At 57.4% G+C, this 120634-nt stretch overlaps 3 protein-coding genes across 4 annotated transcripts; all 3 read left to right on the top strand.

Moving 5' to 3' along the window:
* Positions 1–2375: 2375 nt before the first annotated feature.
* Positions 2376–32101, top strand: LOC144279502 (death-associated protein kinase 2-like). 2 transcript variants are annotated; one of them, XM_077841040.1, is made up of 12 exons: positions 2376–3001; positions 20072–20193; positions 22341–22562; positions 23908–24046; positions 25251–25380; positions 26791–26839; positions 27500–27526; positions 28527–28679; positions 29415–29460; positions 30118–30207; positions 30789–30872; positions 31541–32101. In XM_077841040.1, exons 2-12 carry the CDS (start codon positions 20132–20134, stop codon positions 31619–31621), a joined length of 1083 nt encoding a protein of 360 aa, XP_077697166.1. In that variant the 5' UTR covers positions 2376–3001; positions 20072–20131; the 3' UTR covers positions 31622–32101. The 2 variants fall into 2 exon arrangements, with proteins under 2 accessions (XP_077697166.1, XP_077697167.1); XM_077841041.1 differs by lacking the exons at positions 2376–3001; positions 20072–20193; positions 22341–22562; positions 23908–24046 and adding an exon at positions 24971–25084.
* A 3328-nt stretch (positions 32102–35429) lies between these two features.
* On the top strand, positions 35430–72176 carry INSRR (insulin receptor related receptor). The gene is made up of 22 exons (XM_077841005.1): positions 35430–35544; positions 44929–45480; positions 50819–51131; positions 52861–53003; positions 53686–53830; positions 55827–56041; positions 57161–57287; positions 58051–58289; positions 58862–59029; positions 59375–59570; positions 60537–60578; positions 60843–61138; positions 61812–61948; positions 63040–63205; positions 63982–64090; positions 66085–66155; positions 66897–67126; positions 68204–68314; positions 69234–69393; positions 69938–70067; positions 71084–71218; positions 71852–72176. The coding sequence occupies exons 1-22, from the start codon at positions 35430–35432 to the stop codon at positions 72174–72176; spliced, it is 4125 nt and encodes a 1374-aa protein (XP_077697131.1).
* A 10056-nt stretch (positions 72177–82232) lies between these two features.
* NTRK1 (neurotrophic receptor tyrosine kinase 1) lies at positions 82233–111185 on the top strand. Its single transcript, XM_077841598.1, has 17 exons — positions 82233–82435; positions 91768–91842; positions 92467–92538; positions 94668–94736; positions 95700–95854; positions 96977–97125; positions 98658–98784; positions 100047–100376; positions 101231–101248; positions 101951–102009; positions 102714–102816; positions 103812–103958; positions 104690–104820; positions 105547–105719; positions 107645–107885; positions 109558–109716; positions 111000–111185. Exons 1-17 carry the CDS (start codon positions 82233–82235, stop codon positions 111183–111185), a joined length of 2397 nt encoding a protein of 798 aa, XP_077697724.1.
* The last annotated feature ends 9449 nt before the right edge of the window (positions 111186–120634 follow it).

Below are 120634 nucleotides of genomic sequence, written 5' to 3'. Positions count from 1 at the left end.
AGGACTCCTGGGTTCCTTTCCATGCTCTGACAGGGGAGACCTTAGTGGTTAGAGCAGAAGGCTGGCAGGCAGGATTCCTGGGTTTAAACCCCTCTGCCAGTGATCCTGGGTGAGTGTCTTCTCTTCTCTGTGCCTGATTCCCCTCAGCAAAATGGGGTAAAATATTTGTCCCCCCTAGGCTGTGAGTAGAAACTCCCTCTCTCAGTGGAGTTGGGGGGAAGCTAAATTTAGAAGAGCACCTAAAGCTGGTGGGGGGGTTGGTCAAAGGTTATGGCCCCACCCACCAGCTGATCTTCATACAAATATTCTCCCTCCCCCACACCCAGGCCAATCCAACCGGGTGTTTTACTATGATCCTGTCTGTGAAAAGTCTTCTTCAATCAGTCCAGCCAGGAGGGAAGAACAGTCCCCTGGGGTGGGGGAGGCCGCCAATCACACTTCGCCAGTGGCTCCCATAAGCTGGAAACTTTGTCTAAACAGCTCATACTTGGCAGGAAAAGGGGGTTGAGTCGCGAGCCACCGGGAAGCAGAAAAAGGGCAAAATCCTGTAATTTACTTATAAGGAAAAATATAGCCAACTCGCTGCAGGCAACTGCACTGGCTCCCTCTAGTGGGCCAAAGTCTCCCTGCAGCCTCATTAGTCCCTGTGTGTTGCAAATTTAACATTAGAGCCATGGGAGGATGATAATGATGATGATGATGATGATGATTACAGCAGCTACTAAAGCTCCAGCTGAGATCAGGGCGCTGCTGTGGTGGGTGCTGCACAGAGTAAGAGACAGTCCCTGCAGAGAGCTTGTCGGTCTCAGTATACAAGAGACAAAGGTACTTTTGTAGCCCCAGGAAGATCAGGGAAGAGTTCCGCTCTGTGTGAATCTGCAGTGAGATTCAGGGGTGGCTGGGCCCGGCAGCCGAAGGGAAAGCAGTCGCAGATCGAGTGTTTGGGACGGCCAGGGTTCGTGCTCCCTGGCTGGCTATAATGCGAAGAGAAAGAGCTCTTAACTGCATCTCTCGGGCCTGTGGTAACGAAGGGCACATCAAGTATAGTTGTTTAAACAGATCAGCCATGGCAGCTCAGACTAGAACACCTGCCCATTGGCTTCAGGCATCAACTGGCTCGGGGTGATTCCAGGTGCATCCGTGGATGCATTACTGTTTATAGGGCAATTGTTCCCCGAGATCTGGGTTCTAATCCCAGGCACTTTGCTTCGCTCTCAGTTTCCCCTCTGTGAAATGGGGGTAATGCTACTGACCTTCCTTTGTGAAGCCCTACAAGTTCTATGAATCTGGACAGCCAGGCTGGGTATCTGGGGTAACACAAGATTAATTTCTTTTTTGTTTTTTCCTGTTTCCCTGACTTGCTGCGGTTACCCAGCTGGGCATTTCAGGGCCCCTCTGCACAGAAATGCTTTCATTAAATCTGTCCAGTAAAATCGGTGGAAGCCCTGTGTTGATTACTTTGGTATAACACCTTGTCTACATGAGAAAATTTTACTAGTTACCCCAGCGTAACCCCTCATGTGTGCACACACTGTTTCACCTACCAAAGTATTTGTGTTTGTTTAGTTTAAACCTCTTCTTAAGCAACACAAATTAATCTGGGGAAAAAATAATAGCCCCTGGCTCTTATAACCCATTGCTCTCAGCATGCTTTACAAAGGATCTCCGTGTCGGTATTGCCATTGTACAGGTGGGGAAACTGAGGCACCGAGAGGCAAGGTGACTTGCTCAAGGCCATCCAGCAGCAGAGCCAGGAATAGAATGCTGTTCACCTGAGTCCCGGTCCAGTGTGCTATCCACTAGGCCACACTACCTCCCTCTGCCAGATACCCTTATCCCAGAATCAGGGTGGCTTATACCAGTGTTACAATTTCAGTTTAAATTCTCTCTGTTGGTTAACCGGGTGCAATCATCGCAGGTGGACAAGACTGCAAGCTCTGTCCCTCATCAATGCCTGGACAGCACCTAGCACTTCATGGATGGGCCTGCAAATGCACAATCACGCTGTTGTGGCATGTCTGTGTTGGTGGAATCCCTGCAGTTCCTATGTCCTTTAACCGGCTGGGGTTAAAGTCCTCCCACATGTGACATGCAGTTTTATTCTACCTTAAGAGATCTGTCCCTCCTCTTTCTTTTCACACCTCAGCAGCCTCCCAGCCTTACCCTGGTTCCCCTATGGGCATTTTGGTTAGAATGTTTTTATCTGTCAGACAGGTTTCCTGTTTGCAATCCCCCAGCTTCTGAGCCACAGAGCAAAGCAGAGAAAGGGGAAGAGAAGTTTTTTTTACAGCTGATTTGCCCTGCTCTCTGAGTTCAGTGAGGGCTAAGCAGAAGGCAGGAGATCCTGTGGTTCTGGGAACAGCTGGACTCAAATACCCTTGGATTTACTGTTCCAGCTCCGGGAGAAATCAAGGCACCGGGCAATGCTGCTTCGAGTGACCTTAAGAAACCTGTCCTAGCTTCTGCTTGCTGTTGGCCATGATTTTTGGGAAGGCCTATCTCAGGGCTTTCTCAAGAGAACTTGATGGAAGGATCATATTTTTTTAACAGGTTTTCTCGGGGTCTTGCTCATTTCAGAGTTTGCTGCCTTTTTTTTTAAATCCCATAAAAATCTAGGGACTCTGAGTCACTTTATTTGGAGCCTGCTTTGCTGAGTCTGGGGGTGGTAGTTAAATAAAGAGGAGGAGGAGGAACGAAACAGCTGGGATTGGTCAATATCAGAGGAAACTGGCCAGAATTCCCCACCAGGAGAGGTGTCATAGATGATCTGAGCTCTTTCATATATCGCCTCTCAACAGAAAACTAACCGGAGCTGGTTCATCTGAGCTGCCTACACGCTGGGGAGACCAGACGTCTTGCTGTCCAGGAAAATTCTGGAGTGACTCTCCTGTATTGGTTCTGTGTGTGGTGGGATTTCTGGAAAGGAAGCAGTCACAAGCCACCAGGAGGCTAGTTCCAAAGAAACACAAGAGGAGCACAATTACTGTGAGCCGAGAACTTGGTGAGTAAGGATGGATGCAACACAGAGTTTGTTCTCATCCACCCAAAGCAAACAGGTGGTTGTCTTTGTAATCAGCAGATCCCCAGCCGGTGTAATTCAGCGGGGCTGCAGCCAAGTCAGTGGAGTGATGCTAACTTACAGGAGCGGGGGATCTGGCCTTGCACGGTTTTGCTGCAGTGGGGAAGATCTCAGGGGATGTTCTGGTCAGTGATAAGGTGTGGGAGGTGACCTACCATCTTGTTGTGATCCTTTTAATCTGGCAAGTTTCAGAACAGAGTCTGCAAAATAGTCATAGAAATAAAATCAGGGAAATACAGGGCTGGACGGACCCCAAGAGGTCCATATCTTCCCCGGCTGAGGCACGAGCATTTTACCATTCCATGTACCGAAACTATTTGCCCATTCCAGAGAAAAAGCAAAGGATGTTTTTACTTGCCTGAATGGAGCAGAATTTTGCAAAGCTGTTGTTTGTTCTCACTCATGGGCTGCTTTCCCTGCTGTTTGCTAGTGGGACGGGGGAGAGAGGCATGTCTGTATCAAAGGGTTGAGTCATCTCTTTCTCCACGGCTCCTATCAGTTTTGTCAGTCCCCCTCATTCCCCCCCATTTGGACACCGAGGTATTTTGAAAGTGAGATTCCATATTTGGAAATTTACATGGCAAATCTGGCCGGCTTATTTTCCTCTTAATTGAATGATGCAAATAATATTTATTTTGTGCAGCTGCTTAGTGGAGATGAGGCTGATTTCAGTAAACAGCTCCTGTGGGCAACAGCAGGGTGTGCTGATTTATTTTTGGATCAGGTACCAGAAGGGGATTCTTATCAATGGGAGCAGATAGGTAGCTGTCACTGGGAACAGTGGCAGATGCTGCAGAAACCTCCTGAGCTTTGCTGGTGGGGTCTGTCTGGAGCAGACCGCTTTGATTGCTAGCACTGTTGAGTTAAATTCACAATTCCCTGGCTTGACAGTGATGTGGGTTTTACCCAGCTGAAAACAACGCAGCCCTGGGTGGTGACTGGTTTTAAATCCCGTTTGAAGCCTTCTGGAAATCAATGTCTGTGTAGGTTATGGAGCCTTTTCTCTTGTAGGTTGCTGTTACTGTTATACCAGGATATGTTAATGGCCACCAAGCAGGCCTTTAATCTAAGACAAAGCTAAGCAGCCTTCTTCCAGGCTAAAGGGAAGGAGTAACTAAGCTCCTTTTACACAGTGAGAGCTGGAAACAATAGAAGCCACCGCCCAAGGCAACGAGCGGCAAGGTCTGATTGAGGTCTAAGTTGTGTGGACTGAAGGGTTCCCTGACTGCAAAGGCTGGGGCAAGGTGAGTGTTAGACAAGCTGGGTGCGTGAACAAGAGAAGCAGTGTTGCGAATGGCACTGAGAGAGAGCAGAGACAGAGCTTCTTGGGCACAGAACGCACTGGAGGGTCAGGCGTGGGGATTACTGAACAAGGAAATTGACAGCTGTTGTTTGTTCCTACTGTGTTCAGGGACACGAGACTTTGTGCTCATTCTTTGTAAATAAACAGGATTGCCTCGTATCATCGGTTTCTGAATGACCCAGCAAGGCCCTGAATATTGGATAAATGCTCGGGATGAAAGAGCAACAGAACCACCTAACATATGTCCAGTGCCTTCTCTGAAACGGGTCAGTCTCAGACTGCGTTCCAGCAGGCCAGGTGCCAATGTGGCACATAACTGACCAGCTCTGGCTGGTGATCTTCTTGGGTCACGGAGACCAAACTCCCCGTTAGCCCTTCGAGGGGATCCCAACAAGGACAGAGCTGAGGAACATTGGCTGCACAGCTGAAGACCTGGCCCTGCAGGTTTTCAAAGTCTCCTGCTGCTCCAGTGATAGCTAAGAAGCGGTGTAGTGGGCTTCCGGATAGCTGACCTGGCTCTGAAATTGCATCAGATCTGGGCGCTTCCTATTTGGTGGACAGTGCACTGGACTGGGATTCTGTTCTTGGCCCTGCTGCTGGCCTGCTGGATAACCGTGGGCAAGTCACATCTCCTCTCAGTGCTTCAGTTTCCCCATCTGGAAAATGGGGATAAAGATCGTGACTTCCTTGGAAAGCACTTTGAGATCTGCTGACAAACCCTGCCCGATGAGGAGTAGGTGGTCAGGATGATGATGCTGTTAAATGTACTTGGCTCTGGACGGGTTGGAAGGTCTGTTTGTATTTTTTGCTCCTGGGTAACAGCTGCACTATCTCAAGCTTAACGGTGGGTACGGCTCAGGCTCTTAGTCACTTAGCATGCCTCCCCCCCTTCTGACTGGTTCCCGAATGGAATTCCTGTGGATTGTAACAGCAACACCGCGCGCCATCCGCAAAACACTGTCAGCCCAGGCAGTGAAAAAACTGCCAGCTCCCTCCCCTCCTCCTTCTGCAAGCATCATGAACCCACGGCAGTTATCTGGAGCTTGCCCCTGGATCATAAGAATGGCCATGCTTGGTCAGACCAAAGGTCCATCTAGCCCAGTGTCCTGTCTTCTGACAGTGCAGATGCTTCCAAGGGAATGAACGGAACAGGGCAATTAGCGAGTGATCCCATCCCCTGTCGTCCAGTCCCACCTTCTGACAGTCAGAGGCTTAGGGCTACCCAGAGCATGGGGTTGCGTCCCTGACTGTCTTGTTCCTCAGTTTCCCTAACGTTAGCATGGGGACAGTAACACTCCCCTAGCTCTGTCATTTAATTCATGCTCCATTCTAGAGCAGGTTGAAGGTGCAGGGACAGAGTGGAGGCTGGGATGAATGAGGGTAGATATTTATGATTAAAGGCAGCAGGGCTGTGCCAGATTTGGTGATCTGGTTTCGGAGGGGAGAAGAGAGGAGAACCCCTTTGGTTTTAGGTTCAAAGTTCCCACTCGTGCCTCAGAAACAAGCCTGCTGAAAGTTCACATTCAAGTGACGCAGGTTTCCTTTCTGCCTCGATACCTTGCCAGCCCCTATGGCTGTGGTCTCTGAGCCCCCATTCATGCCCTGAACCCCCCAGGAGTGTTATTAACCCCCTTTTATATATGGGGAAACTGAGCCCAGAGAGGGCAAGTGACTTGGTCAGGGTCAAACGGAGCCAGGAATAGAACCCAGATGTCTTGACTCCCAGTCCAGCTCTGCTCCGACCCTGAGCTGAGACTATAACCCAGAAGTCTGCCAGTCCCCTGCTCTAACCACTGGAGGACATGCCCCTCCTCCCACAGTCGAGTTTACGAATCAGGATGCCTGGGTTCTGATCTGTTGCCCTAATCATATTGTCTCCCTTCTGGGCAGGACACCAACACCAGTCTGGGGCCAGTCAGGGAACTGGACAGTGCCGCATGTCCTATGCCAACCAGTCGGGATAAAAGCTCCTAGCCTGATGTCAGATAACTGGAGTATATTATCTGTTTCCATTTGGCCCCTGGCAGAGGGAGCAGCAGCCTGGCCCACTGTTGCCAAGATCTTCCCATCAAAGTTTCATCCCACTTAGAACACAAACAATGTCTGGAATTTAGCAACTGCAACATATGTTCATGTCCGTAAATATAGCCTAGGGCCACCTCCCCACTCCCTTAATCAAGGGATTGTCCATTGTGTTCAGATTTAAAGGGACAGTTCTGAAAAATCTGGATGCTCTCAGCAGCTCTGCTAATGCTTCTCAATGCTGATCCGCAGCCCCCTGCTAGCCTCCACTGCTCTGCCCATGCCCCTCAGTCCTGACTCCCAGCTGCTATTCCAGGCTTCTCCTGGCCAGCCTGCGCCCCCTCATTCCTGCATCCCCTGCTTTGGGAGAATCAGGTCCTGGGATCAAAGCTATCCTCATTCTGTCATATCTGGATGCTTCTGCTAAGCCCCCTGCGGCAGAATGAGCATCTTCTCTTTAGTCTTTCGTTCCGCTCTGGGCAGGGGCTGGGAGCCTGGGCTGGGGGATGCAGCTGATCAGAGAATGGAGGAAACATGGCCCACTGGCCCGCTTTGCGACCTTGGGCAAGTCCCTTCCCTGCTCTGTGCCTCGGTTTCTCCCTTCTGGAAAAATAAGGCTGGACCCCAAAAGGACTTGGTGTTTGGGAAACCCTGCGAGAGTCACAGGGCAAAGCAGCATTTGCGATAGCAACCAGCAGCTCCTGCTGCTGAAGCCCTGGGATTTTGGCTGCCTCTAGCACCTAGTCCTTTGTCAGAGACCTGTTTTCCCTCCCCGTTGAGTTTCTGGCATGTTTCCTCCTCCCTGCACCCAAAGATTCCCCTTTTCATCTCTTCTTCCTCCAGCCACTTGAGTCATGGGGCTGGATCCCCAGCTAGTGCAAATAACGCAGCTCCTCAAGCCCTGATTCTGGTTTGCGCTGGGGCCCCTTTGCCCCTCTCTGGCAGAGCAAGGTGGTCTTGAAGTGAGTGTCCCTGGAATTCATGCCGCCAGCTGACAAATGAACGTACAGATGAGAATCGGGCCCTTTGATGTCAATACAGCGATGCTGATTTGCGCCAGTTGTGGATTCGGGCCACTGTGTCCTTTTCACTTGAGATAAAACTAGCCATCAATCCTGCCTGCACCACAAGCCCTGCCTGGAGGAAAGGCCAGGGCTGCGTTCTTAGCATTTAGCAGCTCAGCGCCTCCCAACAAGGGCCGCGTGCTACCCAGGATCTCGGGGCTTTTGCAGAGCTCCATGCGCTGGGAATTCTGTGGGCAATCAGCCAGGTGTTTTTTTTCCTGTTGGGGGAAGACCCTGCCCTTGAACAGGCAGCTGAACTAGCTTGAACTTGCTGTTTACCCAGGGCCTTGTGTGTGCTCAGCAGGGCAGGGGTGTTTAGCAGCGTGGCCTAGGGGACAGAGCCCTGGGTGAGCTCTCTAGGTGCTTCTGGGACAGAAACAATCGTTTTGGCCCAGGGGCATACAGCAACTCAGGGGTAGGGCCGGGAACAGACCCCAGGAATCGTCTGCTCTACCCACTAGCCCATGCTGTCTCATGTAGACAAGAGCCAGACCCGGCAGAATGGCGGGGGAAGGAGACACTTTAAAAAAGATCATTCTCCATTTTCCTTTTGTGTGTGAAATCTTTCCTCTTTTCTTTCGGAGCTCGGGAGGAACCAAGAATGGAGGCGGGGGAAAGTTGGATCGAATGTGGTAAATAGTTTCGGCTGGGGGATGGGGTGGGAAATGAGCAAGGTCGACATGGGTTCACTTTGTGTCAGAAAGACAGTTAGGAATTTACCTTCGCTTTGATTTTAAAAACCATTAAACCTATTAAAAAAAACCAATAACCCCTCCCCTAAAGTAAACAAAAATTATTCTGTTTGGGTGGTTCAAAATCAGGCTTTTCCGAATTGGCCACTGAACTAAAGACTTGATGATCACCTGGCCCCAGCCAAGCATCAGAAATGGTTGTGGGGGTGGTGAGATGGAGCCTGATGCTCTGTTATCTCGGAGTCTCTCATAGTAACTTGCTATTCGTTCTTTCTTGCCTTGTTGTTTCCCTGAGCCTCAGATACGTCCCCTAGACTGCACGTATGTTGCTCGTTGCAGAACAGGGCAGTCCAAACTAAAAACCTGCTGCAGTCCCTGGCTGGGTCAGTAGGGGGTGTGTATGCCGGAGGGGGTATTACAGGCAGCTGGCTGCATTAGGGTTACTCCAAATTGCCCTAATCTAATCTCAAACCAGTTTTGCAGCCTCCCCCCCATGCCACGGGAGCCAGGCAAGGGAAGGGCGAGCAGGAACCGATTACGCGAGAATACAGAAGTCCCGCCGGTCACCTCCAGCCCTCGGAAGGGGAAGTGAGCGCTGCGGCCCGGGTGAGGGAGCTGTGCTGGGACGTTCGTCAGGCTACTGTGTACAGAGAAGGCTAAGGCTGCCGGGGCCCCTGCTAGCGTCTCGCCCCTGCCTCTGAGAGAGGGCCCTAAATCGGCGTCCAGACCCTCCAACTGTAACATGGACCTCGGCCTAAGCACCTCACCCCTCGAACTCAGCTCTCCCTGCAGGACCTCTGACCCTGGCCCGAGTTCCCTCTCCCTTCATCAGCCCCGGCCTTTCTCCAGTCATGGGGTGCTCCCCGCTCCCCAGAAGCTTTGGACAGGATCCTGATCAATGCAAGGGCCCTGCCTCTTGTCCACTCCCCCTGCAAGGTGGGGGCCTCTCTCCATAGGGGGCTGGCAGCCAGCAGGCCAGACAGCTGCCCCATGGATCCCAAAGCGTCTGTGTTTGTCTTGTGGAGGGCTGACCCCAGGTGCGGTGAGGGACGTTGTTGAGGAGGGGAGTTGGGGATGGTGGGGTTGTGTTGTGTAAGGGAGAGCAGGTGGGGATCCAGGGAGGTTTTTGGGGGTCTCCTGCTCTTCCCATCTTCCCCCCTGCCATGGTTGAACAGCTGGGCCATGATCCAGCATCGGGGCTCCCTGCCCTGCTGGGACCAGTTCCTGGAGAGGGCAGAGGATCAGAGCAACCCCAAGTTGCCCACAATCCCTGGCTTTAAATAACTCTCCACTCCCACCAGCCCCCTCCCCAAGCTCTTAGAGCTGGGCCTCGAGGCTTCTCTCCAACCAGCCCCCAAGGCCCAGTGGGTTTCAGGAGTAGGGTGGGGTTGGGGGGAATCTCCTGGTTGCGGTTAAATTATCTCCCCCCCCCCCCATCTTCCCCACACTGGTCATTTTCTGCTTTAAGCCTCCAGGTGAAATCCTCTCTTCCTTTTCCCACAAGCAGGAGCTGTTCCCCCCCACCCCAGAGTGAGGCAGTGGGGCTGCCCCATGGTGCAAGCAGTCGGCTGTCACCGGCTCTGCAGCGGTCCTAGGAGAGGGGTCTGCTTTGTAGCTTGGGGAGTGGGGCGAAAGAATCTTAAGGGCTCTTCCTGCCCCAGTCCAGCCCCCACCCAAATTTAACCCTAACTTCACTCTCCCCTCCCCCCAACGGGCGCTAGGTGCTGTACAAACACAGAACAGACAAGCAGCTTCTAGGCTGAGCCCTCCTTGGGCATGCTGTGCTTGGAACTGGGGTTGGGGAGGATCCGAGAGTCATTCCCATTTCTGGCCCTAGGTCACAGTAAGGGAGAGGTAGTGGGGACTAGTGGCTAGGGTCCCCCTCCCCCCATGACCCTCAGGAGAGCTGGAGTGACCTGACCTTGGGGCTGTAACCTTCCCCTGAGTTTACCCCTCCCACGTGTTCTCTGTCAGTCTTGCCTGGAAGCTCTTGGGGCCAGGAGTGTGTCACCCCAACTGTCCGTACAGCCCCAAGCACAGCAGGGCTGCCATGGTGTGTGTGTGTGTGTCTGTCTCTGGTTGCTATTGTACTAGGACTGGAACCTACCCAGCATCAGCCCTTCCCTCCAGCCGCAGCCAGTCCTGGGCAGATCAGCTGCCTCACTGATCGTTTTTTAAAAATCCTGTTTTAAAAACCAGGGGCACAATTTACCCTCCCAGTGGCCAGCCGGCCTCCTTCCCCCCGGGGCCAATGGGCACTGGCTGAGGCCCTGGCAGCAGGGCCAGGGGGTGTGAGCTCCCCTAGAAGTGTGGGTGTGGGGGTGTCCCCCGGGGGCAGGCCGGGGGGGGGGGCTGCCCTTGTGCAGTGGGGGCAGGCCAGCCAGAGCCCCACCACCCTCCCGGGCAGGATTTTCACGCTCCAGGCTGGGAGTTAAAATTTTCAGAGGATCCCTCGCTGCGGCCCCACCTCCCTCTTTGGGACTTTACCCCCCCACAAGGCGGCAGGTGAGCGGCAGCCTGGGGCTGCAGGTGCGTTGGGACCCGGGGAGGGAGGGGGCAGCCAACCAACGCCCCCCCGGGGGAGTTTTACGCCTCGTTGCGCGGGGAGCACTTTCTCCAGGCTCCCTGCCCGGACATGGCATGGCTTTAAGGGGGTCCCCTCTGGGGTCCTGCCCCGGACAGGTGGGTGGGGGGCCCCAGTGCCTGGCTGGGACGGCGGGTGTCCTGGCTCTGGAGCAGCCAGGCTGTGGGGGCGGCTCAGTGGGTCCTGCAAATGTCTGTCTGTCCGTCCGGTCCAGCCGCAGGCGCGCAAAGGGGCGGTGTGTGTGTGTGGGTCGGTTGCAGCGTAGCCCGTGTTGCATAAATGTGTGTGTGTGTCCGTCCCCGCGCCCTGCACAATGTGTGTAGCGCGGGGTCCTGAGAGCCATGGACCCAAACTGCAAACCCTGCCTAGGATGGAAACCACCTCTAGCCAGGGGGGTGGCAGCTCCCCCCTGCGCCCCTACTTCCAGCAGCTGTGTACGTGTGTGTGTGTGTGTTGTGCAGCGCTGCAGTGGTGTGTGCTGCGATTCGCAGTGGGGCGCGCGGGGGCACAGTGGCAGGGGTGTGTGTGCTAGGAAGGGGTGTGTAGATGGAAGGGTTTGTAGCGTTGTGTGTTGGAGGGTGGTGTGCATGATGCGGAAGGGGGTGTGTGTGAGATCTTTGCAGCGTTGTGTGTATGATGCGGAAGGGGGAGGGGGTGTTGTTGTTGTTGTGTCTATAGAATTGGCCGGGGTGGGCGCATGCTGGGAAGCGGGTTGTATATAATCTATGGTGTTGTGTGTTTGCTGGGAAAGGGGTGTGTTTGTGTGTGTATAGAACTTGCAATGGTGGGCGCATGGTAGGGAGGGATGTGTGGTGTGTACTGGAAGCATTGTGTGTATGCTGGGGAAGGGTGTGTGTGTTGTGTGTATGTAGAGCTTACGGCGTGTGTGAGTGTGTGCTCGGAAAGGGTGGGTGTATGTAACCCTTTGTGCTGTTGTGCGCAGGGAGCGTTGTGTGTTGCCTGGGAAAGTTGTCTCCAATCTTTGCAGCGGCCTGGAGGTGCAGGGGAAGGAGGAGTGTGTGTTGCACAGGGGCACACACAGAGGTGGGGCGGGGGGGTGGCTTGGGGAAAGTGTGGATATAGATCAGCGCTGGGTTGTGTATGATCCAGTGATACTGGGGGTGTGTGTGTGTGTTACGGAGGTGGGGGGGTGAGGATGTCAGAGGATTCCACAATTAGTTCAAGTCCATTGATCCAAGACCCTGCCACCCCGTGCCCCCTTTAACCACAGCTCTGCTGTCCGACAGATTCCCCATGCAGAAGTATCCCTGCTTGGCATCTTCCCGCTGAAGCATCACCCTGTGCTGTTCCCACTCCGCAGTGCTGGGGTACAGGGCAGTTGCACATGGTCCCATTGGGTAGGAAGAGAAGCTCTGAGTGAGGCAGCAGAAGCGGGGGGCTCCAGGGAGCAGGGTCTAAAGCCACGCGAGACGGGGAATCTCCCACCCCTTGGAGCTGTGACATAATTGATCCCAGGGCATCCGTTTTTGGTCGAGGCACCTCCCCAGTGCAAGGACAGAGCGGGGCTGAGAGGCAGAGCAAAGCAGAGGAATTATGGCCTAGCGGTTAGTGTGTGTGTGTGTGTGGGGCGGGGGGCGGGCTGGGGCTTTGGCATTAGAGGGTCAATTTCCACCTCTGCCACAGACTCTGTGTGCGACCTGGGACATGTCACTTAGCTTCTCAGTGCCTTGGTTTCCCTGTCTGTGACATGGCCCTGCCTTGCAGCAGTGCTGGGGGGATAGATATGCTAACGATTGTTTTTTGTTTTGTCAAAAAACTGAGCAAATGTTTGTTTTTCCAACAATTGTAAAATTTTAGCCCATAATCCAACATTTTTGTGGGTTTGGCTGGAAATTATATTGGTTTTTCAACTAACCTGTGCACTCGGGATGCTCGGATGTGCTGCCTAGCCTTGTATCTCCTCTCTAGAAGTGAGTGGGTGCCTCAGGGGCAGGTGTAACTCTCCGCAGATGGTGTGAGATTGTGCAGTGCTGTGTTGTAAAAATAGAGATTTCTTCCTGACCTCACCTGGTGGCTCATGCCCCGAAGCATCTGCATTGTTGAGATCTGGTGGTTCTTTTTAATATGAAACAAAACTCTGCTGGGTTATCCCTTTATAATGCTGCTAGCAGTGATCCAGAGTGCTGGCCTCTTGGCTTTTGTCACTTTTCACCATGACCTCAGAGAGGGTCCATCTATACCCTAGGTGCAACAGTGCCAGGAGAACTAATTTTGTTTTGCAGTGTCGATTGGCTCCTGCCGTGTCATATAAATTGCATTAAGACCTTGGACTCCTCCCCTCCCGTGCCAGGTGGAGACCTCTGTTTTATGCTGCAAGGTCAGTCTTTGTTCCAAGTCCTCTGGGTTTGTAATGTACACAGGGCAGCAGTGAGATGTTGGCATAGTTACCCAGCCACTCGCTGCCTGGAGCCATCCATAACTGCGTGGTCACCCCGTCCCAATGGTGATCATAGAACTTTTCTGCAGCCCCTAGAGCAAATGCCAGCCTAAGTATTGAACATAAAATAATTTGGGCACTTTTGAATGTTGCTTAGAAGGTGGAGACAAGGACAAAGAACTGAAACTGGCTTCCCCTGGGTCACACACTGGCCTGGACTCGGGAGGCTTGAGCTTTATCCCAGCTCTGCCACTGGTCTGCTGGATGACCAGTTGCTTGCCCGCTCTGTGCCTCAGTTTCCCCATCTATAAACTGGGGATAGTGGATGCTGCCGTCCTTTGTAAAGCGCTGTGAGATCTGCTGATGAGGAATGCTGGCGTAAGAGCTGGATATTATGATGATTGTTCTTTGACTAGGCTCCTAGAAAGCATTTGGGCAATCCTCCGTAGGAGAAACCTGACACCGCCTGTCCCCAGAGAGGAAGCAGGCAGATGCCAATTAAGCAGGGGCTGCAGAACAGACAAATGTGTCACCCTCTCAGAGCATTCGCACAACGTGCAGCTGTGTGTGAGAGCCAAGGGGACTGGCACTACACAATGGAGATGCTGATCGGCCAGCACAGGGTAGCACCTTTTGTTCTTGCATCTGTCCTGTCTCTGGATGTGGTCATCTCAGGACTATCAAGCTAAGCAGGTGCTGGCTGGCGAGGTCTTGGATGGAGACTGCTGTGAATATCACCACGTGGTATATGTGCATTCTCCCCTCTGAATCAGTGCTAGAGGGTGCCATGGAGTGGGGTGGGTGACCCCCTCTGAGCTACTATTGAGCTTTCTGCCCTCTACTGGATGGCATCTGAACTGCTCAGCGGCGTGTCATAAGCACTATACAGCTAGCAGGGATCCTCCTTTAATGCTGTGTCCCATGCTTTTGGATCAGGAGGATCCAAGTTCTGTCCGCAGCATTACCAGGAAGCTCTGGTGGACAACAGTGAATGGAATCACATATACGACAGATGCAGGGATTATTTTCTCCATAAATCATTGGGGTCTTTTGTCCATTATTCTTTCCATGATGTCATAGGTGCCTATCCATCTGCTGAAGTAGATTTAGGAGGCAGATGCTGCTGTTGGTGATGCCGATAAGGCCTGAACTTATCAGACCCAGGAGAACAATGAGAATCTAACCTTTTCATTTCACTCTGCCTGGGCAGCACCGGTCAGTTTCACTTCCTCTGTAGTCATTTTCACTTTCTGGATTGGCCAATGCTAGCCACAAAGCACTTGTGTTCCAGGGTTATGAGAATTATAACCTTTTGATATCACATGCTTTTTTTGGTGGTGCGGGGCTCTCTGTCGGGAACCCCCTTGCTCAAACGACACCACGTTTGGGCCACTGATCCTTCCCCAGACCCCTATGAGGTACAGTGATGTTGAAGACCATTCAAGTCAGTATGTGAATTTAAGAGCACTTAGAAAAACCGACCGTCGACTGGTAACTGATTCTCAGCCTTACCTACAGCAGAGCCGCTCCTCCGCTATTGTCAGGAAGGTTCTTGCTGCTTGGGTCCGAACACTTTTGAGTAACTGGGCCCAGGTTTGGATAGGAGACCCGGTGGACGATCGGCGTCTGGTGCCAAAAAGCTTTTGCAGCTAGGCTGAGGCTTGGCTAGAACCTGCCCTTCCTTACGCTGTCTTAACCCCAGTTAATTTCAGGGGAGCTAATCCTGGTTTACCCCCGTATAAGAAAAGGGATGCTCCAATCCAAGTGCCTGGGGTTGCTGAACAAGCAGCTGAACTGCTGCAGTGGGTAGAGAACATTTGGCTCTGTATAGCAGCTTTGTTTGCATAGATCTCCAAAGCACCAAGCTGGTCTCGTCACCCTGTTCTCCAGATCGGGGGGAACAAGGCACAGAGATGGCAAGTGACTTGCCTGAGGTCACCCAGGAGGTCAGTGTCGGAGATGAGTCCCAGCCTATTGTCCACTCCACTGGATGAAGGGGAGGGCACCCTTGGGTTTGCTCAGTGGTATTTCATTGTTCCCATCCTCCAGGGGTGGGGGGAGGGGGTGTTGGAAAGAGTCCATAGCTGCCAGACTTGGCTGTGAGGCTGTCTGTTGTCTGGTTCCTGATTGGGGCCTGGGAAACACAGACACTGGTGAGGTGTTTGGAGAAGCAGAAGTAAATGAAACCTTCGGGCGGTTTGACGGGTCACTGGGAGGGTTGTGTCACCAGTGTCAACGGAGTGAGGCCTGGGTGTGGGGCCGCAGGGCTCAGCTGCCTGACTGTGTTGTTGACACACCAGATTTATGGGCCTGTCACCAGAGCGCCCAAGCCCTGTTAACATCAGTGAGTTTAGCTTCACAACCCCTTATAGAGGTGGGGAAACTGAGCAAGGAGGGAAAGGGACTCCCCCCAAATTGTCACCAGTAGAGTTGGGAATAAAACCCAGGAGTCCTGACTCCCAGCCCCCGCCCATCTCTAACCGCTAGACCTCACTCCCCTTCCAGAGCTGGGAATGGAGTCCAGGAGTCCTATCTGTTGCCTTAGGCACTTTGCCATTCCCGAGAGAAAGGTTGGCCATCAGCTGGTTAGAGGTTGCAATACCAGGCGGTAGCAGGTCACGTGGGAAAGGTGCCTGAGTGGCCTGGATGTGGGGGCTGTAATTAGCATGAGGGGCATGTGGGGGGGTGGCAGGACATTGTAGCATTGTGATCTCCGGGGCATGGGCAAGCAGGCTGTTGTCTGTTTCCTCCCAAACATCCCTGGTTCCCTGTGTCTCTGTCCTATCTCCCTGGTTCTGGGATTCAGGACGCATTAGGGACGGGATCCTCTGGCAGGCCCCGCTGAGGAGTGGAGCTTGGATACTTGGCAGGCCGTGGTCTCTGGTGTTCGGTTCGAGTTTATTGTCCAGCTGATCTGGAAGATCTTTGAAGCCTGCTGGCTTGTAATTTCAGGGGAAGAAATCTATTTAAAAATCAATCCAGAGCCAATGGCTCGTCCCATTTCCAAACCTTTCCCCCCAGGCCCTCCCCCAGCAGGAGCCGTGATTCACCTCACAGGGGGCCCTTCGCCAGAGGGATTCAGAACAAGAGTGTAATTGCTGTCGCAAAACCTGCACAGGGGGTGACTTCTCGGGGGTTGCTGCTGCAGGCTCCCTGAGCAGGGGGTGGGGATTAAGGACTTAGTGCTCTCTGTAGTCTCAGACTATGTGGGCCCTTCCCAGTTCCTGGGGCCATTTAGCGCAGCCTCAGGGCTGCTCTAGCTTATGCCCTGTTCTGTATGGGTCCTGGGAAGCATAGGATACCCATAGTGCAGTGCAGTGGGGCTGGGAGCAGCATCCTTCAGCCAGCTCCCTGCTGCCTGGGGAGCCCCTGCACAGGAGGATTCTCAGCCCCCCTTCTGCTGCCAGAGCGGCCTGGGGGGAGCCTTGGTGAAACAGGCCCTAGGGGTGTAGCGATGAAGGCCGATCCTGCAAGCTGATCCGCAAAGCCCCACTGATGTCGTTTGGGCCTTTGTCCAGGCTGCATGGACCAGCTAAGGGCCAAAAAGTGGCCGTGTGCTTCCCCCCGCCCCCGCCCGATGAACCTTAGCAGCTCCAACACACCTTGGGTTGATTCCTTCCCCTACGTCAGCACCCCCATTCAGTCAGGCCCCTCCAGCAGCTTCACTGGGCCTTAAAGCTGGTGACTTCACCTCCGGGAAGTTGTAAAAGGGGTTTTAATGAAACTGAGACTCCGGCCCCACTGAGCTCAGAGCAGCGATCAGTCAGAGGAGAAGTGGTCCCACTGGAAGATCCGAGGGTGGACAAATGGAGCTGCCCTCCCCGCCCCCCAGGGATTTTAATTCCTTCTCCCCCACTGACTAAATTCCTCAGCAGCTCAGCTGTGACCCGGCAGAGTAATCTCCCTTGTAATCGCTCTCCAGAGTCTCCCGGGCTTTGCTTTCCGGCCGTCTTGTTGCGCATCGAGTCTCTGTCTCATCTCCATTTCTGATTTCGTTTCACGTGGGCCCCCTCCATAGCCTGGGGGGCTGGAGAGGAGCAGGGGGAGCGAAGGGTTAAAGGGCACCCGGCCCTCCGGAGTGGGAGTGAAGGTCACCGGCGAAATGAGTTTCCGTGGCCTCGGCTGGAGATGTGGATGCAGGCGGCAGGTTATTTGGTGGTGTGTGTTCAGGGCTGGGATCGCAGGGTTGGGATTGAGGGGCATCAGCAGAGGGGTGTGTGTGTGTGTGTGTTCAGAGTTTGGATAGAAGAGGGGGCTGCAGGTTGGGATTAAGGGGCATTAGAAAAGCTGGGGGGACCTCAGGGCTGAATGGGCGGGGGGGGGGTGCTGTGAGTCAGGCTTGAGGGGTATTCGCATCCCCACGTTCTGCTTTTCTCTGGCAGGTGACCCTAAGCGCCACTGCTCACAGCCAGGCTCAGTCCATGCCGGCCGGGCCGGGCCCCGCCCTCAGCACCACGTCTCTTCCCAGCTAAGCCGTGCCCTTCGTTTGTCTTTGCAGCTGATGGCTGAGGATGGCGGGGTCGTGGGCCTTGCCAATGGGGGGGCCGGGAGCCCCTTTGACACCATCAAGGTGAGAGTTGACCCTGGTGATTGGTGGCTGGGATCTGCTCTCTCCTTGGGTTATTGAGGGGCCGGGGTCCTGGCTTGGGTGCATGATACTCCGCAAACCTGTTCTGGCTGTTCCAGCTGAGCTTTCTCCCCCTCTGTTTTCCCATCTGGGGATGGCAGGGTAGTGGTGGGGTCTCTTTTGTTCTCACCTCCTGGGAACAGCCCCCTGCCAGAAACCATTCAGTCCTGCAGAGCTCTGGGACCCAGTAATCTCCTGTGGCAGCAAGTTCCACCAGTTAATTTTGCATTTTTTAAAAAGTTTACTTTTAAATGTATCTGATGTGCTTATCTGGGCCCTATTACTGCAGCATCTGAGCAGCTCCCAATCATTAATGTATATAGTCTTGAGGCAGGGCAACTATACCCAGTGTATAGGTGGGGAAACTGAGGCACAGCAGCTAAGTGACTCAGCCAAGGTCACGCACAGAGTCTGTGGCAGAGTAAGGAGTTGAACCCAGGTCTCCCAAGCCCCTGCTTAGTTGCCTAGCCACTGGACTAACCTCTTGGCTGCCTTTCGTCTCTATCAACTTTCCTTCAGTCCCTGCAGCCCAGCTCCCGGCTCACCCCTCTGTGGACCAGCTCGTTGGCTCTAATGAGGCTCACCAGGGAGGCTGCTAAGGGGCAGGGTCTGGTGAATAGTGCTGCGCTGTTCTATAAACAGGGATTAACGGTGCATGGCTTTGTATCCAGGTGAGAGCTGGGTGGTCCAGAGCCTTGAACCCAGGCAGGGGAGAAGGCAGCTGGTAGCAGAAGGTTCTCTTATCTGCCAGGTGGTGGCAGAACAAGTGGCTGGAAATTGACCCAAAGTGGAAATAAGGGGCAAGTTTCTAATGCTGGTTCAGGCTCCTCCCGGACGTGGCGGGTTCTCCGTCATGAGGAGTCGGTGGCTTCCAAGCCTTGCCCATCTGAGGGCAGCAGGGTGGCCTGGGCTGCTCTTCTCTGCTCGGTGGCGCCCCATGCAATGGGCAGGAGCTCACTGGCTCCTGGCTGGCAGCCTCGACAGAGAGGCCAGGAGTTGAATGAGCTGCAGAGCCTGAACTCGCCGAGAGAGTGAGGTGGGGACACAGTTCTTCCCGTGCCGTTGTGCCTCACCCCAGAGCTGGCTGCCTTTTGGTGCTAAGGGAACGATCCCAGGGTGGTGGTGCAGTGTGCTGTTTTGCCACGACTCACCCCAGAGCTGGTTGCTTTTCAGTGGCAGGTGAATGATCCCTGCGCAGTGTTGTGGTGCACTATTCGCCTGCCGTGCCTCACCCCAGAACTGGCTGCATTTCAACGCTTGGTGAACGATCCCTGTGCAACAGTGTGATGTGCTGGTCAACAACTGTCGTGCCCCACCCCAGAAGTAGCTGCACTGCAAACATCCCATATACTGGTTACCGCTGAAGAGCCGATATTTGCCAGTAGAGACCACAGTGCTGCCCTATCCTAAGTCCTGGGGGGAGCGTAGCATGGAGGTACCCGTGTGGGCTAACTGTCAGCGCTCTCCAACGTCAGTCACTGTCTGAGGAATTCTTCCAGCTCCTCAGAGCTCTCGGTCTTTGAGGCCCCGTTTGGATGGAAGACGCTGCATAGCGGCAGCCTGCTGGTGTGGACAGAGGCCTGCCGGCTGAGGATGGCGTGTGGGAATGCGGGCCTGCCAGAGGAGTCTCCCCTCGGGGATCCCAGCTGGGTCCCTCTCCCCAGCTCTGTTAGTCCCCAGGCGTGACCCGTGTGATGAAGTGACCCCTCCTGTGAACCTGTTGTGTTACTGTAGCAATGCAGGGCGGGAAACCCCTGCTGTTCCTCAGTGTACCTTAAAGGTGCGGCACCCCCAGGGTGACTGTGGCAGGGCTGATGTTAATCTCGGTAATGGGAGCTTTGCCCCCCTTTCATCCAAGGGTCCCAAAGAGCTCTACAAATGTTCACTCGGTTTCAGCCAGGAGACCCCCCCCCCCCCGCTGCCAGTATCCCCCTCCCCATGGGGAAGTGGGGTAGGGAAGTGATTTGCCCAGTGGCATGCAGGGAGTCAGTAGCAGAGCCAGGAAAGAACCCAGGAGTCCTGGCTCCTGGTTCTCAGCCTGCTCAGCCTTAAACACACAGCCAGGGTAAGAGAGCTGCCCCTGGGGTCTCCTGCTGAATTTCTGTACCCACTTGTGGCTGGCTCAGCGTGGATTGAACCGGTGACCTTCTGCAGCAAGGACAGGGCTCTCTGAGCTAAAGGAAGGGCTCCTCCTGCAGTGAGCAGCTGCCTCAGCCACCCCCAGGGGAGCCATGGTCCTGCTGGCTAAGCCGGGGTGCTGGGGGGGGGTTGCATTCAGCCTCTTCTCTGCTGCCTTCTGCAGGAGACCAGCTGGCCAGAGGACGATGAGGTCTTTGTGCCGGAGCTGCTGAGCCCCACCGTCATGGCCACGTTCAGGCCTGGCAGCGTGGAGGAGCTGTACGAGCTGCTGGAGAAGCTGGGCAGGTGAGGCTCCGCAGGCCAGGCCGTCCCGGGGGAGGACGTCACCGGGGTGGCTGCGTTGCATCCATGCCAGGTCCTGGTCTGGCACCCTTTGCACACGCGCCCTGTTGCAGGGTGGTGGGAGGTGCCGCCGGGCACCTGGACGGGGCTCTGCGGGTGAGGGGGGAGAGCTCGGGTCGCTCCGGCTTCCTTCCTGCGGACGCGTCTCTCGCGTGCACGCAGACTGAGGGTGCTAAGGACGGGGTCTCTCCCCCCAGCTTGGAGCGGAACCACCACAGCAGGAAACTCCCCTCCCGCCCTTGTCAGATCCGCCCCCACAGGAAAGCCCCCCCCCGCCCCCCCCGGCTCCAGCTCAGGGCCTGTTGGCTCCCAGGCTCAGACTTTCCCTTCGGACCTTCTCCAGACAGGTTCCTCTGTGACCCGAGCAGCTAAAAGGGTCAAATGGCCTCACAAGGGTTTGCTCGAGTTGAGCCAGCATCAGCGATTGCCTAAAACACCTTCTCTAGCCACTAGGCTCTCCTTCCGTCCCATGGCTGCAAGTAGAACCCAGGAGTCCTCGCCCCTCCCCTCCCCTCCCCTCCCCTCACCGGGAATAGAACCCAGGAGTCCTGGCCCCTTCCCTTCCTTTCCCTCACCGGGGATAGAACCCAGGAGTCCTGGCCCCTTCCCTTCCCTCACTGGGGATAGATCCCAGGAATCTCATAGACTTTAAGGTCAGAAGGGACCATTATGATCATCTAGTCTGATCTCCTGCACAGCGCAGGCCACAGAATCTCACCCACCCACTCCTGTAACAAACCCCTGACCTATGTCTGATCAATTGAAGTCCTCAAATCGTGGTTTAAAGACTTCGCGATGCAGAGAATCCTCCAGCAAGTGACCCGTGCCCCATGCTACAGAGGAAGGCGAAAAACCCCCCAGGGCCTCTTCCAATCTGCCCTGGAGGAAAATTCCTTCCCGACCCCAAATATGGCAATCCGCTAAACCCTGAGCATGTGGGCAAGAGTCCTGGCTCCTCCCCTTCCCTCCCCTCACTGGGAATAGAACCCAGGAGTCCTGGCTCCCACTTCTCTGTGCTAGACCCACTGCACTCCCGCCTAAAGCTGCGGGGGAGGGGAAAAAATCCCAGGAGGTCTGACTTCCCCGCACCACTCCTTTCCCTAACTGGGACTAGAACCCAGGAGTTCTGCCACCCGTTCCTGTGTGTGGATCACGCTACCTCCGATAGACCATGTCAGAGCTTGCATGTGGCTCCCCCCGACACCTGGATGGCATTAGCGTGCGGCAGGGAGCGCGTGTCGTTGGCCAAGCCCCGGAGGAATTGTTAGCGTGGCTGGTGCAGCGAAGGGAAATGTAGCGATGTGATACACCAGGACGGCCGGGGGTTTATGGAGCTGTATATTTCCCGGTGGCCTGTGTGCGCGGCCACGCTCGGGGCAGGCCAGTGCTCTCTGGACGCTGAACGTACATTCCACTCGGGAGGGAGTTTTATGGCTCACGCCTTGCAGAGGTCCCATGCCACGGAGCTGGAGCCAGATCTCGCCCCCGGCATGGCTGTGCAGGGCGTCAGCCGGTGTCCGGACTGGCCCCTGCTCTGTCAGGCCAGGCTGTTCCCATCACACACTCTGATTTGGCTTCTTCCCCCTTGCGATGTTTTTCCATCACTAAGGACACTTTCGTGAAAACACGATCGCTGACATCTCAATAGTTCATTGGCTGCTGCTTCTGAGAGAGTGGGGTCTAGGAGTTAGAACAAGGGACTGGGGATCAGGACACCTGGGTTCTGCTCCCAGCTCTGAGGGGAGTGGGGTCTGGTGGCTGCGGGGAGGGGGCTGGGAGTCGGGACTCCTAAGTTCTATTCCCAGCTCTGGGAGGTGAGTGGGGTCTGGGGGTTAGCATGGGGGTGGGGCTGGGAGTCCGGACTCCTGGGTTCTATTCCCAGCTCTGAGGAGGGGAGTGGGGTCTGGTGGCTGCAGGGAGGGCGCTAGGAGTCAGGACTCCTGGGTTCTGTTCCCAGCTCTGGGAAGGGAGTAGGGGGAGGGGGCACTGCTTATCCATTCTGATGTCCACTGCCCAACTCCTGCCCCCCACACCCCACTCTGACTGCTCCAGCCCCCCCACCAGGGTGTCTCTTCACCTTGTCCCCGCAGCGGGCACTTCGGGGTGGTGAAGCGCTGCCGGAAGCGGAGCTCGGGGACTTTATACGCCGCCAAGTTTGTGAAGATGCGCAAGTGCAAGGGCAGCCGGCTGGGGCTGGACCGCGAGCAGGTGGAGCGGGAGGTCAGCATCCTGCAGCAGCTGGAGCACCCCAACATCCTACGTTTGTACGACCTCTTCGCCAGCAAGGCCGAGATGGTGCTGATCCTGGAGCTGTGAGTGGGTGGGGTGGGGGACAGGGCACGGGGGCTCCCTCTCACCCTACTGTAATAACGCTCCATGTTTATAGCGTGCCTTGCCCCCTCCCTGCTGGGGGATTGTCCCCATTGCACCCATGGGGAAACTGAGGCACAGAGACACTGACAAGACGTTCACCGAGGTCATTCAGTGACACAACTGGGAAAGAACCCAGGAGTCCCCACTGCTTTAACCACCAGCTCTCACTCTTTGCCTGCCTGGAAACAGCTGCTCCAGTCCCCAAGCGTGTCGTACCTGGGCTCTGAGCTCTGTGCCAGCTCCCCGTGGGTGAGTCAAGGTGTCTGTGATGAGTTTCGAAGCCCCAGATGGCACGAGATTGCCTTGATCCGCCCTGCACGCAGCAGCTACAGTCCCCTGGCACGGTGGAGCCATGGGTTCCTGGCCGTGAGTGCTCTGGGATGGGCAGCTGAGGGTTTGAAATCCTGAGCTCTCCCCTGTGGATGGCACCTCTCTGGTGTGAGGACCATGGATTTGGCTTCGGGTCTGCTTAGCTCTTTGAGCTTGGGTGGATGAAATATATATTTTTTTCATCCAGGCAAATCTCGTTTAGATCCTGCAGTTAATGGGCCTGATTCTCCATTGGCCTGCACCTTGTGCTGGCAAAGTGGGTGCCAAGGTAACCTTTCACCATCCTCCTCCCCCCCCCCCCCGTAACTGCACAAGGCAACCAGGACCCTACGTGATCTATGCTTGTATATGTGTCTGTACGCCCACCTCTGTCTGCCTCGTGCGCATGAGATGATGATCTGTCTGGATAGTGCCTCCTGTCTATAGGCTTCTACACGATGGCTGTACAGGGGGTCGCTTTCCTGCCCTCACTGAAATGCAGCCACTTCTTAGGTGGAACACTGCAGCTGGTTAACAGCAGCATTGAGCAGGGAGCACACGTCCCGCTCTGAAACTCAGCCACCTCTGAGGAGGAATGTGGTGGCTGTAATGGACAGGAACTGCAGAATGGAATTGGGGCAGAGTGGTCAAGTGGGTCGCGCACAGGTCTGTAAGTCAGAACTCCTGGGTTCTAGTCCCCACACTGCCCTATCCTGCTCTGTGACTCCAGGACAAATCACTCCCCCCTTTGTGCCTCAGTTTCCCGAGGGGGGATGTGGTACTGACCCCACCGATGCCAGGGTCCAATGGAGTGCCAGGTGTTTACACCACACCTGTTCTAGCATGAGCTTGCTGCTGTCCCTGCCCCTCAGTACAGCGTGGCTCCGGCCACTCCCCAGGCCCTGCCAAAAGTGGGAGCAGGATTGGGCTCTCTGATGTCTCTCTGCCTCACCCGCTCTCCCTCTCTGCTCTCAGGATCCGCGGTGGGGAGCTCTTTGACTTCATTGCCGAGAAGGAGATGCTGATGGAGGCGGAGGCCATCGAGTTCCTGCAGCAGATCCTGCAGGCTGTTGCCTACATGCATGGGCGGCACATTGCCCACTTCGACCTCAAGGTGCCCAGCCCCCTCCCTTCCCAGCACAGGAACTGCCTTTGGCCCCTTAGCTGTTGATTCTCAGTCCCTCCTGGCTCTTGCCCTGCATGTGGGAGCGGGTTGGAGACGGGCAGGAGGGGGCCAAATGCCCTTTGTAGCTTTGCAAGGCCTTGCCTGGTTCTCAATGTAAATCAGAGCAGCCTCAAGGCTGCTCTAACTCACACTCTCCTCCCTACGGAGCAGCGAATTCCCATAATGCAGCTTGCTCCAGCCCATGCCTCCAATCCAACCCCATTCTGGGGACTGGGCCAGTGCAGGGCCCATTACACCAGCTCCACCCCAGCCAGGGAAGCCCCGTTCATGGGGGCGGGGAGGGGTTGTCAGGGGGCTACTTCCACCCACTTCAAGGCCTCAGAGCAGCCTCAGAGCAGCCTCAGAGACCCAGGCCCATGGTGCACAGCCTGTGGCTTTTCCCATCTCCAAGGGGGTCCGGGATGGACCCACGCATGTGGGTTGGACCCATTGCAGAGCCCACTCTCCTCTCAGGCTGCCTCCTGCCCATCCCATCTCCTCTCCCCTCCCTCCGCTCTCTTCTCACCGAACTCCTAGCACGGCCACTGAGGTTACACTGACACCTGCTGGCCAGCAGTAACTCTGCAGGCTCAGCACAGTTTCTTACACCTGCCGTCCCATCCCCCCTCCCTCCCCCCTAGCTGGAAAGCAGCTGTAGAAATTAGATAACCCCTATGCTCCGGGGCAGAGAGATGGGGCCAGGGCTGTGGGCTAAAATGCAGCCCAGACAGTGGGGCTGTTCTCCCTGGCTGCATGGATCTCCCACTTCCATGCTCGGATCTCAGTCTCGCCTGGCGGGAGTCTCGGAAAGAACTCACCTGGGAAACCCTGCGGCCTTCTGCGTTCCCACCTTGATCCCTGCTGGCTCCCCTCCAGTCACAAGCCTCCAATCACCACACAACTATTCCAACCTCCCCTACCGCCGCAACCCAGCAGTGGGCACGGGGGAGGCCGTGGGGCACGAGGCCTGCTGTGCAAGTCGACCCTGTAAGCCCCGATGCCCCTTATGTCTGTCTGCACCAGTGCAAAGTGGGTGTGAGATGCTGCCCATCCCGATCTGATCGTGTTCCCGCGCTTGCTTTGCGCTGGTGTCAGCGACCACGTGGGGTGAGGGAGAACTGGGCTCATGGTGTCTCCCACCCCTCCCCCACAGCCGGAGAATATCATGCTGCTGGAGAAAGATGTCCCCAACCCGAAAATCAAGATAATCGATTTTGGTCTGGCCCAAAAGCTGGAAGACGGAGTAACCTTCAAAAGCCTTTGTGGGACTCCGCAGTACGTAGGTAAACAGCTGAACATGAATGATCTGCTGGGACAGTTGCCAGGAGCCTGTGGGACTCCTTAGCGTAGTAGTCTATTGGGGTTAACCTGTGGAACTCTCTGCCACAGGATATTGTTGAGTCACATGGTGAGGGCCCTACCAAATTCACAGTTCATTATGGTCAATTTCATGGTTATAGGATTTTTAAAAAATCCGAAATTTCATGATTTCAGCTATTTAAATTTGAAATTTCATGGTGTTGTAATTGTAGGGGTCCTGACCCAAAAAGGAGTTGTGGCGGGGGGGGGTCACAAGCTTATTGTAGGTGGGGGGGAGGTTGTGTTACTGCTACCCTTACTTCTGCGTGGCTGCTGGTGGCGTCTGTCTTCGGAGCGGGGCAGTTGAACAGTGGCGGCTGCAGGCCGGGAGCCCAGCTCTGAAGGCAGCCCCATTGCCAGCCGCAGCGCAGAAGTAAGATGGCCTGGTAGGGCATTGCCCCCCTTCCTTCAGTGCTGCTGCTGGCGGGGTGCTGCCTTCAGAGCTGGGTGCCCGGGCAACGGTCGCTGCTCTTCGGCTACCCAGCTCTGAAGGCAGAGCAGAAGTAAACCTGGCAATACCACGACCCTCCCCGGAAATAGCCTTGCGACCCTCTTGCAACTCCCTTTTGGGTCAGGACCCCCAGTTTGAGAAACGCTGGTCTCCCCCAGTGAAATCTGTATAGTCTAGGGTAAAAGCACACAAAAGACCAGATTTCATGGGGGGGAACCAGATTTCACAGTGCATGACTCGTTTTTCATGGCTGTGAATTTGGTAGGGCCCTACGCATTCTGTAGCAAGATTCCTGAAAGCCTGAGGTGGGGACCTGAAGAATAATCTCGTGTGTTTCTGCAGCGCCTTTCATCCCCAAGCGCTTGGGAATACTCGATAGCAAGGAATTGCCCCCGCATCTAAAATGGAGCCACCTCTGGGGCAGAACACAGTAGCTACTTCGAGGAACGTACAGACACTTTAGGACGGGAAGTGAAGGAGACTCTTGTTTCCTGCCAACCTGCGGTGGGGGTGGACTGTAAGGAGGCAGAAGGCAGTAACCAGAGTTTTGGGGGCAGGGGAGATGTGGCTCTGAATGGCCCTTCCCTCCCCAAAGAACCAGGGGATCTTAATGACCGCCCATGGCTTGGACTCTGGGTTCCTGGCCTGTCTGAAAGAGCAGCCCAGTATCCCCTCGCACCACTCAGAAGCAGTGGGAATGGCTGGATTTTAGAGATGGAAACCCAGCGTGGTGAGGGGCGTCCAGGCTGACCCTGCGGTTGTATATAGAGAGGTCATTTCTGCTTTGACTTGCTGTACATCTCGTGTCCCATGGGGGCGAAAGGAGTCGAGCAGTGGACACAAAGTGACTATTCTGTGTTTCTATTTTTTTTTCTCCTCCAAGCTCCCGAAGTGATTAACTATGAGCCCCTGAGCTCGGCGACAGACATGTGGTAAGGACGGGGAGCCTGCGTGGTGCCCCTCATTAAAGTCGTGGCTCGGGCTCCGGGTATAACGTGAGCTGTGGTCGGCTCGGCCAAGTTCTCAGCCTCACCCAGGCAGTATTCCAGGGTCCGTTGGCTTTGTTTTGAACACGCCGCGTGCCGCTGGGGGACGATTCCCTGGCCTCTTGCATCCGACTGAAGAGCCACAAAAATGATCTGACCGTGAGCGTCTTAAGGAGCTCAGTCCGCTCAGCTCTTCAGAGCGATGATTGCGAGGTGACTGGTGTCTGAAGTACCGTCGGGGGGAGAAAACACCAGCACCTCTTTGCTTTCTGACTTTCCTCCCATTTGTCGTCCTGCTTAAGAAAGAGTTTCTGCTGTCCTGTCCAGGAGCACGTGGGCCGTGCAATCCGGGGTGCCAGGAATAGTGGAAGCGAGTAATGGGCTAACACGTCATAGAGTGGAAAACTGCTCAGTGAAAGGGAGGGAGTGACGCTGGATCAACAGGATTTGGGATAAGGGTCGAGAGCAAAAAAGGGTGAAATTTACCCTGCTCTGCTATTTATTTACCAGGATCCCCTCCTTGATTTCTACAAATGTAACCTGTGCGTACTGATTGTCCGCAGGCCTCGGGCCAGCTAACCTAGAACGTGTCTTTGTTTATTTCAGGAGCATCGGCGTTATTACCTATATCTTGTAAGTACCCGACGTCTTGGGTGTCTCTTCTTGTCTGACCCTCCTGTCTTTAGCCCTTGCTTTGGGTTTTTAATCCAGAGACCACCCCCAAGTGCATCACTAGAGGTCAATATCATTGTACAGAGTGGGGAAACTGAGGCACAGAGCAGGGTCACAGCTTCCCCAGGGGCTCTGCAGCAGGGCCAGGAAGAGAACCCAGGTTTCCGGAGAGCCAGGCCTGCACCCTAACCAGTGGCCCCTACTGCCTGCCCCGCAATTGCTCACAGCAGAGCAAGCTGAGCTCCAATCGTGGGAGCGCCCCCCTTCTCTGAGTGATGGGATTGGGATGCTCAGCTGCTCAGCACTTGGATACCTCTGCCTGGGACGTGTACTTAGGTTAATTGGGCTTGACTCTTGTTGACATTACGGCCCCTTTACACTGTGCTGGCCTGGAAGTGACAGTAACTACCTCCCCCCCGCTTTCAAAGTACTTTACACTGCTGCCGTGGTGCAAAGGAAAATCAGGCCCTTGGATTACAAACACCTTTGGGACATGGAGCATGTCTGCCTCTGTTTGTGCAGCACCTTGCACGCAGGGGCCCTGATGCTGGCCAGGGCTGGCTCCGGTCCTTGGCTGGTATCAGTCCGGGTCAGAGGACAGGTAGAAGGGACCCTAAACCAACCGTTTGGGCAAGAACTCAGCAGTGAGGAGTGGACTGTAGGGGTGGGGAGGGTTTCATACCAGCTGAGGAGCGGGCTGGCTGTATGGTCCCTGTTGCCTGGCTCTCAATGTCCTCTGGCTGCGATAGTCCATGTTCTCTGGACAAAGAGACCGGGCTCCCGGCAGATGGGTGGACGTCACGGCCTTTGTAGGATGGGTGGGTGTCTCACCCTTCTCTGGCATGCCTCCGTGCATCAGAAAGGTCACATTGGGAGCCTGGAGCTGTCCCTGGTGGCTCCCCATGGGGGTCAGGGGCCCATTGGACTCAGCGAGCTCTCAACAGATCCTTGTCTTCTGCAGGCTGAGTGGGATGTCCCCGTTCCAGGGCGAGACGGATGCCGAGACCCTCTCCAATGTCGTTGCTGGCAACTACGAGTTTGAGGAAAAATACTTCAGCGAGACCACCGATATGGCTAAGGACTTTATCCAGCAGCTGCTGGTGAAGGAGCCCGGGTAATGCCTGGCACCCGCCGCAGCCCACTGGGCAGCAAGACCCTGAGGCTGGCACCTGCCAACCGTGGGCAGAGGGTTACCCTGGCAGAGTAGCTCAGAAAGCAGGAGCCCCTTAATCCCTCTGCTGGAGCAGGCCACGCAGGGGTGACATTAACCTCTGGGTACATCCAGCATAAAGCACCTGGCAGAGGGCTCAGGTGGGAGCCTCGTTCTGTCACATGGCACTGGGTGATTTCCACCCCTAAGGATCTAGGCAAGGTGTGATCCCAGCTGCAGGGGGAGGTTTGTTCAAGCCAATGTACCCCCATAACTCCAGCTGGAAAGGCTGGCACAGAGGGTGCAGGCTGGCCTGCGATTGGGTCCGTCCTGCATGGCACAGGCCAGCCGGACCGCGGCAGGACCACAACCTGTAAGCCACTGGGGGCCGGTCTGATAATCTGGGTGCCCTGGTGGCCCCAGAGAGGGGCTGGCATGCAAAGAGGGGACATGAGGGCATATTGAGGGGGGACGATTGAATCCTTTGCACTGCATGGGACATGGGTGGGCTGGGGAGATGGCTCTGGGGGGCGGGGAGCAGATTCCTGACATAGGAGGTTCTCGGCAGGGCAGGAAAAGCACTTAGCGGGTAAGCACCAGGAGGGGAAAGGGCCCGGGTTTCCCGGAGAGAAGGAGTGGGGAAAGGTTTTTCTTTTCTGGTGGGAAAGCAGCAAACGGGTCCCGTTCTCCCCGCTGCAGGAGTCGCATGAGCGCGGCCAAGAGCCTCGTCCACCCATGGATCAAGGTGAGGGGGCTGCTTGCGTTTCCAGATGGACCCAGGGGTGCGTGGGGAGGCGGGGACCGCCAGGCTAGCAAGCAGGGGGATGCCCACGGCGGCGTCCGGTGGGTCCTGCTGCAGCCTTGGGGGTCAGGGCAGCCACTCCTGGTAGCTTCGTTCTTCCCTGAGGGCCCAGGCTGGGGGGACGGCGTGGAGCCTGGTGCGAAGCCAAAGACCAGGGGCAGGCTGCAGAGCCAACAGGCAGGTGGAGAATTGCCCCCGGGCCATCGAATACGGGATGAGCCCTTAGTGGCAGGGAAGCCTTTGGACGGGGCTGTTTTCTGCACCATCAGGAGTCAGATCCATGCGGGAAACGGGCTCCTACAGACGAATAACGACCTTCCAGGGCAGCTGGTGAAGAGAGAAGCTCCCTCTTTCCTCCCAGGCCCCTGCAGCTGCCAGGAGACCCCAGGGGTATGGGGAACCCTGGGCTCAGTTCCCTAGAGGAGCAGGAGGTGGCGACTGAGCTGAGCAGTGGAGCCCAGGGCCGGTTCTCAACTCCGCTGGGTGTTTGTGGGTGCAGGGGATTCTCCCTCTAAGGGTACCGTGGTCTGCCTGTGGGCACGAGCTGGGGCTTGGGGTGGCATGCTGGGGGTGACGGCTCACGTTTTTGCCCCCTGGCAGCCCCTGAGCCGGAAGCAGGCCACCAACCGCAGCCGCTCCTCCATCAACATAAAGAACTTCCGCAAGTTCAACGCCCGCAGGAAATGGAAGGTAAATTTGCCACGGCTCCTCTGGGGCACATCCACGGGGGCAGCAGGGGGCGCTCTCCCTTCCCAGGCAGGGCTAGCCCCAGTGCGGCTCTAGGGGGCGCTGCGCTGCAGGGAGCGGGGCGGGTGCCTCATGGGGGGTGCTCTCCCCTTGCAGTCAGTTCTGACCCCAATACCCCAGGGAGCCCTTGGGGGCACTTGCCCCTTGCAGGTGCGACACTGGGGGAAGACCATTTGTTGTTCCATGGCCCTCTTTGAAACAACAGAGGCATCAAGCCCCAAGCTCTGGCTACATCTCCCTGACCTAAAATCCCCTGGTTCATTTCAGCTGCGTGCAGGATCCCTCTTTGCTTCCTGTCCTAAACTTTTGAATGGCTGCCCCATTCCACCCCAGAGGTGGCTGCATTTTAGCGGCCGGGAAGAAATCCTTCAATGTGAAAGAGGCTGCATAACAGCAGGCTCGTTAATAGGGACCATCGCTCCTGTATATGTGTGTGTGAGACCCCCCCCTAATATGTGGGTGTGGGGGCTCAAAAGGTCCTTAGCCTTAAGCTGCCCCATTGCATGTGTTTTTCCCTCCCGCAGCTCTCCTACAACATGGTGTCTGCCTGCAACCGGCTTGGCCACCTGAAGCTCTTGTGTGGCCAGAGGAAGGAGGATGAGACTCTGGTGAGGCCTTGTTGATTAGCTTGAGCACTCGCTCCCTGGGCAGGCAGCTCTTGGGGGAGAGTGCTGGGGACCTTTTGCTCCGGACTCGCTGCTTAGGGGTTGGGGGAGTGATGGATGAATGGGCAGGGATGGGCTCTGGACTGGGATTGGTGGGATGGGTTACAAGTTGGGGCTAGCATCAGGGGTCACATGTTGAAGGGTTTGGGGTGGGGTTAGATGCTGGGGTGAGTGTTGGGGTGGGGTGAGGGGCCTGGGTAGCATTAATCATCTGGGTACCGAACCAACCCCACCTTCCTGGAGCTCTGGACACCCCTGGGGGTTTAGAGTCAGGGCTGATGCTGGCCGGCCAGCTGGCTAGTTAGGCCAGCACGAAGTGTTTCATTTTCTGCTGCTTCTGGGTGCCCAGGGCTGGCATAGACCTTGCCTGCCGTGCGCAGGATCTGCCCGGGGGCAGCCAGGGCAGGGCCGGGGTGTGTGTGTGTGTGTGTGTGTGAGAGAGTGCACCAGGGGGCCCGTGTGTGTGCGTGGGGGACCTGGGTGTGCATGGGGGGGGGGTCTGTGTGCATGGGAGCCTGGGTGTGCACCTGTATGCAGGTGTGTACACTTATATCACGTGCCCTCCATCCTATCCCCCTCCCTGACCCTCTCTGGTGCCCCCCCTTTTCCAGCGCGGCTGCGAGAGCGACCAGGAGGATGAGATCACCCGCCCGGTGACACTGTTGCGACGGCAGAGAAGCAGCTGCTCTTGAGACCTGGCCCCCCAACCACAGACTTCAGCATGCTCCCACCGCCCCCTCCCCACCCTCTGCATCAGCTGGGGAGGGGCAGCTGCAGCCCCCAGAGGTGGGGAAGGGGGGATCTGTGCTCACGGCCCTGTGAGATCAGACACCCCGGCAGCTGGGCTCCATCCGCCGAGACCCGAACAGCAGGAAGGGGCATTGACTTTGGTTGGAGGGGAGTGGGAGGGGGCTGGAAATGGGATCCTGCCTCTTCACCCCCCCCACCCCCGCCCCATGTCCCTCTCTAGCCGGACACCCAAGGACGGGGAGTGGGCTGCAGATGGAGCTGGTGAAAGGGGAACACGTGTCAGCGGGTGAAGCTCGGGCGATGCCCGCAGCATCTTGGCACCCGGTCATCATGCCTGTGGGGTGAGGTATTGGGGGGTGGGAGAAGACAGCCCTGCTATTAACCCTTTCATTACCCCATCCTTATTCAAACAGAGCCCCCCCCACCCCCACCCTTAGGGCCTTTCAGGGTGCATTTTCTGCACCCCTCTTATGCTTTCCAATAGGATCCCCTGCCCCCGGTGTGGCTGTTCTGTCTGGCACTCGTGGGGTTAATTGGAATCTCCCGCCCCCCCCCCCATCCCACTCACTTTCAGACGGTGTGTTCCGGAACTCATGGGGTTAATCCAACTGTACCCCCCCCACACAGTTGCCCCAAAGCACTAGGGCCTCTGTTTATTCCAGCCCTCGTGGGGTTAATATGAGTCTCTTTCCATCCCCTGCACCTCGTTTTCTCCTCCCCACTCCGCTCCGCCTACTGACCCCCAGCAGTACCCTGGGTGGGGATGGACGGCGGCTCCGCATGCGAACGGCTGCCTCGCGGTGCCAGGTGCCTTTACCCAGCTGTTGAGGGGCACCAGGGAGCCAGCTGGATGCCCCTTCCCCAGCACCCCACAGACACTTGCATGCTGGCCTAAGGCGCATGGCGGGCCAGACCCCCTCCCTCCCTGCCGGCTGTCCGGGGAAGATCTGCCCAGGTCATTCTCCCTCTGCCTGGTTTATTTTTAAAGAAATAAACGTGCCAAGCGTCTCCCCCTGGCTCCTGCCTGCTCCGGGTGCCTTTGCAATGCGGGTCTGACCCCCAAGGGGAAGCCGGCTCAGGAACCAGCCTGGCCTACCCACGCTCCCCAGCCGAGGCTCGAATCATCCGAGCAGAGCCAGCTCCAGCCCCTGGGTGGCACTAAAGCTTAGCTCATGGCGCTGAGCATCTCCGCAGCTGGATCTCTCGGGCAGGTCGGTAGCTGGGCCCTCTGGGGTGCTGGCCCTGGGCTTGGTGCTGTTGAGGACCGAGCCCCACTGCTCTCCCTGCCCTAGGGCGCTGGCAGGCTAATGGCCTGCCAGGGTAGGAAGGAGTAGTGGTCAGACAACACCTGGCCAGGGCGTGTCCCTTAAAGGGAGGTAACGGGTGCTGACTAAGCACCCTGAAGGCAGGAGCAGTCAATGCTTTTTGGTCAAGGTCCAGACTCCTGAGACCGCGGGAACAATAGGGAGGATAAGAGGCACCTATGGCCTCCCCGTGCCTTACAGGGACAGTTGGGGAGATGAAACCGAACCGTTGGCTGGGGAGCAGCGAACTGGTGCGGGTGAGCGTTCCGCCCTCTGTGGCTGCCCACACGGGAACGGGTGCAGAACGAGAAGGGGGACGGGGATGCAGCTGCTGGCGAAGGTAGCGGCCACCGTTGCCAAGCCGGCCGCTCAGGTTTCTGATTGACTGCGCAGCGCCCAGCGCAATGGACACTGGTCCTATAATGCAAAATAATCTCAGGGGGGCCTTGGGAATTTAGAGCATGTCAGTGCAGCACTTTGCTCATGCAGGGAGGTTTTAACTCCCCCCCCCTTCTTCATCACCTGCGGCAAATCCGCAGCCTGCAGGACCGGAGCGCACAGGGGTGTGGACCTGCCTGCTCTCGCCTGGGAGAAAGGTGACCGGTGGAAAAGCCCATTCCGTGAAACCACTGACTCAGAAAAGCAGTTGAGTTTGACAAAAACCCTAGGTTGCTACGCTCCAGGAGAAAGGCAGGCCTGGGAGCTGGGGCTCTTTCTCCTTGCAAAGCAGCTGATCGGAGCAGCGGGGGTTTGTTTCGTTAAGCTGAAAGCCAGAGTCCCTATTTGTGCAGATGAAATGTGCCCAAAATTTGCGGCCAGGTATTTACTGCCCGTGCCATTAAAAGTGCCTTTAACAAAAGAGAAGTCGAAGCTGGGTCTATGGTAGACAGTTCCCCTGCTTGATCCATGCTGGAGGGATTCTCCACCCCCGCCCTGATCCACGGTGAGGCTGCAGGAATATGTTACTCCACTGTGGCTAAATCCCACAGCGTGGGGTGACTGACCGGGTGCAAGGAGATCACCCCAAATTACAGCAGCCACCCACCAGGCCAGCTTTTCTACCACTCCACTGCCCTTCCAGAACCCCTGTCCCAGCCTGAGAGCTCACTGTATCCCCACCCTGCATCCCAGAAAGAAGAGGACGGGGGTAAGTGCTGCATTGCAAAGGGCCTGTCACCTCCGCTGCTTAGGAAGGGGACAAGGAGGCAGAAAGGAGCCATTGCTCCTGATCAGGCGGCTGCTCTTCACAGAGGTGAGGGGAGAGGAGCCAGTCTAGCTGGCTGGGGCAGGAGAAGATCTGGCCATTGCAGGCCCTGCTAGGGTCCAATACAACAGGAGTGGTTCAAAGGACCCCTGGTCCAGTTGTACCAAGCTGTTTGCTGGTTGTGTGGGCTATTTGGCTAAGACTCTCTGCAGGTACTTTCACCCAGGAGAGGGGGATTCTCTGCAAGAAGTTTGAAATGAGAGGCAGAAAAAAAAATCCCATTTGGCTTGAAATTTTCCCCCGAAATTTTGTGATTTTTGAAAAAATGTCCAGTGGCCTCTCTGCAATTGTGCCCACCCCTGTGGCATTTGGGCGCTGATCCATAATGAAAGGTCACACCACGTTCCCCCCAGCAACAGCACCCCAATCCTCCACCTGCTATCATGAAGCTCATGTTACAGCTGAGGAAACTGAGGCCCAGAGACTTGCTGGGGGGTTGTGCAGTTGATGGGTGGTGACTCCCAGGCTGCAACCCCGGCCTCGCAGTTAGCTGGAGCGTTTGAGGGAATCTCTCTTGCCTGGTCAATCTCTGGCTCCTTATTTCCCAAACAAGCTCCCCCCTCCTGGCCCCTCGCCCAACTCCATCTCGGTTCAGTTTTCAGGCTAAATATTTTGAATGTAGCAATTGAAAACAAAAGTGAACCTGGCCCAAGGCCCCTCGCGCCTGCTCGGAGCCTGGCAGCTCCCCCATGCCATCACCCTGCCTGCAACCCAGCCAGGGCAGCGGTGAAAGGAGGCAGGGCCCCTAGGCGAAGGTGGGACTGCTTTGGCCCTGCCCCTTGGCTGGAGTTTCACCTGGCTGCACTTGGGGAGGGTAGGAGGCAGCTTCGCCCAGCTGTCTGCGCCCAGGTGTGCTGCCTGGTGCATGCTCAGGGCCTGGCTCCTCGCCCAGTCCTATGCACGCAGCATGGAAATCGGGGAGCCCGGAAGCCAGGGGCTTTCTCCTTGAAGCCTGGAGTGAGGTGGATGGAGGCGAGTTGCGGTGGAGGCCAAGGAGTGACGCTGTCCCTGCCGGTCCCCTGGGAATGAAGTGGGAGGCGCTGGGGTCCCTCTGTTCCCAAGCTCTGTGATCTGCGTGGCGTCTGCTTCCCGCCTCATAAGAGGAGCTGCCGGGGGCGAAGGGGGGGTGGTGCCTTCTGCCTTGCTTTGGAGAACGGCCGGGGGATTTTCTGTTTATGGACCATGGGGGCGAAGAAGGAGACAGCGGCATCGTCGTCCCTCTGCCACCTGCCACTCGGGATAGCTTTGCTGGTGCTCAGCCTCGTCCCGCTTGTGCCCGCACTGGCCACCACTGGCAGTAAGTTTCCCCAGCCTGGCTAGCAGGCCTCGAAAGTCCGCGCCTGGGTTGCCGAGAGAGGCGAGACTGGCTGGCGGGGGGTGCGCAGCCTCAGCAGAGTCTCTCCCGGTGGAGGCTGTGCGGGATGGGACAGGTGGGTGACCCAGAGGCGAGGCTTAAGGCAGCGGGCTGGGACTGCAGACGCAGTGAGGGGCTAGTGGATGGAGCACGAGGCTGGTGGCCAAGAGATTCTGGCTCCTGTTCTCCGATCTGCACCTAGCCTGCTCCATGACCTTGGGCAAGTCACATAAGAGCGGTCATGCTGGGTCAACCCAATGGTCCATCTAGCCACTAGCCTGTCTTCGGTGCTTCAGAGGGAATGAACAGAACAGGACAATTAGCGAGTGATCCATCCCCTATCGTCTGGTCCCAGCTTCTGGCAGTCTGAGGTTTAGGGACACCCAGAGCGTGGGGCTGCGCCCCTGACCATCTTGGCTAATAGCCATTGATGGACCTATCCTCCAGGTACTTATCTAATTCTTTTTTAACCCAGTTATGCTCCGGGCTTTCACAACATCCCCCGACAATGAGTTCCACAGGTTTTACATGTTGGGTGAAGAAGTACTTCCTTCTGATTGTTTTTAAACCTGCTGCCTAGTAATTTCATTGGGTGACCCCGAGTTCTTGTGTTCTCTGTGCCTGTTTCCCGTCTCACATGTGTCTTTTGAGGTTGTAAGCTTTCTTGGAGGAGGGATGGCCTCTTGCTATGTGTATGGGCCGGACCCAGCACAATGGGGCTCTAATTCTAGGTGTGACTGTAATACAAATAGCAAAATAATAATGGGACTCAGGAGAGTGGGGGCCAGTTCCCAGCTCTGCCACTGACTCTGTGTGACCTTGGTTAAGTCACTGTGTTGCTCCGTGCCTCAGTTTCCCCATCTGTAAAGTGGGGACAACCATTGTCCATTTGCTGGTCTCTACTTGGATTGTGAACTCTCAGAGGCAGGGACCATCTCTAACAATTGTGTCTGTGCAGCCTCTAATAAAATGGGGCCTCCAGGTCAGCACAGTGAGTTGGATCTGGGACCTCAGGATCGAAAGATGTGTGACCTGCTACAGCCTGAGCTAAAAGAACTCCTGCTGCAGCAGGCTCATCACGCTCCCTCTGTGGTCCAGCCACCACTAGGAGGGAACAAAGTGGCCCACTGACTGAGTGTGAGCTACATTATCCCAAAACCACAGGGCTTTCTGCACCTTCCTTTGAAGGAGCTTGTGCTGGGCACAGTAGGAGATGGGATACCGGAGTAGATGGGCCCCCTGCTCTGAAACAGCTTAGTAATTTCCAGGGTCCTTTGTTGCTAAACACACTGGACTTTCCCCATCAATAAATGCTGATTCCCTCATTTTTCAGGGTGAGGCTGGAGAGGGCAATGGAACAAAGTGTCCCTGAGAAACTGGCCATTTGACTTCAAAACACAGAGACCTCCAGCCTCTGGAGCAAAAAGGGAACAAGCAGGAGCTTTTTGGGCAGGGTTGGGGGCGGGTAGCTGCTTATTTGGTTTCTTAATGGGCTTTTGACTGGTGATGAGAAGTTGATCCTGAGGGGTGGGGAAAACAGGAGTTCAGGCAATAAATAATTCAGATTTGCAGAGAGTCATGGAAAGAGACGTGAAAGTGGAAAATTGTAGCTAAGGGGGCTGGAGGAATTAAAACAAATACATCAGCGGGGCTGTGATCAAAGGCAATCATTTAACCCCTGCTCTTCACGCTAAGCCCGATGCAATGAAATGGCTCGTGAAGTGAGGCTGCTCAGAGAAAATCCAAAAAGGTCCCATGGAGATGTGGGGAGCAAGCAGTATGAAAATGGCTATTTCTGGGCATAGGGACTGGAAAGAGAAGCCAATGCAATCCGGGAAAGACCCCTGAGCTCTGCTAGAGTGTGGCCTGCAGGCTGAGATCAGGGCAGTGGGAATCTAGACACCTGGCTTCTAGGTCCGGCTTTTCTGTGCCCTCTCTGGCAAGTCCCGTCCCCTCCCAGTGCCTCAGTTTCCCCATCTGTGTAACGGGAATAACGATGATAACGGGGAGTGCTACTGACCCATCTTGCAGTGGGGGGAGGTTGAACTAATAATGAGTGGGTGGGAAGCCCTTTGAGAGCCTCAGGGGGATGAGTGTGGAACAGGAATAAACAGTGTTACTGTAAAGGATGTATGTGTGTGTCACTAGCCCAGAGAGGATGCTGTGTTGGAGCAGTGGCCTAGGAACACGGAATGCAGTGCTGGGGGCTGCTGGGTAATAGAGAACGTGGCTTTGGGGGCTGGGGCTTTTTATAACCTACATATTTACTGGGAGCCTGTCTGCCTAAAAGGCCAGCTCCTGAGTCGAGACCACGGCTGGTGTGACTATTGGGAAGATGCCGGTGCCCTGCCAGGGGGAACGCCACTTCTCTGTGACCCTGCACGGGAGCTGTGTTTTTTCCCAACTCCAGCCCCACGGGAAGGCTGCTGGGTTCTGAGCATCTCTCCCCAGGTCCTCTGCCCCCTTGGTGGGAGTGAGGAGGCAGGATCGGGGCCTTAGAGGAGTGAATCAGGGGTGGCTGCATGTGCTGCCTTTCCAGCTGGCTGTGGTTTGTGGCAGGGGGGAGCAAGGCGAGGACGGCTGCCCAGACTCGGCAAGGGGGCATCTGGCCTCACCAGTGCAGAGGGGTGGGGAATTTTGGCCATTCATGTCAAGAGGCCCAGGATCTCACCTCTGGGGCTCGACCCACTCTGAGCAGCTGGCTGGTGCTGGTGTGAACAGACCTGCTGCGGCGCCATAAACAGGGAGAGCGTCTGATGGAATCGCTCCTGGTTTATGTCAATGTAAATAGGAGGAGACTTGGACCCTGTTGGGCCGAATGGATTAGTCAGTGGAGCTGGGGATCTGACCCATTGACTCCAGCTGGGGATCTGGCCACTTGATTTTGTGGCTTGATAAAGCACTTGTGTGATCTGGGTGACCCCTAGGGGAAAAAAAGATGGACCAAAATCCTGCATCTCCGCGCTGGCTCCAGATCCAAACTTCTCTTGGCCCGTGCCCTGCGTTCATTACCCTGAGACGGACCACTGTAAAAGGCCCGCTACAAACCCCGGATGGGAAGTAGCCCCAGTTTCGGGGTTTGAAACCCCATCTTTCCCACAGTGTCTAGGCCACTATAAGAATGGCCTAAAGGTCCATCAAGCCCAGTGTCCTGTCTTCTGACAGCGGCCAATGCCAGGTGCTTCAGAGAGGATGAACAGACAGGTAAACATTAAATGAGCCATCCCCTTTTGCTCATATATAATAAAGATTATTATAATTGATATCCTGACAGCCCTAGCTGAGATCACTGCCCATTGCAGTCGGGGCTGTACGTTTCCACTGTAAGAGATAGTCCCTGCCCTGAAGAGAGTATAGTCTAAAAGCCCAGACAGACAAAGGAATGATTGTCCTCTGGAGTTACGTGTGGGGAAACTGAAGGTCTGATTCTCTATCACTCTGCATTTTGTGGAGCTTGCTTTGCTAACTCTGTACACAGCTGTAGGATAACGGGTAATTTTAGAGACTAGGCATACAGGGAGTTAGGAGCGGAGTAAGGAATTGAATCTAGATCTCTTGACGCGTCAGCCAGCATTTTAACCGCTAGATCGCCCTGGCCCCTCTTTAGTGTCAAGCTGTAATCTTCCCTCTGGAGGTTCGGTTCAGGCTCCGTCTCTAATGTCCTTGGCGAGTTTCACAGCGATACGACAGAGACGTGGGTTACTCTGGGAGTTAGCTCGGTGACCCTGGAACATTTATATGTCATCCTACTAATGCGATTCCCTGGGGGATGGTGTTGGGTGGGAGTTCCTGGAACGGAGATGCAATCAGTAGCAATGTTGCAGTCACCTGGCCCTAATTTACAGTATATAAAAATATCTGGTGCTCACAACCTTCAGGGACAATTCGCCTGCTGCCTGGCACGTGTTGTCTGGATTTATAGTCCGGGAATAAAAGGACCTGAAACCCCTTTGTATTTACAAAGAGAGAGGAATCAGATAGAAGCACCTGGCATCTCTTTTCAAAGCTGCGCAGGGCACAACCGGTGTTGGCGGGATGAAAAGCAAAGTGTCAATTAAAAGAATAAAGGAAATTTAGTCAAAACACGGCATGCTGGCTGGCAAGCGGGGGTGAGAACTCGAGCGTCTCGCCTGCCCTGGCAGAGGGCAAGGGGGTTAATGAATGACCACAGTAATAACAGAGCTGCCGTTGAAAAGCGTGTTTGCTCTAAACAGAGCTGGGAGGTGGGAAAACTACTGGCCGTGACATGCGCCACCGGCGATGCCCGCTGAAGTCGGCTGGCGGAGCGCCCGAAGTGCAAGGCAGAAATAGCCCGGTGCTGCAAACTGGGGCAAAGGTGAAAAGAAACGTGAGCTCCGGCAGCTTTGCGCCATTGCTCCGCACCTCGGGTTGGCGCCTCCATCTGTGCAAACTGGGCCCAGCGATGCCACCCGCCCGGCGCACGGGCTCAGCGCCTCTGCTGGTGTGAATGGCCAAGGCTCCATTGCGGCGCTGCTGGTTGCCACCGGCAGAGGAGCAGGCCTGGAAGGTTTTTGCACAGGTGCAAATGACATCCCGTTACGCAAGGCAGGGGAGAAACGAAGAACCATCAGCCAGGAGGCGGCTCCCTTCCAGGAGCTGGCAGAGCATAGGACTCGGGGCATGCACGGGTAATAAAGCCCTTCTTAAGTTGTTGCAAAGTTCCCAACTCCCTGAGCCATCCTCTCCCCCGAACGGCTCCCTGGCGAAGCTTCGGCTGCTGCTACTTCCCCCTGGAAGAGTTTTCCTGTTTAGGGTTGAAGCCAAGTTCACTGTGTTTGATTTTTGGTGTTGACAGTAAATTTTGTGCTGGAAAGCAGGCTGCCTTAAAAACTGTTCTCTTGATCATAACTCAGCCTCAGGTTTCACTTGCGGTGTGAACGGGGAGCGGCTTAGGCCAGAAGGGTGCTCGAGGAGTTTGACCTCCTGAGTAACTCAGGAGGGACCGGTTGGCCATGGGGACGACGCAGCCCATCGCGCAGTGCTGTCTCCTGACAGCCCCCCAGCCATTGCTACTGCCCTGCAGCTTGGTTCTTGATGGAGCATTGCATGTTGGGAGGTGTGGTCTCCATATGCCCCCGCGGCTCTGTCAAGCTGGCGACCCAGTGCTGGGCAGCAGGGCGCTTGCGCTGGGAGGCTGGGTGGCTCTATGTCAAGCTGCAGGGTGGGAAGACATGGGGTGGGTGGCATGCAGCTCCCTGCCCACTGGCCTCTAATATCAGACCCTCAGCGAATTTCCTGGCCAGCAGCCGGACACGCTTAGGGGCCTGCAGAGTTGGATGTTGGCCTGTTCTGAGCAGGAGAGGCTTCAGGCAGCTTCTTTCAGCAAAGGAACATCTACGGGAGATGCCAGTATTACAGTCGGGTAGGGCTTAGGGGACCCCCAGCTCCAGTCCCGGGGCCAGTCCTCACTAGCAACTGGGCTCAGTCCTTGATGTCCACGGGCAACTGCCAGGCTGGTGTCTACAGGCATCTCAGCCGGGGGAGGAGGGCAGGCTATTGCACAAGAACTGATGGCCTCTGCTATTGGCACCTAGTGCCCTCGGTCATCTATTGTCCCCTCTGAGCAGACAGGGCATCGGTGCTGAAGGCTCTGTCGAAAGACACAGTAAACTGAGCGGGCCTCCATGACAGGTCTCAGAAGGGTAAAAGACACGGGGAAGTTGTCTGGAATAACTGTGGTGGGCTAGCTCCCTGGTGGACGCTAGTCGGGAATAAATGTACTTCTGGTTTGTTTGGGTTTGTTGCTCTTCAATCTTTTTAATGTACATAATTCTCATAATCCATAACTGTGTCATAATGTGCTAACCTGACCTTAACATACTTCAAACATCTGACTCTCTATAAGGTGAATGGTTAGACTCTAAATAAATCATTTGCATTGAACAGTTTGCAGACCAGCAAAACCTGTTCCTAAAAATCGTATTCTGTTTTACCCTTGTTTTATATAAAAGGGCCCTGCTGGTTTATCCGTGGTGCTGGAGGCCAGCGCTTAAAGTTAATCCCAACTTGTGATTTTAATAGATGTGGTTTTTTTTAAAGTCACAAGTACAGGGCAGGCTCCAAAATCAGAGCACTAAGAGAGGCCACTGAGGCTCCAGCCGAGACCAGAGTCCTGTTGCGCTAGGGGCTGTACATAGCAAGACAAAACAGAAATATTGTCCTAACAGGGAACTGAGGCACCAAGAACCTAGCCCAGGTTCGTGCAGGGGGAGTTGAGGTAGAGCTGGGAGTTGACTGAACTGAAATCCTCAAATTGAGGATTGTGTGATGTCCTGCTCGGGGCTTTATCCCTAAGACCATCCTTCCTCTAATTGCTTGGGAAACGTGTATATAAAACCATCGGGCAACAAATCAGAAATACCTATGTGGGACAGAAAGTGCATGTTCTCTGGGCATGGGGTGTTGAGAACATGCTGTGTTTGTGTGTGTCCTGGTGTCACGCACACCTATTTAGCAATGCTGGCTTGGAAGAGGAGGGTTAATGAGAATAACCTCTCAGGAGGTTACCTAACCCCCTCCGTAAATATCAGCCACGGGAGAGAGATTAGAGGTGCTTGGGGATGAGACAGTCAGATGCCAGGGAGCTAGGATGGTTGCTACCAGCCAGATGAGGCAGTTTCCAGCCTGTGCGGTTGGAACAGTGTGCTAACTAAAGATGGAGCTGCGCTGTGAAAGGCAGGTCATCGGGGGTGCTGGAACGAGGGGGGCTGCCGCACCCCCTGGCTGGAAGTGGTTTCCCTCCTATGCAGGGTTTACAGTTTGGTTCAGTGGCTCTCAGCCCCCCCACTGTACACAGCAGCCCCAGCAGAGAGGGTGGTTTGTAGGGGAGTAGACCCCACTGAAATGTTTCCACAACATTTTTCTCCTGATGGAAAAATCTCTTCGGTGGGTGGTGTCAAAACTGATGTTTTTCCACTGGGAAACGTCCTCCCCCCCCCCCCCCCCGGAAGTTTTGATTGTTCCCATGGGGAGATTTTGAAACGAAACAAAAGGAAAATGCTCATTTGGTTTACATTCAAGATGACTTGTTTTTTGCCAACGCTGGAATGAAAGGACCATTTTAAAAACAAATATGACTAAAATTTTAATTGGAATCAAACTGAAAAGAAAAAGTTTTGTTTCAAAATTTGGAAAAATTTCATTTTCATTCCAAACATTTCCCTGGGGGCAGGGACAGGGTGGGGGAAATAAACCAAAGCACTTTTTCACTCTGATCCAACATGGAGCTTTGGTTCTGCCCATTGTACAGGTATAGGCCACCACCACAAAATTCAGATCTTTATTTCAAACCACTCCCACCTATCTCCAAAATTCAGGTGGCTTTGGACCTGGGCCTTTGATTCAGCATATAATGATAATATTGCCATATTGTTCTTTATCAGTAGACCGCAAAGCATTTTAAAATGGAGGTCAGTATCATTATCCCCATTTGACAGGTGGGGAAACTGAGGCAGAGAGGGTGACTTGTCTAAAATCACCCAGCATTAGAGTTGGGAATAGAATCCAGGTCTCCAGTGTCCTAGCTGGGTGCTCTAACCACCGATCCACACTGTCTTATATGTTACCACCATGCTGTGCAGTCATATTTTACGACCATCTGCACCCATCAAGGTTTGAGTGGCGGGAAATGTGGGGCTGGATTATAGAGGTGTGCCAACAGCAGACTCTAGGGAAGAAGGTTGGTCTTTGGTTAGAGCACTGGCCTAAGGCCCAGGAGAGCTGAGTTCCACTCCATCTGCCACCGGCTGCTTGGCTGATCTTGGGCAAATCACTTAAATGGGTGTTCCCCCATTTGTAACCCAGAGATAATCACCCTTCCTTTGCCTGTCTTGTATCTTTAGATTGTAAGCTCTCCGAGGACAGGAATGTCCCGTATGACACATATGCACAGCACCTTGTACAATGGGGCTCTGGTCTTGGTGGATCAGAGCCCCATGGGGCTGGATCATCTACATGCTACCGCGATACAAAGAGGAGGGAGCTGGTGCACAAAACTCCCACTGTCCAGGGGGTTTGGGCTCATCTTGACCTGGCTGGAGCTCCCAATGCACCTCGGCCTGCAGAAGGAACGCATAGGGGTCATCTCTCTCCCCGGGAGTCTGTCCTTCTGGCTGATCCAGCTGCCATCACATGTGGACATGGTTCCCCTGGGCAGGAGTGTCCCAGTGTGTGCTAGGGTGGCCCAGTCCCTCTCTCCTTGCAGGCTTGTCTGCCTGAAGGAAAGTTACAAAGGGCACCTGCCTTTGGTCTCTGTGATTTTCCATCCCTCCCTCCCGGAGGTACCAGCCCTTCCCCACTGTGTGGAGTGCTAAGTGAGGCAATCAGTGGAAGCCCAGCAGAAGCTGGAAACTTCCATTGAGAAACTATGGGGAAGTAACTAACAGGCAACCCATCTAATCTAGCAACCCATTAAGAATCAATGTAGATGTTCAAGCCCTGAGTTCTCTAATACGGGCCAGCTGCCTTGAGTCCCCCTAACCCTGGGCTTACATTGCAGTGTAGACATACCCTCTGCCACCATGTGTATCTATCTGTTTACTTTTCTGTTGACATGCCTATCTGTCTATCTCACTTTATCTGTCTCCATCTGTATGTATGTATCTATCTACACATCTATCTATCCATCATTCTCATTGCGACTGTATTCAGTTATTTGCTGGGTTGGACTAAATCGATTTTAAAACGGTCCCTGTTTTGCTTTCCTAGCACACATTGGAGTGCTGCATCGGAGAGTAAAACAGAATTTCCATCCTGTTAGAAATTCTGGGATTTTGACTGGTTTCTTTTCATGCTGAATCAGGACAAAAAGTGAAAATATCAAAACTTTGTAGAAAAGAGAGTTGTGTTCATTTGGAAATGTCTAAATGTTTTCTTTTGGGTCAACATGAATTGCTACGGCCACCAGAGCCACTGCAGTGCTTCATGGGTGCTGTAGTTCTGCGCCCTTCATGCCCTCATGTTCCTTTATGGGTCCTGCTCCCTAGCTGTACTGCATCTCCCATGACACACTGTGGCAATTCAGCCACAGCTGGAAACTGTGGTGCATCATGGGAGATGCAGTCCTATCAGGGAGCAGTGTCCCTTGGGGAGAATGGAAGCATGAGAGATCTAGAACTACATCTTCCATGTGGCACCGCAGTGGCTCAGAAGGACGTAGTAACTATTGTTGACCCAACCTGAAATGAAAGGGTGAGAAGCTGGGTCTAAGTGAGCAGGGAATTGAAGGCAGGTTCCCCAAAATCTAGGCCAAGGCCCTAAACACTGGGCTGGCTAGGAGGGCTCATGCCTTGTGTTACTCTCTTCCAGTCTGCGGCAGCATGGACATCCGCAATGATGTCTCCCAGCTGCAGAAGCTGGAGAACTGCACCATCATCGAGGGCAACCTGCAGATCCTCCTCATGTTCACCACCGCCGCCGAGGACTTCCGCGGCCTCAGTTTCCCCCGCCTCATCATGATCACCGAGTACCTGCTCCTCTTCCGGGTCTACGGGCTGGAGAGCCTGCGTGACCTCTTCCCCAACCTGTCCGTGATCCGGGGCACCAGCCTCTTCTTCAACTATGCCCTGGTCATCTTCGAGATGCCCCACCTTAGGGACATCGGCCTGCACAGCCTGACTGATATCCTGCGGGGCTTGGTGCGCATTGAGCGCAACCAGGAGCTCTGCCACATCTCCACCATCGACTGGGGGCTGCTCCTGCTCGACTCGGTGGAGAACAACTACATTGTGGGCAACAAGCAGGTGGAGGAGTGTGCCGACGTGTGCCCAGGCATCCTGGACGTGGAGAAGCCCTGTGTCCAGACCAGCGTCGGTGGGCAGCTGGAGTACCGCTGCTGGACATCCAGCTACTGCCAGAAAGGTAGGTGGCCCCCCTGCTCTAGCTCTGAGGTGCTTGTCAGACTTTCATTCATAGTATAGGAGAGAAACTGAGCTTGTCTACACACAGCAGTTGTGCTGTTTTAACTACACCGGTGTAGTTAAAATGGTACAAACACCCCTTGGGCCATGTCCGCACTACAGAGCCTATGCCCCATGGGTAGATTCAGCGTTAGCTAACAGAATGGGTTTTTCTGCTGGTGTAGGAACATCACCTCCCCAGACAGTGTTAGCTACGCCGACCAAAAGGCTCGCTTGTCTGCAAAGCTGCATTTAGGGGGTTTTTCGACAGAGCTACATCTCTGGGGTGGGCATGTTTTTTCACACCCCTGACCGGTGTAAATTGTAAGTGTAGACCTGGCTGTCGTGTGGATTATCCAGGTGTGAAGGTGCTTGCATGCAGCTTATAGCTATTCCTGTTGAGGAAGGGAAATAAACTACCCTAGCCACCTTTATCCTGGTATAACTGTGTTCATTCTAAGGGTTGTGCTGGTATAACTTGATCAGTAAAAAAATCACACCTCTAACTCACACAGCGATATCAGGACAAAATCTGCGTGTAGAGGGTGAGGGTGTGGTGCAGCCTCAAGATTTTATTTGCAAGAATTTGGTATAGCCATTGAGTGCCAAAGTCAGACGTAGGTTGTGCCTGTCATCCCAGGGGCGCTCAATGAAATTAAAAGGCAACCGCTATAAAACTGATCCCAGGAAATGCTGCACAAAGTGTAATTATCCTGTGGAACTCCCTGCTACTAGATGTCATCAAGGCTGAGAGCTTAGCAGGATTCAGAATAGGGACTGGACATTTGCACATGGTTAATGGATGTTTTCATGGTTATATGAGAGAGGATAAAAATGCACGAGGGATGTAAACCATCATGTTAGACAAATGCTAGTTGAGAGGGTTAAGAAGAAAAATTCCCATGTGAACGGGTTCTCCCTCTGTTGTCCATTAGGGGGTTTCTTGGACCTTCAAGCATCTGGTGCTGGCCACTGGGAAAGACAGGACACTGGGTTAGGTGGACCCTAGTCTTAATATCTAGGACTTGCTAGACCACTATGAGCATCTAGTTTGACTTCTGCATAACATAGGCCAGAGACCTTCACCCAGTGATTCCTACATGAATGAGCCTCTTTACACATCCTGCACTGACCACATCTTCATGCATTCTGTTGGTGTGACACCTTTTAGAGGACATCTATTTTTAGAAAATGGTTAGTTTGTTTATTTAAATTTCACTGGCACTATTATTGATAATCCTTCCAGCATGTGTCGTCTGCTGACCACCTGAGTTGACAGGTGGCAGGATCGGGGGAACAAATAAATCAGAGTCACTGAGATAAGTAGGGAAGATGGCATGCCAGCGTTTAGTGGACTAGCTTTGGAGAGCAGCTCACAGAAGTGCCCTGCTCTGACACAGTTTGCAGAAACAGAGAGGGAAAAGTATTAACTTTTAGCTTCAAATGACTGTTTTTAGATCAAGGGGCAAAACCAATGGCAAGAAAGAACAAAAGTAAAGTCTCTCTGGGGAGAGCACAGTGTGTGTGTGTCTCATCGGGTAACAAGCTGCAGCTACTTCCAGAACAGAATAGCTGCTGCTTAGAAATTTTAAAGGGGCAATATACAGAAAACAAAAAGCATCACAATTTCGTAGCTGCACTGTATACCGCAAACACCTATTTCCAGGTGGTCTAAACTGCCCATAATCACTCCACGATCTACCTTGCTCCTAACCCACCTCTCCCCTCTCTGGCCCCTTCCATTTGAATGAACAGTCAGCATCTAATGACCTGGGCTGGGCCCAGAGGTGAGATTTTTCCCTTTCTCATAGCTAAGCTGCCCCCTCTCCCCCATTGAAGTGTGAAACTAGACGGGGACTCACGTCACAGAATTTGGGCCTGGATTTCGAACAATCCAAAACTGGAATCCAGGAGTTGGGTTTTGGCACATTATAAGTGTGTGTGTGTGTGTGTGGTGGGGGGGGGGGGTGTGGTGGTGAATCACTGGCAAAATGTGGATCCAGATTCAATTCCGGATCCAGGTTCTGAGGTTGAATACCTGTCAAAGTTCTGATTGGGGTTTGAGGTTCACGAGGATTCAGTTTTTCCATTGCGCCTAAGGGAGCTGAAAGTCAATGGGCATTAGAAACCTAAGGGAGTTAGGTGCCTATGAAAAACATCCCAACCTGTAATGACCTAGCAGGTCCGGTTTAACCAGCTGGCTTGAGTCAGACAGAGCAGGGACGCTGTCTGCTCTGATCCTTTTCTTGGGGGCTGCCTACACTGGAGGTCTCTGTACCAGGGCAGCTCTCCTGGTGTATATAGCGGCACTGGTCCAAACCCCACTTGAGACCCCCTGCCCTGGTGTTGCTGCTGTAGCATGTCCCTCTTTGAAACTCGGTAGACAGACCCCGAGACTTCCCGTGAAATCCCTGTGGCGAGGGGCCGTCGGATGGCTGCTGTGTGCTAGCAGGCAGAGCACCGCATCTCCACGCAGCTGGGGCGCTTCTCGACGGGCGCACAATGGGGAGAAATAGGATCTGCTTTGTATCATCCTGTTGAGAAGAGGCCAGCTCCCAGCTGCCGTGTTTCCCCAGCCGTGGGGTAAATACGGGACCCACCCGGGCTCGTTTGCTGTAAACAGGAGGCCTCGTAATGAAATATACACTGTAAACACAGATCCGATCCTTATCAGCCCTGTAACCTCCTGCGGCTGTTGCATCCCGGGGACAGGGCTGCATCTCCAGCTGACCCGTTCCCACCGCAAGCCTCGCCAGCGAACCGCTGGGCTCAGCTCGGTGTAGGGATTGCCGTACCAGCTTGGAGTGATCAGTTTATCCGTCCGTCCATCCCCCCGCATACCCAGCCATCATTTCCTCTCTCTCTCTTCCTTCCTTTTCCTGTGCACCCCTCCATCCATCCCCATACACACCCCTCCATTCATCCATTCCCCCCACCCCTCCCTCCATCCCCACATGCCCCATCCAGCCATCCATCCCTTCTCTCTTCCTTCTGTCCTTCCTATATGCACCCCTCCATCCATCCCCATACACCACCCCTCCATTCATCCATTCCCCCTTACACTCCTCCATTCATCCATCCATCCATCCTCATATGAACCCCTCCATCCATCCATCCCCCTCTCTCTTCCTTCTGTCCTTCCTATATGCACCCCTCTATCCACCCCCCCACAAACCCATCCATCCATCCCTTCCTTCCTTCACTCCCATACGCATCCCTCCATCCGTCCTCATATGAACCCCTCCATCTGTCCATCCCCATGCAAACCCTTCCTTCCTTCTCATATGCATCCCTCCATCCCCCCAACACCTCTCCATTCATCCATCCCCAGAGACACCTCTTTATCCATCTGTCCCCATGAACCGCCCCCACCCCGCAACCCCATCACTCAGATATCTGCTGCTTTAAAAATTGAGTCCCCTGTGGTACCTTTGGCCAACCACACCCTGTAGCCATCCCTCCTTGTGCCCAGGCCGGGAAGCTTGGGCGTTTCATCCAAACCCAGGGACGCCTTGTTTTAGCAGCACAAGGGTAATGGCTTGAGCCAGGCATGACCAGCCCTGTTTTCCAATGCGGGAGACTGAGGCGGGGAGAGGGCAAAATGACTTGCCCAGGACCCACTTAGTGGGAGAACAGAGACTAGAACCCAGGGCCCACCTGGCAGCGGTATGAGAACGCTGCGCCCCTGAGGGGTTTGAACCCACATGCATCCAGCAGCTCCAGCACTTGACCCCCCTAAGGGTATGCAGCTTTCCAATGGCGACCTATCCCTACCTGTCCATATCAGCAAAGTCTCCCTTCGTCTGTCTCATTCTCTTTTCCTGGCCCTCCCACCCCCGCCTTATCCAGCACCAGCCGATTTGCGTAACCGCCCAGCTGTGGCTTTTCTGACAGGCGAACGTCCCTTTTCCTTTTAGATCCAAATTTCCCCTTTGTCCCAGTTTGACCCCACTGGTGTTTTTCCACTCTGGATTGCAGCCAACTCGCTGGCCCTTCCGAGACACTGAGTAATCACGCAAATGAGATGACGGAAAAGTTGGCCACTGGAGGAAGTTATTCCCTTGGAAACGAAACTTTAGAGCACACACGGCGCCTTTCATGAAAGGCAAAGGCCCTCGGCCGATAGGCTCTTTGCCTCAGTTTCCCTTTGTGATTTGCTTGTGAAGTTGGTGGCTAGGGCAGGTTGAAAATTTTGCATCAAGACTTTTTCAGTGAAAAATTGGGCTTTCAACTACAGTTTTTTGTTGTTGTCTGCTTCTGGTGGAAATCTTTAATTTTTAATTGACAAACCGAACACACAAAACCAGACATTTCAGTGGGAAATTGAAATATTTTGGCCAAGAATGAAAGATTTTGGCTGAAAATCTAAATATTTTGCTGCAGTGGCACCTCATGGGAGTTGTAGTTTGGGTGCCTTGTGCCCCCAATCTCCTCTATGGGCTGGGCACCCCAGGTGGACTTCATCTCCCATGATGCACTGCAGTCATGCTGCTACCATGATGCACTGCCTTGCCTCATTAAAAGGGAGCATCATGGGAGATGTAGTCTGCCCAGGAAGACTGGCCTAGGGAGGGAAATGGGAACTACTGCCAGCCATCCTTAGGGGCAGCCATGTAGCAAGAGGAATTCGTCCCCATGGAATGGGTGCTGTGAGGCACCCTGTGGAAGGAAACCGGGGTTGGGGTGAGGACTGGATTGAGACATATCGTGGCCCCGCCCTGCGCTGTGGTTCTGCCCCTTTGGAGTGGCAGGGGAATCACCTGTCTTCTGCAGCAGGGCCCCGCGCTATTGACCCAAGCGGCTAGGTGAGAATGTGGCGGGGCGGGGGCAGGCCTGCTGCACTCCTGCTCTCCTGTCCCACACAGACCCCCTTGCTGCGGTGGGTTTGGCAGGGCCCGTCAGAGCAGAGGGGCTTGGAGCTAGTGCTCTATTGAAAGGAAAGGGGCAGCTCCACCCCTCTCACAGTTACTGGCTCAGGCTCTCTGCAGACTCAGGCAAGCGTCTCAGTATCAGTTTCACTCGAGCAAGGGTCTCAGGCTCTCCGCATAGTCAGGGCAGCATCCTCACACTGGTTACACAACCTGCACTCCGGCCCCATTTTTGGGCTGCCCTCAAAAGGACGACGGCGACAAATTTGTTGTCTGTGAAGGCTGAGGTGGTGATGTGATCGCACGGCTCCAGGGGCTGGGCACAGACCCAGGGTGCCGAGACCTTGGTCCGGCTCTCGTGGGGCGGGGAGGCCCGCGGGGGCAGGGGAGAAATGGACTAGCCTCGCGTCGCTCTCTGTCTCGTGACCCCAGTGTGTCCCTGCGGAGGCAGAATCGCGTGCACCGCCGCCGGGGAATGCTGCCACCCGGAGTGCCTGGGAGGCTGCAGCCGGCCGTGGGACAGCAGGGCCTGCGTGGCCTGCCGCCACTTCCACTTCAACGGGCACTGCCTGGCCTCCTGCCCGGCCCGCACCTACCGGTACGAAGGCTGGCGCTGCGTGACGGCCGAGTACTGCGCCAGCCTGCGCAAGGTGTCCGAGAACCCCCGCGAGGCCTCTGAGTTCGTCATCCACCACGAGGGGTGCCTGTCCGAGTGCCCCTCGGGGTACACACGCAACGACAGCAGGTGAGCGGCTCTCCCTGGGGGCTGAGGCCGAGCTGTGCCCGCCCCCCCCCCCCCGCAGCCCTGCATCCTGCCTGCCCCCGCAGTAATTCCCCCTGCATCCCACCTGGCTCCGCAGTGACCCCCCATCGCCTGTAGTGACCCACCATCGCCCGCAGTGACCCCCCTGCATCCCGCCTGCCTCCGCAGTGACCCCCCTGCATCCCACCTGGCTCCGCAGTGACCCCCCATTGCCCGCAGTGACCCCCCTGCATCCCACCTGGCTCCACAGTGAACCCCCATCGCCCGCAGTGACTCCCCTGCATCCTGCCTGCCTCCGCAGTGACCCCCCTGCATCCCACCTGGCTCCGCAGTGACCCCCCATCGCCCGCAGTGACCCCCCTGCATCCCGCCTGCCTCCACAGTGACCCCCCTGCATCCCACCTGGCTCCACAGTGAACCCCCATCGCCCGCAGTGACCCCCCTGCATCCTGCCTGCCTCCGCAGTGACCCCCCTGCATCCCACCTGGCCCCACAGTGAACCCCCATCACCCGCAGTGACTCCCCTGCATCCCGCCTGCCTCCACAGTGACCCCCCTGCATCCCACCTGGCTCCACAGTGAACCCCCATCGCCCGCAGTGACCCCCCTGCATCCTGCCTGCCTCCGCAGTGACCCCCCTGCATCCCGCCTGCCTCCACAGTGACTCCCCTGCATCCCGCCTGCCTCCACAGTGACCCCCCTGCATCCCACCTGGCTCCACAGTGAACCCCCATCGCCCGCAGTGACTCCCCTGCATCCTGCCTGCCTCCGCAGTGACCCCCCTGCATCCCACCTGGCTCCGCAGTGACCCCCCATCGCCCGCAGTGACCCCCCTGCATCCCGCCTGCCTCCACAGTGACCCCCCTGCATCCCACCTGGCTCCACAGTGAACCCCCATCGCCCGCAGTGACCCCCCTGCATCCTGCCTGCCTCCGCAGTGACCCCCCTGCATCCCACCTGGCCCCACAGTGAACCCCCATCACCCGCAGTGACTCCCCTGCATCCCGCCTGCCTCCACAGTGACCCCCCTGCATCCCACCTGGCTCCACAGTGAACCCCCATCGCCCGCAGTGACCCCCCTGCATCCTGCCTGCCTCCGCAGTGACCCCCCTGCATCCCACCTGGCTCCACAGTGAACCCCCACCGCCCGCAGTGACCCCCCTGCATCCCGCCTGCCTCCGCAGTGACCCCCCATTCCCTGCAGTGACCCCTCCTGCATTCTGCTTGCCCCCACAGTGACCCTCTATCCCCCGCAGTGACCCTCCGCATCCCACCTGCCCCTGCAGCTTTCCCCTACCCCCGCAGTGATCCCCCGCATCCGGCCTGTCCCCACAGTGACCCCCCATCCTCGCCAGTGACCCCCCCGCATCCTGCGTGCCCATGCAGTGATCCCCTTGCATCCCGCCTGCCCCCGCACCCACAGTGACCCCCATGCCCTGCAGTGACCCCTGTATCCTGCCTGCCCCCACAGTGACCCCTCATCCCCCGCTGTGATCCCCCCACATCCCGCCTGCTCCGGCAGTGATCCCCCGCATCCCGCCTGCCCCCACAGTGATCCCATATGCCCTGCAGTGACCCCCCCTGCATCCCACCTGTCCCCGCAGTGGCCCTCCCCACATGGAATTGCATGGGGGGGGGTTCCTCAGGGCAATGGGGCACTAACAAATCTGCCCTGCCTCTTTCCCCCTCCTGCTCCTTCCTTTCCTCTCCAGCATCTTCTGCCACAAGTGTGAGGGGCTGTGCCCCAAGGAGTGCAAGGTGGGCACCAAGACCATCGACTCGACCCGTGCGGCACAGGAGCTGGCCGGCTGCACCTACATCGAGGGCAACCTGATCGTTAACATCCGCAGGGGCTGTGAGTGTTTGCCCCCCCATCCCCCCACGCCAGATGTGCCAGCCCCCACGCAAACACCCCCACCTGCCTCGAACCTCCTTCCCCTCCCCCACGTGTTAGCGCACGGCCGTGAGCAGCACCAGCCGGGTTTCCAAATCGATCCTGCCATTCAGTATCCGACCCACCGCATCTCCAGTTGTGGGGTAGCCGGGTGGCTCGGGGGTGACTGGGCAGGCTCTGGGGGACCCGTCCCCTACAGGTCCCCTTTAGACCCAGCCTTCGACCACCAGCTGATGCCCGGGTCCCATGCCACTTCCCAGCACATCCATCCCACCAGGAAATGCCCCTCTGACCACTAGCTGGCAGCCTCTGCAGGGGGGCCCAGGGGCAGGTGGTGGAACTGGGAACAGAACTCAGGATGCTCGGCGCACCGGCCCGCTCCTCCTTTGCAGTCCTACGAACGGACCAGACCTGGTAATGGGGCTCGTTTGTGAATTGCCCGCCACGGCCCGAGTGCAGGGCTGGTATCGGGGTGGCTGAAGCACACCGGGGGACATAGATGTCTGTGATAGACACCCAGATTTGTGTGTGTGTCCCATTCAGCCCCCTATCCCTCCAGCCTCTCCATCTGGCCTTTGAGGTGGGGAATCTCCATTGGCCGCCGCCCGTGCCTTAGGAGCTCTTTCTCCCTGTCCCCTTCCAGATAACCTGGCCTCGGAGCTGCAGAGCAGTCTGGGCCTCATTGAGACCATCACGGGCTTCCTGAAGATCAAGCACTCCTTTGCCCTCGTCTCCTTGTCCTTCTTCAAGAACCTCAAGCTCATCCGGGGGGACTCCATGGTGGATGGGTGAGAGGCCTGGGTGATGATGCCTCCAGCCAGGGTGTAGCCACTGGTCCTATCTCAACCCCTTCAGCCACTCACATGGTCAGGGTCAGGATCATGCCCCTCATTTTGCAGACAGGGGAAACTGAGGCACAAAGAGGGTAGAGGCGACTTGCCTAGGATTGCACAGCAAGTCAGTGGCAGAGCTAGGAAAAGACTCAGCAGTTCTGACACCCAGCCTTTGTCCTATCACATTGCCTCATGAAAAGAAATAATCAATAGTTAAGGATGCCGAGATGTTCTCGCTTGCAAAGCCCAGCCAGACATCAAGCTTTTACCAGATGCTCAACGTAACTTTGCTTGTGGCTACTGGGACAGGCCCCTGCAGAGCAACCTCGGCGAAGCAAAAGGTACTGGGGAAATAGATCTGCAGGCATCCCGGGCTGCAGATCCCCCAGAGGCTGCCTTCATGTCATACCGCCTGGGCTCTTTGGATACCTCCCTTGCAGCTGCCCTTCCAGCCATGGGCTGCTGTTGCCACGGGGACGGAGGGGAAAGCTGCCTGCATTCCACCCCAGAGGTGGCCGCATTTCCACGCTGGGTGAGCGATCGCTGTGCAGTGTCGCGGTGCACGGCATCAGCTGCTCTGCTCCCCCTGAGAGTGACTTCATTTCAACAATATGTTCCTTGCAATCGGTTTCTCCACTTTGCTTTGGCCTGTTTGGCTACTAATAAATAACCCTTAGCACGTCTACAGAGCTTTTCGTCCATCGGGCTCAACGTGCATGGTGGATTCCCGGTCCAGCTGGGCTTCCAAAGCCTCCCACGTCTGGTGGCCTCCATCCCACCACTGGTGCCAGTCCCCCTGCGTCTCCAGCTATGGGGTAGAGGCCCCTTCCTCTTGCATAGCAGAGGGCAGGACATGTAGGGTTAGGGAAGCAGCTACAGAGCCTTGCCCAGGGCACTAGGAGATCCCTTGCTTGGAAAACGTGGCTTGCATTCAGGTCTAGCATGGAGGGGTGAGAAAGAGAGAGATCTGTCTGGGTGCGTGCACCCGTGTATGTGTGAGAGACCTTGGCAGGCGTGTGTGTGTGGCTTTGTGTCATGTGTTCACGTGCTTCTGTGCTAGGAGACCTCAACATGTGTGTGTTGCTGGACGCACGTTTGTGTGAGCGTGTGTGTCTGGTTTAGGGGTGCTGTGAGTGCGGGTGCTGAAGCTTGTCAGAGCGCTCTGGGTGGGAGGGTGCGTCGTCTGTCTGTATGTCCGTTCAATTCTGTGCGCTGTGAGTGCACCTCTGGGTGTGTGTGTGCCTGTGTGAATCTGTCTTGTGTGGGTGTGAGTGAGCTGAGTGTGTGTTTGGGTGTGTGCACACTTGTGTGGGTGTGTGTGCATCTGTCTCGTGGGTGTGAGAGAGAGCTGTGTGTGCGTCTGGGCATGTGTGCAAGCTTGTGTGGGTGTGAGCGAGCTGAGTGTGTGTTTGGGTGTGTGCACACTTGTGTGAGTGTGAGCGAGCTGAGTGTGTGTTTGGGTGTGTGTGCACACTTGTGTGGGTGTGAGCGAGCTGAGTGTGTGTTTGGGTGTGTGTGCACACTTGTGTGGGTGTGAGCGAGCTGAGTGTGTGTTTGGGTGTGTGTGCACGCTTGTGTGGGTGTGAGTGAGCTGAGTGTGTGTTTGGGTGTGTGCACACTTGTGTGTGTGTGTGTGTGTGTGTGTGCATCTGTCTCGTGGGTGTGAGAGAGCTGTGTGTGCGTCCGGGCATGTGTGCACGCTTGTGTGGGTGTGAGCGAGCTGAGTGTGTGTTTGGGTGTGTGTGCACGCTTGTGTGGGTGTGAGCGAGCTGAGTGTGTGTTTGGGTGTGTGCACACTTGTGTGGGTGTGTGCATCTGTCTCGTGGGTGTGAGAGAGAGCTGTGTGTGCGTCCGGGCATGTGTGCACGCTTGTGGGTGTGTGTTTGAACCCCCTTGTTTGAGGAGTCAATCCCAGCCCCATGGTTCCAGCCGCCTCTCCCTTCGCCCTCAGGAATTACACCCTCTACGTCCTGGACAACCAGAACCTGCAGCAGCTCTGGGACTGGAGCCACCATGCGCTCTCCATCCCCGTGGGGAAGGTGTACTTCGCGTTCAACCCCAAGCTCTGCCTGTCCGAGATCTACCGCATGGAGGAGGTGACGGGCACCAAGGGCCGGCAGAACAAGGCCGAGATCAATCCCCGCACCAACGGGGACAGAGCCTCCTGTGAGTCACGGGGGCCCGGCTGGGGCTCGTAACACCCCTGCAGCCCTGGGAGCAGGGAGGGAGCGGGGAAGTCCAACAGCGTCTGCTGGGGTGGCTGCTGAGAGCCCCGTGCTGCCATCTGGGGGGCCTGGAGCCACCGGGCAGCAAGGTACCTCCAGCCCCTGGCTGTTGCAGAGAGACATTAAGGGATGGGCTCAGAGAAGAGCCACCCCCTCCCTTTCAGTAAACCCTAATCGGGGGCTTCGGGGGGCGATTGGGTGGGTGCCTGTTTTAGATCCAGACCAGCACACCCATGGGTGACACGAGTTGGGTGGGTCTCAGTGTCCCCCCAGCTCCTCTCTCCTTGGCAGTCTCGGCAGAGAGGCCTCTGCAGGCCCCCACCCCTCTGGGGACCCCCACCCCTGAGTCCCCCGAGCATTCCCCAGAAGTGCCCAGCCCTGCCCCTGATCCACTGGACGCTCCCAGACCCTCTGCTCCCAAGGCACCGTACACACCAACTTCCCCGTTATGCCTCAGACCACAGCCCCGCTTAATGCCCAGCGCTACGCTGTGTTTCGAGTACAAACATGAAGAAGTTGATTTAACAAAGGACCGTGCGTCAAGGGGTAGCAAGTTGCACTGCTGGGAACAAAGGGTTACATGGCAAACAAAATCATAACCTGCGTCCTCGAGCCCCGTCTTCATTTACAAGACACTGCCTGGCCTCCCAAAGGGTAGCTCGCCCCAAAGCCTTTCCAGCGTCTCCCAGCCAGGGCCGCCGCAGTCAGTGGGAGCCTTTCCCGCTGCTGCTCTGGGCTTTGGGGCGGACCCTAGCGGGGGCTGCGATTACCCCTGTAAGCGGGCAGCACAGAACTGTTGGGACCTGGGCCTCACACCCCATAGCCTCTCTCCAGACGCCTCGCAGCACAGCCCCCCTTCCGGAGCTCTCCCCTCAGGCCCCATTCCCTGCAGCCCCCCCCACCAGTTCCCTACAGGCCTGTTCCCCAACCCACCCCCCACCGCGAGCTCCCCTCAGGCCCTGTTCCCTGCAGTCCCCCGGAGCGACCCGCAGACCCTGCAAGCTTTTCTGAGGCCCTATTCCATGCAGCCTCCCCCCCATGCTCTCTGCTTCCATCACAGGCAAGACCCAGACTCTGCGCTTTGTTTCCAACCTCACCGAGTCTGACCGCATCTTCCTGAAGTGGGAGCGCTACCGGCCCCCCGAGTACCGCGATCTGCTCAGCTTCATCGTCTACTACAGGGAATCGTAAGTGTCCCCCCTTCCTCCGGCCGCCCAGCTCCTGGCCGTGCTGCGCCCCCTTAGCATGTGCCACACCGCCCCCTCATGTGGCTGGAAGCCAAGCGGGTAACAACCTACTACTGCCGCTGGTGGGTGACGTGACTCCTTTAGCTCAAGTGCTGCAGCGTTGATGGTTCTGGTCCTCCCAAGGACCCGGGCCAGCGGCTGATGCATTGGCAGACTTGGCTCTTCCGTGATATCCCTTGGGATTTCAGGGAGGTTGGGAGGGGGTGGACAGGGTCAGGGGCAGCTCACTTAGGGCTATGCTGCTGACCTTCTGGCTGCACAAATCGGAGCCTTGCTTTGCATGTTTGGGGCTGGGAAACATGGCTCTGCTTTGGGCTAGCTCAGCTGACAGGGGGACAGAGTTCCAGTTTGGGTCAATCCAGTCCATCTCCCGCCCTGCTTCTTTGTGTGTGGTTCCAGACTGCTGTGTAGCATTGCTGTGAGGCTGTAAACAGCTGCCGTGCTCCACCCCAGAGGTGGCTGCATGTATTTCAGAGGCAGGGGAAATAATTCCTGCAAGGGGCCACACACAATAGCCAGTGGCATAAGGAGGCAGGGCTCCACTCCACCCATCTGGTGTGTAACCGCACCCTGAGCTCCTTGGTGCTTCAGGAATGTCCCTAATCATTGGGAAACTCAGCGGGCGTGTGGGAGGGGAGAGGGGCTGGGTTCACTGAGGTGGCCTGTGCACTGACCCCTGGGGGTGGCGTATCTTCCGGGCCAGGCCCTTTCAGAACGTGACCGAGTACGTGGGGCAGGATGCCTGCGGGGCCAACAGCTGGAACGTGGTCGACGTGGAGCTGCCGCTGAACAACGACCAGGATCCGGGGGTGGCCCTGCTGAACCTCAAGCCCTGGACACAGTATGCCATCTTTGTCCGCGCCATCACCCTGACCACGGCCGAGGAGGGGCGCAACTACGGGGCGCAGAGCGAGGTGGTGTACGTCCGCACCATGCCAGCAGGTAGGAGGGTGGCCATGGGGGGGCACTGGAGTGGGCTGCTGCTTAGAAAACATGCACAGCCCTTCTAGGGGCTGGTGCATAGTGAGGGTAACAGCCTAATACTGCTACCAGCTAACAGAGCTGCTCCTTTCACTTAACTGGGAGAGGTCTGGGCTTTGGTGCTGATGATCCTAGATTTGAATCCCCCGTAAATAGCCCCATAGCCTGAATAGCTACTAGAGCACTTTACAAACATGGGCCTCCCCCACCTTAAAGGGGGCTTTTTTCCCTGCCAGGGCCTGAGCAGACTCCTCTGCCAGGAGTGGGGGTGCTGAGATGGACCCTGCCCAGCGGGATCCAGCCCCTGGGGTGCCACGGTGGTTGCGGGGAGGTCAGTGCAGGCGGCTCCATAACAGACAAGGGTGCAAAGTTGGGGGGGGGGTGTGGGTGGGTGGGTGGAGCCGGGAGAGGGAGCAGGGGGGCTCCACATCCCTCCCACGCCACACACACCCTGGATCCAGGGGGTGTGTGTGTGGATCCAGCCCTGGATCTCTGGGGCTTAACGTAGCTGTCTCTGCAATGCCGGTGTCCAGCCCCCACAGTGCCCCGGGACGTCCTCTCCATGTCTAACTCCTCCTCCCACCTCATTGTGCGCTGGAAGCCGCCCAGCCAGCGCAATGGGAACATCACCTACTACCTGGTGCTGTGGCAGCAGCTGGCCGAGGACCTGGAGCTCTACGTCAATGACTATTGCCACAAAGGTAAGGCCTGAGGCCGGGGAGAGGGGCTACGGCCAAGCCACAGGCGAGAGCAGCGGCGGGAGGTGCCCTGGGGGTAGATCAGGGACGGGGAGCGCTGTCTCGGGGAGCTGGAGCCTCGGTTAGCGCCCCGTGGCGAGGGGGCTGAATGGCTGGGATGCGGGCCGGGCCGCGTGGAACGGACGCGCCCCCTGGGGCCTCGGCTGCTGTTTCCCTTCGGGCTCCCTGGGCTGGAGCCGACACCCCGTCACCCCGCGGGGAGGGCGTCGGGGCGATGCAGGAGGGGCTGTGTCTCACCCCTTGCTCCTGGCCCCACTCTCTCTCTCTCTCTCTCTCTCTGCCCCCCAGGCCTCAAACTGCCCACCAGCAGTGCGGACACCCGCTTCAACGTGGACGACAGCGAGGGCCCCGAGCTGGAGCAGGACACGGAGGAGCGGTGCTGCCCCTGCCATCGGGACAGCGGGCAGCTGCCGATGGAGGGCGAGGCTGTCTCCTTCCAGAAGAAGTTTGAGAACTTCCTACACAATTCCATCATAATCCCCAGGTGCCAGGGGCGGGGCTTAGTGGGGGGAGGAGGTTCCAGGGGCGGGGCTTAGTGGGGGGAGGAGGCTCCAGGGGCGGGGCTTATTTGCAGGAGGGGATGCCAGAGGGCAGGGCCTAGCTGGGAGGAGAAGGGATTCATGCTCCATCCCTGCAGTGCCATATTCATAGCCACCTGCCAGGGGGATGACTCAGCCAGAGGTGGGGGATTCCCTGCCCAGCCTCTCCACTCCATCTTGTCTCCACATGCTGCAGGGTAAGGCTTAGCCAGGTTTCAGGAACAAGGGGGACTGCTGACCCATAGCAGCAGCTCCATCATCATCCACATGGTCTGGGGGCGGGTGGCTTAGTTAAGGCATGCAGGATCCCTTCCCAATCTTGTCGGGAAAGACAGGGACGGGAAGGGAAGTGTAGGCTGGTGATTAGAGAAGGGGACTTCTGGGATCTACTCCTGTCTCTGTGGGAGGAGTGGCGTCTGGTGGTTCCAGCATTCAGGACTCCTGGGTTCTCTCCCGAGCTCTGGGAGGGAGTGCCATCCAGCGGCTGGAGCAGAGGTGCTGGGAACCAGGACTCCAAGGTTCTATCCTTGCTGTAGCCCTGGTACAAACTTGCATTGTGACCTGGGGCCAGTTTTTTTTGCCTTTCTGTGCCTCAGTTTCCCATGTGTAAAATGTGGATGATGATGGACAGGACAGGGGTTCCTGGGGATGAGGTTTGCTTAGCTGATGTTTGCAAAGGGCTTTGCTGATCTCTGTGCTGACCCTGGCCCCAGGGTGGGGTTTGCAGCGAAATTCCACACAAGGTAAATTTGACCTGTTTGTTAAGAGTAATTTTCCTCCACTCTGATTTTTAGGTCTAGGGTTTTGGCCAGCCAGAGAGAGTCACTCCTTTGCCTCTGGGGTCCCTGCCCTCCCTGACTCGGGTTCAGCACTGTCCACTAACTAGTCCCCTTTCATTTGTGTCTTTGCAGACCCCCTTGGAAGGTGACATCTGTCAAAAAAACCCCTCAGAGGTAAGTGAGGCTCAGTACATCATGGACACACACAGGATAGGGTTAAGAACAGCTGTGAAGAGAACCCAGGAGTCCTGACTCCGAGCCCCCCTGCTTTAACCACTCGACCCCTCTCCCCTTCTAGAGCAGTGAATGGAGCCCAGGAGTCCTGATTCCCAGACCCCTCTGCTCTAACTCACTAGTCCCCACTCTACCCCAGAGCCATGGATAGTCCTGCCTCCCTCCTCTAACCACTAGACCTCACTCCCCACTTCTCTCCCGCAGGACTCGGAAGAGGCGCAGAGGCATCTTGGCCCTGACCAGCTCTGGCCACCCCCTCTCCAACGCCTTCTCTCTGGAGCCCCCAGGGAACCCGCCCCCGCTGCACCGCCCAGGTGCTGCCCCCAAAGCCCAAACGGATTTCCGGATCTTTGAGGACAAAGTGGTGCGGGACCGGACGGTCATCTCCCAGCTGCGCCACTTCACCGAGTACCGCATCGACATCCACGCCTGCAACCACGCCGCCCACACCGTGGGCTGCAGCGCGGCCACCTTTGTCTTTGCCCGGACTATGCCTGAGAGTACGTACTGGCCCCGAGGAAGGGGGAGGCGGGACACAGGAACCCTCCATCTTGTGCTGGTGGGGGCTGAGGCAGAGCAAGGCACGGCCCACTCCCCTCTTTGGACACTTGGTTGAGATCCAGGCTTCCAGGATACCACAAGTTCAATGAGTTTCCTGGTCTCAACCCAGAACCCCTGGGGATCACAGTTCGGATCCACCAGCCTGATCTCAAGTGTGGCCCAGGGCTGGGGTGGCTGGGGGGCTGCGGGTCGGAAAGAGGGGCACTGACAGAGTTGTGGGTCGAGGTTTACTTGGTTCTGCCACAGGATCTGGTGCCCTTCTCAAGGCCCCTTCCAGCCCAGGATTTCTGTGATTCTATGGGGGTCCCAGAGCTGGGGTAGCGGGGGGAGCTGTGGGTCAGAGGGCAAGGCGTGGAGCAGTGTGTTTGCTGGGTTAGTGCATTTCAGCCTGGCCCAGCCCCTCCGTTCCCCACCTGCCGCGGGCCCCTGCCAGGGTGAACTGGGAGGTCTCTGCTTTTCTCTTCCTCATTCTGGTGGGTTTGGTGGCGAGGCAGGGGGCCAGGGCTGAGCTGCACTGGGGACCCGCACATGCTGCAGCGCTCAGATCCCCCCCACCCCACACTGCTCCCTACACTGAGCGAACCTCTCGGCCTCTCCTGCTTTGCCCCCTAGCGGAAGCGGATAACATCCCCGGCAACGTCACCTGGGAGCCGGCCAGCAAGAACAGCGTCTTGCTGCGCTGGCAGGAACCCAAGAACCCCAACGGGCTCATCCTCAAATACGAGATCAAGTACAGCCGGGAAAACGAGGTGACGAGACCAGTCCCCCCTATCCCCCGAGCCTGCTTGGCCCACGGCACCTGCCTGCCCTGCCCTGGGATAGGAGCCCCCGCCCACACCAGCATTCATGCATGTTCCTGTCCCCGCCACAGCCTGCTGTAGCCCCAGCCACAGCGACGTGTGCAGGCAGCTCTGGGGGTGCCCGGTTTGAGCCCTGGGGCTGGCTGAGCTGGCAGCCGGTGCCTGGGCACAGCCCAGCCACGGCTCGGTTCCAGCCCATCTTCTGGCTAGCAGCTCTGTCGCTGGAGTGTGCTGGGTGTCTCCAGAGCTGAGCAGAGAAGGGCAGTGTGGGGTAGTGGACTAGGCCCTCAGTGGGGGCTCAGGACACCTGGGTTCCATTCAGGGCAACTGCACTTGCATGCCCCCTCAGTGCTCCAGCAAGGGCTCCCACTTCAGGCTCCCAGCTGTGGCCTCTCTTGGCTGGAGACCCGTGTCTCTTTCCCTCCTGAACGGGGCATTTCCGGGCTGTGGAGTCCCCTGTCTATCCTGCGATATTCCCTGCAAGAGACAGACGGCCGGAGACAGCCTGCTCCATGTCTCTCCTCATGCACGGTGCCGGGCGTCCTCGCCGCCCGTCGGCTGCCACCCGGCCCTTTCTGAACAAGCACGTTTACCTGTAAGGGGGAAAGCGTTACAAAGCAAACATTAAAGATCCTAGGCGCACGATAACCAGCTCACCCCCACGCCTCTCCCTTCCGGTGGAGTTACAGACAGACCCACAGGAATACAGAAACATTTGCCTTTTTAATACAAGGCACTCATCAAACACTTAAACTCTGCATGGGGCTCAGGACACCTGGGTTCTTTCCTTTCTACCCTTGTGCAAGTCCCTCGCCCTCCCTGAACTTTCTCCTTCTCCTCCCAACGGTTTCTTTTCAGCCTGTGAGCTCTCAGAGGCAGGCCCTGGCTTGCGCGGTGTGTCTGAGCTGCACGTCTGGGCCCTGCTCTAGGTGCTACTGTAATATACCTAAATATAAACCCAGGGCTATTCAGCACAGATGTCCTGGCAAATGGCCCCGAGTCCGCAGGAACATCCGTGTCTCTCTCTCTTCCCGTCCCAGGAGGTCCCCACCGTGGTTTGTGTCTCTCGCCACCGCTACGCCAAATACGGGGGTGTCCACCTCGCCCTCCTGCAGCCGGGGAATTACTCTGCCAAGGTCCGGGCCACCTCGCTGGCCGGGAACGGGTCGTGGACTGGACTCATCAAATTTTACATCCTTGGCCCGGGTACGTATCTGGGGTATTGCAGTTCCAGCTCTCCCCAGCAGGGGGCTGGCTGGGGCGGGAGCACCCAGTGGGGAGCGGTGCAGTGCGGAGCTGGGGATGCGGGGGGCGGGGGGGGGGGATTGCTGGTTACTCCTCTCCCTAGACTCTGCTGCCCGAGGGGCAGGGGGTAGGTCTGCTGGCTTGGGAGAGCCACAGTCCGTACGGAAACCCTGCCTGTGCAGGAGACCACAGTTCCTTCCTGTCAGAGGTGGATTAAGAACGTAAGAACGGCCAGACTGGGACAGACCAAAGGTCCATCTTCCGACAGCGGCCAGTGCCAGGTGCCCCAGAGGGCATGAACAGAACAAGTAATCCTCTGGCAAACAGAGGCTAGGGACACTATCCCTGCCCATCCTGGCTAATAGCCACTGATGGACCTATCCTCCATGAACTTACCTAGTTCTTTTTTGAACCCTGTTCTAGTCTTGGCCTTCACAACGTCCTCTGGCAAGGAGTTCCACAGGTTGACTGTGCGTTGGGTGAAGAAATACTTCCTTTTGTTTGTTTTTAAATCTGCTGCCCATTCATTTCATTGGGTGACCCCTAGTTCTTGTGTGAGGAGAAGGAGTAAATAACACTTCCTGATTTACTTTTGCCACACCAGTCATGGCCACTGGCGTAGGAGAGGGCCCACCGGGCCATGCTCTCTGTGCCCACGTCCCAGCAGGAGAGGGGTAGCTTTGTTGCTAGAGTCTCAGTGACGGGCCTGTTTATTCCTCCCCTTCTCCCCCATGCAGCCGAGGAGGAGTCCGGCGGCTTCTACGTGCTGCTGACCGTCATGCCCATCGTCCTCATGGTGGTGATCAGCTGCCTGGTTGTCTTAGTCTTCTTCTACTATAAGAGAAGGTAGGTAAAGCTGCTTGGTGCGGGGGAAGGCTGGGAGTGTGGGACCCACTGGCTCTGGGCTTGGAGCCAGTCATCTCCGGGACCTGGCTATGGAATCCCATTGGCTGTTGCCACTTCCCCAGTTCTAAGTCCCAGGGAGGAGCAGCGCAAAGGAGCCGGGACCCAGCTCGGAGAGATTCCCCCACCCAGTGTCATCCCACCCCCCGGGTGCAGGGGGGACATGGCGGGAAGGGGCTGCGCCCCAGCTGTGGGATGCTCCTTTGTATTTAGGGCAGACCCTGAGTCCCTTGGGCCGGCTCAGGATTCAGGGGGCACAAAGCCACCTCTATTCCCATCTCCTGCCAGGCTGGGCCTCCAGACAGGGGACGCCCAGCAAGACCTGAGCCTCTGTTTCCAGCGTATGGCGAATACTTGCCGGCATTTTGCACAGCGGCCTGCAGTGAGGTTTCTTGAGCTGTCCAGGGCGAGATGTTCCATTCCCTGGAATACGGGGAAAGCAAACGGGACCCCCCCACACACACACACACCTTCATCCCCCTGCCCAAGTGCAGGACTGGAGGCACTGAGATTCCAGGGCCCCAGTGTTTGAAAACCTTATGGTTGTGTCTAGGACTAGGGTAATGTGCCTGGAAACAGGCTTTGTTCTGTGCTTCAAAAGCTGCCAGAACCCAACCAGACCAGCCATGTATCTAGTAACTCAGCCTGGTGTGTTGTGTATATTCACTAAATAACAATGGCTCTTTACGGATGGGGTCAGATTTGCATAAAAGACATGGGGTTTTTTGGTGGGGGGTGACGGAAATTGGGGGGGATGGCAGCAGACAGAGAAACCAGAATTAGAGGACCCCGTTTGCAATCTTGGGCTTTCATTTCCCCCCCTTTCCCCACCTGCCCTCTGCAGAGGTGACCAGCACTGATTCTCCCCCTCCAAATCTTTCATGCACCCAGGGCCCAGGAGTACGTGACAGCAACTCTCAGATCCCAGCCCAGATAGGGCGCCGTCTCCCTCAAGTTTATTTGCTTGCCCGAGTCAGAACAGGAAAACACCAGCTGCTGAGCCCTAGATTGCATCAGGTTTCAGAAAATAACCACCCCGCAGATTCAGAGGAACCCTCAGCCATCCAGACACGGCTGGCATGGCCCCTGCCATGGCTGGTGGGAGTGGACAGCAGCCTGGCTTGAATAGACCAGGCTGCTCCATGTTTGTGCTGCAAATCAGAGGCATCTCTGCCTATGAATGGGAGAGCTGAGATCTGGTTGTGTATTTTGATGGCCCTGGGTCTCTATGTAGCCCAAAGGGGCCAGATCCCTTCCTGTCTTTGGTCTTGATTCTTATCTACACAAAGGCCCCTGCAGTGTAAAAGGGGTGTCAAGTATCACTGAATTCTGCTTCTAGAGCCCTGTGTGCTACCAAAATGGGACATGCAGGGGCCTTGGTGTCAATGAGAATTGGGATCTTCCGGCTGCATTTTGACTGGGTTTGAATTTTCAGTGTTTGCATTTTCCCTGGTAGCTGCAACTTCCCCTTCTGAACTTGCAGGAGCGTTTTACAAACTGCTCCGAAATTCAGTCCTGTTGGAACACAGGCCCGGCCCCTGCTGGGGTTCCTTGCATCCTGAACAGGGCCTTCTGGTGCCTGGAAGGACCAGATCCCCCTTGTGCAGTCACTTGCACCAGTGCATCACCCTCTGGATGTTGTAGCTCTGTATACCGTCGCTGTCCTGGGGTAAACGACCGTGCCAGGCACAAAGCAATGGAGAATCGGCCCCTCGTGCACATCCGCTGAGAACAGTAGCTCCAGAATTGCCAGCCCTGGGCCGTATCTTAAGAGGAGCAGAGCTGCTGGGGCTTGGGATGTGGATGAGTTATGGCAGGCCCCCGTTGTGCTGGGGAATTCTCCGGGAGCTTGCTTGGCTTGGAATGACTTGCTGCCCTTGCTGGACATTTGTTGGAGTGTGGCACTCATTTTTGTCCTGCTTTTTCCCCCCTCGTAGGAACAATGATGGATACCCCAGCGGCACGCTCTATGCTTCGGTCAATCCAGAATACTTCAGCACCTCGGACAGTACGTAAGATGCTCTCCAGAGAGGTGCTGGGACATGGGCAGCTTCCAAGCAATAGCCATTGCTGGTTCCAGCATCGAGGGGCCGCTAAATGATATAGCCACTTTATGGATGGGGGAAATTGAGGCACAGAAAGGAATAGGGTCGCACAGGCAGTTTGTGTCAGTGTTTGACCCACTGGACCCTGGGGCCTTGCTTAATCTCTCAGCACAAGATAGGAGTCTTATTGTCAAGGCCTCTGGGGCTGCTTCTTTGGCCCCAATCCTGCACTTGGATACATTCTTGGAGTAGCTAGAGCCAGGCTGTAACGAGTCCGCTCCGCAGAGGTGCTGAGCACCTGCTGCTCCTAGCCATTTTGGTGGCAGCTGTGGGTGGCCAGGATCAGGCTGTCAGTGAGTCACTCCCACCGCGGGACACATGGCTGGGTAGTTGTACATACAGGGTTCCCGTGGGCACGTGAATGTAGCCTTTTAAACCACCAGCCATTTGTCTTGTCTCAGAGTCACCTAAAGGGTTAATCCCATCCCCGTAACCATTAGCTTGGCCCGTGAAGCAAAACCCCACACTGGGGGTCCCAGCCAGGATGGAACCTGCAGCACTTACAGATGGAGCTAAAGGAGCAGCTCCCTCAGCTTGTAGCAGTAGTTGACTTTGATTTTCTTCTGTGGCTCAGCCACTAGAGGGAGCCATGAAGCACTCTGCGGTAGCATTGGCATAATCCTGGCCTGTGTCTTCCTTGTCAGTGTACATCCCGGATGAGTGGGAGGTGTCGCGGGATAAGATCACAGTGATCCGGGAGCTCGGGCAGGGATCCTTTGGGATGGTCTACGAAGGGATTGCCCAGGGCATCGAGAAAGAGGACGAGGAGACGAAGGTGGCCTTGAAGACCGTCAACGAGCTGGCCACCATGAGGGAGCGGATTGAATTCCTGAATGAGGCCTCGGTCATGAAGGCATTTAAGTGTCACCACGTGGTATGTGTGGATCCGGTGGGGAGGGGACAGGGGGATGGATTCTAACAAGGGCTGGTCGTGGTGGAGTCTCTATCGCAGACCAAGACTGGATGCCTTTCTACAGGACATGCGCTAGTTCAGCCACAAACTATGGGCTTGGTGTAGGAATCACTGGGTGAGGGTCTCTGGCCTGTGCTAAGCAGGAGATCAGATGATCAGAATGCAAACTATTAATTAAAAATATTGTGGCCATTTTTGGACCCTTTCCCTGTTGGTTTTTGTTTTTCTTTCATCAAAATTTAACATTTTGAAATCTTGAAAAGAATTTGACCAGCTCCTTGAAAAACAGGGAAAACCTTTCTTTTAGGTTTTCATCAAAAAGCTCAAAACTGAAAAGTTTCAGCTGAAAACAGGAAAATTTATGATTTTCAAGGGTTGTTTTTTTAATGAAAACCTGAAAAATCTAGTTGAAAATAGACATTTTCCTGCAGAAATTTCTATTTAAACAAAAAAAAAAAAAGCCATTTTCTCTTGATTATGGAATATTTTCAACCAACTCCACTCTCCTGTTTAGCTCCCATCCCAGACAGACACCATCACTTCCCTTAGGGGAGCTTTGGTGGAGCTAATGTTTGTTTGCCATGCCCGGCCAGATCACTGGGCCATCTCTTCTGCTGCCTTATCTGCTGATATATCTGGCCAGACCATTTAGCTTGATATCCTGACCCTTGTCCTTGTGGAACAAAGCAGTCATCCATCCAATGGGGGTCCTGCCCCACAAGACAGCCCAATGGTCTATCCAATCAGGTATCCAGCCCCACAGAATAGCCCCATGGTTTGTCCAGTCAGGGGTCTTGCTCCACAAGACAAACCAGGGGCCCATGTGCTCCACTATCACACCAGCTGCTGGATGAGAGCAGATTCTTGGCCCATCTAGTTCGGTAACGGGTCTGCTGCCGAACGGGACCAGGGCAGGGATCTGGCTAGCATCAGATCTTGCCTCCTGGCCAGGTGGGATCAGACCAGTGGCCCCTCTAGTCTGGTTGCCTTTCCGGCTTTGGAGCTGCTTCTCTAACTCCTGTCTGGCCTTGGCCGTAGGTCCGTCTCCTCGGTGTGGTGTCCCAGGGCCAGCCAGCCCTGGTCATTATGGAGCTGATGACCCGAGGGGACTTGAAGAGTTACCTCCGCTCTCTCAGACCGGACGCAGAGGTGGGTGGCTCGCTGGGGCCGGGCCTTGTGCTGTTCTGCTGCCCGGGGCCTGGAAGGCAGGAGCTGGCCGGGGTGGGAGGAGATGAGACCTAAACTCAGGTTGACACCCTGTCTCTCCTGGGAAGTGTCCAAGTCAGCCTATTGATGGGTGGGGAGGGAATGTTAGGGCAGGAGGAAGGTGCTTGTTCTCCGGGAACCCAGGGGGTTTGGCTGGGTGGAGCTGACATCCCTGGATACGGATGTTCTCCATGCACAGAGCGGGGACTGCCTGGGCAGCCACAGGGGAAGGTTCCCCCCTTTACCACTGCTCAGAGCCCCCCAGGCCTGATATGGAGGGGCCATGTCCGGACTTCATGGCCCACTGATTCTCTGTCATCATCCATCCCTATACTGTCTGTCTGTCCATCTGTCCATCCATCCCCATATACTCTATATCTATATCCCTCCAGCCATCCCCATACTGTCCATTCATCCATCCACCCCTACACATTCTATATGTCTATCTATGCCCGTACCTGCCCTGCTGCCAGACTCCTTAGCTATCCTGTAGGTGATTTAGAATTAGCTTGGAAGAAGATACACCTCACATTTGGGAGAGGGGATTGGAAGCTCTCTGGGGCAGGGAACATCTCTTTGCACTGTGTTTGTACAGCATCTCGCACCACGGGGCCCTACGCCATAGCTGGCTGCTCACCACTCCCACAGTACAGATAATAAAAAAAATAATTTAGGTCCCAGCTAGGTTGGGTCTCCCGAGCCCATGAAATCCAGACATGGAACTGCCAGGACTCTGGTCCCATGGTTCCTTCCACAGAAAGTGTCCACGGATGTTGATGGAGGGACCTGCGTACCTACCCCTGGGCCCACCCCTCAGTAGCCACATGCCCTTCATCCCCCTCCATTTTGATGTGTCACTCAGAACAACCCTGGCCTGCCCCCCCCATCACTCAAGGACATGATCCAGATGGCAGGGGAGATTGCCGACGGCATGGCCTACCTCAACGCCAAGAAATTTGTGCACCGGGACCTCGCCGCCCGCAACTGCATGGTGTCAGAGGACTTCACGGTCAAGATTGGAGGTGGGTGATGGACATCTCAGTCCTGGGCTGGCCTGGACTCTATCAGCCCCCGCTGACCTTGCAGGGTCAGCCCCTCACTTTATAAACTCCTCTGCAGGTGGACATTGCATGTAAATTTTTCTGGCCCAAAAGGCTTGGAGTCAGGCCATCACTGAGCAGCGTTCATCTCTGCTTCGGGACACTTGGCACCTGGCTTGCAAAGGGGCTGTGTCCCACTGGAGATGTGGGTGAACACTCAGCATTTCTGAGCATCAGCCCCTGTGTTGTTTTCTCCTCCATGCATAGAAGACAGAGCTTTTTCTGGTGCTCAGCACACAGGACAAGGGGCCCGGACTCTTGGGTTCTTTTCCTAGCGTGACTGCTGACTTGGGCAAGTTGCAAAACAGAGCGGGCTGTTGGGGTGTCAGTCCCCTGTCTCCTCGTGCCACAGGGGTGGAAGGCGCCATGTAGATGCCAGTGTTACTAGCAGAGAGCTCAGCGCTAGCCAGGACGGATGGTCCTGGTGAGTGACCTCTTTTCTCCTTGGCTCCTCCTTCCTTGAAAGATTTCGGCATGACCAGAGACATCTATGAGACAGATTATTACCGGAAAGGAGGCAAGGGGCTGCTTCCTGTCCGCTGGATGTCACCGGAAGCCCTGAAGGACGGGATCTTCAACACCCACTCTGATGTCTGGTAGGTGTTCGAGGACCATCGGGACCGATCTGGCCTGTCCAGTATCCTGCTCCCAACAGCAGTGTCACGGAGTCCCCGGGCGATGCTCTGGAACTGTTCCCCATGAAGCCAGGCAGGACTGAGGGAGTCTCCTTTCTGTGAGCAGACTGTCTTCAGGACACACAGCTCACACGGCTTCCACCTTCCTGGGCCTGACCTCGGAGCATTCGGCATCCTCTGCCCCTCCGTGCGCTTCCCACAGCGAGTCCGCCCAGGCGGGGTCCTGGGGAAGCCAGAGGGTCCTGCCCCCCAACTCCGCAGTCAGACGTGACTCTCAGCCAGCCAGTAAAACAGAAGGTTTATTAGACGACAGGAACACGGTCTAACACAGAGCTTGTGGGTACAGAGAACAGGACCCCTCAGATGGGTCCATTTTGGGGGACAGTGAGCCAGACAACCCAGTCTGCACTTCACTCCATGTCCCAGCCAGCCCCAAACTGAAACCCTCTCTAGCCCCTCCTCCTCTGGGCTTTGTCCCTTTCCCAGGCCAGGAGGTCACCTGATTCCTTTGTTCTCCGACCCTTTAGCTCTCACCTTGCAGGGGGGGAGGGCCCAGGCCATCAGTTGCCAGGAAACAGGGTGTTGGCCATCCTCTGTGTCCAGACCCCTGCACACACCTGCCCTCTAGGGTTCTGCAGTGATCATACACCCTTACCCCACCACCTAGATACTTAAGAACTGCCTAGGGGAAACTGAGGCACCCCCACACTATTCAGAGGGAACATTAAGAACAGTCCTGCTTTGTCACAAACAGACAGTACCTGATGCATCGGAGGAAGATGAGATCCTCCCATAATGCACCTGGCTGACTGAGCAATGCTGGATGGGACATAATAATGATGTGACTGGCATATGAGGGCTCTGGTTTGGTGATTTTTGGTGAGGGTGCGGGGAACCCCACCTCGATGGGTACGCTGCTGCTGCGGCTCTCGGGGGGAGGCAGGAGGCTGATCCAAGCTGTCCCTGTGTCCCGGCAGGTCGTTTGGGGTGGTGCTCTGGGAAATCGCCACGCTGGCTGAGCAGCCCTACCAGGGCTTGTCCAACGAGCAGGTGCTGCGCTTTGTGATGGACAATGGCATCCTGGAGAGGCCTGAGAACTGCCCGGAGAAACTGTAAGTCACTCCCATGCCCCTGAACTCGCTGCCTAGGGAAGGAGGCCAGGGAAGAGCCCCCCTCCATGGATGCGTCTGCGTCTGGGGGGCCTTGGCTCAGTTTCCCCTGCCTGTCCTACCCTGGGCTTTAAGTGTAAGGACTGGGTCCAGACATCATTCCACTCCGTCAGGGTCTAACGCCGGTGGCCAGCTCGCGTGAATAGTGCCCATCACCATCACCACTGGCCTGGATGGTGACCTTCCCAGGAGTCTCTAGATAAGACCCAAAGCCGGGGGAGAGCACAGTACTGTGGGCCTCAATTGGCCTTCACCCTGCTCAGTGGAGAACGTGAGTCAGGCCTGGCCCTGCTTCCTAGCAGGGCGGACGCCGCGAGCATGGGCTGGTCCCCCGGCCAGCAGCCTCAGCAGAGAGGCCAAGGGCTGAATGGGAGACCCAGCTCGCCCCTGGGGCACTCCTGCAGGGGACACAAGCAGGGCAGTGCGTGGGGACTATTCTGGGGGTGGATGCCCTTAGCCCCTAGGGCACTAAGTCGGGTTCCTGTCCCCGGCTTGAATGCCGGGCGAGGAAGGGCTGCTCCTCCGGCTGGCTGGATCCAACTGAAACCCATCTGTCTCCTCTCTCCCTCCCCCCAGCCACGAGCTGATGAGCTGGTGCTGGCAGCAGAACCCCCGCCAGCGCCCCTGCTTCACCCAGCTACTGGAGAGCATCAAGGACGACATGACCCCCAGCTTCCGCAACCTCTCCTTCTTCTACAGCGCTGAGAACAAGCGCCGGGGCTCCTGCCAGCCCTCGGATGTGGAGATGGACAACCTGCTGGAGGAGGAGCCGCCCTCCACCCTGGCTGCCCTGCACCTCCCGCTTGCCACCAACGACTGCCCCGGGCCTGCCCTCGCCCCACAGAAAGACCAGGGCTATCCCAGGAACTGCTGTCACTTGAATGGGGCGCCGTGCCTCTGAGAGCCGGGGAGCGCCAGGCCGCGGCTGCTTCCAAAGCCTTCATTGCAAAGAAGACCCCGTAGCTATTATCCGTTCCATAAGGACCATGCAATGGACCGTCTGGTTCCGCCACTGACCTCTCTGGAGGTCCAGGTTCCCAGGGATCCCCAGCACTGATACCCCTTCCACTCATCGCAGCACTGGGATTGGATCTGATCCGCGTGAGCAGCTGGTTGTCATCCCTCCTGGCGGGGGAAAGACCCCGACTGCATCCTAGGAGTCCCTTTGGGTCCCCTGCCTCCTGGATGCCAGGGCTTCTTGCAGGCTTTGAGAGGGACGGCAGAGCGAGAAGCTGATTAACGATTTGGGGGAGATGGTGACTGGGCCTTTGAATTGCAGCCGAGAGTGTCTGGGCAAAGGGGAAACCCGGGGCACTCCGCGAGCACAGAGCCTGCTCCGTCAGCGACGCTTTCGAGGTGCGGTGCAGGGTGACGGATGCCTAAAACGGACACTCCTGTCGCTGACGGGCAAAGCCATTGGGACGAGCAACGTACTGAGACAGCTCCTTGGCTAGAAAACAATGTCCCACTTCTTGGGGCCCGGACAGCGGACGGCTGGGCTGTTCCCTGGACACAGGGGTCTTTTCCCCTTCGGTGGGAAATGCAGGCGAGCAGCTGCTGCTCTTGTGGGGTGTGTGGGGCATGGGGACCCTCACCTCTTGTCCTTTGTTTTTTTCTCTTGGTTCTTGTTCGAGTTGTTCGGGGGTGGGGGGGTTGAAGGCACTTTGGGATGTTTCCTCCCCTTCCGGCCAAGGCACAGACAGATCCTTAGCTGGGTGGAATCGTCGGTGCCCCGCTGCACTTGACAATTCCAGCTGGGGGGGTGAGGGGTGCTGGGCGCTCCAGGTCTCTACCAGCTCCATAGCTGCCGGCTGCTGGGAGCGATGGCCTCCGGCTTGGAGCCGGCAAGGGCTGGAGGTGGATCCCTGAGACTCGGGCAAGGCTGCGGTTGTGTGGCCTGGCATGCTCAGACACTAACGATGCTTCCAGCCCCTGGGACGCACACACCGAGCCAGGCCTCAGCTGGCGTAACCGGACACAGCTCCGTTGCCTTCGGGACAGCCGCGGCTGGGGGGGCTCCCAACGGTGACCTGTTTGCTGTCGAATCCCTCCTCCCTTTTTGCCAGGGGAGGAGAAGTTGCATCTCCTGGCTCCCAAGGATGCACGTTCATTCTCTGGGCCGGTCCTAGTTGGCGTTTGGGGGCACTCTCAGTCTCATCACGAGGTGTCTTTCTGAAACCCACCTTGGGACGGTCTATGTTGCAGCCAAGCTTGAGCGAAGGTCCGTAGCTGCTGGCTCCCCCAGATAGAGATCTGCATGGGCAGCAGTGTTCTCTGGGCCAGTGGGGGTTGGCAGGTAGATGGGCTGAAAGCCTCCAGATGTTGTTGTTATTATTTATTATCTGTTGTGAGTGGCGCCTGGGAGCCTCAGTTGCAGCCCAGGACCCTGTGGTGCTAGGTGCTGTACAAACACACACCAAAAAGGTGGTCCCTGCCCTCCGAAGCGGGAAATTCAGATGGCTAGAGAAAATTTTTCCTCTCCAGGCTGCTGATGAAGGGTAAGATCTTCCCAGTCCCACTGAGTCCATTCCCTTTGGAGGCCGGTGGTGCGGAAACTTTAAGGATGGGAAGGGAAAGGCTCCTTGGACCACCCTAGTGTGAAGCAATTCCTCTCCCTCCTTGTCCAATCCTTGTGCTTGGTTGCTGGAAGTCACCCCTACCGCCACCCAGTTCCACGGGAGTTTTGCCTGTGGGATGGCTGGGAGGACTAGCCCCTGAGGTTCAGATGTTCAAGTCCTTCATTCCCCTAATCTCCCCCCCTCCATAACCTGTCTCACCAGCCCTAAGGTGTCTGTTGCTTTTCACCAACCTCCCTCCACGCGCCTTGACATCTTTTTTGTATCAAGGAGATGAAAACTCGGCACCTTGTCCTGGCTGGCTACCTACCAGTGCCAGGTAATTGGGGCTTTGTTCCCCTGGGGACATCAGCGAGGGCTTTGTACGGGACATGGGCAGTATCATTCCTGGTTTCAGCATGAGTCCCATGAGATTTGGTGTTTCTCCTAAAGCTCCAGCTGCTGGAGTCATGTGATGATGTGAGAATCTCTGGTTTAATTTTTTTTTAAAAAAAGAAGTTTCTGTCTCTCATGGTTGTGAAGAAAATCTTGGAAACTTGACCCTAAAGGCTCAGAAAGCAGACGGCAAAGGAAAAGAACCCAAGATTTATTTTAAAAAAATCTCATGATTCCCAAGCCAGCCTCAGGAATTTTTGGGGCCTCCCTCATGCTGTCTGAACCCCTGAAGTGGGGGCGTTGTGCCACAGGGCCGGGAAGTCGGATGCTCATTTTGCCATGAAAACTTCACTGCTGAGAGGCTTGAGGCTTCTCCAGCCGTTGTATTTCATGCCATGAAAGTGTCTGTTAATGACAGAGCCTTCCTCCACAGTGGCCCCGGTTCCTGAATAAACTCCGGTTCCCCGATCGTGGTTCCACCACCCTCTTTCAGATCCCCAGCTGGAGATCTGCGAGGACAGAGGTTTACTGATCTTTTTTTTTTTTTTTAAACATACAAAGGTGATTCCCCCCCCCGCCCCCTTTTTGTTTCCTGGAGGGAAAGGAAAAAGAAGAAAATGGAAGGCTTTAAACCTGTGTTGGGGGTTGCGGCTGCGGGCGGAAAAGCCCCAGCCGAAGCAGGAATGAAAGCAGGATTGGTCTGGTGAAGAGTTGAAGCCAAGTGGTTATGGAACGCCAAACATCTCCCTCGCCCTTTTCATCAGTAGATCTCAAAGCTCTTTACAAAGGAGAGGGCAGCCCCATTAGCCCCATTGTAGAGATGGGGAAACTGAGGCACAGGGAGGCCAAAGGTCACCCAGCAGAGCCAGGAATTGAGCCCTGATCTCCTGCCCCCTCCATCTGCTTGGCTGCACCACTTAAAACCTTCAAGCTCTGGACCAAGCCATGTTTTCAGTGACACACCTGCAAACTCAGTGACTTCGGTGGGCGTGACCACAACACGTTTGGTGTGTTATTTGTTGGAGCTGGCTTCTACAAGGGACTTCAGAGAAGCCGGCTGCAGCGACGGCACAGAGAAGTCCAAATAAAGGAGACCGTAAAGCTCCATGGTTTCTTTTCGTCATTGCTCATGCGCATCTGGGTGCCATTGGTGGCAACTTGGTTCCTGCCATGTAGCCGGCCCCCAGCAGGGCTCGTGCGAGGGTCCATTGACAATGTTCTGTCACAAGTATGCGTGGACCTCGTTTGCCAGGCATTGTCTTAGCCAGCCCAGGACATAAAGCCAGGGACGCTCAAGGAATAAAAGCAGCCAGCTCTCCAGCTTGAGCTACTGGCTCTGTAGCTGGGGTTCTGACAGTCCCACATCTGTGGATGGGGCAGGGGTGTGTGTAACACATGCTGGCCAGTGGGTTACACAAGCGGTGGTAGTAGGCTGTTATCCTCTGTATGGACTAGCCACTGAAGTTTGAGGTGACATACACCTTTGTTTTTGCTGATACAGACTAACATGGCTACCGTTCTGAAACCTGTCAATATGCAAGCAGGTTCCTTGGGTTTTATTTTCAGAGTCTGGGGTCAAAGCTGGATTGGTTTGTTGATTGGACTGATGCCGTGACTGGCTCTGATGGGTGACAATCAAAACACACACCGGGTTGGGGAGCGACACAAAGTGACAAGGCTGGGGCGTTGAGGCCTGGGTTATCAGCACCACAATCTTCACTGGGGTAACCTACAGTGTGTGTATCATGCCCCTGCTCTACCCGCTGGCCTGCTCGAGGAGAACAGTCTACTACTGCTGCCAGCGAGGGGTATCCTTCCTTTAGCTCAAGAGGTCGAGAACCGTGTGCGGGTACCACAGGTTGCCTGGCAACCCAGCCCTGCTGTTGGAAGAGGAGAGAGAGGGAGCGAGCCGAGCCGAACACTGTCCCTGAGCATTAATCCCTTGGGCCCATGTAGCCCGGTTCACCAGAGGGACAGGGAGGATAAGGGATCTACTACTGGTTGTGGCAGAGAGCTGTGGTGGTGCTAGGCAGAAGCAGACGAAGCAATTGCTTAGGGCCCCAGGCAGCTCCAGGGGTGGTGTGGGGTGGGGTGGGGTGGGGGGGCCAATTTAGTGTTACTCCCCAAAACACTGTTCATTTGATTTAACACTGCCTTTTTCACAGGGAGGGGCAGCGTGCGCTGTGTTGCTCTGGTTTGTGGAAATAGTGCAATTCGTATTTTTAGGGGATGAGTGAGACATAATATGGGGGGGGGGCAAAATATTCCTGTTTAGGGCTCCCAGTGGGCTAGTGCTGCCTCTGGCAGCACGTTGGGTTCGCAGAGCTGGGCAAGTCAGGGACTGCAACACTTGGATTCCTTCCCTGCCCCTCCCCGCAGCTTCCAGCCCTCGTCCACCACTCTCAGCCCATGGCCAGTCCTCGCCTGAGTCCCCCCTTGTATGGGGGCGGGGGCACGCGTGATGGAAACCGCGATGGGGGCCACGGAGCAGAGAGATGGGAGTCCGTGGCCAGCAAGCAGCAGAGGGCGTGAGACGGACACACAGTGACTGAGCACAGCCCGGGAACCAGCACCGCATGCGTCCCCAGGCCTCTCATCAGCTCTCTGGGAAGCAGCTTAGCTGGGGCTAAATTGGTTTCTTAGCTGGGGCTAAATTGGTTTCATGCTGGCTCCAGAGATCAGCTCCTGGACACGAGGCAACCAGCTCCCTCTTGGGGCTGCAGCCCCGGATGGCAAAGTCAGAGCCACAAGAGGCTGCAGTGTTGTCCATGGACTCCTGCCTTGAGCCTGGCATCAGGCTTCATTTTGCAGGGAGGGAAGGAGGGAGGGGAGAGCTCAGTGGTTTGAGCATTGGCCTGCTAAACCCAGGGTTGTGAGTTCAATCCTTGAGGGGGCCATTTGGGATCTGGGGCAAAAATTGGGGATTGATCCTGCTTTGAGCAGGGGGTTGGACTAGATGACCTCCTGAGGTCCCTTCCAACCCTGGTATTCTATGATTCTATGAAGGACAAAGACCAATTGAACCAACTCTACTGGAAATATCCCTTGCTGCCTATGAAAAGCCTCCAGCTTCTGGCAGGGCTTGAACAGGGGGAACTTCAGCACCAGAGCACAGACCTCTGGGCCATTGCGGAGCAGCTCCGGCAGCTAGCAGCAGCAGTAGGCTGTTGTTGCCTAGCCAGCAAGCCAGCCAGCAAGAGGAGCCATGATGCACTCAGCGAATGGGTTATGGTAGCAGAGCGTGAGGTTTTTGCAGATGCTAGTCTGGCTCTGAAACTGAACGTTGGGAGAAGGTCCGGCCACCTCCAGGCAGAGCGAGGATGGGAGCAAAGGATGTGGGCGGCGCGGCATTCGCTCTGGGATTGTCTGCCAAGCAGATAACAGTGATCAGCGTCTCCCCCAGCAGCATGGTCCCCAGCAGTAGGCTGGGCGGGTGTTCCCTGCCCCACTCCTGGGCTAAGGTTTGGGTGGCACTTGGGAGTTGCCAGGCTCTGTGGGACAAACCCTGATCCCCACCCGCAGTCCACTGCAACCCCAGTGCCTCCAAAAGTTGGTGGATCTGCACAGCCATGGACCCACCCCAGCCCTGACCCAGCTCCCCAACTCCCTGCAGCTGCTGTGCCCCATTGCCGCAGCCCTGACCTAGCTCCCAGCACAGAAAGGCAGCTGCCTCTGGGGTGGGGCATGGCAGCTGTTTACCAGCCGTGCAGTGGCGCTTTAGGAGAGGAAGTGAAGAATGCTGTATCCGTTTGAAAAGGGAGCAATGGGATGCTTTCTGAGCTGAGGAGGAGGCAAATCTGGGTTTGGCAAACTTGGGGACAGGGTGACAGTGGGAGGAGCCTGGGATGGGTAGGCGGAGCATCTGACAGAGAGAGAAAATTACTGGGGCTGTTGAAGAGGGGGAGCGGGACAGACACTGTTCACTGAAGGCCGGAACTCAGCCCTCTGATGGATCCAAGGGTCTGGGTGCAATGCCAGTAGCCAGCCAGGGCTCAAGGTCACACAGCCAGGCTTGGAACGAACCCAGCTGTCCTGCCTCCCAGTCCCTTTCTCCAGCCACTAAGCCACCTTCCCCTCTCAGAGCTGCGAGTGGAACCCAGGAGTCCTGACTAGTGCATTTGGTCACCATGAGTGTCTGAAAAGGCTGTGCTATTCCTCCGTAGCAGTGCCCAGGGCGGCATGAGGAGAGCCAAGCTGTCCCACAGGGACCAGCCATGTCTGCAGGCCCCCGGCCGGGTTAGTGGCTGAGCTGGGGCTGGACGCCGGCTCCACTCTTCACTCTGCTGCCCTTAGGGTCATAGAGATGCACTGCACCTGCATGCCCCGGGGTGGGGGCAGAAGCTGCCAGCCTGGGCAGCTGCAAGGAGCTGGGAGCATCCTTTTGGCACAGGGCAGCCCCAGCCCAGCCTCCCACCTCCCCCTGCACTGGCTGGCCTGGCAGGCTGGGAGCATGTGTACAGGGATTGCCTGGCTTAAAGGCAGGGAGGAGCCTGCGTCTCCCCAGCAGGAGCCCTCCTGGGAAGCAGTGTAACGGATCCCCTGGCACTGCCCCCTGGATGGGAGCTGCCATGCCTTGGAAGAGACATAAAACCCCGCCCCGGCCCCCTGGGCATTGCATCCCAGCACTCTCTGCGGCACAGCGAGCCTGGTGTTCTGGGTAAATGCCAACGTGAGGATTTGACACTGTGATTCTCTTCAGTCCCCTCTACAGCACTGTTAGGATGCAGGGTCGTCCTCCACCTGCTGCCCTAAATGGCTGGGCAGCATTGCTGGGAGATGGTAATCAGCTGCCACCTTCCATGCCAGAGGGGGCTGCCCCTCAGTGGTGGATGGACTGATTTCTCTGTGCATTGCAAAGACGTCTAATCTCTGCCTCATCATGGGGCCTCCAGCAGACCCTGGTACCACTGTCCCTGGCAGTGCGTACCCAGGGCACCACGGCTCAGCGAGTGGAGAACCGCAGCAGAACTGCTGTCCGTGGATGGACCGAGCTGCCTGTCCCTGTCCCATCCCATGATGTAGCATGGGGAAAGAACATGGGCCAGTAGCCAGGGTACTGGAATGCCAGTTAGGAGACCCCCTCCTGCCTCAGTTTCCCGAGCTGTACAATGGGGGCAGTGATATGCAACCACTTCTGTGCAGGACTGGGCTCTGGACCTGGCTCGCAGGGGGCCTTGAGCTCACCAATCAGTGATCTGACATTCCAAATGGCACGAGCGCAGGTGGGCGAAGGCAGCCGGTTCCCAAGCTTAGTAGCCGATCGATAATTTGCAGAGGTGGGTTGGGGGTACAACTGTGTGCTCAGCATGCTCAAGGCCCCTGCTGTGTGGGCTGGGGAGGCCGGGACTCTCAGCGAAGGTCCCAGCTGGCAGCATCTCATCCCCTTAGAGATCAGTGACCCAGAAATTACCCATGAACCCGTATGGCCCTGCAGGAGCAGAGGGCTGGGATCTCATTGCCCTGTGGGAAAGGACAGGTAGGCCTACCCGCTAGACTAGGCCACCCTGCTTTCCCCAAGCTGGGCACAGAACCCAGGAGTCCTGACTCCTTCCTGTCTTTAGCCACCCACCGCTTGCTCTTTGTAAGCACCGTCCCCTCTGCTGCAGATGGTGCCTCGCTTCCCATTCGGGCTCGGTGTGCGGCTGCCAGGGGGTGGCGGGGAGCCTGGTTACCCCACCAGGGAATCCTGGGCATTTCCATGATGGGGTGGGGGGGGTCAGCTTTTGATCTTTGAACACTTGGGGGTGGCCGCAAGGGGGGGAACCCTCAAATCCAGAGGTGATTTGAGGGAGGAAACACCCAGTTTGGGGGCCCTAACGGCCTTAACTCTGCCCCATGGCAGACCCTCTCCATCCCTCACTGGCATACCACGAATGAAGCTGCATGGGAATGACGCCTCTGGCAGTACGAGGGGAGGCGGTGCTGCCTAGTGGCGACAGCAGTGGCCTGGCAGCGGGGAGACCTGCGTTCTATTCCCAGCTCTGGCCCGCTGGCCCAGCTCCGTGCCTCAGTTTCCCCACCCGTAAAACGGCCTCCCTCCGTCTAGCACGTTGAGATCCACCGATGAATCGTGCCAGGGCCGGTTATTAATGGCCGCGCTTTCCTGGAATTCTCCATCAGCGAGGGACTCATCACTTCGCATCAGGCAAGAACACGATCTGAGACGCAGGCGGGCCCTGCCCCCTCCCTCCCGCCCCCACTTCCAAGAAGGTGGGAAGGGGGAGAGAGGCTCTGACAGGCTCCCGAAGGACGGGAGGGAGGAAGAGACGCACCGACCCGGGAGTCACATCTCTAAAATGCAGCCACCTCTGGTGCGCAGCCGGAAGACGCTGGGTGTGCGGGGCGGGGCGGGCTCGGGCTGCAAGGCCCCTCCTCAGCCCTGTTCCTTGCCGCCCGCTGCCTGCGCCCCCGGGGGGCTGGGGATCAAGGGGCGGGATTTGCAGAAACCCCTTTTCCATCCAGGGGTCCCTAGGCTCGGCCAAGCCCGTGTGAAGTGAAGGAGGTGGGGGATCCAGAGCCTTTGTGTGGCGGTGTGATGGGGGGGAGCTGTAGGGAGGGGGTGTGTGATGGGGGGTGTGCAGGGAGCGTGTGTGTGTGTGGGGGGGCGTGTTCCAGGAGGGGCGTGTGTGTCAGGTATGTGAGACTCGTGTCTGTGTTGCGCGAGTTGTGGGTGGGGCGCTCGTGTTGTGCGTGGGGCGGGGGGGTGCAGGTGTGTGTTGGGGCGAGGGGACAGCGCCCCTCACTGAGCCCCTCCCGCCCCACGGGGGCCAGGGGGTTATGGGCCGTGTCGGGGTCACTGATCTCTAAGGCCGGAGGCGCTGCCAGCTGGGGCTTGCCTGTCAGCTGAAGAAAGCCTCGGGGGGGGGGGTGACCCCCCTGACCCCCCTGGCTCTAGGGCAGGGCCAGGGCCTGGGGCTGAGCCCGACCCAGCACCAGGAGGGCAGGAGGGTCTCCCGGGTCGGGGCAGGCGCCCCACGCGTGTTAGCTGAGGACTTCCACGGAACCTGACTCACGGGCCGCCTCCCGCGCCCACGGTGTGCCAGGCTCCTGGAAATCCCGCCCCGCCCCGGCTGCAACGCAGCTGGGGATCCTGGGGACCCAGCCCGAGCCCCGGAGCCGCCTGCCCCACGGCTGACGGCACCACCGGTGCCCCCTGGTATTCCAGCCCCGCTCTGCCATCACCCCTCAGCCCTGCCCCGCTGCCCCGCCCCTGCTAGCCCAGCCCTGGGCTCCCCCCCCAGCTCTGCCGGTGCCCCTCACTCCCGACCCGCAGCCCCCTGCTGTCCCAGCCTTGGGGTCCCCCCCAGCTCAGCTGATACCCCTCAATACTGACCCACAGCCCCCTCACCCCCGCTATCCCCTCCTGGGCTCCCCCTCTCCACAGCTCTGCCGGTGCCCCTCACTCCTGACCCGCAGCCCCACGGTATCCCAGCCCTGCCCCCTCCCCCAGCTCTGTCGGTGCCCCTCACTCCCGACCCGCAGCCCCCTGCTGTCCCAGCCTTGGGGTCCCCCCCAGCTCAGCTGATACCCCTCAATACTGACCCACAGCCCCCTCCCCCCCGCTATCCCCTCCTGGGCTCCCCCTCTCCACAGCTCTGTCGGTGCCCCTCACTCCCGACCCGCAGCCCCATGGTATCCCAGCCCTGCCCCCCCCCAGCTCTGCCGGTGCCCCTCACTCCCGACCCGCAGCCCCCCTTCCTCTCCCACCCTTGGCTGTCCGGCCGGGTTGCAGATCGGGCTGTTTGGCGCTGGCGGATCCCCATCCCCGCTCTCCCCGGAGCGGTGCCCCCCCGGGGGGTTTGCAGAGCCAGCGCCGGGCTCCCTGGCCAGCCCCAGCCCTCAGCCTCCCACCGCCCGGCGGCTCCCGGGGGGCGTGTTGGGGAGACGCAGGCTCCGCCCCGCCCAGCCCGGTCCTGCCTCTGCCTTTAAGCCGGGCGCCCCCCCCCGCCCACACGCTCCCAGCCGGTGCCGGGCGAGGTGGGGAGCGAGAGGCGCCGGGCAGCGCGATGCCGGTTCCCCGCAGGATGCCCCCGGCTCCGGGCTGCTGCCCCGCCTGGCTGCTGCTGGCCTGGCTGCTGCTGGCCCTGGGCTGGGCGGCCCCCTGCCCCGGGGCGTGCAGGTGTTACGGGGCCACCTCGCTCCAGTGCCTGGAGCCCAACCGCGTCCGCGGGCTGGGCGAGCTGGTGGGGACGGAGAACTTCACCGAAGTGTGAGTGGGGCGGGAGCGGGAGCTGGCAGCGACCCCCCCCAGTGGCAGGGCGGGGTGGTGGTGGTGGAAGATGCCAGCGCACCCCCCCACCCACCCAGTGACAGGGTGGGGCCAGTGTGGGGGAGCCATAACTCCTGGGGGGCACCTTGGCAGGTGGATGTGGGGCACGTGGCTGTCCTGGAGAGGCGGAGAGGTGGTATCGGGGTCAGGGACCCAGGAGATCGGGGTGCAGGGAGCAGGGATGTTTGTGGAGAGGGGACATTAGGGGGGTGTTATGTGGGGGAGGCTCAGAGATGTAAAGGATGGAGACCCCCCCAATCCAACCCCCAGGGCTCCCCCAAGCTGGCCATAAGTGGGTGCCCAGGGCTCTGAACTGACCCGTCCCATGCCCCTGCTCCAGGCTGGGTGCTGGGGGGATGGATGGGCGACAGACCCCATGTGCAGCCTGTGGCCGCCCCAGTTAGGATCGGAGCAGACTGGGGAGACCTCACCCTCTGGGACCAGGCGGGGAACCGCTCTCCTTCTCAGGTCCCCTAGCTGCACCCCTGTCCATCCCACGCAGGCTCAGGCCCCCCATGCAGGGGTGGATTTAGAACAGCCCCTGTGCTGGGGCATGGGGCAGCCAGCCCCACAGCCTGGCACAGCCCAGATGGGGGAGGGGAGCCAGCAGCGCTCTGGGTGGGTAGGACAATGCCCTGGCTGGCTCTGTGGGTGTGGCAATGGGGATGTGATGCTGCCCCACAGAAGGGAGAAGCAGGGGCTGGGGAACAGGGGTCCAGCCCCAGGTGCTCTTTGCAGGGCGTATGGGCGTTATGGGGGGACAGGAGCCCAGCATGGGCTTTGCATTGAGCTCTCCCTGCCCAGCTCGCTGGGGGGTTGGGGGCAGGGGGAGCCTGATCCTCCCTCTGGTGCGGGATGCCACCAGCTCAGGCCGGCCGTGCTTTGTGCCCAACGATGGCTGGGGCCCTTGGCAAACAGAGTGTGGGGCGGAGGGCTGGGTAGGGGCAGGGTGAGCACCGGACGCTGGTATTTCTGTGGGGAGCAGGACGTTCTCGATTTTAGATCTACCCCCGAAGTGCGGGATGGGGGTGGTTTATGCCCAGCTAGTCCGGCTGTTACAATATGGATCGTCCCATGCCCAAGGTTCCCCTTCTCCATGACACCCCCTGGACCTTATTGGTTGCCCCCAAGCGACTTCCCCCCCATTAGGGGCTCACAAGACCCCTCCCCACCCCCATTTCCCTACAGGGTGGATCATGAGGAGAAGCTGCTCTCTGGGAGAAGCGTGTTGGCTGTACTAGGTAGGGTCTAGTGGGTTGGGGGTGTGTGTGTGGGGGGGGGAGGGGGCTGGGAGCCAGGACTCCTGGGTCCTGTCCCTGGCTCTGGGAGGGGAACAGAGTCTGGTCACAGCAGGGCCACATTCCTGGTGCGGGGAAGGAGTGGGGGCTGGGGGTTAGTGTAGACCATGGGGCAGCAGGACTCCTGGGTTCAGTTCCTGGCTCTGACCCTCCCCTGCTGTGTCATCTCCAGCTGCTCCCCTCCCCGCCCCTCTGGTCCCTGCTTGTGAATGGGGCTGGCCCTGCCCTGCTGGGGGATCCTTCCTGAGAGCAGCGGCTGTGGCCTCCAGCTACTGACTGTCTCTGTGAGAAGCCCCTGCCACCCCTGGCTGATGCTGTAGCATGCATGGCCTGTCATCCTCTTCCCTCCCCCGTGTCTGCTCCCCTCACCCCCATGGCAGGGTAGGGGCTGTGCTCCTGGGAGGGGCCCCCCAGCCCTGCGTGAACAGGGGGCACCAGGCTCGATCCCCATCTGGTGTAAATGGGTCTCGCTCCAGGGGAGTCAGTGGGGCCAGGGCCCCAGCCACGGTCAGTCCCTGAAACCTGCTGAGGATCAAGGCAGCTCTTGCTTTAGGGCCGTGCTGCTGTATCTGGGCGGGATTCCCGGCTTTGGGGCCAACTGTTACTCGCCCCCAACCCCCTGGTGCACTGAGGAGCCAGGCGGTCAGACCCTCCCATGCTGGGTGTTTGCCGCAGGGCCCGGCAGGCTGCCCCGGGGCTCTGTCTACACTGGGCTCTGGCAGGCTTCGGTGGCTCTGCCGAGGCTGCTCCCAGTTTGTTGTAAGCAGCATGGGACGAGGTGGGAGGCAGAATCCCTTGTGCTTAAAGCCCATTACTAGGCATCAAAAGAGCCGGGTGGTGCGGGCAGGTCAGCCCCTGTGGAGCCTTGCAGAAGGTCCTGCCCTTCTCCTGCCTCAGTTTCCCAGTCTGTACAGTGGGAAGGATGCTGACCCTAGCTTGGGGGGCGGGCGCTGCTGGCGTGAATGGGTTAACGTCTGCATTGGGTGCTGAAGGGCAGGGGTCAGAGGCCAGCTTTGTGACAGGGAGTTGGACGGGGACCCACCAAACTCACTGCGGCCTGGAGATGCTGGGTCACAAGCTTTTCCCACAGTGCTGCATGGAGAACATGCGGGTTCATTTCCAGTTCGCTGGCCCAGCTGGGAATCAGGCCCTGGTATTCACCCTGCTTGTGCACATCCATGGGCGTTCGACGAATGCATCCATTTCCCCCTGGGTGGCTCTGGCATCCCTTCCCACCCCAGCTGAGCTCCATGCTCTGCTGGACCTTTCCAGCCCCCAGGAGAGCCGTGGATCCTGCGTTTATCTGCGCCTTGTCCAATCCTGCCACAGGGGGGGCGTAAGTCAGCATAGCTTCTGGGGCAGACCCACGGGCGGCGGGTTGGGCCGGTCTGCTCCGAGTGCCAATGCCATCTGCCCGTGCACGGCTGGGGGTGGCCGGGGCGAGCCTGCATGGCTCCCGGGGCTGTGGTAGGGGGTTGAGAAACCTGGTTTGTGGAGCACCGTCTAGTTTGCAGCCGGTGACTCTCTGGGCTCAGTTCGTTGCATTTCCTTTGTGTTCCCCTTCACAAAGAGCCTGGCGGGAGCCACGCAATGCAGCGCTCCTGGGGCCCTGTCGTGTCACTGGGGGTCAGTTTCAGGGGGGACTCCTGCCTGCAAATCCACACCCCGACATCCCCTCCAGTTCTGGCTTGCCCTAGAAGGGTCCACCCTAGAAGGGTCCGGTCTCCCCTAGATGTTCCTGCTCCCAGCCCATTTGTGGTGGACCCTCCCACCCCCAGTGCTCCCAGGGATCCCGCCTGGCTCTGATCCTGGCCTGTGCTCCAGCCCTGCTCCTGCGTGGGGCGGAGGGCCCCAGCCCCCATCCTGCAAAGCACTTAAGTGCCTGCTTCAATTTAAGCTCTTGGGAAGAAGCCCCATGGAAATCAAGCGGCCTCTCCCCGGGCTGACAGCTAAGCCTGGCACTGGAACTGAGCCAGAGCGCTGGGCACTGCGTGGAGGAGAGATTTACCTGCTGCTGGGGTGGGCGGTGGGTCCTGGCAGTGCCAGCGGTGGGGCACTTTGGATGCCAGCTCAGTGAAGGTTTAGAGGAAAGGGCCGATCCGCTGGGGTGTGTGGCATGGGAGTGAGGCTAGAAAGGAGTGAGGGCGTGGAGTGGCATTTAAATTCTGACCATTGGGCCGTGGTCAGAATAGACCTGGATCCTTTTATGGATCATTTATTGATCAGAAGCAAATTCCCATCATAACAAATGCTAATTATTACGGCCATGCTAGGGGTACCTTAGCTAAGTGACTTAGAAACATAAACCCTTTTCAAACCCCATTTTCAAAAGGCCTGGCTCATCAAAGCTATGTCTACACCCGTGGTTCTCAACCAGGCGTACACGTATCCCTGGGGCTACGCAGAGGTCTACCAGGGGGTACATCAGCTCCTCTAGATCTTTGCCTAGTTTTACAACGGGCTACATAAAAAGCCCTAGCGAAGTCAGTACCAACGGACATTTCATACAGCCAGTGACTTGTTTATACCGCTCTAGGCACTGAAATGTAAGTGCAAGCTTTATATTCCAATTGATTTATCTTACAATTACATGGTCAACGTGAGAAAGTCGGCAATTTGTCAGTACCAATGAGCTATGACACTGTTGTGTTTTTATGTCTGGTTCTGTAAGCAAGTCGCTTTTAAGTGAGGTGAGACCTGGGGGTACGCAGGACAAATCAGCCTCCTGAAAGGGGGACAGTCGTCCGAGGTTTTGAAAATGTTTCTCTGCTTCTTCACGAGAGATTCTCCCCTCCGCCGGATCCCTGTGCCAGGCTCCCTGGGTCATTAGTTTTCCATCCCCCTCGGCTATACCAGGCCCTGGAGAGCAGAATGGGCCCAGCATGGGAGCTCGGCCCAGACCCCTTCCCTATGGGGCAATGCTTTTAGTTCATGCCCCAGCGGCTTGATTCAGTCTCAGGGGCTGGAGTTAGTGGAGGCAAGGGGGGCCTTTCTGAGGGCAGTGACCCGCAGCTGGGTCTCAGGGCTCATGTGAGACAGCCAGGAGCTAAGCTGTGGCCCGCGGGGAGTGACACTGCTTCCTGGGCCAGCAGGACCGTGAAATAGCGAGGGCAGCGATGGCAGGATTCAGTGCGGCTTTTGCACCTGCTGGAGGGCGGGTCTCAGCCTCCCTGATTGTTTAGATCAGAGCAAGACCCAAAGGGCAAAAAACCCACAGGTCTCCCGTTCTCTGAGTCTCCTCTTCCTTTCCCCTTCGCATCTCCAGGCAGGGTTTGCAGCAGGGCCGTGTGTGGGGCTCGCCCGACGTTCAGCGACTCTGTGCAGGGAACGGGGCGGGGAGCGATTTTTGTAACCACTCGACGTCACCTGACTCGGGGTGCAGGGGAAACACTTCGGTCGGGAAATGGAAATAACGAGCCAGTAACTAGAGTCGCTCTTGAAGGCAAAGCTCCCTGGGGCGGGGAGTGGAATCCAGCCCCAGGAACAGCCTCCACCCATCCATCTCAAAGCACAGGAAAGGTTGTGACATGGCCCCCTATTTTACAGCTGTGGAAACTGAGGCACAGAGAGGTGAACACTCAGGAATAGGACCCAGGCATCCTGAGCCCCACACCAGCACCCTCTGGCCTGCCCCGGTGGGAAAATGGCTGAGTGCCGAGGCCTGGTAGCTCCGCGGCTGGGGACAGATGCCGGGAGCTTTGCGCGGGTCGCTGTGGAGATGGCAGTGCCGCAGGGCGATGACATAAAGCAGCAGGAGAGCGGGTGATAATGATGAAATAAGGCCCCTTGATGGCCAAAGGGAGCCGGGGCTGTAAATCAGGCCCAGCGGCTCTCAGCTCCTGCCGCTGTGGGGGAGGTGTGTGTGGGGCGGGGGGGAGGGCCATTGTCCCGCGCTAATGACCCTGCAGCAGCCTGGCTGTAGGGCCTGTGGCTGCTGTAGGAGGCTGAATTTAGGGCTGGAGGGGCTGGGTGCTGGGGGCTTGGGTGGGGGATGAGCTGAGGATGGGGGCTTAGTTCTCAGTGACACCCAGGCTCCCCAGGCTGCTCCGACAGCATAAAGGGCCCTTAAAGGAAGGGGAAAACAGTCCCCTGGGAATCCCACCCAGCACAAGGGGCCTCCTGGCCAAGGTGAACCTGGCACAAGGGCTCTGCACACCCCCCAGCCCCTGGCAGAGGGGGGTGGATCGAGGTCATGGCTGCAGCGCACTGCCCTCTGTGGGTTTTCCCTGTCCCCCTGGGGCCATGAGGAGCAGAGTGAGAGTTAGAGTAGCCTAGAGGCTGCTCTGAGTGACTCCAGGGGCCTGGCAGGGCCCAGAATACGTGGTGCACAAAAATGGCTCAAGCCCCAGTTTCCTGCTCTACCTGCTCCCTGAGCTTTGTAAATGCGAGTTGGAGGAGCCCAGGGCTGGGATAGCAGGGGACTGCAGGTCGGGATCGAGGGGCACTGGCAGAGCTTGGCCCCTGCCCCATTACGCCTGGGTCTAGCCGGTGCTCTTAGCCGCTCCCTGGGTGTTCCATGGTTGTAGCGTGTGTCAAGTAACACCATGTGTCAGCCTGTGGGCCTGACCCAGAGCCCTGGGGTGGGGTTCACGAGGGGGACACAGCGCTGCCCCCTAGGCCAATCTGCTCATCCCCTAGACTGCCCTTCCTCTGGCACCCCTCTTAACAGGCACGTGTGTTCAGCCCCCTCCCGCTCGGTGGGAACCTGTCGGTTCTCCCCTGTACCATCGGGAAGGGGTCCCGGCAGAGCGATGGGGACTGACGTCACCCCCCTGGGGGCAGTGGCGATTGCTGGTCTGTGCCCCTTCGATTTGCGGGGGGCTGGCGTGGGGCGCAGACAGGCAGGAGGAATATTCTGTAGCCCTCGTGCTGATGTGGTGGTGCGCTGGCTGGGGGTCTGTCTGTCTGAGCATGTGCCACTGCCCCCCCTGCTGGCTAGAATCAGCACTGCTCCCCTGTGTGTCATTGTCTCTGTAATGATAAGAGCTGATGGGGATTCTCCTTCCGCTCAGACGTGGACTTTTGGAGCTGGGGATGGGACCCAGCCCACGCTGCAGGCATGATGTGCAGCTGGCTGGCTGGGATTTGCTGCAGTGTGCAGGCCACTGTTTTCCTGTGTTGCACGGCTGGCTGGCTGCTGGGCTCCCAGGCCCCCGGGCACGGTGCAGGGAAGCAGACTGCGGGAACATGGGCTGACTGATCGAGGGGGATGGGATCGAAGGGGGTTCAGTGCCAGTGATAGGCGCTCTGGAGAGCAAACCCCTCTTTTCATTCTTGTACCACGGAGCCCCTGAACCCTGATCCAGGACCTAGCTACGGCAATGGGCCCAGGGGATGGTGGGGAGCCCCGAGCCAACCTGACCTTGTTGCCAGTGCACATGTGCTATGAGTTTGTGGAGGGGTCTCAGAGGCAATCAGATTCTCCAAACCAGGGAACATGACACACCATGGAGTGGGGGATCCCTCCAGCATAGGGGACGAGCCCCATGGACAGAGGAGGAGGGAGGGGAGCTCTCCCTGCTTGTGGATACCCCGAGGCCTCTGGCACTGTTTTCCGTCCCCTCGACATGCTGAAGGGGGAGTTGTTTAGGGGACCCCAGGGCTGCGGGGAACGGCTGGAAGAGCTGGGTTTGACCCTGAATCAGCCCAAGATCATAAAGCACGGCAGGCGAGACATGTCTCACCATCCATCCCCTGCCCCTATGCCCATCCATCGCCGTCCTGGCTGGGGCCAGTGGGCTTAAAGGGACCCTGCCCCTAGCGGTCCATTGCACTGTCCCATCTTGGTCACTCTCTGGGCATCCCCCCTTCCTCTTCATCGCTGGTGCAAGGGGCCCCGATCCTGTCAGGTGCTCCTGGGCTTGATTCACCATCGCCTAGCAGGGTCACTGAAAGTGGGGGACGTGACCGCGTAAGGGGTGGGGCAGGGCCAGGTGCTGGGGGATCTGGCAGGTTGGCCCAGAGGGATGGGGCTGGTTTTGTTGGGGGTTTGTACCAGGGTCTCTACCTGTAGACAGGATGCAGCTTCTGGGATCAGGGCTGGAGCTGGTGAAATGTCCTGTGGACTCTACGAGGGGGTGGGGGGTGGGGTGGGGTGGTTTCTGTATTGGGGCAGTCTGTGCCCTGAGCCCAATTGGACACTTGGCCATTAATTTCAACGGGGGCAGGATCGGGGCCTTAAGATGCATTGGAAACTCATCTCTTCCCCCGAATCAACCCTTTTTCCTCCCACCCCCTGCTTCCTGCCTCAGTTGTCTCCAGCTGATTCCCACGGGGGCTGGGCCCTGCAGCTCCCATCTGGGTCACGGCTGCTGAGCCCCGTCTGAGGATCGGGACCTGTAGGGCTCCCCAGAAACAGCCACCCCCAAAATTCAAGGCCACTTCGGTCCTGAATATGAGTGGGAAGTGGGGAAGGGACGGGAGGGAGGTCAAGGAGGTGCAGTAATAAAAGCAGCCTCCGGGGGCTCCTGGAATTTGCGTGAGGGGGTTGAGTGGAGGGGCCCAGGGCTGGAGCAGCGGGATCGGGGGGCTGCAGATCGGGGTTGAGGGGCTTTGGCAGAGCCGTCAGGGTTGAGGGGTGTCGGTAGCCCTGCGGGGGGGAGACCCAGGCTGGGCTAGCAGGGTGTTCTATGGACCAGGACTGCAGCATTGGCTAAACTGAGCAGTGCCTGGCGTCGGCCGGGGCCCTCCGGCTCTGGCTTGCGTGAGCAGCCCGGGTCCGATCCCTGGCTGTCCCGCGGGAGCCACTTTGGGGTTAATCAGCTCCGGCCCAGCCGCCATGGGTTGGACTCAGGAGACCGGGGCTCCGGGCCTGACTCTGACACTGCTCCCTGTGTGACCTGGGGCCGACAGTCCCCAGAGGGCAGCATGAAAATCCTGCTGTACACACCCCAGGGGGGCAGGCTCCAAGCACTTCACCGTGTCTGAGCAGCATCGACCAGGGCAAGGGCCCTGATCTCGACTCCTATCATACAGTCTGGCCTGAAGGGGAGCTGAGCCCCAGGAAATCAAGCCCTGAGCATGGGCGCTGAGAGCACCTGTCTATCTGGCCTTTAATCGTGGTGTGCCTCAGTTTTCCCCTCTATAAAGTGCGGCTAATGAGCCTTCCCTGCCTGCAGATACATTCATTTCCCCCTTTTAATAACAATCCCTAGCTCTTTGCAAAGGAAGTCAGTGTCATTATCACCACTGTACAGGTGGGGAAACTGAGGCACAGAGGAGGGAAGTGACTTGCCCAAGGTCACCTGGGAGCAGAGACGGGAACAGAACTGAAGTCTCTCGAGTCACAGTCCTGTGCACTATCCACTAGGCCACGCTGCCCCGAGACCCTGGGGGGCTGCAGTGAAAGCAGGGGGGCTGCGTAGGCTGCTAGACAGGGTGCACCCCAGAGTGAGGGCTCGGCGGCTCTTTGCAGTGGCGACTCTGGATGGGGCCGCCTGGCGCAGGAGTCCCTGAGATGTCGGCTTTCACCGTGCACCCACGGCTCCGTTGACAGCATCTCTTCCTGGCCCCCTCCCTTGGGCTCTCTGCCAGTGCCACCCCACGGCCCCAGCGTGGGCAGCCCAGTGAGCCACAGCCTCATTGCCCCTGGGGATAATGGCAAAGGGGGGGCAGAGCTTTGGAGTGGGGGGGTGGGGAAGAGGGATGAGACCCTCCAGCCAGCGGAACAGCCCCCTTGTTCTGAGCAGAAACTTGCTTTAAAAAGTCATTTGCTTCCCTCGGAATTTGACAGCCTGCCCCGCCTGAGCACCCCACGAACCCCCTGTCTCCCTTCCCATCGCCCCTCGCCTCTTAGGCCAGGCGCTAAAACCTCCCCCTTCCCCACTCTCTCAGCCCCGGTGCCCCCTCAGGACAGGGCAGGATTGGAGCCGGCTGACGCTCAACCCGGTGCAGGGAGAGAGCCTGGCTTTGAGGGGCAGGGGGAAGGCCCTGGGGGACTGACGGGCCCCATGCCAGGTTGTGTCTCCCCTGCAGGGTCATCGAGAACCAGAAGGATGTGACGAGCTTGACTCAGGCCGACACCAAGTCCCTGCGGGAGCTGAAGAACCTGTGAGTAGCCCCAGCCTTGCACATGCATGGTGTGGGGGGGTGGATGGGGGGCATGCAAGAGGTGTATAATAGGGGGCAAAAGCCCACTTCAGCTGAGGGTGCCCCTGGGATGGGGCTTGGGGCAAGGATATAGGGGCTTAAGGTAGCTTTAACTCTCCCCTTTGCACTCCCCAGACTTTCGTGTCACTTAGAGCAGCCTTCAGGTTGCTCTAACCAGTACTGGGCTGCCTGGGGGAATCAGAGAACCAGGCAGGGGATGCCCGGCGGGGACGGGGACGGGGCGCGTTCACACCCACACTGGGACAGTGCAGACCAGGCATTGCGGGGAGTGGGAGTTGGGCTGCGGCTCAGAAGAAAAGCGACTGAGCCCTGTTCCCTCGAAGCTGGGTGTGTGGCCGCGTGCGTGCACGGACCCAAAACCCCGTGCGCACGGACCCGAAACCCCGCGCACACAACAATTTGCACAGAAGCAATTTTTTGCACACACAACCTGTCAAAAATTAGAGGGAGCATTGCTGCTGGGCCAAGTTCAGCCCTGGCACAACCATGCGGGCGCGCGGGTTGCTGTGGCATCGGCCCTGGGCACCTGGAAATTTGCGGCGTCTCTTTGCTCTTCCCTTCCAGCACCATCGCCGCCTCCGGGCTGCGGTACATCGCTGCCGACGCTTTCCGCGCCAACCCCAAGCTGACCCATTTGTGAGTAGCGCCCCCTGCAGGGCCCTTGTTGCGTCGCTCTGTGCCATGGGGCCTGCCTTTTCCCCAGTGAAGGGGGACCTCGTCTTTTCAGTGTAATGGGCAACCTGTAGCCGTATTGAGATGGGGCCCTGCTGCGCCAGGCGCTGTACATAGGCATCTCGAGAGACAGCCCTCACACTGAAGTGCTTGCGGTTGAAAGAGACAAAAGGTGGGAGGGAAAACTGAAGCACAAAGAGGGGATGTGACTTGCCCAAGGTCACCCAGCAGGCTAGTGGCAGAGCTGAACCCAGGTCTCCGAAATCTTGGATTGTGCCCTCCCGAATGGGCCAGGTTGCCATGTTAGCCAGCCCCTGGCTTCAGCAGCTGATACACATCTATCTATCTATCTGTCCATCCGTCCGTCCATCAGTGTCAGGCACCGGCGAACTCCTGCCCCTGCTGGGTGGCTTTGTTTCCCGCTGCCTAGAGGCCAGGGGGATTGATTGGGCACAGCTGTCTCTCCGACTGAAATCGACCTGAGGAGCAGAACTCGATCCCTCCGCCGCTGGGGCACGGGGTTGTGGGGAGCGGGGCCCTGGTGCAGGGGTGGGGGGGGGTGACATGGGCCGCAGGGCCTTGCTGCTGAGTGAGAAATCATCGATCTGAGCAGGAGGGAGGCCCATTCCCAGCGCACCCCGGGGGGAAGCCGCACTGCCCCCAGGCGACTGCATGGGGGCGGGAGTCCCTGTCCCCCGCCCATGTGCATGCAGCAACCCCCTGGCCTGCCCCCATTCCCAGGACAGGTGTCTCTCTCGCCTGCTCTCCAGGGATCGCGTCACTCCTCAGCCCCTCCATCCCTTCCCACCTCCCCCGGGAAGGCGTCCCCTCCCTCCGGGTGTTTGCAGCTGTTTTGATCCTGCCCTTAGATTGAAGGGGGTAGATCTAAATAACACGACGCTGAGGAAGGGCGGGGGCAGAACGGGGGTCTCAGCTGCAGTGCGGGGGGCTCCCCCTGATCCCAAGGGGGTTTTAACTTGGTGGGGAGGACGGCTTGGTTCTCTCCTCCAACGCATGATGGAGGGGCCCTGATTCACCCCTCTCTGCCCACAAAGCCATGCTTTGGGGGACAGCAAATGCTTTGCTCCTATAACGCACCTCTCAGGTGCCCCCAGATCCGAACGGCAGCGCTTTCCGCTCCCAAGTGAAAGTGACTGTGCCCAGTACAGGGGCCTGGGTTGACCAAGGTATTTAGGCGCTTAGGAATGCAGAGGAGCAACTTGGGGGGATTTACAAACATGCCTAAGTGAGTTAGACACCTGAGTACCTTCTTCAAACGTCTTTTTGGCCTGATAGCCACAAAACGCACCACAACGGGTAGGCAGCCGGTGAGCTGGGGCCGCTCACGGCCCGTCATGGTGCCCTGCCTTGTCTGCTGGTTTCCTTGTGCTCTGTCTGTCCCCCACCACCTTCTCTCATCTCTTATCAACTCTTTGAATCAGGCACCCTGTCTTCACTGTGTGTCTGTACAGCGCCTTGCACCACGGGGCCCTGCTCCATGACTGGGGCTCTCCGGCGCTCCCACAGGCCCTGCCCTGAGGAGTGACGATCTGGGCAGGGGGGCACCAGGGATGATCATTTGGAGCAGTTGGGCTCAAGGGCAACCCAGGCAAATTAGGGCAGAGAGAAAGGGTGGGGACCTGCATTCAGCCTCTAACTCCCTGGGTGACCTTGGCCAAGGTGACTTAGTGTCTCTGGGTCTCAGTTTCCCTCCTGCCCTTGTGGGGGATAAATACCACCGCAATTGTGCAAAGCAAAGCCACTGTGGTTATAGGGCCCTGTCGGCGCCTGATAGATGGGTAGGGCTGAGCCCCTGCCTGAGAGCCCGGAGGTTGTGGAATTGTCTCCGCCGAGGGCAGGGTGGGGGATATTTCTAACCAGGCTGGGGGAAGGGAATGACCCAGTCAGGGTGGACGGGGTCTTTTCAACCTCCCATGAGCTGCCGTATGCTCAGTGGGAGCTGGAGGGCACTTTCCACTGGGTAGGCTTGGGCCAGTTCATTGCAGCCCGGGGAGGAGCGCGGCTTTCTCCGCGTCGCAGTGGGAGGGGGCCCAGGACCGCAGCTCAGCGGGGGTCTCTCTTCCTGCCGGCAGGAACCTCTCCTCCAACTACCTGCAGTCGCTCTCCTGGCGGACGTTCCACCCCCTGGCCCTGCAGGAACTGTAAGTAAACCCGGATGGGGGCCTTTCCCCAAACTGTCGCCTGCCAGGGCAACACTCAGAGCCTGGTGCCCCAGGGTTGCTGCACCGGAATCACTCCGGATTGACACCAGCTGGAGGATCGAGCCCCTCCCCAAAGGTGGGGCCATTGTTGTGGGTGGGCCAACCCCAGAACTGGTGTATGCAGATGCCACCTGCTAACAATTGCTCTGGATCCATCCTTCCTTGCCCAAGCATAGGGACAGGGGGATCTGGGGGTGTCGGTTAGTTAGTGAATGCGCCGGGTCTCTATTCAACCCTCTGAATCCACAGACCGGTTTCTGTTTAAATGCCGGGGTGCTGCACTCTTCTAAATCTGCTCCAGAACTCTGATAGAAACCTCTTTCCAGTTCAGTTCTAGACTCGCGTTCCAGGAGCAGGTTTCCATGTCTGGTCAAGAGCTCGACTAGAAACCCTTTCCTAATTCAGTCCTAGCCGTCTGTTCCAGGAGCCCATTTCCAGATCGGTTCTAGACCTCTTCTAGGAACCTCTTTCCAGTTCAGTTCTAGACTTGTGTTCTAGGGGCTGGGTTCTAGATCTGCTCTAGAAGGCCATGACCGAGCGGGTTCTATGTTAGGAGAAGGGAACTCTCTTGCCCCTTGAACCGTTCCACTCATTCTAGACCAGGGATTCTCTTCCTGGGTTTGACAGCCCTGTGTTGGCCCATTGGCTGAATGTTTTGAGGGTCCCTGTCCTCTGCTGGCTCTGCCTCTTCTGGAGCCGAATGAGCTCAGTTCCCATTGTACCCTCTCGATCCCAGATTGCCTGGGACCTGTAGTCCAGGGATGGGGTCGGCTCAGGGGTGAGAGCTTTGTCACCCCGCCAAACTCCAGCGGGACCCACATTTCCCCCAGCTCTGACGCAGAGCCCTTAGCACCCCCTCCCTCGTTCCACCTGACCAGCCTCCCGTCCGTCTCCCCCGCCCAGAGTCCTCGTGGGGAACCCCTTCCTGTGCTCGTGTGGGATCCGCTGGCTGCAGCTGTGGCAGGGGAGCGGCCGGGCTGACTTGGGGAACCAGTCCCTGAGCTGCTGGCTGGAGAGAGAGGAAATCCCCCTGGAGGACCTACACATCAAGGGCTGTGGTAGGTCTCCTCCGGGAGAAATGGAGCAGGGTGGAGCTGGGCGTGTGAGCGGGGCAGGCTACTGTGCAGGGGAACACTCACCTCTCGTGCTCTGGCTGTGCCCCATGCGCGCCCCACGGGGACTGGGGCTCTGCTGTGTCTCACGCCGATTCTGCGCCATGTTTGCAGCAGGGTAAATCTGGAGACAATGGGGTGATACTGGGGCACAGGTGTGTGTGGGGGGCAGCAGGGCGTTTTGGTGGGGCGGTACTGGGGGGGCAGCAGGATCTTCCCGTGGGGCAGTACTGGGGGGGGGCAGCAGGACCTTCCCCTGGGGCAGTACTGGGGGGGGCAGCAGGGCATTCCCCTGGGGCAGTACTGGGGGGGGGCAGCAGGGCATTCCCCTGGGGCAGTACTGGGGGAGGCAGCAGGCAGAATCCACGTGGGTTCAGCGTTGGCTTGGATGGGTGAACAGGGAGAGCAGAGAAAAAGGAAGCCAAAGGACAGTGAGGGAGGGCCTGGCTTAGGATCCCCCCACCCCTGCCAGGCTCCTGGCATGGCTGAGACGCCTGTGGGCGCTGTCTCCTCATGATGCCCAGTGATCAGAGGCACGGGCATCACAGCCGGCACGTGTCTCAGCCCGTGTGGTGCCAGTTGACTCCGGCCGAGGACCCAACCTGCTCTCCCTTCTTGCCTGTCTAACTGCCTGCTGATGGCGCTTCCCCGCCCCACCCAGGGCCCTGATCTCCTCAGGGGTCCCAGAAGCAAGGGGAAATCAAATGACCCGCTGGGGTCACGGAGAGTGAGTCGAGTTTCCACAGGGGCCGGGCCCCAGGGTTCCCTCTGGAGCCCACTGTGGTGCTTTGGGGTTTGTTAATTCAAGGCACCCCATGAAGCCCCTGAGCTTCGGCACCCATGTGAGCACCGCCCCCCCCGGTGCTGGCCGAACCCGCAGCGTTCTGTCCCAGCAGGTACCAGGCTCGGAGACACCCGGGCTGGATTCTCCAGAGGTCCGGCTGGGATCGGCTCCCGGGTCCTTCCAGTCTCTGGCCATTGGCTCTCCCTGGCCCCTCTCCCCCGAAAGGCAGCGCCTGGGGGTCAGAGCAGCGCCAACGTCTCGTTCTCCTCCCCTCTCTTTGGCAGACCCGCCAGAGATCTGGATTGAGTACCAGGGCGTGCCGGTGCAGCAGGGCGAGAGCGTGAACCTAACGTGCCACTTCACGGGCGAGCCGCGGGCACACGGGCGCTGGATCGTCCCCGACTTGGGACCCGAGCCCCCCGTCATCACCAAGGCAAAGACAATACGGTCGCTATGGTTTGGGGCTCAGAGGGACAACGGCTGGCCCTGGGTGGTCCCCGCTGAGGCTGGTTGAAAACTTTCTGTTCAAACGGTCCACGGCCCAGGGAAAATTGTGATTTCCCTCCCCACCCCCTATCTAAAATTTCCAAATTTAGGGAGAAAATTTGAAAAAGCCACATTTTTCAAGGAAGAAAGTTGCACTGAAAAAATGTCATAGAATCATAGAATCGTAGAATATCAGGGTTGGAAGGGATCCCAGAAGGTCATCTAGTCCAACCCCCTGCTCGAAGCAGGACCAATTCCCAGTTAAATCATCCCAGCCAGGGCTTTGTCAAGCCTGACCTTAAAAACCTCTAAGGAAGGAGATTCTACCACCTCCCTAGGTAACACATTCCAGTGTTTCACCACCCTCATAGTACACCCCTCATGGCCCCAGAGACCGGGGGTGCCCCACGGAAACCCTTTGGGAGGCCTGAAGCTGAGCCCCGTTTAAATGTAGCTCCCTGCTCGCCAGCTCGCTGTGTGTTGCCGGACAAAACTGCCCCTTCGCTGCAGCAGCACGGCCCAGCGGCTGGAAGCCACGTCCCCAGCAAACCAGTGCGGTGTAGTGGCAAGTGCCTATGGTGCAGAGCCTTGCACTGGCTGACTTCTAATCTTGGCCCTGCCAGTGATGGACTGTAGGACTGCTCTGTGCCTCAGTTTCCCCCATAGGGGATTGTTATCCTTTGTTAATGAAGGATTCCTTAGCTGGGTGGTGCCTGCTAAGTACTGTAGGGCCTCAGTATTTTGAATGCCAGCCACCCCCACCCCCAAACTGCCTCTCCGCAAATATTGAACAGCAGGGATCCTGTGAGGTGAGCTCCCATGGTACATTTCTACTTAGAAGGGTGCCAAGCACTTAAGACACTGGGGTCTGACTCCGTGCCTTTGGGAGCTAGCACACCACAAATAACAGTTATAGGGTCAGTATAGCAGTAGCACACAGTGACCCAGATCAGGGCCCGGTTGCGCCAGGTGCTGTACGTACATGTTGTGAAGGAGAGTGCCAGTCCTGCAGAGGTTGCAGGCTAGACAAGGGGCAGGAGGCGAATCAGCGGCAGGGGTGGGAGAGTGATTTGCTCATGGTCATGCAGCAGGCAGTGAACAGAACCCAAGTGTCCCGAGCCCCAGGCCGATTCTCCAACCACTAGACCCTGCTGCCTTGTCCTTTTTATGAGCGAGGACAGGCCATGGGGTGTTTAGTACAAGCGATTGGCCTAAATCCTGCAGAAAGAGGGATATTTGCACCCAGTTCACTTGTGCTGCCCTTGCCCTCTGCAGGCTGGTGTCAGAATAACATGGCAGCATGTCCAAGTCACTACACTGGTGGCAGCAAGTGGAGATTCTCCCATAGTTCAGGCTTTTCCCTGTCAGGCATGAGCTTTCGAATGGCCCTTCCATGCAGGGGGCTACAGATCAGAGTGCGTCACGGCTCTGGTGTCATAGCAGGCTGAGTGCTCTCTCTCGCTCTCTCTGTCCCCGCAGAAGTCAGACTCGGAAATCACCCTGCAGATCTTCAACGTCTCCTCCGGCTTTAACCGAAAAGACATCACCTGCTGGGCTGAGAACGAGGCAGGCCCCAGCGAGGAAGCTGTGCAGCTGAATGTCACTTGTAAGCGGCACGCGGATGTGACTGGGCAGCTGGAGGCAGGGTTTACGAGAGCGAGGACGGCCCGGTGGCTAGGGAGACCTGGGTTCAAGTCTGTACTCTGCCACAGACTCCCGGAATGACCTTGGGCGAGTCACTTAGGGTCTGTCAGCACTGCAGCCTGTGGAGACGTAGCTGAGGTCGTTTGGATCTAGCTAGCTCCAGGAACATCGGCTATAAAGCTGTCATGGCCTCTCAGCCATTGTTGTTCGATGTGGCTAAATCAAAGCTTCGTCTGCGTGGGCTGCAATCACCCCTTTGTCGCTCTGTGCCTCAATTTCCCATGTTTGACATGAAGCTGATAGCTCTGCCTCGCAGGGGTGCTGTCTGGATAAGTACGACCCAGATCGGGGGGGGGCTCAGATGCGACGATGGCGGTTGAACCTAAGAGCGAGACGTTTGCCCTGTTCTCGGCTGAGAAGCCAGTTTTCCCAGCAGCCAGGTCAGTTTCTGGGGCTCTGTCCCGAGAGCAACAGGGCCAAGGGGGCTCGGACCCAGCAGCTCTTTCCTTCCAAGCCTCCACGCCACTGCACGAGGTGCATGTAGATTGCGAGGCAGAGGCTGTAAACTCCGGCTGAGGCTTTTAGCATTGCCTAGGGGATCGGGATGTGTCTAAATCCCTTAGGCGGCTTTGAAAATCTCCGAGAGCGAGAGAGAATGTGTGTGTGTGTGTGTGTGTGTGTGTGTACACACGTGCCACACTTTTGTGGCTACCCACAGTGGATGTAAGAGATCAGGGGGCAGGAGAGGGCTCCTTTAGCTTAAATGCTAGTGGTTTGTGCTTTGGAGCTACAGGTCGCAGGTTCTAATCCTGGGTGGCAGGGGGGCCATCTGGTTGCTTCCTGCAGAGACTCTGCATCTGGCTACTTTGCAGCTGCAAGCAAGCCCCACAGCCTAGGCAGGTGGTCTTGTGCTAACAAGGCTGAGGCTAGTGCACTAAAATTAGCAGGCTGGATGTTCTAGCCCCGGCTCAGGAGGGCTTGGGCACCCAAGCTGGAATATCCAGGCTGCTACTTTTAGCACGTGAGCTCGAGCCCCTCTCGCACCCGTCTGGGAGGCTCGTTCCCAGCGGCAGCGTGGACGATCTCTAAGGGGAGCTCCCCTTTGGGAATCCGTAACCCCGGCTGCCCGGCGGGCGTGTGGTTGGGTTAGTGACTGTGCCCCCTGCCTTTGGGCCCTGGGCCAAGGTGCCGGCCTGAGGCCCTGTTTGTCGTCTCTGCTCGCAGTCCCCGCCGTGATCCTGGACCTGCAGGAAGCCATTCCCCAGCACTACTGGTGCATCCCCTTCTCGGTGGATGGCAACCCGAGCCCGGCCCTCCGGTGGCTGTTCAACGGCTCCGCCCTGGTGGAAGGGCAGTACATCCACACCAAGATCGTGGAGTACGAGCACAACTCCACTGTGGCGCATGGCTGCCTGCAGCTAAACCGGCCCACGCACGTCAACAATGGGAACTACACGCTGCTGGCCCGCAACTCGCTGGGCGTCGACGCCCGCACCGTCCCCGGACGCTTCATGGACAACCCCTTCAGCTTCAACCCCGAGGAGCCGATTGTTGGTACAGCTCCCCTTCCCCGCCCCGGGTCCTAATAACCCTGCTGGGCTGGGAACAGAGCCTTCCCCCCACCCCAGGGCGAGCACTAAGGATGGGGAGGAATAGCAGGAACAGGTTTCTGGCTCCGCCGCTGCCCTGCCCTGTGATTTTGGGCAAGTCCCTGCTCTGTGCCTCAGTTTCCCCTCCCACCCATTTCAGACCGTGTCTGTGCCATGCCCGGCACGACGGGGCCCTGATCTCCTCCATGCTCTAGCAATGCCCCCTAATAATAATACTCCATTACGGGGTTGCTCTTGCCCTCTGCAAGGCTCCATAAAAGATCTTGAAGGTTATTTGTCGAGATGGGTCAAGACTGAAGCTAGAGGGGCCAAATCTGGCCCCTCCCTGGAGCAGCCAATAGCACCGGGGCCACGTGGGTGTTTAATGCCACCGCTCCCCCCGGCACTCGCTTCGCACCAACGAGTCCATGAGGGGCAGGGCAGCCTTGGGATTGGAGCGCTATGTCCGACTCCCCCACCCCACTCTGCTTCCGGGCTGGGGCGTGATTCAGCTGGGGTCTTGGTGTGTCTGAGTCTTCTCCTGTTCACACTGGTTTTACACCAGAGTCACTCCATTGGGTGTCACTCCAGATTTACACCGGAGTGGAAGGACATTCAGGCCCTGGGTTTGGGCTGAACAAAAAGCCAGCAGAGGGGTACTCTGATCCGGATTGGATCCAGTCTGAGGGGCTGCCGGCGCTGGATTTGGCCTGCTTAGGGCAGAGGGTGGGGTGGCCAGGGCAGGGATCCAGGGAACTGGTGCTGATGCTGTACAGAAAGTAACAATACTTTTCCTCCCTGTTTGCCCCGCTGCCGCAGTGTCCCTGCCTCCGGTGGGTGAGTATTTCCTAGGGGGCAGCTGCTTCTCTTTGTCAGAGATGCCTGAGTGGCTCCATCCACCCTGGGCGTTGGGAGCCCCAGAACCCTACACACCCCAGCAGGGCTGCATCGTGCCTGCCTGCTCTAGACCCTTCCCTTTGCCCCATTACCAACCCCTCTTTCGGTAGGAGAAGCCGGAGGATCTATGGTGTGAGAGGCTGAATTAATTCAACCAGGGCCTTGGGTAGCTTGTCCTCCATGCCAGGGCTGCCTTCCGGTGAAACTGACAGGATCTTTAGGGCATAACCTGGGGGGGGGGGTCCTTACCTGGATGCACCTGGGAGGTTCTGCAGCAGCCAAGTGCACGGAGGGGTGTGTGACTAGTGCCGTCTCCCGTCCTGGCACTGGCTGGCCCTGTGATCTGGCTCTGTGGTTCAAGAGGAAGCAGGCATCTTGCAGATCATCCTCCAGCATTGCACAGGAGAGAGGATGGGCCTTTGGGGAAGTTCTGTGGGGCCCATACCCCGTATCCCTGCCCCCTGAAAGGGGTGCTTAACATCTGAACCCCCAGATTTTGCAACTAGCCCCACTCCAAACCCCAGACTCATCACTGCTACCCCAAAATAAAACCCTGGAAGCTTTGAGATCCAGCCCTGAATTTTGCAGTTTGCTTCTGTCTCTCAGACTAAGCTAACACTGCTGCCTTTCTCCCTGCTGCAGGCAAGGGGAACAGCACGCTGGATGGGCCGGTGGAAACATCAGAGGAGCACATGTTTGGGGTGAGCTCTGGGAAAGCGGATTTGGGGGACGGGGGAGGGACAGAGGTCACCAAGAATATTCCTGCCTTTGTTGCAGCATGAGGATGGGGCACACGTCACCGTAGGGTCTATTGCACCTTTCTGGAAGAAGCTCACTGCCCTTGGCAAACATGAACCAATAAAGCCCCCTATGAGGTGGGTCAGTATCATTACCCCCACTTCACAGGTGGGGAAACTGAGGCACAGAGAGACAAGACCCAGGACTCCTGGGTTCTCTTCTGACCTCCGCTATCAATACCCTGGATGAGCTTGGGCAAGTCCCTTCCCCTCTCTGTGCCGCAGTTTCCCACTCTGAGAAATGGGGGTTGTGACATTGACTCACCTTCCAGGTGGCTTGCGGGGCTTAGTTAATAACTATCAAGGGCTCTGAGGCCCTCAGGTGGCAGCTGCTGGGGCAGGGCAGGGGCCTTCAGTGGCTTTTGCCACGTGGCATGTTCTCCGCCCTGCTGGTGGCCATAATGATTTTGCATCACCAAAGCCCTGGATCCAACCTCCCCTGAGGTGGATGGGGGGGCCCATAAATGGCAGCTGGGCCTTTACCTCTGCGATGGGCCAGTTCGTGCCCCAGGATCCCAGCCCTCAGGCACCAGGAGTCTGGGTCCGAAGCCAAGCCCGGATCGCCCTCCGGCCCCGTGGACTGAGCCGTGTCTCCCCCCTCTCTCCAGGTCTCTGTGGCGGTGGCGCTGGCTGTCTTCGCCTGCCTCTTCCTCTCCATCATGCTGATGGTGCTCAACAAATGCGGGCGGCATTCCAAGTTCGGCATGAACCGTAAGTCCCCGTGGCCACTGCAACCCCCTCCTCCTGGCCCACCAACGCTGTGAACGTCAGGGCTGGCGTCACAGGCCTCTGCCGCTTGAGCTGAAGGAGTAACTCCGCGGAGTGGTAGCAGTAGTAGGCTGTTATCCCTAAGTGGGTCGGCCACAGGGCCCTTACTGAGCTTGTTGCCGCACCGGGCTGTGTGGTGCGTGTACCATGTCCCTGTAAGCGAGGGTGCCGGATTCTCAGACCAAATCCGGGTTCCTGCTTGGCGAGCCGAGATCCCTTCCCGCAGGCCCCTCTCTGCCGCTCAGGCCCCACAGCACAGATTTGGTCCTGCTCGTCGTAGTGTGAGTCGGGCCGGGTCCTCAACTAGGGTAATCAAGAGCAAGCCCAGGGGAGCCCCGTCTACACTAGGTGTGGCAACAGCCGAGGCTGCTTTAACCCATGCCCGGAACAGCACTGGGAGCATTGCCTTCCCCTGTCGCTCCTTGCACTGGGGCCAGGATCAATTCCCCTGCAGGGGCTAAAATGGGGTCAGAGGCTGCCCCAGAGTGACCCTCACTCACTTTGCAGAGGGCTCCCCAAAGGTAGGCTCGGGGGACCCAAGGAGAGACCGGCTGGGAGGGTTTTCACCTTCCCCTGGGCTGGAGCCAGGCGGGCACCCCCACCTGCGACCCCAGGGCACCCGGGCATTGATGGGCAACTGCTTTCAGCAGCTCCAGGAGGAGCAGGATTTTAGCACCCCAGTGCCCGGCCCTCCCCACCCCTGTCTGTGCCCCATTGGGCTGGGAGCCATCAGATCTCTCGGCCCTGCTGCTGGATCTTTGATGAAGATGCCTGCTGGGGTGGGGAGCGCAGGGACAGCCCCCTTGGTAATTACTGCAAAGCTACCCGCTCTGCTCACTGCTCCCCGCTGTCCACCCCCCAGCGGTGGCGGGGTTTGGGGGGGGGCAGCTAGACCAGGGGGCTGCTGGAGCCTGACATCTCTCCCCTGTCCCACGCAGGGGCGGCCGTGCTGGCCCAGGACGACGACCTGGCCATGTCCTTGCACTTCATGAACTTGAGCAGCAGCCCCCAGTCTTCAGCTGAGAGCAAGCTGGAGGGGCTGAAAACCAACTTCATTGAGAACCCGCAGTACTTCTGCGACACGTGTAAGGGCCGGGGGGGGCGGGGGTAGGGCGGGTCCGGAGGGGCAGAGTGGGTTCTGGGGAGGATTAAGGGAGGACTGGGGGGGCTCCCAGAGGGCTAAGGAGGGGCAGGGCGGGTCCCAGGGGTGGAGGGGCTGGAAAGGACGTGGGTACCCAGGGGTGTAAATGGGTGCAGTGACGCGGGACTCACTGGCACTCCCTGCCCCGTGCGTGGGGCCCCTCTGGGTTCTTAACAGGGGAACGGTGCACACACGCCCACGCACGGACGTCCAGCCCCTGGTTGGCCATGGGTCGGGGTGTTGACAGCCAGTCCAGGATTCCCTGTCGAAGAAAAAGCAAAGGAAGGGGGCAGGGGAATCTAGGGGTTCAGAGCTGCTCCCTCCCACCTGGATCCCTTGGCCCCTCCCACCTGGACCTTCTTCTTGGCCCCTCCAATTCTCCTAACCAGATCCCTCACTACTCTCCCCGGAAGAGCCCCAGACCCACCCCACCTCTCATGCAGCCAGATCCCTCTGACTTCTCTCCTCCTCCTCCTGACTGGAGCCCCCAGCTCCCCCTTTTTCCAAATTCAACCCTCCCCCAGCCTGCCCTGCCTCCCTGGCCCTCTTTCCCTTCCAGATCCCCACCCCAAGAGACAGCCGCTCCCCGCCCAGCTCCGCACCGCCCCTACGTGGGGTGTGTGTGTGTGTGTGGGGGGGGGGGGGGACGCTTAGCTCAGCCCTTACTCCTTGCAGGCGTCCACCACATCAAGCGCAGGGACATCGTGCTGAAGTGGGAGCTGGGGGAAGGGGCCTTCGGGAAGGTCTTCCTGGCTGAGTGCTACAACCTCATCCCCGAGCAGGAGAAGATGCTTGTGGCCGTCAAGGTAACCCCGTCCCCTCCTCCCAGGGAAACCTCCACGGGGGTGGGGGGGATCCCAGGATCCACCTGGGGGCCTCATGGCTGTCAACATGCTGCAAGCCGCAGCCACTCATGACAGGCAGGGTGGGGCTAGAACCCAGATCCTCCTGAGCTATGGGAGAATCGCCATTTGCTGTCAGCAGTATAGGCCATATGACACACTTTTGAGGAGTTCTGATTCCATCCAGTAGGGGGCACTGGTGAGTGTATAGCCGCATGCCAATGTATTGAATGGGGGCCCAGTCCAGACCCCTTTGAAGATCAGATCCAAATTCGCCCCGGTGGTTCTAGCTCTAGGTGAGACCCAAATGGGCCCCGGTTCTTTCCCAGCTGTGATGGGGACAGTCCCACACGAACGGTGACTGGCCCACTCAGTCCTCCTGGCAGTTAGAGGGGATGGAGCCAGAGGCAGCTCTCTGAGTGCTGCAGTACCGCAGCACATGGCTGAAATCAGGGCCCTGTTGTGCCAGGCGCTGCACGGACGCCAGGGGAGAGAAAATCCCTGCCCTGCAGCGTTTAGTCTAACTAGGCAGGTTTGTTCCCCGTGTCACACCTGGGGACTGGGGCCCAGAAAGATGAAACGACTTGCCCAGGGTCAGCAGCAGCAGGAAGCCCGGCCACCGCCATGCCCCCGGGGACCCCAGCCCCGGTGCTCACCCTGCCCTCTCTGAGCCCGTCTCCCCGCCTGCAGGCCCTGAAGGAGGCGACGGAGAGCGCCCGGCTGGATTTCCAGCGGGAAGCGGAGCTGCTGACGGTGCTGCAGCATGAGCACATTGTCCGGTTCTATGGGGTGTGCACGGACGGCGAACCCCTCGTCATGGTCTTCGAATACATGAAACACGGAGACCTCAACCGCTTCCTCAGGTGGGGCCCGGCCGGCAGCCAGCACGGGGCAGGGGATGGGGTGGCTCTGGGCTGCTTCTGCCCCTGGCGTAGATTAGAGCAGCCAGTCAGGCTGCTCTAACTTCCCTCCAGTCTGAGGTACCATCCAGCAGCCCAGAATAGCCAGAGTACGGTATCCTTCCCCCAGCACACCCCTCCCCATCCTTGGCCCCCTCTGGCACGGCCCCTGCATGCAGGGTGGCGCCCCAAAAGTCTGTTGTGTCAGCCCCACGTGCGGTGAACAAGGTGCCCCGTCGCGCTCCAGCACCAGAGGGAGGCCGAGGAGAGAAGGGTCAGTTGTGAGAGGTGGTTTTCACCCAGGATTCAGGAATTGCTGGGGTGGGGCGACCCAGGCTGTAAGGGGAAAGGATCTTGCGCCCAGTGTGGGGAGAGAAGCCGGGGCGAGAGCGCGGAGAGACGTGGCCCATTGGGTCAGCTGAGATGCAGATGGGGGGATATATGGAGCCTGAAATGAGCTGGGGGGCTGGAGGTTCGGGAGGGTGGATGAAGCTGTGGGGGGAGCCAGGATGTGGAGAATGGGAGTGGCAAGGTGATGGGAGGCAGAAGCCAGGGAGGGGCGGGGAGGCCAAAGTGGGGGGACAGCCCTGACAGCCCGCCATGGGGTGGGGAACACATGCCCCATCCGCCCTTTAAATAATACACTGTCACCCCCCCCACACACACACACACCTTGATCCTCACAAGGGCTCTTGGTTGTCTCCCCTCGAAGCCCAGCTCCCCTTCCCCTGAAGCGTTAGGGGGCTGTTTGGTGACCCCCAGGGGCCGGGGTGCCAAGCATGGCATCACAACACACGCAAGTCGGCCTGAGCCACACACGCACTCCACACTCGGAGACAGGCCGAGCGACACACCGACACTTCTCCAGGCTCCCACCGAGCCCTGCCTGGCCCGTGACTCGGGATTATTCGCCCCGTTATGGCGGTCCCTGCCTTGGAGTCCCCCCGCCCCCCTGCTCCATTACCGCGGCAGCTCAGACAGCGGGCCCTGCTAATGCGGCCTCCTTGCAATATTGATTAGATTAGCTGTCTGAGAGGCTGAAATAGAGGGAGATTGGCCATCAGCTGGAATAAGCAGAGACTTTTCGATTGGCCCCCGAGGTATTGGCACTAGACGGGGCCCTGCCAGCGGCATCGCTTAGCGTCCGCGGGATGAGCTCTGAGACCTGCCTTTGATGATTATTGTTATGGGACTTGGCATTAATGGTTCTGCTCACCCGGAGCCGCGCGGGCCTGTCCCCGGCCTCCTTGCCCAGGCTGTCAGCAGCACTTGGCATCAAACGAGCCCCGTGAGTGCGGGCACCTGGCTGGGAGAGGGGGAAGGTATCCCCCGTGCCCCACCCCACCCCCCCACCCTGCCGGCTGGGTCTGCACCTCAAATCCCAGCCCCACAGGCTTGGGGGGGGGGCAGGGAGCTGGGCTAGCCCCACATCCTCAGACACGCAAACACCCCCCCTCTCGCCCAAACACACACCCCATAACCCCCTCCCCCATACACACCCTCACATGGATACATTCATAGACACGCCAATACACACATCAACACACAGACATGCCCTCAAGCTTACACATGCTCACACCTGCCCTCGGGAAGGAATTCCCCCCCCCCCGGTCATATTGGCAGGACTCTTGGGGGCTGGAGGGGGTTCCCCTTTCTCTGCCGTGCAGTGCGTGGATCGCCTGCTGGGATCACCTGGGCACGTCCCTCCTCGTCAGTTCCCTGCTGGTGCCCGGGCCTCGGGCCTTGGTGGCACCTCGGTCTGGCCGCACCCAGGCCCGCTTGCACTTCCGCCGTGGCCTAGAGTGATTCAGAGCCCGACTCTGAAGAATCGGGTCGGTTCCGGTCCACTTGAGCCTGGCCTCACCACAGCCCGCCCTTGCCCTGCCCAGATCCCACGGGCCAGATGCCAAGATCCTGGATAATGGGAACGGCCAGTCTTTCGGGCAGCTGACCCTGAGCCAGATGTTGCAGATCGCCACCCAGATCGCCTCGGGCATGGTCTACCTGGCCTCGCTCCACTTCGTCCACCGCGACCTGGCCACGCGCAACTGTCTGGTGGGCCGCAGCCTGGTGGTGAAGATTGGGGACTTCGGCATGTCCCGGGACATCTACAGCACGGACTATTACCGGGTGAGCTCCCGGGGCGGGGCAAGGGCCTGATTCTGCTGCCACACCTGCCCAGGGCCCAATCCACAGCCTCGCAGAGTCAATCAGGGCCTTTCCGTCGGTGCCAGTGGGCGCAGCGGGAGTGGATGCTACTGGCCTGGGCTGGCAGAGCGCTCTCAGAGAGCTCGGCTCATGCTGTGTCTGTCCCTCCCTTGACAAGGGTGGCCATGTCCCTGGTCTCCAAACTCCTACCGCTGTCACAGTCTCCCAGTGTCTCCTCTGCCCGCCCCCCCTCAGTGCCTGTCTCCCTTCCGATTAGGCCCCATCAGGTTTGGGGTCAAGGCTCAGGCCTCAACACTTGGGAGAAAACGCAAGTTGCCTCGTAACTCACTGTCAATGTCTGTGTCTCATCCCCCCCACTGCCACTTAGAGGATAACAGCCTACTGCTGCTGCCAGCTAGTGGAGCTCAGAGGCTGGTCCATATAGAGGATAACAGCCTACAATTACTGCCAGCTAATGGAGTTCAGTGGCTGGTCTGTATAGATGACAGCCTAATGCTGCCAGCTAATGGAATTCAGTGGCTGGGCCATATAAAGGATAACAGCCTACTACTGCTGCCAGCTATCAGAGTTACTCTGATAGAAATCTGTGCTTTGTAGGTCCCGTGTTTGAACCCCATTAGGGATCCCATCAGCCAATTCTTTGCCCCCCGTTTCCCAAGCACCCCTCTGCCCAGGTCCGTGAGGCTGTGTTCAGTGCCAGTGGAGGGCTTTCCCCTCCTGTGCTTCGTTAACTAGAGACAGCGCTTCCCTCGAAGACCCCAGCCCACTCTCCCCCGTTGCTTGAAAGTGCAGTGTCAGTCGCTAGCTGCCCCGGCGTAACCAATGCACGGGAAGAGTGAGGCTTCTCGGAGCAAACGCATCGCAAGCCATGTGCCCGGCCGGCTGGAGGAGAGACCCATCCATCTCCTCGAGAGCTCTGCTGGGATCGGGCTCTGGGGCAGGCAGGGGGCTCCGAGGGGCCTCTTCCAATTTTCCCTTTTAGCTCCTGCCCCACCTCAGTCCCCCTATGCATATTTAATGGGGCCTGCGATGGAAAAGGGAGCGCAGAGCACTTAGCGAGTGGAAAGGCAGCGCTGCCAGGAGGGGGGGAGGGGCCCCCGATGGGCTGCTGTGAAAGGATTAATAAAAGGAGAGAGAGAGAGAGAGATGGCATGAAAGGAGCCCCTTTCTGGGCCCGATTCTGTTCTGCCGGTGTAAATCAGGAGTGACTCTGGTCTCACGCTGGTGTGAGCAAATGGAGAATCCAGCCCCGCCCCTTTCATTTCTCTCCTCTCTCTTTTTTCTTTCTGTCCTGCTCCTTCCCTCTGTCATTCTTCCTGCTTGTTTTTTTCTTTTCTTTCTTTTCCCACTTTTTCCTTGTTTTACATTCTTCCTTCTCCTTCTTTCCTCTTTCATTCTTTCTCTCAACTTTTCTCTTTAATTTTCTGTCTCTCAAACCTTTTTCTTTCTCATCTCGTTCTCTCTCATCTTTCTTTGGCTTTTTCAAACGACTTCCTTCCATCTCTTTCTTTTCTCTCTCTTTTTTTTCTTTTTCTCTCTCTTCCTTTCTGTTTTTCTGCCTGCTGCAATATCCTGGCTCCGCCTGCCTCCCCACCCCTCTGGCTAACCCATCCTCCCCTGGTCTCTCTGGCAGGTGGGCGGACGCACCATGCTGCCCATCCGCTGGATGCCCCCGGAGAGCATCCTCTACAGGAAGTTCACCGCCGAAAGTGACATCTGGAGCTTTGGGGTGGTTCTCTGGGAGATCTTCACCTACGGGAAGCAGCCCTGGTACCAGCTGTCCAACACTGAGGTGAAGGGTGGCTCGGCGAGTGTGGGGTGGGTGGCAATACCGCGGCTGGGGTGAGGGAGAACGGCTGGGTTAGTTCCAGGGAGCAGGGTCTTTGAGCTGCTGATTTTCTGATGGCCAAGAAGTCAGCTAGGGGGAAAGGAGATGGGCTAAGAAATAAGGGGGGACCCCACCGAGGACCCCATCCCCCATGGCTTAAAGCAGGAAGCCCATAGCATGCTGTCCCTCATGTGGCAGTGCAGTCTAGAGGTTACAGCCAGGAGCTGGGAGTTGTGACTCCTGGGTTCTGTCGACAGCTCTGGGAGGAGGCGGAACAGGAGTCAGGATGCCTGGGTTCCACTGTGCAGTCTAGGGGCCTGAGCAAGGGACTGGGGATCAGGACTTCAGGGTCCTATCCCCAGCTCTTCCACTGGCTTGCGTGTCCTCAGCTTCCGTCCCCTGCGTCCATCGGGGCTAAGAACCCTCACTGGGTGGGGATCAGTTTGCAGGATCCTCACACGACGAGATGCCAGGGAATATGGGCAAAATACCCTCCGCCTCTAACATGGCCCTGCCGGTCCGGCTCTCCGGGATGTCTTGGGCTGAGCAGAGAGGGGCCAGCCTGGCTCTGGGGCTTATGGGAGTGGGGGTATGAGGGGGGCAATATTTCAGTTCTCTGAAGCGTGAAAGATCTGATTCAATTTGCCGGCCCGGGGTGAAACCTGACCTGCCCCTAACGAACTCACTGCGTGGCCTAAGAGCTTCCTTGCCCATCCCTTAGTCTAATGTTCCCCAGAGCAGATGGGGAGTCCCTGGGAGCCGACTGATGGTTCTTTCTCTCCCTTCTGCTGAGCCCAGGAGGATTCTGGGGGCGGGAGCCCGGTGTACAAGGGAGATTGTCGCAGTGTCTCTTGGTTTCGTGTCGATGACACTGTTCACCTCAGGACGACAAAGCACCCCAGTCTGCTGGCCTCAATGGACAGACTCCCATGGCCCCCAGATCAGAACAGTTAAGGGCCGGTTGGAATTGGGCAGGGAGTGGGTCATCACCAATTTATAGATGGGGAAACCGAAGCACAGAGCAGCGAAGTGACAAGGGACTCAGCAGCAGAGCTGGGAAAGGACCTGGGAGTCCTGACTCCCCTTCCTGTGCCTTACCCCCAGCACCGTCCTGTGCCCCCAGCGGGATTGGTATAGCTAAGCTCATTACTGGGCAGAGAGAGCGCGTCGGCCCTGTCCTCCGCTCAGGGCAAGTCGTTGCGGGGTTGAAACCCAGACACTTCATCTCCTCTTCCGCTTCTCCGCAGGCCATCGAGTGCATCACGCAGGGCCGGGAGCTGGAGCGGCCCCGAACCTGCCCCTCGGAGGTGTACGACATAATGCAGGGTTGCTGGCAGCGGGAACCCCAGCAACGGCAGAACATTAAGGAGATTCACAGCCGGCTCCAGGCCCTGGTCAAGGCCCCTCCAGTCTACCTGGACGTCCTGGGCTAAGGACGGGGATAGAGAGGGGCAAGGAAACCGGCTCTTCCTTCGGGACAACCCCACCGGGATCCTCCTCCCACCTCCTTGCCTGCCCCCCGCCCCATCGACGCAACGGCCAGGATCCCACCCCCATCCTGGGGACAGAGGTGGTGGGATCACAGAGAGGTTCCCTGCCTCTGGCCTCGGCGGTACTGTTCCCTCGGGCAAGGGTGTCAGGATGGGACCGGGTTCCCCAAGACCCTGTCAACGTCACACGAAAGTCGCTCCCTTCAGCCTCCCTTCAGCTCTGGCTGGCGGCCCGGGCCGCTGCCCTTTGCCCCCCGAGAGCAATGGCAGGAGGGCACGCATGGCCCTCAGTTCAGACTCAGCCTCCCCAGAAGCCTCCTCACCCGCCAAAGACAGACGGACGCTAAAGGGCCTGATGGAGGACACCCTCCACCTCAGCGGGTGGGGGGCCCCTGCCCCGTGTCTCTTCCTACAGCAGACTCCACCCAAGCACTGCGACCCTCCTTCTGCCCCCTGCTAGGTGACGTGGACACATCAGTTATTAGTTACCCGCTGGCCAAAAGACTGATGGCAGCAGTGTCTATTTCAGGGGGAGGATGCTTCATGGGCTCAGGCCCCCCAGGTTTGGGGGAAGGCCAGCGGGAGGGGTGGGGAAGTGCTGTTGAATGGTATGAACGTGTTTAATGCTATTTATCACTATACATGCTAGCTCTTCACTGTACTGGCTTATCTGGGGTGGGGTGGGGTGGGGTGGGGCCAAGTCCTGGGGCTAATTGATTGTAAGTAATGGGACGTTTGTCCACCACAGGGCTGGCTGTGAAATCCCTTCGCAGCTTTTGGGCCTGGAACTCGTTTGCTGAGGCTGCGTTAACGACACCCACCTCTAAGCGTCCAGAGGTCCACACTGCAGTCCTGGGCTGTGATTGCAGCTCGCCACGATCTAGCCGGCTCTGGGACAGAAAGCAGCGAAGCCCAAGCAGCACCGGCTTGAGTGTGAGCTGTACCGGCCTGCCCGGGACCCTGGGGGATTACTCGGGTGGGGCAGGCCCTTGCCCACACTGGGGCTGTCCTGACTTTACAGCTCTGGTACCCGCACTAGCTAGATTAAGTTGCATCCCATGATTGCAGTGAGTAGCCACACCCTGAGTGTCAGACCTGCTGTTGCCTGGCCCGTGGGAGCAGATCCTTCCCTGGCGTAAATCTGCATCGCTCCAGGCCATGCCGATTTGCACGAGCTGAGGATCTGGCCCCGGGACTCTCGGGGCCTCAGGCCCTGCTTGGCAATTGTGGGCTAGGAAGTCCATCTGGCCAGCTGCTAATGGGAGGAGCCGGAAAGGTGAGGCAGGGAGCTAGCATGTGGCTGTCCAGGCAGCCAGTCACCCCCTCCCGACCCATGCTCTTTGTCCCCTGAGGGCTGAACGGGCCTTGGAGACAGAGCTGCTTCCTCCCAGTGTGGCTGGGGAGAGACGCAGTGTGGGGGTGTCAGAGTAGCAGCCGTGTTAGTCTGTATCCGGAAAAAGAACAGGAGGACTTGTGGCACCTGAGAGACTAACCCATTTATTTGAGCATAAGCTTTCGTGAGCTCACAAAAGCTTATGCTCAAATAAATTTGTTAGTCTCTAAGGTGCCACACGTCCTCCTGTTCTTTTAGTGCCAGGGGTGGTAACTAAGGACTCTGGTCTCCAGGGCTCTGCAGGGTCGAGCTGCAGAGGCTCCGAGTTAAATGCTCTGCTGGCAGGAGTGCAAGGAAAGTCCAGGGCAAAGGGGATTTGTGGGGCAGGGAAGGATGGGGCAGGTCCCGAGAGCAAGCGGAGGACTAATGTCAACCAATGCACTGTGCAGATGTGGTCAGCTGGGCCGTGTCTCGCAGCTTAGCTCCACACAGGAAACACTGGGCAGTCCGCCCCCACTTGAGCCCAGACTGGGGGTCACCATGGTTCTCTGAAACTGATGGGGCCTGATTATGTTCCCTCACCCCCATGGAGTCTGGAGCGATTCCACTGCAGTTGCTGGGCCTGATTCTGTTTACACTGAGGCCCCTTTTTGCTGCTCTGGTACTGTAAAGGGGCTTTAGCTGTGGCATAAATTTGGCATAAATTATTATTCTGTATTTGTATGGTGATAATACCTAGGACCCCAGTCATAGATTAGGACCCCACTGTCCCCACTGTCCTAAACTGCTGCTGTGAGGGCTTGTCTACACTTAATTCAGATTAAAGCAGGGTGTGAATTTAAAGCACTGTTGCAATTCCGGAATAACTCTGGGTGTAGACAAGCCCATCATAGTTCCATCCGCTTTATGGTCCCTTTACATTGCCAGAGCAGTGTCTGCCCCTGCCTCCCTCCTCCTCCTGACACTGGTTAATTAAACTGGTTTAGTTAAAAGTGGTGCAAACCGCTGTGTGGATGCTTATTCAGGTGTGAAGGCACCTTATATCGCTTTAGTTTAAGCCTGTTGCCAAATGACTAACTAAAGTGCAATAAACCTGATTTATATCAAAATGGAGGGGGGGGAAAGAGTGTTGCATCAGTTAACTAAATCAGTTTAAATTCACACCTTAAGGGCTTATCTTCCTGGGGACACTCAGGAAAATTAATCCATATTAACATTTAACGTGGGTTAGTTAAGCCACATTCAATTTCTTATTCGGAATAAAAGTTTCACCTTAATTCATGGTTTATCTTAATTCAGTTTGGAAATGAATTAAATTAAACCAAATTAAAGCCACTTTCATTCTGAATGAGCGTGTCCACACAGGCGCTTAATGCAGTTTAACTAATCCACTTCAAATTCACACCTGTAGTCAATTCCAATTAACTTGCCCATGTGTCCCCAGAGAGGCAAACCCTTAGGTTAAACAGGTGGAACTTTGCCCTGGAGCCAAAACCTTTGTCACAAGGGAATTTTATGCTGCTGTAAGCGAGAACAGGATCCTACGAATCTAGAAGCTGCTTTCTGGATCTCTGGCTTTCTCCGTGTTCCTATCTCTTTAGCGCTGTTTCTGCCCTTGGCAGGGCTCTGGGTAGCAGACATGTCTTTCTGAGCACTAAGTCAACTCTGTGAAGGAAAATAATAAGGAATAAAATCTCCTGTCCATTTCACTCAAACTCCAGGCGATGGATGGAGCGGGAGTTATTGCATCTGCTGTTTCTTTACCGCGGGGGCTAGTCCAGCGCCGGGCTTCATTGGAAAATGATTCTCTTTCCTCCCTAACAGGATTATCCCGCTGCCTCCCTCCTCCTCCACTCTCTCCTTCACCCTCAGCCACGGCTTCCCAGTCAGCCAGCACAGTGATGCACACCCTGCCCCGTCACCCGGTGCAGATCTACCAGGGGTGGGTCATATCGGGCCATGTTGCCACACACACCGGGCCCTGTCTGCTATGCAGTGCCTTCAGGAGGAGAGATGGGTTTAAGGAGAAATCAGAGCATCTTGGGACGCAGGAAGAAGGGAAAACACCCGTGTGCTAAGAGAGGAAGGAGTGCCTAGTGGGTAGAGTGCGTCTCAATTCCTGACTCTGCTGCAGGCTCTTGGTGTGACCGTGGGCTTGTCTACATGGGGAACTGTTCTGGAGTAGCTAGTCCTGATTAACCCCGTGGGGGCTGGGGTGGGTGACGACATGCTCTTATTCCAGAATGCGAGTGCCTTGTTCCGAATTGGCTTAATCCTTCTTGGAAGTGAATTAAGAGCATTCAGAATAAGGGCATCCACACACTGTTAACCAGGGAGAGTTAATCTGTTTTAAATTCACGCCCTATCTTACCCCCCACTAACTTTAGTGCATAGACAAACTCTGTACCTGTGCCGACAGCAGGATTGTTGGGTTTTTTTTAATCTTGCTATACAATTTTAGTGGAGACAAGGCTAGGCAGTTTTTACTGCCACCGTAGCAATGTGATACCTTCCTGGCCTGGCTGTGACCTCGCCTCGCGACACCGTAAAAGCCACAGAGCTGTGTCACCAGCAGGAGTTTGCAGAGAGAGAGCGAACGCCCTCAGAAAACACGGCCTGGGTCTCTCTGTGCATCAGTTTCACGCTGGGGGCGGGGGGTGAGCAGACAAACTACACTCAAGATTAGGAGGACTTGTGGCACCTTAGAGACTAACAAATTTATCTGAGCATTAGCTTTCTATGAGCTACAGCTCACTTCGTTGGATGCATTCAAGATTGTGAGGTGCGCTGCTGCTCCAGGCATGAAGTGGGGGGGTGGATAGACAGGAGCTTCGCTCTCTTGCAGGGGAATTTAAGCACTTCTGGATCTGTGATTGCTGTTCCGGCAGGGCGTAAAGGCTCTGTTCACGGCTTGGGGCACCGGCCTGCTGAGCGTCACAGCCACAGAAAGCACAGACGCTGGGCTTGCCCCAGACAGCTGAGATCTCAGGCTGCTTTCCTGTCGCTCAAACGTTGCCATTTGGAAGGAGGAACCTCAGCTGCTGGCTGCCAACAGCCAAATAAAGGGAAAGGGATCCTTCCAGTGGTGTGCTAGCTGCAGGAATGGGGCCTCCCGGGTTCCCAGCTCCTGCCACTCACCGTGGGCAAGTCACTTCCCTGCTCCGTGCCTCAGTTTCCCCATCTGCAAAGCAGGATAATGACACGTTCCTTTATAATGTGCTGAGCATAATGGGGGAGGGGGAGAAGGGTCAGGAAGGGATCTGCCCCTTGAACAGGCTGCCAGCTGCACGTATGATCTCCCCAGCCCTCCTCCTGCCTGGCCTTCGCCCCACAACAGGGTGTTACCATGGCGTTGTCTGTATCTGGTACGTGGGCCACCCCGTGCCACCAGAGCAGCAAGAGCTGTTGAGAGCTGGGGGGAAACCTTCTGAGACATTAATCTCAAGACAACTGCTGAGCTAGCCCTTGGGCTCAGAGGTTCCTTCTACCCCTTGGGGGCCCAGCCCCAGAGGGTTCCAGTGACCAGGGTCGCTGCCCCAGCGTCCCTCTGGGCTGGTTCTCCGAGGCTGCAGAAAAGCTGATCGGCCATTGCCTGCTCGGCCCTGGGACAGGCGGGGGTAACCCCTGGGGAGTGTGTGTGGGACAGGCCCCATTGTGAGCCCGAGCCGCGGAGGATGGACAGCTCCAGGGGATTGGGTGTTCAGCACACGCTGTTCGCTCCAGTGGGCCCTGGTGTGTTGGCCAAGGGGGTGGCCGTCACATAGGCACCAGCCCACCGGTGCCATGAATGTGTCTCCTTTGACGACTGCCCATTGGATGTAACTGCAGGGCTCTTAGCAGTGGGTGTTTGCGATGTAACAGCACCTAGTGCTCCCCGGCCCCCCAGGCCGGACACAGCAAGAGACAGTCCCTGCCCTGAAGAGTTCACAGGCCGAATAGGCTGCTCTGCCACTGACTTCTTGGATGACCATGGGCAAGTCATTTATTTCTCTGGGCCTTGGTTCCCCATTTCCTCTGTCTTGTCTGTTGAGACTGAATTCTCCAGCCCAGGGAATCTCTTTCACTAGGTATTTATACAGCGCCTGGTACAAGGGGCCCCAGATCGCAGCTGTGTGGCGAAGGCCAATAACCGTCCCCTCCCCGCCCCCCCTGGGGTGACTCAGAAGCACCTCCAGTGCGTGTGATCATAAAGGCTTGGGACGTGTTCCCTTGGCTTCCAGCCCCGCTCCCCTCCCTTCGCTTCCAATAAAAACGCCTTCGCTTCCCCAGGCCGCTAATGTCGTTACTTGCAATTGACGCGCGTCACGCTGGTTTGCAGCCTTGCTTCGTTGCGCCGGCCCCAGCCACCTCGCAGAGCCCTCTTGCAGAGGGGCAGGCGGCCAGCGGCCAGCTGTCAGTGGCATTCGGTTTTACTTTACTCTGCAACCTGAAAGGAGGCCCAGCCAGCAAGAACACACGTGCACCTTCATCGAATCAAACGCCTTATCGTATCCCCGGCAGCATCCCCATAATCACATCTGCGGGGTAATGCTGGCGCTAGCCTGCTGCCTTGCTAATGTTCGGGCCCTGGATCTGACTGTAATGGAGGTGAATTGATTTCATCTGGGCAATTAGTGACTGCAGCCTTGGTCACTGCAGGTACTTTGTTACCCACTGAGACCTAAGATAAGAAATGGGGACTGCAGCCTTGGCAGGGTCAGGACAGTGGCTTCGGGCACTGAACCAGGGCTTGAACTTTTCCAGATCGGTGGGGTTATGGGTGGGGAAACTGAGGCACAGAGCCAGGAGCAGGGGTTGGCCACAGTCACCCAGCAAAGTGAGCGACAAAGCCAAGAATTGGACCCAGGGCTGGTGGTACACACCCCTTTTGGTGCTACCATGAGCCAGCAGTGAATGTAAACAGAGCAAAGCCTATACTGAGGCAGGACTAAACTCCTGGTCTCCTGACCCCAAACCCAGTGCCTGGCCCACTCAGCCACCCCGTTTGAGCCTTGTCCTGGGGCACAAGAACAAGGGGCCCTGCAATGCAATTAAAAGTGACCAATGCAAAGCTGTTAAAAGGAAATACCTTTTTCATGCAAAGCGTGCTTAGCCTGTGGAACTACCAGCCACTGGAAGTTGTTGAAGCTTAGCAAGACCCAAAGAGTGGCTTGGCCATTTCTGTGGCTCACAAGCATAGCCAGTGCTGATACAGTGGGTGCTAACAAAAAAAATCAGCAGGGCTATTAAACCTCCTAGTTCAGGGTTTACCTGCCCCCTGACTATTAGAAACCAGAATGGCACCTCGTGGTGTGGGTGGATTACCCCACAGCTGCCATGCAGGGTGCTTATGCCATCACAGGAGCAGCTGATGCTGGCCACTGTCAAAGCTGGGATCTTTGGCTAGCTGGGGCTGGGGCCTGAGCCACTCTGGCAAGCCCTATGAGCCCCTTTGGCGTGCAAACAGGGCACCACGTATCTGACCCCGCCCCGCCCAGGGTGGGAGCAGGGCATGCGCTTAGCGTGCGCTGCACAGTAAGGAAAGAGTTAATCTGCTTGCGCTGAACTGTCTCACAGGAGGAATGCCTGCCTTTAGTTACTCCCTCTCGACTCCCATAAAACTCAGCTCAGGCCTGGCCACTTCTGGTCAACAAAGGGGGGCGGGCGGGGGCTTAAAGCCAGCAGGCTGCCCAAATTCCAGTGGTGGGTAATTCCCTTCTGCCTGTCTTTATAAATGCCCCCCTCTGCAGTTTGGACTGGCGCAGCTGCATGTCCCACCCGGACTGTTGCAGCCTGGCTGTGAAGTAGGCTGGCTGCATTTCAGTGCCGGGTGAGCGATCCCTGGGCAGGGTTGCTGGGTGCCATTCGCCAGCTGCCAGGCGTTGCTTCGCAGCGGGCGCATTGCCGTGTTGGGTAATTGTTCCCTGTGCAGTGTTGCTGGGTGCTGTCAAGCAGCAGCCACCTTCCACCTCAGGGGAAGCTGCATTTTAGCTGCCAGGGTGAGATCTTCAGGCAGCTCCGTTCCCCTGGCACCAAGTGAGCTGGGCCAGTCTACAGCAGGCCTGGGCTCCAAGCCGGAGCATTTCAGTTCCAGTTCCCAGAGCTACAAGTGTCCCCAACCAGTGAGCTGGAAACAGTCTTGATTTATTGCTGCTCAGTGCCCCGCTCTGCTGGAGGAGCCAGGTCTGCCCGATGTCTCACGGGTCATTCGTGGTGTAACACCCTGAAATCCAGGCAACCTGACCCTGCGTAACCTGACCGATGATGCTTAAGGGCGTTGGATTGGAACCAGCGCCCCTTTGAGGGGAAGGGCCTTCTACAGCCCGTCTGAACCAGATAGCAAGTACCAAAAATTGACACTGGAGGTGGGGGGTAATAGGTGGCTATGTGAGAAAAAGACTCAAAAATCGGGACTGTCCCTATAAAATCAGGACACCCCAGAACCAGCCAGCCCCCTCATGCCCCTGTGCTCTGCGCGTCCACACACGTGGGGGTGGTGCTGAATCCAGTTCGCTCCCTTAGCCCCAGCCGTCTGTACCCAGTTTGCGGCACAAACGAAGTGCAGCCGGGGGCTGTTTGCTGCCTGGAGAGACCATCCCGGAAACTAGCCCCGTCCCCAGTGCCCTTCGCCGCGTCAGCTGGTCTCGGCTGGTCTCCCCCAGGCTCGCTGGGCTGAAATCAATCTTTAATCCATTAGCCCCCACCGCCCTCTCCGCTTGGCAAATAGGCACCGGGAAGCCATATGGAAAAGACGCCCCAGCCAGGCCCCCTTGGGAGTCAGAGCGCCCGTGGAAGGACAGCTGACCTGGAATGCGGGGAGACAGAGAGGATCCGGAGTGGTGGTGGTGGGGAATGAAGAGGAGTTAAGTAGGACAAAAAAACAGAGCAGCCCCCTCGGAGGCGTCGTGGGAGGCGGGTGCGGGGGACGAGCTAGCGCAGGGATCTGCCGGGGAGACAGAGCGCTGGGAGATGAAACGGGCGCCGAGGCAGTGGCCTGGCGGGCTGAGAGTCAGGCCCAGAGCGAAAGCAGAGAGGCGAGACAGAAACGGCTGGGGTAGCCCAGGCGGGAGGAGCTGCCTTGCGAGCACAGAAGGGAAAGAGCGATGACGTCTGCCCGGCTGGGCGATGCCATGACGCGCTGGCTGGTGGGGCGGGGGGCCCACACGCATCACAGACTTTAAGGAGGGAGGCGGACCCATGGCGGTGCTACAAGGGGTAGTAATTTGGCAAGATAGCCTGAGACGGTGGTTTCTGTTCTGGAGATGCCTGGAAACCTGAGCTCGAGGCCCTGTGGTGCTGGGCGCTGCATGGGCAAGGGCAGCCCGCCTTGAGCCACTTACTGTACAAATTGACAAAGCCTGGGAGGGGAAACTGAGGCACAGAGTGGGGCAGCGACTTGCCCAAAGTCACCCAGCAGGTCAAAGGCAGAGCTGGGGATAGGTTTCCCAAGTCCCAACCCAGCGCGCCACGTGCTAGGTATTTATTAATCAATCAGGTTGTGGGTTGTGGGCGTGTCCTAGGAGGCCAGTCCCAGCCCCCCGGTGCTAGGCACTGAACAGACACAGACCGAAGAGCAGGAACCTGCCCCAAAGAGCTGACAATCTGTCCCATGCTGCTTCCCCCCCCACCCCACCCCTGAGAATAAGCCAAAGGAAAAGGAGGCAGGACGTATCTGGCGGGGGTGGATTGGGAGCCCCATTGCTGGAGTGAATCCGAATGAGACTGCAACAGCCTCTTCTCTGGCCCCGGCAAATGTGATCTGGCCCGACTGGTCTCCGTTCCGAATGCTGCTGAAAAGAGCGTGGTCCTAGCCCGGCGCTTTGCCCACGCCACCCCCTCTCTCTGCAGCCCTCCGCCGGCTGCCTCTTCTCCGGCACAGCCAGCACCAGCTACACGTCTTCAGGCTCGAGGCCCTTCAGGGTTTATCCCCACCCAGCCTAGCATCTTGCAGACACTACCAAGGTGCCGGCTCCTGTTTCCCGTCAGTCCAGGATCCCAGCCTCCCTCCAGCGTTTTCAAACAACTTTGGTGCTTTTCCCCTGGCTGCTCCTGCGTGGGTCCCCAGAACCAGCCACAAAGC

Source organism: Eretmochelys imbricata, chromosome 24 (assembly GCF_965152235.1).
Source record: "Eretmochelys imbricata isolate rEreImb1 chromosome 24, rEreImb1.hap1, whole genome shotgun sequence".
Classification (NCBI taxonomy): Eukaryota; Metazoa; Chordata; order Testudines; family Cheloniidae; genus Eretmochelys; species Eretmochelys imbricata.
The sequence above is the reverse complement of the archived record's forward strand: the minus strand, read 5'-3'. Positions and strand labels throughout refer to the sequence as shown.

Bases quoted from the DNA above. Each gene is read 5' to 3' on its own strand.
- LOC144279502 (XM_077841040.1), top strand. From the start codon at position 20,132: ATGGCCACGTTCAGGCCTGGCAGCGTGGAGGAGCTGTACGAGCTGCTG. The intron at 29,461-30,117 runs GTGAGGGGGCTG...GCCCCCTGGCAG, and splicing joins TCGTCCACCCATGGATCAAG to CCCCTGAGCCGGAAGCAGGC. The intron at 30,208-30,788 runs GTAAATTTGCCA...TCCCTCCCGCAG, and splicing joins ACGCCCGCAGGAAATGGAAG to CTCTCCTACAACATGGTGTC.
- NTRK1 (XM_077841598.1), top strand. From the start codon at position 82,233: ATGCCGGTTCCCCGCAGGATGCCCCCGGCTCCGGGCTGCTGCCCCGCC. The intron at 104,821-105,546 runs GTAACCCCGTCC...CCCCGCCTGCAG, and splicing joins AGATGCTTGTGGCCGTCAAG to GCCCTGAAGGAGGCGACGGA. The intron at 109,717-110,999 runs GTGAAGGGTGGC...GCTTCTCCGCAG, and splicing joins ACCAGCTGTCCAACACTGAG to GCCATCGAGTGCATCACGCA.
- INSRR (XM_077841005.1), top strand. From the start codon at position 35,430: ATGGGGGCGAAGAAGGAGACAGCGGCATCGTCGTCCCTCTGCCACCTG. The intron at 64,091-66,084 runs GTAGGTAAAGCT...CCCCCCTCGTAG, and splicing joins TTCTTCTACTATAAGAGAAG to GAACAATGATGGATACCCCA. The intron at 70,068-71,083 runs GTAGGTGTTCGA...GTGTCCCGGCAG, and splicing joins AACACCCACTCTGATGTCTG to GTCGTTTGGGGTGGTGCTCT.